A 144,179-nucleotide genomic window follows, 5' to 3' on the forward strand; every position below is an offset into this window, starting at 1 on the left:
CACTCCCCAAATGCAGTGTCTTGCCATTTGTCAGTAGTCTCTGGGTGAACGCAGTGGTTTGGGCCACACGAGGCTTCTTTCAGCCGGTCTTGGTTAGCCTGCATTTGCCCAGGCACTGCCATTCGGCTGCTGAGTCAGCCTTGGGGCATGGCGGGGAGGGGGGGGGGGCAGCTTCTCTAAGATGGGCTCAGCTACTGCAGCTTGATTCTGCTCCATGTGGAACCTCATCCTTCCGTGGTCTAGCCTGGGTGTGTGCACCTGGCAGCTGAGCAAGTTTCTGAGAGGTAGAACAGATGTGCACAGGCCACTTGTTGAGACCTAGGCTTGACACTGACATGGCGTCCCTTCCACTGCCTATTAGCCACAGTTTATTGGCCACAGCAAGTCCCTCTTGGTGAGAAGAGCTACAAAGTTACGTGGCAAAGGGTGAGGATACAGGAAGGGATAGAAAATTGTGTCCATTTGGGCAGCCTTTTGCAATGTGTAGGGAAGACAATCAGATCTTCATGACATCCTCAATTTTTTTTTAAAGATTTTATTTATCTATTTGACAGAGAGAGACACAGCGAGAGAGGGAACACAAGCAGAGGGAGTGGGAGAGTGAGAGAGAGAAGCAGGCTTCCCGCCGAGCAGGGAGCCCGATGTGGGGCTCGATCCCAGGACCCTGGGATCATGACCTGAGCCGAAGGCAGACGCTTAACAACTGAGCCACCCAGGCGCCCCGACATCCTCAATTTTTGACTAGCCCTTGGAGTAGACTTTTATTATCTCTTCCCTCTTCTTTGGGCAACCGTACCTCTCTTCATTTAAGGAAACGGTTTCTCTCTCGTGAAGTCACGTGGTTTGAATGGGCTGACCCTACCTCCCTGCCCGTGATTAGTCTGAAGGAGGACCTGACCCAAGAGGGCGGTGCATCCCGCGGCAGGGATGGGTCCCAAGTTACCAACACAAGATAACCATTGGGCACTCGATGAATATTTTCCAAGATTTTTTTTTTCTCACAGTTACTAGGAGAGGCCCTTTCCCTATCTGATGGAAAACATGAGCATTCATTATCCCAGCCTTGTGGAGAAGCTACAGTATAAAATGAAGTTGTCACAGAGTCACTGGACTGTCTCCCACCATTGTCTTTCTGCTCTTTGGCAACAGGAACCAAGAGGCTCACTTCGGCACAGGTGGTTCCAATTGTGTTTCTGTCGCTTGTAACCAGAGGAATCCTAATTGAAAGAGCCCCAAAACGGAAGACTTCCAACAGAAAAGGCCATGCTCGTACTTTCTGGGGGACTCACTAAACTAGTTTCATGAATCACTCTTCCTTTTTGCATACAGAGCAGGAGTTGCAAGTGCCATGCCTGGGGGGAACCACAGGTAAATGAAGATGACAAAGGTAAGTATCCCGTCCCACCCCCAGGAACTCTGAGCGCCAGTTGGTCCCACCCCTTGGCCCTCCAGGCCTTAACTATTGGCCATGAGGACCAGTCAGAGCTCCAAGCATGGGTCCTCTGGGATCCCAGATTCTCTTTGATTCTCTCTCATTTCTATCTTCCTGAAGATGGTAGTTCCTCGTTTAAGTTATTATGTCTGGACTCTGTCAACATCTACTTCCTGCTCATTTAGCTTTCCAATATTTACCGAGTTCTGTGTATTAAATTCCTTTGGTCTGAAATAATTAACATGGCTTCTGTTTTCTTGACTCAACCCTGACTGGTAACAGTCATTAGAACCAAAAGTTTACTTTGTCTGCTAGAATTTCTTTTTCTGAAATTATAATGTGAAAAATAATTTCTTCAAATGCCAAGATCCTTGCTGCAAGAAATAGTTACCAAACAGCCACAAAAAGCTCTCCTGTAAAACAGTTATGATTGTTCTGTTACTTAAATCAAAACCCTCATGATTCATAAAAAGACTAGACCTGGGGGTGCCTGGCTGGCTCAGTGGGTTAAGTGTCTGCCTTTGGCTCAGGTCATGATCTCAGGGTCCTGGGATTGAGCCCCTAGTCAGGCTCCCTGCTCAGGAGAGAGTCTGCTTCTCCCTCTCCCTCTACTGCTCCCCCTGCTTGTGTACTCACTCCTCTCTCTGTCAAAAAAATAATAAAAATCTTTAAAAATAAAAGACTAGACCTGAAGTATCTGTCATAAGTGGCATTTATATCCCTAAATCTCTCTTCACTCTTTTTGAATCTATTTCTAAACAGGCCAACCAAAGTCAACACTTAGGAACCCACATTCTAAGGAATGTTCTGACAATTATACCAGTGGTTTTGGGTCTGGATTTAAGATGACCTAGTAAGTATTTAAAATTTTTTTAAATATGTATTTAAAAATACTTAAATATTAAGTATTGAAGTATTTTAAATCAATTTGAAATGAATTATTTTTTATTTAAAATTTAATAAGTATTTATAAGCTAGCTCCATTTGTGGGAAGGATACAGTAATTACTCATACTAGAATAGGAGCCTTCATTTTAGGGCAAAATTCACCCGAGGAGATTGTGAGAAGTTTAGATATACAAACACGTGTTTCTAAAAAATGGAATTATGTTATTTTTCCCCCTAGAAACACCTACACCAAACTAATAATTATGTCTGTTTCTTGGGTATAGGAATTATTTTATTACTGTCTTCTCTTTTTATGATTGGTACATATTACTTTTCTTATAATGAAAAACATATTTTAAAGTTCCTCCAGGGCAAATTTAAAAGACTTGAATTTTAAACCTAGGATTTATATTCTATTTTTAAGGAAAAGGCCTAATGCATGCCTTTTCCGTAATTATCTACTGAGCACCTATGGGGTGCCGGCATCGTAGTAAGAGAACCCCAAAGTAAAATTCCTACCCCAAGGGAACTAAATCAACGAGGTTCATAGGTGTCTTTACAGTATACTAGTAACTAACACATGATGGACCCCTAATAAACGTTCGTTGAATGAATATGTGAATTTTCCATCAAAAGTATTTATTTATTCAAACTCTCATTTCACAGAGGATTAGCCTTGTTCTGTTCATTCATCATAAATGTATCATACTTTATCACTTCCAAGACACATATTGCTCACCTTTCAACAACTCTGCAATCAGAATGAGACTTCCTAGCAATGTGATTTTTAAAGTATTGTTTCATAGACAATTTGCAGCATTTTCTTTTATAGTGATAAATAAAGTAACACTATGTTTTACACTGATGACATCTTTGAATGAAATACAATATATATTATATTTTCTATATTTTAGAAAATACATATGAATATTTAGGCATGTTTCCACTAGGGTTCAATCAGAAAAAGTTTTCATGGAGCCACACCATTCAATGAACATTCGAGCCTCCAGTGATCATATGAAATCCACAACTACTAATGTATAAATGTCAAAAACAATAGCTGACAAGTAACTTTATAAAAACTTGCATATTTATGAGGGTTTATTTCTCAAATTTTCAAGATTACTATTGAATGTTAATCATGTATCTCCTATTTTGGACTTAATGCAAGCCATAAGTATACATAAAAATTATGGGCATATCTAATCATTTATGTACTTAAAGGATTTTTGTATTTTAGTGTTTGAATTTAACCAAGATTTCAAAGGTCTAAGAAATATGAAAATGACTAAACTATATAGGAACAACTGAGAAGTGATAAAATAAACACTAATAAAAACTTATAGGAGAGATGAAATTAACCAAAATCAAAATGAAATGTTATGACAAAGACAGGCAAAGAACACAAGAAGGAGGAGGGGGAGGGGGAGGAGGGGGAGAAGAAGGGGAGGACAAGGAAGAAGAAAAATTAATAATGAGAAAAAGAAAAAAATGTCACCAGGCTAAGAAAATGTGACTCATCAGCAAAGTATAACCTACACTAACTGCATATAAAGGCATCCCTCTGAGCGCTGCATACACGTTAAAGACATCAAATAAATACAGAAGTATATTTTATTAATAATTATTGACATCCATTAGTTCTGTGAATGTTATACCAGGTACATCAGGTTTAATCATAGAGTCCTTTTGTTATCTCTTAGCCTTTCTCTTTTCTTCCATATTTTCTCACACAGGTCTTAGCCAATGTGGAAGTTGGAAGAAGAGGACAGGAAGGAAAAAAGGAAAGCCATCCTTTCAATCAGAGGATGATCTTGTCCGTCCCTCACTCGCTCATCCTGTGATTGCCAAGCCTCCCAGATAACGGCACTGGAGGACTTTGAGAGCTGCAGTTACCTGCTCTTCCCTCCCCACACTTCCTTCTTTCCTGGGATCAGGAACATAGAGTCCGGAAGTACACGGGCCTTCCACTTTTCCATCTGGGCACACCCTCACCCCCTGCTTCTGACAATTCAAACCTCAGCACGCCTGCCCACTGATCATAATGCCCACCTCCAGCAAAGAGGGCAATATAGCCCCCTTTTCCATTGTATACTTTAGGAAAAATGGCTTTAAAACTTGACAATTTTTCATCACTATAAAATAAAAAAGGAAATTCACTTAAGGCTATAGCAAACACTGAACGTGGAAAGAAAACAAGAACTCTTAACTTTCACCATCAATGCTATATCAAGATCTAAAAGACAAGGAAGAGGCAATGAGTAAAAAAAGTACAGTGCATTTGTGGCTATAAGTTTACAAAAACATTGTCATCTATTTCTAATTGTACTATTATTATTCACCAGGATAATTTTCCCTTGACTTCCAGGCTCCGATTTTTTTTTTTTTTAAGTTTTCAAGTGTTACAATTTTATGGACTTTCCTGGCAGAGTGGAAAAGGCAAAATGAAAGTCAGATCAAATTCCTGTAGGTGAGATTAAGACTAAAATTTTTACAAAGGATAAAATTATCTTTAAGAGGACACTGACCGATTTTGTGATGATATGGATTGCTTTCTCATACAAAATATTTTCGAGAAAGCCTTCTGGAAATGCTTGTGACACAATGGATACAGAAAAGGATTGACAAAGGAATTGAGCCATTGAAGCCAAAACATGATTTCATACGCAACTATTTGAGGACGCTGGTCTAGTGGGTAAACTGAACGAATGATTGTGAACAGGGAATAGGGAGCCCAGCAAAAGGCAAAAACACCTAAGAGAATGGCCAGTGACTTGGCTAATTTCCTGGCTCTGAGCAGTTCAATATGTTCCCTTTGGTGAAAACATAGGGAATCAGAATGGGTGAGGGAAGCCATTTTGGAAGCAATTATACTGCCATTCATCTGGGCTCTTAAAGAGAACAAGAGACTGCTCTTTCTTTCATGTCTTTTCAAAGGAGTAGATGGTACTGTTTCCTTCAGTTCAGGAAGAGATGTTCTTGAAAACAGTCCACCCCTGAGTGAGGATCCACAGTTACTGGGAGACACAGGAGAAGGGAGTGTGGGCTGGCTTTGCCACCGGCTGAGATTGCCACGCTTCCACAGGCTCCAGTAAATGTACATGTTGAAATAGGCCACTGCGAAGACTGGGACCAGGAATTCAAAGAAAGACGAGATGGCGAGGACATACCATATGGTAAAGAATCCAGGTTCACAAGCCTTCTTCTCCTCCAAGACTCTCCAACTGGAATTCTTCCAAGACTCTGAAATTAGAATTATTGGCCCATGCACTAAGAAGGCCAGTACCCAGACAGCCACCATCTGAGCCACGATCTTCAAGATCCCGGTGTGTCGAGCTCTGTAAGATACCTAAAAGAGACCAAATAAATTATTTCAATATAACGAACATATGTCGGTTGCAGAAGGCATATCACAGGCCCTTGGGAGTTTCAGGGCTATGCAAGAGGTAGGGAAGCTGCCTGGCGCTGGGTCACATGATATGGGCCAGGACAGAGGGTTCAATTTCCGATGCAGACTTTCTCCATGACCTTCCAGACGGAATCTGTAATCCTCAAGGTTAAACCTCTGACATTCTAGAAAATGTTAAGATCAGTATCTAAAATAAGAACGCGATGTTTCCAACTCCGCAGACGCTAATCTGAATGGGAAAACAGCTGAAACGGGGTGCCCCTTTTCACAGTGTTTCACGATCTGCCAACTGGGTCATGATCGGCATTTTTCTTTGAATGAAATAGAGCGCTCAGTGTCAGAGTGCCTCACAATTGTAAGGGTATGTACTGTTTGATGGAACTTTGGCTTTGGGAATGTAGATATACATAGAGAGAGAGAGAGAAACGCATGTACTGAACTCCACTATCGAATGCGTTTCTCCCACGGTCAAACAAGTTTGAAAGCCACTGGCTTTCTTGATTCTAATATTCAGGAAGAATCTACTCTGTAGTTTATCCTGAGATTTCAAGGTGGCCTCAAAAAGAGAGAATTCTTGGGCACCTGGGTGGCTCAGATGGTTAAGCGTCTGCCTTCGGCTCAGGTCATGGTCCCAGGGTCCTGGGATCGAGTCCCGCATCGGGCTCCCTGCTCCTTGGGAGCCTGCTTCTCCCTCTGCCTCTCTCTCTCTGTCTCTCATGAATAAATAAATAAAATCTTTAAAAAAATATATAAATAAATAAAAAAAAGAGAGAGAATTCTTACATTGCTCCCAAGAAGATGACCCCCACCCCCCAAAAAAGTCTAAACCTGCTATAGAGAAATAGCATAATGTTCTTGAGCATTACCAAATCATTTCTTTCTATAAATATTTCCACTCAACAAAAATGGTGCCAACGCTGTCGTGGTCAGCCACTTTGAGAGACACAGCCATGGCAAGTACCACAGTCTTTTTTAAAGAGTAAAGAATGTTCTAGGTCTGCTTGGTCACGAAGCCTGGCTTCTATAAGGGAAAATGAGATTCTAGGAGTAAGGACTGCTCTCAGTTCTCAGGACCCATGATCTTCAATAGATCCTGAAATCTTTAAAAATATCATCTATAAGAAACCTAAAAGGTCACCCACCCTATATGAGGGATGAACACATGAACCAAGAATTTTTTTAAGGGGATCTGGAACAGACAAAGTCCCTAAGCTTCTTTTAGGTCAGTAAGGTTCCTTCCAGCTCATATGTTCCATATTTCTCTGATTTCCTCACTCAAGGAAAAGGAAATGATTTCCCCCATGAAACTGGAACGTGCCTCTCTTTCCACCATCTCTCATGTACTATTTTCTCTGTGAGTTTCTAAATCTTGTGCTACGGTGTTTTCTCATTTTTATTAAAAAGTACAACAATGTTCAGCCCTGTCATTCTTTGATGGATTGTGCAGGCTGGGAAGGGCTCACCGACTGGCTGGAGGTAAGAGGAAGAAGGCTTTAAAAAAAGTTATTTTTAAAAACGCAGGGAAGTGGGGGTTTTTTCCCCCAAATTACTGATATTTCTGAGGCTAAGCTAAAATGCATATGGTGCTGACCACAAGTTCCCATATACAATATGCTTTTTTGCCTTCTGCTTCTCATGCCGCTAATTAATACATCTTTTGCACTAAATCTAATGATTATGAAGATGGTAACAATACCCAGATGGTCATAAAACTGCATTTAGTTTTTTAATTGCTCTGTTCAGCCTTTGTAATGATGTGATGCAATATGCTGGAAAGTGATCTCTTTTCTATTATGCATAAGGTCAAATGAGATAATGGACATCCAAGGGAATTGAAAAGATGATGCCCATGTCTTCATCTTTGGGTAGCATTTTTGACAGATAGCTCAAGCATTGCTTGAATCCAGGCCCAAGCCAGCTGGAGTGGCCTTCCTGACATCAATCAATGGCCCAGTACTCCACCCATGACAGAATATGTTCGTTATTCAGAATATTGCTTCTTATCCTGTTTCCTTTCTGGCCCCAATAAAATATCCAAACACTCTGTCAATCGGGTTTCTTTTATAAGGCAGGGCAGCCCCCAGAACTTGCTGATGTTAATAATGAGATGGCATTGCAGAGCCATCCTAAGTGCCTGTTGCAGGTTGAATTGTGTCCTCCAAAGAGACAGGTTGAAGTCCTAAGTCCCAGTACCTGCGTACATGACCTCATTTGCAAGTAGGGTCTTTGCAGATATAATCAAGTTAAGATAAGGTCATATTCAATGAGCCCTAATCCAATATGACTGGTGTCCTTATAAGAAAGACACAAACACACAGGGAGAACACCCTGTGTCAATGGAAGCAGAGACTGTAGCGACACAAGCCAAGGACCGCCAAGGAATGCCAAGGATGGCTGATAATATTAGAAGCTAAGAGAAAGGCATGGAACAGGCAGCCCTAGAGCCCTCAGAGAGAGCATCGCCCTGCCTCTGCCTTGATTTGGGACTTCAGGTCTCCAAACATTAAATGTATTCCAGAGAATAAGTTTCTGTGGTCTTAAACCACCCAATGTGCAGTACTTAATTACAGCAGTCCTAGGAATCTAGCCACCCCCCAGCAACCATATTTCTCATGGTCTTGATTTTATTCTCAAGCTTCCTTCTTCATCTTCAGGTAAAAAAAAAAAAAAAAAAAAAAATACTCTTTCCACTTACTATCTTAATTCTGCATACATTTGAATTCCTACTCCTTCCAACTACCCTGTGCTACTTTCCCCCACCCCCTCTTGCTTCAGCCACACGGAAATCTGCCTCTCCAGAAAATGTGTCTGAGCACTGTAATCACACACTGCCGTCAGTATTGGGCCTTCCTTTTCCAAATTATTGTCAGATTTCCATTTCCCAGGCCCAGCCCATGACCCTGACTTATCATACTGTCTCTCCACGTTGAACTACAGCAAGAGCTCGGCTTCCCCACAACCACTTCCTACGAGCTTCAATGGTCTTTGAGGGCTTCCTGGCTCACACTGCTGCATTTGAACTCTTCGCCAACAAAGGCCCAAGAGCTGCCTGAGCGCCCCTTGCAAGCATCCATGCACTGGGGTGTGGAGCTCTTGTTACACACTTGACTCCGTGCTTACGTACTGAGGCTCTTGGATCCAGCCGACCCAGCCCTCACCAAATTTAGAGCCTGCGTGGCCAGGGGAATTCCTCAGGGCAAGACTAGGAAACGAACGCACTCATTTTCCCTCTGGACATCAGTCCTCATGTCTTTGTGACTTCTACACACTTTTCCTAACTGTACAAACTCTCTCTTACCTTTGCACACAACTGAGGTAGACCCAAGGGCTCGGACATCCAGCAAAGGGATGTCCTAGCGAACACTAACTAGGAACATCCAGTGAAGACTAAAAAGAAATGCTAACCCAGAAAAAAAAGGAAATGTTTCAGCACAAATGGGAAAGATTATGAATTAGAGCACTCTTTTTCGAACATTTTGATGAACTCAAACTAAGAAATACATTTTATGTCATCACTAAGTGCACAGACAGAAGTACTCATAAAATAATACTTATATTTATTATGTACCTGGTAGTCTGATATTTTATACTCTATTTTTATTCTGTTTTACTATGGTTTTTTCTGTATTTTTTCATTTTAAAAAAAAGGTGGTCACAACCCACTGAACTGACTTCATGACTCAATAATGGATCACAAGCTGCAATTTGAAAACCATGAGCTTATAGGCATCTGAATTGCTCATCCAAGCTGATCTGCACTCTCTCCATAGTTTGTCTAGTACCAACTGCACTGGACTCTGGTGCCAATGACGTACCCGAGGCCAAGTGTCTGGATGTCCCAACACATTCTTTCCCCCCTTCTTTCTGACAGTACGGCAGCTCAGCTAGAGACCACATTTCCCAGCTTTTGTTGCAGTGAGATGGGAGACCATGTGACTAAATGTCACCAGTAAAATGTGAGTGGAAATGATTGTATGATTCTGCACTACTTGGTTAAAAGAAAACCCCTTGCCCTGGACTTCTGCCCTTTACCCATCCTTTCTAGAACCTGGAGTGGCAACAACCTGGCCTTGACCATGCAGAGGAGAATAATGACCTAGAGCAGGGGTCAGCAAACTACTGTCCATGAAACAAATGTGGCCCACCACCTGTTTGGATAAATACATTTTTACTGGAACACAATGAATGAATCATTCCTTTTTTCTTTAACATATTATGTATGACTCTTTTTGTGTCATAATGGCAGATTTGAGCAGCTGCAACAGAGACCATAGATTCCTTTATAGAAAAAGTTTGCTGACCCCTGCCCTAGAAGGTGCAGAACCACCCTGTTAGCCTAGGTCCCTGGCTGAGTTCCTAGAGAAAAGGCTTTCCTGGAATGTTCTGTGAGAGGAAAATAAATTTCTATCTTACTTGAGCCTCATCTTTGTTCCTGCAGTTGATCCTTGCCTTCTGCAATATACCCTCCCAAGCCTTCTGCTCCAAGCTGCTCAGTCCTCCCAAGCCAAGCTGTCACTGGCCTCTCAACATCTCCAACACCACACCTAGTCCATGGTACTGAGCCCATCTGTTTCTGGATCTGTCTCCACATTAGCCTATTATGCTCCTCAAAAGTGGAGACTGATGTTTCATTTCTATATCCCAGCACTTAGCAAAATCCCTTGCACACAGTCGCATCCCCCAAAGATGTGGGCCCTGGGACTCAGGAGTGAAGGAGTTTTCCCATCTAGGTCTCGAAGACTGCAGATTACTGCCCCATACTGACACCTTCTGTCTTTACTTGTATCTGCCTGTTTTTCCCCTTGTTCTATTGCTGATAAATTTAGCTTGCTTAAGAACTGTCACTAACTTGTTGAAACCAAGATTCCAAATCTTGGGTTAATTCAGACTTTCTTGGCATGGATCCTACACTGGCACTGGGACTTGATCTCCCAGGCTGGTCCCACTGTCTAACCTATAGCTTCTCTGTATACTGTCTTTTCTCCTTTGGCCATTCAAAATTGATTTTCTCATGACATTCAAAAGTCTGGGCATCTTTCTACTTGCCCACCAGGTCCCACCTGAGGAAAATATTCAGGTCTTAGTTTGTGTAAGAATGGACTTGATAAGTCTACTGTGACTCACACGTATATCCAATCTACTGTGGACTCAGTATACCACTTTCGACAACTTGCCTTGGATTTTCTTGGACGGCCTTCCCACGCTAGTGGCACGTAGGGGAGTGAGTGACTTAGCCAAATCACACACAGAAATTGTTCACTAAGGGCCAATGAAAACATAGTGCCAAATAACAGAAGGATAATGAGGCTCCTCTAAGGTTTGCCAACTAAACAAAAAATTACACTTAAAAAAATTTCTGCTTGGGGATGCAAAATGTACAAGTATGTCATCTTCTAAAGAAGGTGAATGAATGTTTTGACTTACAGCATTCGAGACTGACTGGTATCGATCATAGCTGATGAGAACAATGTTATACACAGATGCTGTACACAAAAGATAGTCAACAATGAGCCAAAATGCACAGAGTCCATTTCCAAAGTCCCAATCAAACAGCAAGTGAGGGATGTACAAAGGGATGGAGACCATACCTGTATAAGGAAAAAATAAGGCAAAAAAAAAAAGCGCACATCAATGAATACAAAGAGACAGAGGCATACAACACAATGACATATCTGAATTGACCCAAAGTGGCTTGATTATAATTTAGAAATTCATTGTGTTTCATCGAAAAAACTCAGGACTGATTTCCTACACATTCTTTAAATACCATTTTTACAATGGCTGTCATACGTATCCTATGTTTCCTTATTACTTTCCAAATTAGGCTCAGGTCCTGACCCACATTTCGAAACATATACGGCACAAGTCATCTTTTTTTTTCTTTTTTTAATTTAAATTCTATTGGCCAACATATAATACATCATTAGTTTTTCATGCAATGTTCAATGATTCACTAGTTACGCATAACATCACATACCCTCCTTAATGCCCTTCACCCAATTACCCCATCCCCCCAACCACCTCCCTTCCCATTCCTCAGTTTGTTTCCCGGAGTCAAGGGTCTCTCTTCTTTTGTTCCCCTCTCTGATTTCTTCGCATTCAGTTTTCCCTCCCTTTCTCCATGACCCTTGGCGCTATTCCTTATATTCCACATATGAGTGAAACCATATAATTATCTTTCTCTGATTGAACAAGTCATCTTTATGTCCATAATCCAACCCAGACAGGATGGGCCAGCCTTCCCCCAAACACAACCCACAGTTTCACGTGTCCTTTGCCAACAACATTCTTTCTTCCTAGAATAGCCTCCTCTCTTCCACTGAGAAGTCTAATTACTTCCTTCTCGTTCTTCATTCAGTTCACAAAAAGGACTTCCTCTTTGTTATCTTTCTTGGAACTTCTTTGGCCGAAGTGACCCCTTCTCATTTGCACAGTGCTGGTACTTTGCTCTTCCCTTCCTCTCTCATGTATAAATACATTCTACTTTGCATCTCTGTCATCTTTTCACTTGTTTCTCCTGAGGGCTGAAACTGTATTGCAAGTTGATCTTTGTATTTTTCACAACATTGAGAGTTGACCAATGGCTCCCACATTTAACTGAAATAAATTAGTAACAGCTGATATGTGTTGTGCAGTTACCACATGCCAGACATTGGGCTATGTCTACTGCATATGTCACCTCATTTAATGTTCACAGAAACTGTCTGAGGTAGAAATCATACTGACTTAGCCGATAAAGAACCTATAGCTCAAAACGGAGGTGTAATCGCCCAGGGTTCACTCAGCTAGTAAGTGGAAGATTGGCTTTGAAACCAGGCAGTGTGATTTCAGGACTCCTGACTTAAACCACTACACTGCACTAACTAAACAAATGTGTAAGTGGTTCAGCTCTGCACAGAAATCGCTTAATTATGAAAAATGACTAAACTGAGCTCCCTTTCCTTTAGTTTTGTTCGAGTTTTTCATTGTATTGACATTTCAGACAGGTGACACTACTCACTGAATATATAACCTATTAAGAGGAAGCTCAGTGAGGGGGCGCCTGGGTGGCTCAGTCGTTAAGCGTCTGCCTTCAGCTCAGGTCATGATCCCAGGGTCCTGGGATCGAGCCCCGCATCGGGCTCCCTACTTGGTGGAGAGCCTGCTTCTCCCTCTCCCTCTGCTGCTCTCCCTGCTTGTGCTCTCTCACTCTCTCTGTCAAATAAATAAAATCTTAAAAAAAAAAAAAAAAAAGAGGAAGCTCAGTGAGAATCTTCATATTTTATCAGGCACTTGGCAAGACTTCCTATTTTCATGTGAAAATCAAGTTAGCCTATCATGAAGAACAATAGTAAAGGCAAAAGAAAGGAGAAGGAGGGGCGCCTGCGTGGCTCAGATGGTTAAGCGTCTGCCTTCGCTCAGGTCCTGATCCCAGGGTACTGGGATCGAGCCCCACATAGGGCTCCTGGCTCAGCAGGGAGCCTGCTTCTCCCTCTCTCTCTGCCTCTCCCCCGCTCATGCTCTCTCTCTCTGTATCTGTGTCTCAAATGAATAAATAAAATCTTAAAAAAAAAAAAAGAAAGAAAGAAAGGAGAAGGAAAGGGAAGGATGAAGGAAACCCTGCATTCTCCCAAAACCAGATGACATGAGGATATAACCAATGAGGTGCGGTTTCAGCACCAGTGAAAGGGAATGCAGACTCTGGTGTTCTGTACCTAAGTTCACATACAAAGATGAGAGACAAGGCATCATTGAGATAGAAGAGTTGTGTGGTCAGTTCTTATATGTAGTTCAAATTGCCTTCTTGTTTCATGCTTTGATTATATTTTTAATGATAACCAAGCTTCCTTATGGGGCCTTCCATCTCAAGGGGGGGGGGGTGCACATATGCACACGCATGTGTACACACGCCTGTGATATAAAATAGGTAAATAAATAAGATAAAGTATCTGAGATAAATCACCTGAGATAAGTCAAAGTATCTTCAAAACAGAGATATGTATCATATTTTGGCCCAGAGTTGGGGCTTCGGTCCAGTATTCCCAACATGAGTATTTTACACACATACACACACACACACACACACGCGCTGATTTTCTCCACAGAATGACAAAAGGCTCAACACCAGTAATCATTTGCATTACAGACACCAGTCTATTTAAACATTAAAGAGAGGGTATGAGTTCAGCAATCTTGTCCACACATTTTCTGAATTAGATGAAAGAGGAAGGGTGTGTCTGGGTGTGTTCAAAATTTTAGGAGCTGCTTGAGATAGCAGTTTAAAACAGGCTGTAGTCCTATTCTTTTGCCTTTTTTTTTTCCTTAAGATTTTATTTGTTTATCTGAGGGAGAGAGTGTGAGAGAGAGAGCACGAGACGGGGGGGGGGGGGGGGGGGGGGGGGAGGTCAGAGGGAGAAGCAGATGCCCCGCTGAGCAGGGAGCCCTATGCGGGCTCCAGGATCATGACCTGAGCGAAAGGCAGCAGTTTAAGGGCTTAACTGGCTGAATCACCCAGGCGCCCCCCATTCCTTTGGCTTTAATGAAACTCTGCTGTCACCTCATGTTCTACATGGTATTTTAGCACAAATGTCATGCTCAGATCCTCTGTCTTGTTGAGTGGTGGAGATGTTTGTGGCTTATTCCAAAGGAATTTCAAAAACTGAATCAGAAATATTTCTAGGATATACCCACTCTGAAGTGTTTCTATAACTTCCACTCTAGAATCATGCTTCTGGGTCAAACGGACTTGAGAAGTAAAACTAAGAGCTAGTTTCTTGAAAAGAGCAATAAGCCTTTGGCATGACAGATTAAGGAGGTTGGGGGTGGAGAGTAAGAGAAAACAAATTATATTAAGAGAAGGCAGTGAAGGGGCACCTGGGTGGCTCAGTCAGTTAAGCATCTGCCTTTGGCTCAGGTCATGATCCCAGGGTCCTGGGATCGAGTCCCACATCGGGCTCCCTGCTCCACGGGGAGCCTGTTTCTCCCTCTCCCTTTGCCTCTCCATGTGTTCTCTCTCGCTCTCTCTCACTATCTGTCTCTATCAAATAAATAAATAAATAAATAAATAAATAAAATCTTAAAAAAAATTTTTAAAAAGAGAGAAGGCAGTGAAGAAATAAAAACAAGGAGGTAAAGGAACGAGGGGAGGAGAGAAGAAAAAAGGATGAAAAGCCCTGTGAGAACCCAGGCCACTTGCTCACTCCAGCCTGCCCCACCCAACCTTTCCTGTCGCACCTCCTGCTACTCCCTCTGCCCCTCACTCCCTCTACCCCAGTTCCTCTAGTCTCAAATACACCACACTTGCACCCCTCAGATCCTTGCACTTTCCTTAGCAGGAAATGCCCTTCCCTCAGAGAGCTCCTCCTATTCACTCTGATGTGTCCTGACCAATGAGCCCTACCCCTGACATTTAAAGGGCAACCTCCATCTCCAGCACCCTTTCTCTCCCTCTTCCCTGCTGGTTTTCTCACTAGCAATGACCATAGTCTAAAATGCTATATAATTTTATTCATTTATTTATATTTATTATGTGTCTTCCCACCCCACCCTCCCCAGTAGAAATAAAAGCACCATGAGGCCTGGGAATTTTGTCCCTATTTTCATTGCTCTGTCCCCACCACCTCAAAGAGTGTCTGCTTCAAAATAAACCAGTATTGAATGAATGAATAGATGAGAATGGGAAAGCCCAGTTTGCTTGAAAATTACCACCAGTCTGGTATTGCCCTTTCTTTCCAAAGCCAGCTAAGAAGCTACATCTTCCATGAGAAAATGACAATCAAAAGTTGGGGAGGATGCTAAAAGCCCCAGTGAATTCTTTGGGCCAACAGGGGAATGTGCGGATAATGGTGAGTGCATAGAGGGTGTTATGGACTGAATGTTTGTGTCCCCCTGAAATTCATATGTTGAAGCCCTACCCCCCAGGGTGGCTGCACTTAGAGATAGGGCCTACAAGGACGTAAAGTTAAATGAGTCATAAGGATGGAACCCTAACCCAACAGGATTAGTGTCCTTATAAGAAGAAACACCGGCGAGCTTGCTTGCTCGCTCCCTCCATGCACACTCAGAGGAAAGGCCGCATGAGAACACGTGGAGAAGGCAGCCGCCTACAAATCAGGAAGAGAGTGCTCACCAGGAACCAAATCTGCTGGCACCTTGATCTGGGACTTCTCAGCCTGCAGAACCACGAGAAAGTCAATTGCCATTAAGTCACCCAGACTGGGGTATTTTCTTATGGCAGCCCAAGCTAACCAACGGGGAAAAGAAGAGTCCTGAACTGAGGCATGAGGGGACTAAAGATAAACTTTGCCCTCTTGAAAACATGGTTCAGACTCTGTCAGCCCCAACCACCTTTGTCCTTGCAGATCCTGCCTGGCCATCTGTCACATGGTCCGGTAGGCCAAAAATGCCCACACACGTGTAGATGTGAAGAAGGGACCCATAGACAAAACATTAGTCATGTGATACTAATTTTATAGATATCCATATATAGAGATAGTTGGGTTTTTTTTAATAGTATGCAGATGACTTTTTTTTTTTTTTTTGGAATAGTGTGCAGATGACATATATTTATATCACTGTAGCTGGTACTGGAATTTCTCCTCGATAAAACTTTGCTGTCCAACCCTACATTCAGCCTGGAATGTCACTCAGGTGCCACAAATTTAGATTTTCGATTAGAGGCCAGTTTTAAAACCTGTGAGAAGAGAGCGTTCAGCTAAAAGCCCCAATACCTAGTACATGTGATGCTCCAGGCCATTGCCACATGGTTCTGGAGCTCGAGGTCTCCTGAGCAAAACATGAAGAATGGCTGCCATACAATTACAGGAAAACTCTCATGAGTTCTGCCCTGGCCCAGAACCACTGTCACGAGCCTACAGGCTCAGAACCAAAAAGCCCACTTCTGAGCATGGCTAAGGAAAAAGGACAGCCTCAACACAAAACTCTAATCTTGTGACAGAAAGTTCTCAGAGACTGCCCTGATTCTGATAGCATTGTGGCAAATATTGTTAAGTAAGTACACCTCTGGATGACGCTGGCAGGGGGCAGGGGAAATGTGAAGGAGGAGACTGGCAGATTGAGAGAGATTCTGGCTTATGTTCGATTTCTCTCATCAGCAGCAAAGCCATTTTCTTTTTCCATCCGCCTGCTGGTGGCAGGGGACCCCCATCTACATCTGCAGGAACATTTCCCCGAGACACATCACATCTTTAAACTGTGGTGCCCAAGCACATGATCGTGGGGCCTGCCCTGGTGCTTGCATTAGGCCACATGAGGAACCACTCTGTTCTTATCTAGTACCATCTTTGTTCAAAAGCTTCAGGCCTCAGGCTCCCTCTGCTGGGTATAGTTGTATTCCAGCCCTCCCCACCAGCACTCCCTTTGAGTTAGTCAAAATACAGAATCGACTGTAAGTCCTAAGTATTATCTAAAAGTTGTACAGTTCTGTGAAGAAGGCAAAGAGGGTAAGTATATTTATAGCAGAATATTCTCTCTGTTCACACATGAATATAGTCATATAGTTTTACCTGTTTCTGTGATTATAGAGAATGATGTAGAAGGATCTACCTCAAGTTGTTAATGTGAGTTACCTGGAGTTACCAATTGTGCCATAGTTTTCTTGTCTCACTTAATCTTTATCTTATTAATCTTAATAAGAACCTAATCTTTATCTCATTTTTCTCTTTCTCCTGCCCAAACCACCCCCCTTGCAGCTCTGCCTCCCTCCCCAACTTCCTGTCCACTGTCCCCACAGTAGCTCAGAGCCTTAACATATGACTTGTGCCTAGACTGCTGCAGGAGTTTTTTTTTTAAGATTTTATTTATTCATTTGAGACACAGAGATACAGAGGGAGAGAGAGCATGAGCAGGGGGAGAGGCAGAGGGAGAGGGAGAAGCAGGCTCCCCGCTGAGCCAGGAGCCCTATGTGGGGCTCGATCCCAGGACCCTGGGATCATGGAAGGCAGACGCTTAACCATCTGAGCCACCCAGGCACCCCTGCAGGATTGTTTCTGAAGCCAAGCGGCTGCCTGCTCCAGCTTCTCTCACCTGCTACGTCCCCATTAATGCCTCTAAGGTAAAGGTTCGATCCATCGGATCTCTCACCTACTTTAAAAATCCAGATCTCCACATTGGCTGTTGAGTAACCTCCAATCCAGACACACTAGTATTCAAGGGCCTTCATTATATAGATTCTAACTACTCCAACTTTATCCCCTACTGATCCCATACAGCCAGCCAGGAGCTCACATTTAGGAAGATGTACACAATGATTTTCTACCAGCATGTCTTTGCTGATTCTTGGAATACTCCTCTCCATCTCCGCCTATGGAAATTCTACCCATCCTTTGAAGTTCATTTCAGATGCTGCTACCCATTAACCAAAGGTGCTCTCTCCTTCCTCTGAGTACCCATAGCACTTGGTATGTCTCTGTGGTTCTCACATCATACTCTATACTGTTAGAATCACTTGTGAGCTTCTCTTATTCACTCTTCTACATTGAAAGCTTACCAAAGAAAGAACCTAACTTAGTCTTCTATGTATCTCATTATCTAATCATACTTGAGTACTTAATAGTCCTTACCATGATAGGGGTAATCTACTATCATTTGTGACCTTGGTTTGAGTTGACACCTATCTGCAGAGAAATCAAAAGAGAAGAGGCCTAACATTTGTTGTTCCAGGCAATAAAATACGTATTTCACAAGTTTTGTTTCACCGTAAAATAAATGAAAGCATTTATGTAGCTGTAGACAATGACAAATTAAATTATACTAGAAGGTCCTATAAAGCAGTATCATCAACTGACATTTCTACACATACTTATAAACCTAAACATACAAGGAAAATAGCCTCAGAAACAAGTAACTCTTAGACTAAAGCAATTTCAGAACTATTCTGGACTTATTTTTATTCTACAAAAAGAAAATAAACTGTTGTCAAACAAAAATTCTCCTACAAGCCTGATTTACACATATAAACTCTTCCCCTAAAGTGCCATATAGCCTCCCCAGAACTTTAATTCTTAAAACTTTATGTTTTAGGGGCACCTGGGTGGCTCAGTTGGTTAAGCGACTGCCTTCGGCTCAGGTCATGATCCTGGAGTCCCGGGGATCGAGTCCCACATCGGGCTCCCTGCTCGGCAGGGGGTCTGCTTCTCCCTCTGACCCTCCCCCCTCTCATGTACTCCCTCTCTCTCAAATAAAAATAAATAAAATCTTTAAAAAAAAAAAAAAAAAACTTTGTTTTTAACATCCCCAATTCTATACAGTCCCTTGAAATAACAAAAGCTTATTTAAAAAAAAGAAAAAGAAAGCTAATTTTAAGGTCTTAGAAATAGATTATAATTGGAAAAGATGATCTGAAATAAAGATACGTAACTTACCAACAAAGAAGTCAGCAATGGCCAAGTTAAGGAAAAAGTAATTACTTCGATGTCTAAGCTTTTTGTCCACCACGAAAGCTAGAATGACCACAGCATTTCCCAGCATTATAGCAAAAGCTAGTAAGCCCATTAAAAACGCTAGAGTAATGCGAGGGCTTAGCGGCAAAGTGGGAGCCCTCGTGCTGTTGGTGGTCGACATCACGGCAACTGATGAAGACATTAACCCAGCGAGACAATTCTGACAAGTATGTTTTCCAGTCGGATACCTAATATATCTAGCCTCCTGCTCATGACAGTATTTTTCAAAATCTAATGCTGATTTCACCGTACTTCCTGATTCTTGATAAAGCAATCTTGTGATAACAGTTTCCCTTTAACTGACACTGAAAAAGTATTTTCCCAAAGCTCGTGAGATGTTCTGTTGTAAACATTTGAGTGTGATTTAACCATTCACCCTTAATAGAGCAAGCAATATTACATAATATATGTGAAATATAATTGATTCGGTGGAAAGGTGAGAAATTGGGCTCCCATGAGATTTATTTTTCTTTTTTTTTTTTTTAAGATTTTATTTATTTATTTGAGACAGAGAGAATGAGATACAGAGAGCATGAGAGGGAGGAGGGTCAGAAGGAGAAGCAGACTCCCCGCCGAGCAGGGAGCCCGATGCGGGACTCGATCCTGGGACTCCAGGATCATGACCTGAGCCGAAGGCAGTCGCTTAACCAACTGAGCCACCCAGGTGCCCAAGATTTATTTTTTCAGCTGTTAGAGATCTAGTTAAAGATTCCCTTCTGACCATGATGGAGTACCACAGGCTGCATTCACCACCCCATCTGACACAAACAAAAAACTGGACAGACTCGGGGTGCCTGGGTGGCTCAGATGGTTGGGCGTCTGCCTTCGGCTCAGGTCATGATCCCAGGGTCCTGGGATCGAGTCCTGCATTGGGCTCCCTGCTAGGCGGGGAGACTGCTTCCCCTCTGCCTCTGCCTCTCTCTCTCTCTCTCTGACTCTCATGAATAAATAAATAAAACATTAAAAAAAAAAACTGGACAGACTATTTGAAACAATGGTTTTCAAGGCACTGGACATCAGGCAGTGAAGGACAGTGATCCCTGAGTAAAGGGGAGAAAACGAGGTCAGCTCTGCAGTTGTCCCCGCTTACTGTCTTTTGTGAGTTTCCAGGGCACAGAGCAGAGAGTGGGCATCCGGGAGGAGCCCCAGCAGATTTCCTGCTGGGGAAGATGGGGAGATGAAGGCGATGGGGAGATGAAGCTGAGAGTTGGGAAGTACCAGGCAGGACTCTGCTGCAGAGCTGCCACATAATATATATATTTTAACTGTACAGAAGCCGAAGTCTTGCGTGTAAGATGGTGCTTGTGATTGTTTTAAAAATGTAGCTGATAAAAATAAAATACACATTACATAGAGAGATTTGACTTAAGGTTGATTTGATTATTTTTCATTCATGGCATGCAAATTAATGATAATGATCTTTTTTAAAACTCCAAATGATTGTCCCTATTTGTCACTCTCCTTAATCTTTATTCTTCTTTGCATTCACTCATTATCAATTCACTAACAAGAGGCATTAGGAATTTTTACATTCTTCCCAAAGTTACAAAGTCCCTTTCCAAACTAGCCAGTTTTTATGCTTAGTCAATTTTGAAGGCCTTTCTATTAAAAAAGCAAGGCAGCCCTGGTATAATGTAATTTCTTGATTCCAGGCTCTAAACTGGAGGCGCTAGAAAGCATTCAGTGTGAAAGGGGAGGGAAAGAAAGGCTGATAAATACATTGCTGACTGGGTCTGTAGTAGAAGATAAGGTACAAAAGTAAACAAGATGACTGTGAGCAAAGATTGTGAAGGGACACGGAGTGGGTTGGCCCAGAAGGTAAACAAGGATTTATTTTATGGACAGAGCATGGTGATCTGGACTATTTTTTGTGTGTGTAATTTCATGTGGGAAGAGCAAGCAATCCAACAGAATTGGAGGTCTTGCCTTGTGGTCTTAGGTTGTGGGGAATTGCCTTCACAGAAGGGAACTGCCAGGTGGGTAACATTTGGGAAAAAGAAGAATGACAAATCATGTTGGGCTACATTTCATTCTCTTACCTTGTGTGAACATAGAGTGGACTAAGTGTGTAGCTCAGAATTCCATTCTAGGTACTCTATTTGAATTTATTCAAATTTACTGGTGTCAAGTTGCTATAATTTATGTGGCAGGGCACTTCCTTTTCTATCACTCCTGATGTATGTCTAACTATTCTTTTTTAAGTATTTATGATTCTTTAAAAATTCAAGTTCTGTAAATAAACATAAATATAAAAAAATAAATCCTGGGGCACCTGGGGGCTCAGTCAGTTAAGTGACTGACGTGGTGTTGGCTCGGGTCGTGATCTTGGGGTCGTGAAATTGAGTCCCACATCAGGCTCCACGCTTAGCGCAGTCTGCTTAGGACTCTCTCTCCCTCTTGCTCTGCCCCTCCCCACTGCTCGCTCTCTCTAAAATAAATAAATAACTAAATCTTTAAAAGATAAATAAATAAATAAATCCTATCAACTGTCTATTATCAGTAATCTTCATAGGCGAGTTGACCATTCAGTAGAACCTATTCACAAAGACTGTTTGATAATCATGGACTTTAACATTCAAAGAATCATGATTAAGCCCTTTTAATCAAGATTGTTAAACATCTAGAGGCTTTTATATATCAATTAGCAGTTTGCTATTAAATAATGAATTTAAAGAACTTATTTTAGGGGCGCCTGGGTGGCTCAGTCGTTAAGCGTCTGCCTTCAGCTCGGGTCATGATCCCAGGGTCCTGGGATCGAGCCCCGCATCGGGCTCCCTGCTCCGCGGGAGGCCTGCTTCTCCCTCTCCCACTCCCCCTGCTTGTGTTCCCTCTCTCACTGTGTCTCTCTCTGTCAAATAAATAAAATAAAATCTTTAAAAAAAAAAATAAAGAAAGAACTTATTTTAGTGGACTGTGACCAGTGATCCAAGGCCTTTTGGCATTATTTAGATCCTTTAACTTAATCCATTAATTATGCTCATATAACTAAGAACAGAAATAAATATCACCCTGCCTCATCTAGTGACTGTGAAGACATGCACATATAAGGCAACTGAACGATGAATTACAGACTCATCTTGCTAATGTCAAGAGGCACACAGCAAGAGACAACTTTACCCAGCAGAACTCTGCATGCAGGTCCCCAACAGGTCCCCTCTCCTTTAACAAACAAGAGGCTAAAACCATCACCATGAAGAGGTTTTCTAGTAGTTTTAAATTTAGGGATGAAGAGGAAGTAGAAGGACCAGGCTCTTTTCTTTCTGAGGCTATTCTGCATTTTCAATTGGGTTGTTTGTTGTTGAGTTTTAAGACTTCTTTATGGGGGCGCCTGGGTGGCTCAGTCGTTAAGCGTTTGCCTTTGGCTCAGGTCATGATCCCAGGGTCCTGGGATCGAGCCCTGCATCTGGCTCCCTGCTCCGCGGGAAGCTTGCTTCTCCCTCTCCCACTCCCCCTGCTTGTGTTCCCTCTCTCACTGTGTCTCTCTCTGTCAAATAAATAAATAAAATCTTTAAAAAAAAAAAAGACTTCTTATGTATTCTAAATACTAGACCCTTATCGGATACAATTTGCAAACATTTACTCCCATTCTGTGTGTTGTTTTTACTTTCTTAATAACGTCCTTTGAAGCACAGAAGTTTTGTTTTGTTTTGTTTTGTTTTTTAAAGATTTTATTTATTTATTTGACAGAGAGAGAGACAGCGCAAGAGGGAACACAAGCAAGGGGAGTGTAAGAGGGAGAAGCAGGCTTCCCACGGAGCAGGGAGCCCGATGCGGGGCTCGATCCCAGGACCCTGGGATCATGACCTGAGCCGAAGGCAGACGCTTAACGACTGAGCCACCCAGGCGCCCCAAAGCATAGTTTTTAATTTTGATGAATTCCTATTTATTATTTTTAATTGCTCATCCCTTCGGTTTTACATCTAAGAAACCACTATCTAATCCAAGGTCATGAAGATTTACTAGTATGTTTTCTTCTATAAATTTTATAGTTTTGGCTCTTATATTTAGGTCTTTGACACATTTGAGCCAATTTTCATATATGGTGTGAGGTAAGGGTGCAACTTCATTGTTTTGCATGTGGATATCAAGTTGACACTATTTGTTGGAAAGGCTACTTTTTACCCATTGAATTGCCTTGGAATCCTTGTAGAAAATCAACTGACGGGGCGCCTGGGTGGCTCAGTCGTTAAGCGTCTGCCTTCGGCTCAGGTCATGATCCCAGGGTCCTGGGATCGAGCCCTGCATCGGCCTCCCTGCTCCGCGGGAAGCCTGCTTCTCCCTCTCCCATTCCCCCTGCTTGTGTTCCCTTTCTCACTGTGTCTCTTTCTCTGTCAAATAAAGAAATAAAATCTTAAAAAAAAAAAAAAAAAGAAAATCAACTGACCATAAATGTATGGGTTTATTTCTTGATTCTCAATTCTAGTTCATTGATCTTTATGTCTGTTCTTATGCAAGTACAATACTCTTATTTACCATTCAGTTTAACAATTTCTTTCTATCTTAAACATCAAATAAAGTATATATCAAGCTTGTGAAATAGAAATGTAAGGTTCAAGACATGAAATCATTTAAATTCAAGACATAAAATTATTAGGGAAGCCAATATTAAAAAGAAAACTCACCAGCCCTTAAGATCAATATTAAATCACATTTTAGCATTCAAACAATGTAGATTCATTTAAGCTCTTCTAAAAAATTTTTTAGCTTTTTTTTTTTATTCTTATGTTAATCCCCATACATTACATCATTAGTTTTAGATGAAGTGTTCCATGATTCATTGTTTGTGCATAACACCCAGTGCTCCATGCAGAATGTGCCCTCCTCAATACCCACCACCAGGCTAACCCATCCTCCCACCCCCCTCCCCTCTAGAACCCTCAGTTTGTTTTTCAGAGTCCATTGTCTCTCATGGTTCCTCTACCCCTCCGATTTCCCCTGCTTCATTCTTCCCCTCCCGCTACCTTCTTCTTCTTTTTTTTTCTTAACATATATTGCATTATTTGTTTCATCTTCTAAAAATTTTTTTAAAAAGCACAACAGCATAATTGGCAGATAGAGCTGAACAGCGTGATTTTTCAGTCTTAAGTACAGAATTTCGTTTAAAATCTGGTCATTATGATTATATGTAAACAAGCTAGGGAACATAAGCAAACATGGTCTTAGAACTTCTGATTCTACATGTAAGCAGCTTGGAATTCACTACTCCACCCTACTAAGTAAAAAGCTGACCAGACTGAAAAATCAACTCTTGGATGCATAAGAGAGGGAAGGACACAGGGCAAACTGCTGTCCTCAAGACTGGAAAGACAGACAAGCAAATACACAGAGTGATGAGTTATCACAGCAGGAAGTCTGAAAACAGAAAACACTAAGAAACTGGTGCCAGGGTAAGAAAACCTGAACTGTAATTGACGAATCGCTAGAGGACCAGTGCAGACAACTCAGAGTTTAAAATTCCATGGGGATCCAGTCATAGGGAGAGCCCCACAATACTGTGAGATTAATTTCCAAGAGCTTGACTAAGTTCCCAGGGTATTCATCAGAAAAATTCCCTCATACTTCCAGCAGGGGGAGGGAAAAAAGAACCATTTTGAAATATGCCAGAGCACTCTGTTCTGAACAAGGCCTGACCTCAAGGGAAACTAGTTAATCAGAGCCTAACCTGCTGGGGTTAGATCAGAGCCGAACAGATCTAGGGGAACAGAAACACCCAACTCCAGCCCACTCTGGCCATCCTGTCCCCCTAAGGGAAGAGAGTAAGAAATATTTGTGCAGTTCACAGTCCAGAGGCATGGGCTCACTAAAAGACCAGACATAATCATAGGACTATAGAATGCTTCGCCTCTCCTGACACCTTATTACCACACCACTAAAGGCCTATTTACAGCAGTTCTTTTTACCCAGTACATCATATCTGGCTATAAAAAAAAAAAAAAAATTACAAGGCATACCAAAAGGCAAAAAATCATCTGAAGAGTTGGGGCAAGCATCAAAACCAAACATGGCAGGGATGACGGAATTATCAGACAGGGAATTTAAAACAACTATAATGAATATGCTAAGGGTTCTAATGGGTAACATAAGCAGCATCCAAGAATGGAGGAGCAAACACTAACTTGAAAAGATATATGTACCTCTCTGTTCATTGCAGTATTATTTACAATAGCCAAGATATGGAAACAACCTAGGTGTCCACTGATGGATGAATGAAAAGGAAAATGTAGTGTATATACATACATAAAATGGAATATCATTCAGCCATAAAAAGAATGAAATCTTATTTGCAAACGACATATCAGATAAAGGGCTAGTATCCAAAATCTATAAAGAACTTATCAAACTCAACACCCAAAGAACAAAGAATCCAATCAAGAAGTGGGCAGAAGACATGAACAGACATTTCTGCAAAGAAGACATCCAAATGGCCAACAGACACATGAAAAAGTGCTCAACATCACTTGGCATCAGAGAAATACAAATCAAAATCTCAATGAGATACCACCTCACACCAATCAGAATGGCTAAAATTAACAAGTCAGGAAATGACAGATGTTGGTGGGGATGCGGAGAAAGGGGAACCCTCCTACACTGTTGGTGGGAATGCAAGTTGGGCAGCCACTCTGGAAAACAGTATGGCAGTTCCTCAGAAAAGTTGAAAATAAAGCTACCCTACGACCTAGCAATTGCACTACTGGGTATTTACCCCAAAGATACAAATGTAGTGATCCGAAGGGGCACGTGCAGCCCAATGTTTATAGCAGCAATGTCCACAATAGCCAAACTATGGAAAGAGCCTAGATGTCCATCAACAGATGAATGGATAAAGAAGATGTGGTGTATATATACAATGGAATATTATGCAGCCATCAAAAAAATGAAATCTTGCCATTTGCAACAAAGTGGATGGAACTAGAGGGTATTATGCTAAGCAAAATAAGTCAGTCAGAGAAAGACAAATATCATATGATCTCATTGATATGAGGAATTTGAGAAATAAGACAGAGGATCACAGGGGAAGGGAGGGAAAAGTGAAATAAGAAGAAACCAGCAAGGGAGACAAACCATAAGAGACTCCTAATCTCAGGAAACAAACTGAGGGTTGCTGGAGTGGAGGGGGGTGAGAGGGATGGGGTGGCTGGGTGATGGACATTGGAGAGGGTAGGTACTATGGTGAGCACTGTGATTTGTGTAAGACTGATGAATCACAGACCTGTGCCCCTGAAACAAACAATACATTATATGTTTATTAAAAAAATAAAACAAACAAAAAAGAATGAAATCTTGCCATTTGTGATACCATGGATGGACCTCGAGGGCATTATGTTAAGTGAAATAAATAAGACATAGAAAGCCAAATACTATATGATCTCACATGTATGTGGAATCTAAAAATTAAAACAACAACAACAACAACCAAGCTCATAGATACAGAGAACAGATAGGTGCCTGCCAGAGGTAGTGAGTGGGAGGGAGTATAGCCAAAATGGGTAAAAGGGGTCAAAAGTTACAATCTTCCAGTTATGTAAGTCATGGGGATGTAATCTACAGCATGATGACTATAGTTAATAATATTCGAAAGTTGCTAAAAGAGTAAATCTTAAAAGTTATCATCACAAGGAAAAAAAAGTTATGTAACTATTTATGGTAACTAGACTTACTGTGGTGACAATTTTGCAATATATACAAATCTCAAAACATTATGTTGTACATCTGAAACTAACAATGTTATATGTCAGTTATACCTCAGTTTTTTGAAAGAGAAAGAAAAGCACAAATGGGCAATATAAGCAGAGAGGTAGAAATCCTAAGAAAGAACCAAAAATAAATGCTAGAGATAAAAAACACTGTAACAAAAATGAAGAATGCCTTTGCTGGGCTTATTAGTAAATATGGACATGGCTGAAAGAAAGACTCTCTGAGCTCAAGTACGTGTATATAGAATCCTGGAAAGCCAAAAAGCAAAAAGAACAAAGACTGAAAGAAAGAAAAGAATATCCAAGGACTGAGGGACGACTGCAAATGGTGTAACATATGTATTATTAGAATACCAGAAGGTGAAGAAAGAGAGAAAGGAACAGAAGAAAAATTTGAAACATCAATAACTGAGAATTTCCCCAAATGTCAGACACCAAACCATAGATCCAGGAAACATAGAGAACACTAAGCTGGATAAACACTCAAAAAACTACGCCTAGGCATATTATTTCAAACTTACAGAAAATGAAAGATAAAGTCCTGATACAATTTCAGAGGAAAAAAACACCTTACCCATAAAAGAACAAAGACAAGAATTACATCCAACTTCTCAGAAACTATGCCAGGAAGATGAAAGTACAGTGAAATACTGAAAGGGTTGAGAGAAAAATCCACCAACCCAGAATCCAGAACCCTGCAAAATTATCCTTCAAAAGTGAGGGAGAAATAGATTTTTTCAGAAAAACAAAAATTGAGGGAACTTTTGGCGGTAGACCTGCCTTGCAAGAAATGTTAAAAGCTTTTTAGAGAGAAAGAAAATACTATTGGTCGGAAACGTGGATCTACATAAGCTAAGGAAGAGCACTGAAGAAAGAATAAGTGAAGGTAAATACTTCTATTTTTCTAATTCTTAATTGATCTCCCAGATAACAGTTTGTTTAAAATAATAATACCAGTAATATATTTGGTTATGTATGCTTATGTAGATATCACAAAAATGCTTACATGTAAATGAAATGAATGACAGCAATGACACAAGGGACAGAAGGGAGGAATTAGGATTTTTTTTGTTATTATAGCATATCCATGCTACCTATGGCGCATGAAATAGTACAGTGTTATTTGAAAGTGGACTTGGATTAGCTGTAAATGTATATTGTAAACACAGTTTTATGACTTCACTCAGTAGTTTCAACAATGAGTCATAGATTCCATCATCAGTAGGTAGGTGCCATACAATCGTATTAGCAAAGCCAAATTTAGTTTTTCCACTCCCTTATAATAAAAGCCAAAAGGAAATTCAAATTATTAAAAATCAAAGCAAACAAAACCCAAGCTTTCTCCAGTTATTTTTTCATCCTAATTAGAATATGTAACTAATTTGCCAACTAACAAGCCAAATGAAACAAAATTAATTAAAGTTAAAAATAACTTTTAAAAACTGGCATATGCCAATGATGTTCTGTGATATTCCAGTTTTGGAAACCATGGCACACATTTGTCATCCCTGTGTTGAGGGATGGCACACAAGTGTATCACAGGCAATGCACAAAAGCCTAGAAAAAGGAGTCCTGAAGAAACCCCCAGAAAATAAACAAAGAAATTTTAACGGGTATATTTATGAGAGTATCAGAATACGCATCTGTGCCAGTGGCTCATCCTGTTACCCAATCCATCACCAGATTCTAAATTTGCTTCCTAAATGTCTTTCAAATTCATTTACAGAGCTTCATCTCCATTGCCATTATCCTAATCCAAACTACCACTAATTCTTTATTACTGCAACAGCTTCTTAAGTGCTTCTCATTATCCGCTCTTGTTCATTTTCAATCCATTTTCTGCCAAGCAGCTAGAGTTCTTTTCCTAAAAGACAAATCTGATTGTGTCACTCTTCTGCTTAAAATGCTTTCGTTGTTTCACATTGCTCTTCTTAAGATCTCATCCGGGTCTACAAGATCCTACCTGACTGACTCATTGCCTACTTCTGCTTCATTTCACAAGATTCTCTCTCTAGCCCTCTGGTACTCCGGCTCCAAGCAAAAGTTCTCAATAGATTTATAAAATAATGAACTATAAGTGGTAGGTCCTCCCACCAATGCAATTCCCCTAAGTCATTTATTTCAGTTGGGGATTTTTTTTCTCACACTGATCAGACCCATCCAATGCCTTTGGACAACTTCCATCAGCTACTCCCTCTGGAGCTTTCTTCCTGCCTGCCACATCACCTCATGACAGTTAAAACAAAGCCAAGGCTACCCTACACCATATAGGGTCTTATTACTTTTTTTAATTGTAGCAAAGACGCATAACTTAAGATTTACTAATCAAACCATTTTTAAATGTGCCATTCAGTAGTGTTAAGTTGTTATACAACCAATCTCCAGAACTCTTCATCTTGGCAAAACTGAGACTCTACACCCATTACCAACAATTTCCCATTTTCCAGTTTTCCCTTCTTCTCAGCCCCTGGCAACCCACCATTTTACTTTCTGTCTCTATGAATTCAAGGACCCTAAGTACCGCATATAAGAAGAATCATACAGGTGCACCTGAGTGGCTCAGTCGGTTAAGCGGCTGCCTTCAGCTCAGGTCATGATCCCAGGGTCCTGGGATTGAGCCCCGCATTGGGCTCCCTGCTCGGTGGAGAGTCTGCTTCTCCCTCTCCCTCTGCCTGCCACTCTGCCTACTTGTGCTCTCTCTCTATCTCTGTTAAATAAATAAACAAAATCTTTAAAAAAAAAAAAAAAGAAGAATCATACAGTATTTGTCCTTTTGTGACTGGCTTATTTCACTTAGCATAATATCCTCAAAGTTGATCCATTTTGTAGCAAGTGTCAGAATTGCCTTCCTTTCTAAGGATAAATAATATCTCATTGAATGTATATAACACATTTTGGGTATCTATTTAACTGTTGATGGACGCTTGGGTTGCTTTTACCTTTTGGCTTTCATGAATAATGCTGCTATGAATATAGATGTGCAAATATCTCTTCAAGACCCTGCTCTCAGTTCTTGGGGTATATACCCAGAACGGGAATTGCTGTATCATATGGTAATTCTATGTTTAATTTTTTGAGGAATCGCCATACTGTTTTCCCTAGTGGCTGTATCATTTTATATTCCTACCAGCAGTGCACAAGGGCTCCAATATCTCCACACTCTTGCCAACACTTATTATTTGGGGTTTTTTTCATAGTAGCCATCTTAATGGGTATGATGTGATTTCTCATTATGGTTTTGATTTGCATTTCCCTAAAGATTAATGATGTTGGACATCTGTTCATGTGCCATTTGTATATAGTCTATGAATAAATACCTATTCAAGTACTTTGCCCAATTTTAAATTGGGGGTTTTTTGGTTGTTGAATTTTAGGAGTTCTCTATATTCTGGGTATTAACTCCTTTACCAGGTACATGATTTGCAATATTTTCTCCCGTTCCATGGGTTGCCTTGTCACTCTGTCAATTGTGTCCTTTGATGCAAGGTTTTTTATTTTGAAGAAGTCCGATTTGTCTAGTTTTGCTTTCCTTGCCTGTGCTTTTGGTGTCAGATCCAATGATTCTTACTAGTTTTTAAGCATTGTTATTACTAGAATCAGACATAGATAAAAACAAAAAATGAAAAAGAGTCAGCTTAAAAGAAGAAAAAGTTTCCCCAAAGAGTCAACATTGATGCCTACTTCATCTATACTGCCTTGGTTTTCTAAATGTTTTTTAAACCTATAGGCATTTTTCTTCTATATATTCTACAGTCTTACCTTGACAAATTGTTCAATCCTGCCTACATCCCTTTTATGACAATACTTCTTTCCATTTTAAATCTAAACTACCCCTTTGCTTCAGGCTGTGCTGCTGTGCGTGCTTGACTCCATAGTGGGGTTTCTTGTTGAAAAGAGAAAAATGCTTTTGAGACTTCTGATCCACACCCTTCTACACTTCCCACTCGCTGAGAACCACAGCTGTACCCAAGCCAACATTCTTCCTTCCTGTATTCCGCTGCTGGTTTCCTGACTCACTCTCCTGTCTTGGCTCCAAAGAGCATCTCCACTTTGACTTGAGATCAGCCCATAATGTTTAATTGCTCACTTTCTTTTCTTTTTTTTTCCCCCCAAGGAAGTTTCTTTGGGTTCTTTTCTCAGGAAATCCAATTCCTCTGATGTCTGGCTTCCCTTTTGTCCAACCTAATGCATCTGGGCCAGCCAAAACAAAATCATCACATCCAGGCTGGCAGCATTCAGCAGGCAGATACCTAAAGTGCATCATGTACATGAGTAAGATGGAAGAGCAACAGCAATGAAGGGTTCCAGGCATCTAAGGGGCAATAAAATGGCTTCCCAATTAGGAAACCATGTTAGATGCAAATGGCACCATTGTCTACCCAATTGCCAGCCCAGTGCTTGAATGCCAATCTTAACTCCTCTCTTTGCCTCAACCTTCACTTCCAATCACCAAGTTCTCTCAGTTTTGCCTCCTAAATATATCTTACATCCATCCACTTCCATCTTTCCCCACCATCAACAGCTCCATTCAGGTCACCATCATCTCTCAGTTGGCTTTTCTTTTGACACCCTTTTGCATTATAGGGGAGAAAAAAATTACTTTTCCTTATACCCTCTGAGTTCTTGGCAAAGACTCCCTGTAATAAAAAACAGATTTAACAAAAGAAAAAAAGCAGAAGTTTATTAATGTGTATGCCTCATGTATACGTGGGAGATACCCAGGAAAAATAAGTAAAACTCCTGAGATTGTCCAAGCCACTACCTTAAATAGCATTTCCCGCTGAAGACAGTAAGTGTTGTGGGAGAGGAGGTAATTTACAGGAAGACAGAGGAGGAAATGAGGAAATGATTGGTAAGCAAAGCCTGCCCTACTTTGCAGGTAAGACTCTCAGGTGAAAAAGTTGTTATCTGGTAATCACTCTCTTCCTGGTACCGGACCCCTTTCCAATGTAAATTTCCCTTATAAATGTAGATTTCCATTACAAAAAGGTAACTTTTACTCAGTTATCAGATCTTCTGCTGTGTGGAAGAGGCAGATTTCGGGGTGGCATATTCAGCACCAATATCATTGATTTCAGACCAATCTGATTTTGCTTCTTTAAGAAACATGCTGACCTTCATCTATTTAGCTCCCGCTATGTGGGAAACTTTAGACTAGTAACATTTCACCCATGATCTCATTTCATTCAACCCTCCAAAAGCCCTGTGAGGAAGGATTATTAGCCTCATTTTACAGATGAAAAAAATAAGGCTCAAAGAAGTTAAGTAACTTGTCCAAAATGGCTTCCTTGTCCAAAGCATGGAACCAAAATTTAAATCCAACTCTGATTTGCAAATCTAATTCTCCTTAATTACACATAGTTGTGATTTATCTCTTGCCTGTCAAATGACAATAACACAATTTGGTAAAGAGTTTCACGTCCTTTATTCAAGGGAAAACAACCCACAGGTTAGGGGACTACCGTGCCTCACAAGCAGCAGAGCATTCTTTCGGAGGGATTTTGGGCAAGAGTGAGTTTTATAGAGCATTAGGAGAGGTGAGCAGAAACAGGGCATGGTTGGCTAGGGAGTCAGAGATTCCTTAAAAGGCTAGCAGGTCCTACTTTAGGGTAGGGTAAGCTAGCTAAAGCTGAGTTGGTTTGTGATTGATACAGGTTGGGTTTACTTGAGATGCAATTCCCGTAAGTGTAGGCTGACCTATGTTTCGATTTATGAAACGGGTCATGCTACTAGGGCAGCCTGCATTTTTTGTGTCCTGATATATGAAGTAACTTTATCGTTCCCCTAAGCAGTATATGTAACTCAAAACCAGGGCTAATGGAAAAACAAAAAGCAAATCAAAACAAAAAAACTCTTCCCTAGGTTCAGAAACCAAAATCTATCTGTAAGCATTATAATTTTTGACTTGCCTTTCTCTTTCTACCTGGTCTACACCGGGGGGTCGGCAAATGACGGCTCACGGACCATAGTTCAGCACCTGAACTAAGAATGGTTTTTACATGCTGTGATATTGTGATTTATAATTAGAAATATATAGTTGGTCTTTTGTCTTTGGTTCTTGAAACAGCTCGAGCCAAAAAGGCGTTAAGTGTCTTGTTATTCATAACAAGCCCCTTGCAACCACACCTGAGTTTAAGCAATGATGTGACTTTTGGTAAGTCCCAGGGGCGGGGGCGGGGCGTGCTGGTTTCCAGGGAAACCAAATGTGTGATTAAAAGGGTGTAATTTTTAGTTCCACCCCTGACCTCTGAGGAGAGGGGAGGGGCTGGCTGGAGGTTGAATCAATTGCCAGGGGCTAATGGTTTAATCAAGCCTATGAAATGAAGCCTCCATAAAAGTCCAAAAAGACAGCTCAGAGAGCTTACAGGTTGGTGAACATGGACAAACAAGGAGGGCGGAATGCTCCATAGAGAGCCCTTTCCGACTGGCTTTGCCCTATGCATCTCTTCCATCAGGCTGTTTCTGAGTTATATCTTTTTTCAGTAAACCCATAATCAAGTAAGTAGAATGCCTTCCTGAGTTCTGTGAGCCACTCTAGCAAATTAATCCAACCAGAAGAGGGGATCTTGGCAATCTCCGAGTTAGACCAGGTGGGCTAGAAGCACAGGAGACAACCTGGACTTGGCATATGAAGTTGGGCCTCTTCTGAGGACTGAGCCCTTAACCTGCAGGCTCTGATGCGATTTCTAGGTAGACAGTGTTAGACCTGAATTGAATTGTGGGACACCAACCTGGTGTTGCTGGGTTACCTGATGTGTGGAAAACCTATACATCCAGTGTCAGAAGTGAAGTATTCTACAAATAGTTTTTGTTTTGTTTTGTTTTTTTAAAGATTTATTTATTTATTTATTTATTTGAGACTGAGAGAATGAGAGAGAGAGCACATGAGAGGGGGGAGGGTCAGAGGCAGAAGCAGGCCCCCCGCTGAGCAGGGAGCCCGATGCGGGACTCGATCCGGGGACTCCAGGATCATGACCTGAGCCGAAGGCAGTCGCTTAACCAACTGAGCCACCCAGGCGCCCCCTACAAATAGTTTTTGAGAGGAGACACAGGAAGAGTGTTTTCCTTTATACATGTTTACACGTTGAAAAAAAATCAAGAGCAAAATATTTCATGACACATGAATATTATATGAAACTCTATTTCAATATCCACAGTTTTACTGGAACATAGCCATGCCATTATTAGTGTGCGTATTGTCTCTACTTACACACTAGGGCGAAACGGGAGTAGGTGTACGGATGAGGCTCATAAAGCCCAATATATATAGTATTTGGCTATTCACTGAAAAAGTTTGTCGGCCTTGGTCTGTACTCCTTGGCTAGATTGAGCAATTCTCTATTGCATCTCCCTAACTCAGCAGTCTTTCTGTATCATCCCATGGCTTGATTAGCTCTTTATGAACTTTTCAAAACTGAATGCAGAGAAATTACATAACTTGCTCAAACTTGCAAGGCTAGCCAAAAGCAGACATGGGATTCAAACCTGACAGGCTCCAGAGAGCCATCTCAAAGCCGCTATACTCCACTGCCTCCCTAAGGGAATGTCAGAACGTCATAACCTCCGTGTCAACTTAAAATTCTAGGTACTGTTAAAATCCTCAGCAATAGCCTACCTTACGTAAGAGGACAGTTCTCCCCTAAAAAGTGAGGGAAAGAGAATACTTATCTAATGGCTTTATTAGATGCTTATCACATACTAAGCATGGTGGAAGGCATCTCATTTAATCTCCGTACTATCCCAGACAGGGAGGAATCCTAATCCACCCTTTTACAAATTAGGAAACTAAGAGCAAAAAAGGATTACGTTTCCTGATAAATTCACAGAGAATATACCAGTGGGGCAGTGATGGAGTATTGAAATTTACAGACTAGGTGCTCAGATATGCAAAATTGTAAACTTATTTCTCTGTATCTGAACCAAGTTGATAACAAGCCCCAATATTTCCATTCCTGGAAGGGGGGAAATGTGTCATTATAAGATTACTCCGTCACCTCAGGTATAAAATGTAGTAACCAAAGGTGTTCAATTTCATTAGTCATCAGAGGAATGCAAATTAAGACCACAAAGGGAAACCATTACCACACAGCATAACTAGATTGAAAGTCAGGTAATACCAAATGTTGATATGCAGCAACTGGAAGTTTGTTCACTATGGGTAGGAGTGTAAATTGGTTTAACTGCTCGGGAAAGTGTTTGTGAGTATGAGTAGTGTGTGCTGGAGCTCACCAAGAAGTGACTGTTGGGTTTTCAGGAAGTTTGCCAGCTGGTAGATTTCACACTGGTAGCTTGGAACTGGGCAGAGCGGGAGTATTTACACCACAGGAACTGGCACGCATTATTAACGAACAACCACTCCAGAGTCAGTTGTTAAAAACTCACCAGCACACCTTGGGGCAGAGTACTCTAAAGCTTCACATATACATATCCTAACTCGGCAAAGCCATTTCTAGGGATGCATGCTTTAGAAATGTGTACGTACGGGGGCGCCTGGGTGGCTCAGTTGGTTAAGCGACTGCCTTCGGCTCAGGTCATGATCCTGGAGTCCCGGGATCGAGTCCCGCATCGGGCTCCCTGCTGTCAGCAGGGAGTCTGTTTCTCCCTCTGACCCTCCCCCCTCATGCTCTATCTCATTCTCTCTCTCAAATAAATAAATAAAATCTTTAAAAAAAAAAAAAAAGAAAAAGAAATGTGTACGTATGTGGACTAAAAACCATATACAAGAAAATTTTAACAGCACTGATTATAACAGCCTCAGACTGGAGACCCAAATATCCATAAATAGAATTGATAAATTGCCATGTTCATTTAGTGGAATATTATGCAGTGGGAAGAATAAAAGCACTGCTACATACAGCAATCCAGATGAATCTCCCAAAATGTTGGAACAAAAGGAGTCCAAGCAAGGACTGTGTGATTCCACTTGTGTGAGAGTCAAAACAGACCCAATTAATCTCTGGTGTCAGAAGTCAGGGAGGTGGTTACGTGGCAAAGGGGGAGAGCAGCTGATGTAGGATAAGACACAAGGGGAGTCTGTGGTGCTGGTACTGTCCTTTCTTCCAACTGAAGTGCTGGTTATATAATTTTATTTTGTGAAAATTCATCAATAAGAAGTTCAATTTAAAAAATTAATCACTTCCATAATCAGATATCCATATGCAAAAAAATGAACTGCAAATTAAAACTTATATAAAAATTAACTAAAAATGGATAATAGATCTAAATGAAAAAAAAAAAAAACTAAAACTTTAAAAAGGAGAAAATCTTTATGACCTGGGGGTAGGCAAAGTCTTTAGACATAACACCAAAAACATAACAACAACAAAAAAAGGTGAATTATATCTCTTCAAAATTAAACACTTTTACTCTGTGAAAAACACTGTCAAGAAAATGAAAAGACAAAAGAAAAGGGGGAGAGAGAGAGAATGAAGAGACAAGCAACAAAATGGGAGATTATTTGCAAATCACATACCCGATAAAGAACTTGCAGGCAGAATATATTTCTTGGTTTTGATAAACATACTATAGTTATGTTAGATGTTACTAGCAGGGAAAGCAGAGTAATTTTACAACTTCTAGTGAAATCTATAATTATTTCAAAACAAAAAAAAAGATACTGGTAGTTTTATTTGCCAGAATCCCTATTTTCCATATCTCCCTTATCCTAAGTATCTTCTAACACAATGCTAATGGAGGGATAACGTTTTTTGGAGAGCAATTTGGCCAAACCAATCAAGCTATTAGAATGTGTAAATGGTTTGATCAGGAAATTTCATTTCTAGGGATTTTTCCTAAGAAAATCATCAGAGATAAATACCAAAAAATCTGCACACAATGATTTAGTTTTTATAGTTATTTAAGTGAAAATTTTGAAAAAACTTAAAAATTGGAAACATGTGGGGACTAGTTAGTATATCATGATATACCCAGAAGATAGAATACAGTGTAGCCATAAGAAATTAAGCCATAGAAGAATATTTATTGACATGGGAAAATGTTAACAATATACTTCTATATGAAATATGCAGAATACAAAACAGTATATACAGTTTAATACCATTTTATGGAAAGAAAAATAGCCATATATACAAAATCATGCATAGGAAAAAAATAGAAGGATGTACATAGCAAATGTTAATAATGGTTATCTCTAGATAGTAGACTTAGAAGTGATTATACAATTTTCCCAGTAAATTTCACCTGCCCTCCAAACAGTATCTGCTTCATGCTAGTCTTTCTCGGGTGTGATTAGCTTGATATAATTCTTTTCAAATAGACTCTGTTTCATGATACATACCTCCAAATCATACTGCTTTTCCCATTTAAAAAGTAGATGCTACTTGCTCTTACATACTGGCATATGGAGAATATTTTTAACTAATACAATATACTATAAAATATGCCACAGCATAGATCTGGCTATAGAAAATTATTGTTTGGAGAATCTGAAAATCCTCTAATAGAGAGAAATTTTAAATAGAGAAAAAGATGCTATCATTAGTTGGGGGTCCATAATGGTTGAGTATAAATAACTCAGATTCCAGAACTGGAGACTTTGGGATCTCTCCCTACTAGCTAACTGCCTTTGGGCAAAGGAGATTAGGTTTTTTAGACAGGAAAATGTGGCTAATAATTTTGTAGAAGGAAGGAAAAATAAGATTTTTTTAAATAAGGGAAAATGAGATCATAGATATAAAGGTCTTCCATATAAAGACCTAAGTAACTGTGAAATGAAACAGCAAGAAAGAAATTCAAATTTGGTGTTATAGAAAAACTAAGTCAATTTTTCTGCAGCACCAAATTCTTCCTGTTTTATATCTTCTTTCACAGGTTAGACATGCCAAAATTGTGAAATTACTTTAATGTTAATTAATGGTCTTCAACTTCTTTACTTAACAGTTAATAACAAAGGACATAACTTTTCATGGAATCTGAGGTAAGTGTTCTAAATATATTTAGGACATCCTCTGATTACTCCTGATCACTGGCAACATTAGACATATTTACAACAAATATGACTTGGATTTTATTTCTCAGAATCCATCCTAGTGTAAAGCCATTTACTAGATTTTTATTAAAAATACCAAATAAGGATGCTGGGTCTTTTAAAGGCAAGACATCAAGGGAACAGAAAAAGAATATCTGTCTGAGTCCACTCTTCCGTGATGCTCTCCACGATGCAAGCACCATTCCAAGTTGCCTCCGAACTTCTACTCCCTCCCCGTGGGAGAGAATCTCGGACAAATCTGCAGTCAATTAATAACTTTCAATAACTGTTTGCAATCATATCTAAAGGGGAACAGCTAATAACTTACTGTTATATCTCAAAGATAAAATGTATTGTCTCGATGCCTAGAGGCAAAGGGCATAACTTACAGATGAAAGAAGGAACATAAAACACTGATGTAAAGGAAGATCTGGTAAGATGGAAAAAAAAAAGAGGGATTTTCTGTTTTTCCAATCAAAACGTTTGTTCCTTTACTCCGTAAAGTCACAGAGTTGAGAAAGATGGCTGGAATGCAGATGAAATCGTGTATCACACTTACATAACCACCTGATGACGTGCTCCGGCCCCACACCAGTGTGGCTGTCCCACCCCTGTTCCCTTCTATAAATGCCCCATTAACTGCAGCAGAGCTTCTAGTGTCGTCCTAATTCCTTAATGAAGATCACGAGAAAGGTACCTCCAGGATGTTAAAAAAAAAAAACCAAAAACAGAATTATTACACTAACACATTTCAGGGGTGGGAGAAGACTACTGACACTCCATATCTACCGCTTTACATTACAAGAATTAAACAAAAAAAGTAGAGGCTAGAAAATCACATTTTGAAATTTCACAATCACCAATTTGCAACAAAAACCGAAGCATAACACTTATGCTAACAAATATGGCAGATGAATTATCACTTCAGCATGTAAATGCAGATGGATACTCCTGGATTTTTGCTTAATCATTACTCAATGATGAACCCTATAAAATGAAAGGTGACTTACTGTGAATCAAAATCACAAGAAGAAACTCTCCAAGATCAATTTGCAGTGAGCTCCAATTCTAATAAGCCATAAAGAGCAGTAAAAGGCAATATTCATTTAACGTAATGAAAATCCTGATGACAAGATATCAGGTATTTATACTCCTCTCGAGACATTTCTTCCCCACCTAACAAAGGCACTTGACATGTACTGAAATGGACAGTTAATTCAGGCACTGCCCTGGGCAACTGTTACCTTCCTCAAATTAGATGAAGTGGCAATTAAGTTCAAATTAAATCTTCTGAATCAGCCTGAAATACACATGAATGTATCACAACTTCTCTATTTTTGGCAGATGATATAACCAAAGAAGAAAAGGTAACGCTGGTGTCCACAATGGGTTGGCTGACTTGAGCAGTCCAGGATCCTCTCTGCACAATATTCCCTGATGACTGTGGAATTTGTGAACAATGATAGGCAAATTAACCTGTCGTATAATTTTAGGTATTAATGTTCACTCCTCTTCTTGTCTTTTCTTACTTTTTTGTTCTTTCCCAAAGCCTTAGATGATTCCTCCTAAAAAAGACATAAATCAATGTAGTATCTCCCCATTTATATGAAGATACTGGCTTAGGAAACTTTAGTCTAATCATATGGAATATGTATAATACTTCCATATGTATCATCTTCCTGTTTCATAGAGAACTTTTACTTATAGTCTATTTTAATATTTCTAAAATAATCAAGGATAGTCAAGGAAAACACTTACTTAACAGATTTACATTTGAATAATTTGGATATCATTTAATCTATTGTTCACTTTCCAAAGGAAGGCAGCAAACTTTAAATAAAGTAAATATGCTTATAAAATATGAAACAAAAAAATTTTTTTTAAGTATAAAGGCAGGCATCCCAGTGCATGCCAGGGGAGAGGGAAGGTGCTCTGACACTAACAGAGAATGTTAGAATTTTATACACGTTTAAAGAACATCTAGTTCACTGTAGCATGAACTACACAACCTCTCCCAGCCTCAATTTTAGGAAGTGAAAATTAATTGGTCTTTAAGCGTTTTATAAAACTCTGTATGAATCTATGAAATTAAGGTTCAAAGAGATGAAGTGATCTGCCCAAGGTCACACAACTAACTGGCCAGTCACACTGTTCTGAATAGAACCTAAGTCTACATTTCCTAGTCCAAAGGTATTTCTAATGCGCCACAAACATTCTTTTTTTTTTTTTTGAAGATTTTATTCATTTATTAGAGAGAGAGAGAGAGAGCATGTGCGTGGGAGAGAGGGGCAGAGGGAGAGGGCGAAGCAGGCTCCCTGCTCAGCAGGGAGCCCGACCTGGGGCTCGATCCCAGGACCCCAGGATCATGACCTGAGCTGAAGGCAGATGCTTAACCAACTGAGACACCCAGGTGCCCCTCAAACATTTTGATTCATTCTTAATTTTTTGTCTTTTTTTTTTTTTTTATAGGCAGTGGTGAGAAACTCTCTATATAATCTCAATAACCACTCACCGGTGAATTTGTGTAGTTCCTCTCCACTAGTATGTTTCTGGCACAGTTGTTGATATGTTTAAAACGATCTGGTCCTAGTAGGATTCCTCCATACCAGCGTGATACTACCACCATGACATTTCTCACATTCAAAATCTGTTATTTTCAGAAGCATAATTAGATACACACGTAGACATGTACAAATTCAAGTTTTAAAAGAGAATGAAATAACCCGTATACAAAATTGCACATAACATTTCCCCGTGACTTTAATGGCAGAACCACGAGTGAGCAGAGTGAGATTCCTAACATTCAGGTGATAGAATGTTAGAATGAGAAGGGAATTTACAAATCAAACTGCTCTACAGTGTCCTCAAATACGAAATTTTGGGGCAACCGCATAGAGTTAAAGGGAGATCATGCAGGTAGCGTTCTAGTTCTTCATGAATTCAACCAGAATAGCTCAGTTTAAGCAGCCTTTTGCCCCTAAGCCAAACAACAACCAAAACCTGCTTCTGAACAAACCACTGGAAAGAACTGGGGCTGCATGAGTAATTGCTGGTGCCTACCAGCAAGGTCTTCCTCAGTTTGACATCTGTCAAATGCTGCTCCTAACATGAAGCCCACCAGTCTACAGGCCTGACCACACACAGAGCTCCTTCCTATCAAGGGAATGGCCTGTTTATTTTTTTTTTTAATATTTTATTTATTTATTAGAGAGAGAGAGCACAAGTAGGCAGAGCGGCAGGCAGAGGGAGAGGGAGAAGCAGGCTCCCCACTTAGCAGAGAGCCCGATGCGGGGCTGGATCCCAGGACCCTGGGATCATAACCTGAGCCAAGGGCAGACACTTAACGACTGAGCCACCCAGGTCCCCCGAATGGCCTGTTTAGAAAACAAACCTCCACATAGAGTAATAGAAAAAACTACAACAACTACCTTAGGAAAAAAAACAAGCCATTTTTAAAAATAATGGACAGTGACCACCATACAGATTAAGAAAATCCAGCAGCATGAAAAAGAAAGGACAAGATAAACAAACTAAAATGGACCAGGAAAAATTTAAGGGAGAGAATATCTTAAAAAAAAAAAAGAAGAAAGAAAGAAAGAAACTCTAATTAGCATACTCAGAGAAATTTTAGAAGCTACTGCATCCATAAAGTCAAAACGGTATACTATAAAAAAGGAAAAATAGAGACGAACTCTTTTTTTTTTTTTTTTTAACATATTTAAGTAATCTCTACACCCAATGTGGGGCTCGAACCCATGACCCTGGGTTAAGAGTTGCATGCCTTTCTGACTGAGCCAGGCATGTGCCCCAGGAAAAAAGAATTCTTAAAACTTAAATACATGAGGGGCGCCTGGGTGGCTCAGTTGGTTAGGCGACTGCCTTCAGCTCAGGTCATGATCCTGGAGTCCCTGGATCGAGTCCCGCATCGGGCTCCCTGCTCGGCAGGGAGTCTGCTTCTCCCTCTGACCCTCCCCCCTCTCATGTGCTCTCTCTCTCTCTCTCTCATTCTCTCTTTCAAATAAATAAATGTAAAAATCTTAAAAAAAAAAAAAAAACTTAAATACATGATTGTTAAACATTTTTAAAAATTCAATGGAAATCTTGGAAGACAAGCAAGAAAATGTCTTAAAAGGTGATGAGATGGACAACTTAAAAAAAAAGCAATATTCTGGGTCTATCCGGATGGTCCAATAGCACCCAACTAACAGGAATTGCACAGAGACAGAACAGAGGAAACAGAGGGAGAACACTGTCGAAAAACAAAAAGGAGATACTCTTCCAGAGCTGAAGGTAATCTACTGTCTATGACTGACAGGGCTTCAAAGCCCAGCACTTGTTATTAACCCTGTGCTTTCTGCCCATATCAAGTGGTTACAAGTTTCTCTCGATCAGTGTTTAAAAATTAACCCAAATACATTTCACGTTACACAGCCTAACGGATGTACTTATTCCTAAATGGAGCTCTGTTTCCACTGAAAAGTTTTAGGGCTCAGAGCAGAGGACCAACAGGGTTTAACTTACACTTACCTCCATGAGATGGAGCAGGCGTCCACCAGCTGCTGTCTCCCCATCGTCTTCACAGTCCTGTAAGAAGGTCTGTTTATCCTCACAATATATTCTAGAAAGACACAGAACACGGTTACACTTTGAAACCCCAAAATACTGCACGAAGAGTTACACCTTCATACTTGTTGCAGTCAATTTACTTCCAAAATCAGCATATTTGTCCAAAAAAAAATTCTTCTTGAACTATACATTAGGCATATTTTCATTGATGATTCATTATCCAGTATGTTTCATTGTTTGTATTTGGGAAAGCTAGGCATCAAGGATGCCTCCTTTAAATCAGAAATGCTATGATTATGGGAAGGTGAGTTTACACATCTGACACTTCATTTAACCTTGAAGCTATAAGGTTACAGAGAGCAGTCACTGAAAAACATATATTGAGAATTTATTGTAGAGAAGCATTATACATAGTAGCACCATGAAATGATATACAAGAAATAAGTGGTTTACTCCTGTCTTTAAAGAGCCTTAGAGCTAGTGAGACAAAAAGTATATAAAAAAGATGGAGGTGATAAAATCAACATAAATGAACATTTTATACTTTCCTCACATCTTACTCTAGCCATTGAGCATTTCTCTATCCTCCGCATTCTAAGAATTATTAAGATTTATTTTCTCTGTAACTTTTCCCCTAGTTGGTTATCAGTATTAGAGATAAATCATGGTATTTACCTATTTAAATTATCTAGAAAGTTTGCATTTGGATTAATAACGTAGGGCTACACTGTAGCAGAATAAGCATGGCAAGTAAGTGTGAAATATAAAAAGCAATCAGTGCCAGTTAAAGTATGCTGTCTAGTGGATTTCTTAGGCCCCTACAGATGACACCATCTAGGACAAGGCAAATGCACCAAAGATATCTTTCCAGCTGGGGCTATAAAAAGCCAGGTACTACCATATCTATATGCCTAGGTCAATTATAACAAACATATTCATATATCTATTATATATTCATATTTAGCATAGCAATCATATTCATTCATTCACTCGTTCATCCTTCAATCCATCTTTCCATTCATTCACTCAATAAATATTTACGGCCCACCTACAATGACCAGGCTCTGTTATTATTTAGAGTTGATCTCGTTCCAAGAAAACATAGTACTACTAGACAACATTTTATATGGCAAATTTAAGGCAAAAAGGAGTCAGCAGTTGGTTTATATTAGGACTGTAATTATAATCTAACACTGTAATTTTATGGAACCAATGAAGGAAATTTGAGTTATAAATCAATACTATTAGGTTTTTAAAAAATGAAATCCCACGGACATTTTCACTTTTTCCTCACATGTCAGGAAGATAATGATGCAGTATCCCACAGGTGTGTGTGCCAGTGGTCTGAAGAGTGCCCCTTAACTCCAAAGCAGGAACACAGCCCCAGAACCAGGAAGTCACCTTAAAAGGATCCTAAGCATTCAAAATACACAACATAAAGTCCTTGTACCAAATAAAGGTCCTTCATTTTATTTCCATTGGGGTCCTTCAAGCCGCCACTTTGTGCCTGTCTACTCTTGGGTGACACACAATTCTGACAAGCTAGCTCTTTCATTCCCAGCTGTCAGTTATAAAGGAGTGAGGTAAATGGGCTGCTACATGTAGTCATGCTGAAATTTGTGAGAAGTGATGGCTCATCACCTATTAATATGCAAAACTGTAAAAATACTCACTGGAACTTAAAAACCCCATAATGTGGGGCCTGAAATAGAATATCCGGTATATTATCTAACTTTTTGGTAATTTAAGATCAACATTATGGCCAGCGATTGTTGAAGGTGCAGCCACATAGTCATGCAGGCATAAAATAGAGATAAATGAAATTAGTTTATTATCAAACTCAGGTCTACCCCTTAACAACCATGTGATCTTGAAAAAGTTAAGCTTTTTACAGGGGCAGAACTGCTGAAATAATCAGAATTAACTTTCATAATGCATTTGGCACAGAGAAGGCACTCAATAAACACATGGCATGAACGAACGGCTATTAATACTCTCACAGCACATTCTAATCATGGAGAGCAAGCACACTCTAATCCCTCATTTTTATATTAATGACCCTAACCCATAAAGAAAACATCAAAATTCTGTCCAGCAGTACTCCAGTAAGTAGGGAATTATATAACAAATAGTCTTTTGTAAGTTTTGGCACTTAAAGTAATATGACTTAGTAATATTAAAAACTCACCTATCCAAAGTGATGGATTTTTTTGTTGTTGTTTCCTGAGTTTCAGATAGCCTAGATTTTACCAATATTCTCAATCACATTTTAAATTTGCACTAAATCTCTATGTTTATATTCTGATTCATTTCAGTTCTGAACTCTGTTCTTTTAAGTCTGTACTAATTTGCATATTTAGAAATATGCCCTTCCTCTCTTTACTAACACATCAGCAAAGATTTGTATAAAACCTTAGTATTCAAAACTAAAAGGCATATAGTGAAAAGAAGCACGCTTAATTTACTGCTAATGGGAGTATAAATTGGTTTAAAAGAAAAACTCTGGAAAAAATTTGGCAGTATGTATCAAGAGTTTCAAAAACGTTCATACTTTTTCATAATTCTACTTCTAGGAATCTATTCTTTCTTCTTTTTAAATTATACACCCATTTCATTTCAAAAAAGAATCTGAAGTAACCAGAACCTATCCTGAGTAAATAATCTAAAATGAATAAAAAAGGTGTTCACAGGACTATTTTCTACAATAGTGAAAAACATGAAAAACTGAACAAAAAAGTAAATGGTTAAGTAAATAATGGTATAGAGCCTCAAAGAAATATTACACAGCCATTACAATAATGTTTATAAAGCAATTATAACAACATGGAAAAATGGTTTTGTTAAGAAAGAAATAGGATAATAGGGTAATGCACTGAAAAAATAAACACTGCATAGAAGAGAGAAAGAAAATGTACAGATATATTATCAAAATATATCAAATTATTATCAGTTACATTTAATGGCAGAAAATGGCTGATTTCCCCTCCAAATTCTTTTTTTTCTTTTCTGCAGCTTCCAAATATTCTATATATGACCATTTGGTTTATAGAGGAAAAAAACCCCACATAATAGTTGTTATTTTTAAAAACCATGCATCAGTTTCCCCCATTTTTTACAAATGGAACATTCCTAAAAGTGTGATGATCACTCACCGGTATGCATAGATGTTGTGGGTGGCACTAGCTATTTTCTTATTCTCATACAATTTGGCAAGAACCATTTTCACCTTAAAAACAGCAGTAATATAAAATAAACTAATGTATACTTTTTGTTTTATAAATAAATGCTAGAAAAATATCTTAAAGCATATTGATATAAATACTGTTGTACTGAAATAGTGACTTAAAGAACCCACTACACTCTGAAACAGCCATTTCCAAAGTTTTCTCATTTTAGAGGCAAAAACTGGTACTCTTAATTGGTATGAAAATTACAGACCTGGTATTTTTTTTTTTTCTTCAAAGGCACAGGCAAGGCTTTATTGGAGCTGATGGAGAAAGGTCAGGCTGGCCTCCAGACCTGGTATTTTTGAGCACCAAATATCAAATATTTGAGCACTAAACATGTCGTAGGGACTTACATATGAAAATTTTTTCCCCATCTACAAAATTTTAAATGTAAATATGACCTTTTTTTAAAATGAGCTCTGAAAATTTACCAGGTTTAATGTATCCAATGTGACAGATACAAAATGGCATGTTCCAAATGTAAGACTGAAACTCTCTCTGGGAGTCATATAAGGTTTATAGAGGCGGTAACATGAGCCAGGTCCTGAAAGATGAGCGGCAATCTCTTTTGCATCAAAAGGGAAGAAAGGGGTGGGGCAGGAAGAAGCTATTCCATTCAGAGGAAACTATGTGCGCAAATCTATCAGAATTAGCAAATAAAACATAAAGGATGCTCAGTTAGATTGGAATTTCAGATAAACCACAAATAATTTTATTAGTAGTATGTCCCATACAATGTTTATCTGAAATTCCAATTTAACTAGGTATCCTGTATTTTATCTGGTAACCCAACCAGGGACATAAAAGAGAAAGGTTCTGGAAGTGACCAATAGTTTTATGTAGAAACTATTTAGAGTATGAATGAGAAGACAAAAGACATGATAAAGCTAGGGTCCTATCACAAAGGGCCTTGTATAATGAGTTCAGGTTTTTCCTTGTAGACAATGGAAATAAGCAAAGACTGGGGGTTGGGGATAGGGACACATGGCCAGACCTTTCAGAAAGGTAACGGGCAAAGAATACAGAAGAAATTCTGGAGGTAGGGAAGATGGAGCTGCAGCCACAGATATCAATTTGAATCAGAAACTGTGCAGTCTGGTGTTTATCATTTTTTAATCTTTCAGGTTCTCAGATTCCTGATCAATAAAGCAGACAATGACCTCTAAGATTTTATTTTAGCTCTCACAAATTATGATCCTCTAAGTCTAAGTGACTATAATCAGAAAAAGAAAGAGGATCCAGGATGAACAGATTCAGAACAGAATGTCTAATGAGGACCCTGGCAACAAGATTATGGGCAACAGCCCAGGACAAAATAGAGTTGCTGAGAGAAAGAGCCAGAAGCCTGCACCAAAAGCAGTTATCTTGACCACAAGTCAACGCAGAGAAGAATTTCCTCTTCCAGAGACCAGAAGAGAGTAAAAGGGCAGCCTGGTACCAAGAACTGTATCCCTGTAGGTCGGGGCTTAGAAGAGCTTAGAGAGGAGGAGCTGCAGAGACCAAAGGGAAGAAACTAATGATTAAAACCTATGCTAAATTAATGACACTTTTGTTGTTGTTTAACTTTATAGGTTGTTACAGTTTGTGACTGAAAAGTCTCCCATTGGGTGGGAGCCAGGTCACCTAAGTTCAGGAGGCAGAAAGGAAAAGGAATTCAGGTCAAGAAGACTCTGATCAGCCAGTCTGTCCACTGTCCCCTTCCCTGGGCATCAATGGAACCCACTCGGTTTTACAGAACTCCCACGCAACAGGACAAATAATTCTTTTTAACAAGCTATTAAGCATCGTAATTTTCCACCCAATGGGTTTTTCTTGTTTGAAAATCCATTACAGGATTAAGCCCTCCCTAGAATTTAGATATTATTTTGAAAGTGGTAAAACATATAGAAAAAACACAAATCTCCCATGATTCACAGTAATTTGGGGGTAGGAAATGAGCAAAATATTTTTGTATTACATGAGAATTAAACACAATAGCAAAAATAAGGATATTATTGCAAAACCATTTACCTGAATTACTTGGGTAAAACAATATCAAAGTGAGCTGGACATAGTAACTTTACCTGTTTGGGACAAACTACTGGAGCCAAGTGCGCCTGAAAAGTACTTCTTCGGTCTGTAATAGGAATGCCATGATCAATCGGAGGTAATTCTTCTATTTCTATAAATTTAAAGAATTATATTACTTTTATCTTTAAAATTCCTACATCCAAACACTGAAAAATTGACAATGGTGTTGGCAGAGGGTGGGGAAAGGAGCTGGGAAAGAGATATAAATTATATGGCAAATCAACCCCAATAGCCATTAATAGTTGTCTATTATAAATTATAATTTTAAGCAAAAAGTTTCCAAAGAGATTGTAAATAAGATTAGACTAACCTGACTTAGAAACGATTTTCACCTGCCAAGGTCACCCCGTGGTAGGTTAGGACTGAAATCCTGGGCTGTTACAGTAGTATAAATTGTACAATAATTAAGTTTTAGGAGTATAAAAGGTCCTGAGACCAAAAAGACTGTCAGCTGCTAATATAGCACAATTTGTTTATCCATTCTGTTAATGGACTTCTGGGTTGGGAAACCTAGGACTTTATTTTGTATAGCTGTAATGTAACCTCTTCTACTAATAAAACTGTTCCTACTTCATAGGATTGAATATATCAAGGATACACTAAATTGGTATTCTAAGGAGTATCATGATTTCAAGTTATTCTGCTTCTTAAACAAGTTTAAGAACCACTAATTTACCAACCATTCTGGCTGCTACATCTGTCTCATTTAGGATCTAAAGTCATTCAGGAAAAAGAACTGAAATTGTTTCCTATTTCTTTTTTTTTTTTTTTTTTAAAGATTTATTTATTTATTTGACAGAGAGAGAGACAGCGAGAGCAGGAACACAAGCAGGGGGAGTGGGAGAGGGAGAAGCAGGCTTCCCGCGGAGCAGGGAGCCCGATGCGGGGCTCGATCCCAGGACCCTGGGATCATGACCTGAGCCGAAGGCAGATGCTTAACAACTGAGCCACCCAGGCGCCCCATGTTTCCTATTTCTATTCACTGATCTGTTTAATCTTACCAAGTCAGCTTGCCTTACAATTAATGAACTACTTCAACCAGTACTTGTAAAAGTATTTCTTGACAGCTTTAAACAACTTGTCCAAACTCACTGCACTGGTTTGTGGCAGGACTAGGACAAGAAACCAGGTTTATGCAGGATTTTGCCTTTCTTCTGAGAGTGTCTTCTTCTTGAAATGAACTGTGACCACTGTACTAGGGCGGTACTGAGGTCAACAGGAACCAGATACTATTTATTGTGACTATGATTTTCACTCTTATTCTTTTAATAGTGGATCCTGTTTCCCAAAAGAAATCTTATGACAAATCCACAAATATATACATGAATAAAATGTGAGACTAAAGTAGGAGTCATAGTCCTGGGTCTTCTCTCCCACTCTTTCTCTTCCTATGTATCCCCTTGCTAGTCCTGAAATATCATGCAAAAACTTTAAAACTTCATAGTATTGTTTAAAAGCTCCTGTGTAGGGGCGCCTGGGTGGCTCAGCTGGTTAAGCGCCTGCCTTCGACTGAGGTGGTCATCGCAGGGTTTTAGGATGGAGTGAGCCCCGCATTGGGCTCCCTGTTCCTCTGCTCCCTGTCCCTCTGCTTAGCGGAGAGTCTGCTTCTCCTTCTGCCCTGCCCCCTGCTTGTGCTCTCTTTCTCACAAATAAATAAATAAAAACTTTTTTAAAAATTTAAAAATTAATTAATTAATTAAAATCTACTGTATAATGCATAGGAAACTTTTTTGTAAAAGACTTGAGAAAACTGATGCTATTATTCAAAATTTTAAGATACTAAAGTGGAAGATACTTTCTGATCACAACATAGAGCTGATTTATCACATCAATCTATTCATAAGCTGAATACGACTAGATTATGGAACAAATTTGCTTAAGCAAAAACTAAAATTTTAAAGGCATTTTACTGGCTTTAATTCAGTGGTTGCACTTTCAATTATTATATTTATATTTGTGAGCACAGACTAAAATTTAACTCTGCAACATCAGGAGACAGCTGAGGATTTCAAAATAGAAATAATAAAAACAGGATGTGAATTGAAAACATTAACACAGCTTTTCTTAGTTTCAGTTTCTCCCATCATTAATTCAAAACTCTAGAAAGTCACACACACACAAAAAAAGGGCGAGGGAGGAAGAAATTTCCTTTTTCCTCACCATTCTGACAGACCCAGCAGACACCAAAATGGCCAACAGGCGGGAAAAATACAACTCAATTCTCTGCAAATTAATAACTATTTCTTAACATGTGAGAGTTTACTACATTTCTATACCATTTCAAAAAACAATACATAATACTGCTATCCCACTCTCCTCAAAAGAAACTAGTTAGTAACATTATACCTGTTCGATTTTCACTGATATCAAAATCCAATGCTTTAGCAGGAGTTTCTGGTTGACATGCTAAAATGAGATCATCTTCACATTCTACATCTTCCTCTTCAGTTTTCTTCTTTACATCGGGGCCTATGTGGATATGAGATATTATCAGTGAACTCTAAGAGTAAGGAATTCTACCTAAAAACTTCTTGGTCTTGATCTCTAAATACCATTCTTCAATAGAAGGAACCAGGACTTTTATGAGAAGTAGCTGATTCCAAGGTTGGAGCAAGGAAAAGAAAAGATGAGCCTGGAACATCTTATGATTCCAGGGAGTAAAGAAATGCTCAAAAAATAAATAAATAAATAAAGAGTGGTAAGCTTATAAAAAGAATACAGGTGTTTACCTGAAGGAGATCCTAAAGGTGAAACCTAGAATAATTTGAGCAACAAAATAATGGTAGTATGGAATTTTAACCCATAGAATAAAATAATACATGTGTTCATACTGATTTAAATAAATAATCAAAAAAATAGACAGAGAAAAGACATCTCTTCCTCACAACATAATTCTAATTCAGTGAAGAAGGAAAGAAGAAAATATCAATCATCATTAGGCAAACACCACAGTAATAAATATTGTTGACAAGACACACTAAGGGATACTAAAATTAGTAGTATTTAGTAGTGTGTGAAAGTTTAAGGAGGAATAGGATATTAGCATAGCCTCAAAATATCTCCCTCAAGGTCCTTATCAACTACAAAAGGAAAAATAGTAACTGTGATGGTTAATTTTATATGTCAACTTGGCTAGGCCACAGTATCAGTATTTATTTGGTCAAACACTATTCTAGATGTTTCTGTAAAGGAATTTCTTGGATGGAATTCACATTTAAATCTATTAACTTTGAGTAAAGCAGACTGCCCTCCACAATGTGAGAGAGCCTCATCCAGTTAAGGTCTTAATAGAAACATGACTAACCTCCCCAGAGAAAGAGGGAATTCTGCCAGCAGACAGCCAGCCTTCAGACTTGAGCTGCAACATCAGTGCTTCCCTGGGTCTCCAGCCTGCCAAACTATCTTGAAGATTTTGGACTTTCCAGCCTCCACAATCTCACGAGCCAATTCCTTAAAGTAAATTGATCTCTCTTTCCTTCTCTTCCTAACCTCTCCCCCCCTCCTCTTGCATCCCTCCCTCCCTATCTTTATAAATACACACACACGCCCCCTATAGGTTCTCTGGAGAGTCCTTATTAATACCTTAACTTTACACTGGAGACATCTGGCAGATACCACCTTAACCAAAGAATCAAGGTAAACATCACCAATAATAAAGCATATTGATACCACGAGTTCTTTGATATATGCACTATGAAGAACACAATATCATTTTTGTGGTATTCTCGCCAAAATGCCCAATCTTGCTCCAGTTGTGAGAAAACAATGGACAGACCCAAATTGAGGGACATTCTACAAAATAATCAGTATTCTTCAAAAGAGTCAGGTCATAAGAAGTCATAAAAGTCAAGGAAAGACTTTAAAACTATTTATAGACTAGAAGAGACTAAGGAGAAATAACAGCTAAATGCAATGTAGAATCCTGGACAGCATCCTATAACAGCAGAAGGGACATTAGTGGAAAAATCAGTGAAATTCAAATAAGCTCTTTAGTTTCCTTAATATTATACCAATATTAGTTTTCTATTCTGAGAAATTATATTGTGGTTATGTAAGATGTTACTAAGGGAAGCAGAGTGGGCGCCTGGGTGGCTCAGTTGGTTAAGCGACTGCCTTCGGCTCAGGTCATGATCCTGGAGTCCCGGGATCGAGTCCCGCATCGGGCTCCCTGCTCGGCAGGGAGTCTGCTTCTCCCTCTGGCCCTCCCCCCTCTCATGTGCTCTCTCTCATTCTCCTGTCTCAAATAAAAAAAAAAAAATCTTTAAAAAAAAAAAAAGGGAAGCAGAGTGAGGGATATAAAAGAGTCCTCTGTACTATTTTTGCAACTTTTCTTTAAGTCTAAAATTAGTTAAGAATTTTTAAAAATTGTAAATAGTTGTATTTAATCACTTTAAAATTTAGTATTTCTATAGTAGAAAAAAGATACAAAATAATAAATTTGTACTGAAGATTAACAGTAAAATCAAAATAAATTACGTGTCAAGTGGGTGCCCTGGAATGGAAAATTCTCATGAGATATCTTGATCACTAGCTTGCAGCCTTATTAGTTCTTCAGAACTACAAATCCTTCCATTTTAGTATGAAGTCTACAAAAACAATTTTGATAAGAAAAATTCCAAACAAAATTTCTAAGAAGTATAATTACAAGTTATACAACAAAAATCAATAATTCTAAAATTTGGAGAGTGGCTAAACTATATTGTGGATATAGATGAAAAAGGGAAAAATGTCATTTTTAATATCTATAATTTTTAAAATTTCCTGAGAGTTGAGTGATCCCAAGCTTTTTGGAGTCCTAAATTTTTACTGCTATACATTCCATTTTTGCAATTATCCTATACTCTAGAATGGTAGATTGGCAAAAATCAATTCTGTTTTGAGACTATTTTTCCTATCAGTGCCCTGAAATGCTACAAAATCAGAACATGAATCATGAAAGTTAAGGAAACTACTTCAAAAAAGATTGTCACATGGACAGAACATCTTCTTACCATTTATCTCTTAGATGTTAATGGAAGCAGTAAAAAATCTGCTTCTACAGAAAAGTTAAATGCTCTGAAAAAGTATATACTACTATCAACTTTAAATGTATACTGATTTTACTAAGGGAGTCCTAAATAATTGGTTTGTTTTTAAAAAATCTCTTTCTCAGATTGAAAACAATTCTATCAGTGGTAACAATGAAATAGTAGAAATTTCCACATTGTCATACAATGATTCAATGAAAGAATAATATGGGCAAAATATGGTTTTCAAATGTCTTGAAATTAGATAGTAGTAATGGGTGTACAACTTTGAAATATACTAAAAACCAATGAATTATACATTTTTAAAGGATGAATAATTATGGCATATGAATTATATCTCAATTTAAAAATAAATTTTCAAAGTAAATTTTTATATCCTAAATATCAGTTCAGTGTATTTTCCAAAGGTCTTTTTCTATAGACACTTCACTCATTTGAAGCTAATGTCTAATTGATGTACTCCAATAATTCATGAAGAATGTTACACGGATCATATTACCTTAATAGCCAAAGAAAGCAGAAATTTTAGACCCAAATTCTTTTTTTTTTTTTTTTTTTTTTAAAGATTTTATTTATTTATTTGTGAGAGAGAATGAGAGACAGAGAGCATGAGAGGGAGGAGGGTCAGAGGGAGAAGCAGACTCCCCGCCGAGCAGGGACCCCGATGCGGGACTCGATCCCGGGACTCCAGGATCATGACCTGAGCCGAAGGCAGTCGCTTAACCGACTGAGCCACCCAGGCGCCCCGACCCAAATTCTTTAACTATAAAATCTACTTCTGTAAGGATATAATATGAAACCAAAGAGCCTAAAACCATATAGAAAGAAATAACCGTAATTACATGAGTAAATGAACTTTCCAGAGAAACTTGTATTTTATCACATATAAACCATAAAACAATACATTTTCATTAAAAATTTCATTTAGAATATCTACATGGAAATTTAATTACTATTAAGCTAAAAGAGCATTAATAATATTTTTCAATCCTACCTGGTTCCGTCATCTGAGATTTTTGTATTAGGACATCTCTTATTTTTTCCACCCACAGGTAAAGAATGCTTTCACCAATATTCTGTCTAAACAAAATTCAGGGGAAAAATTCGTTATTTAAAAAAAATTCCTTCTCAAATTCAAGAAAATACAGACATATTTACAATCAAAGAAATTACATGCAATTTAGCCATGCCTCTTAAAAAAGAATTTTGGGTGCCTGGGTGGCTCAGTTGGTTAAGCGACTGCCTTCGGCTCAGGTCATGATTCTGGAGTCCCAGGATCGAGTCCCGCATCGGGCTCCCTGCTCAGCGGGGAGTCTGCTTCTCCCTCTGACTCTACCCCTTCTTGTGTGCTCTCTCTCTCTCTCTCTCTCAAATAAATAAAAATCTTAAAAAAATAATAATAATAAATAAATAAATAAAAAGAATTTATAAAAACAGATTTGTAGGGTATTTAATATAGATCGTTCATATCAACAGCATTAAAAGTTAACATTGCTTACTTAAAATAAGCTGGAGAGTTGCAACCAAAGAAGGGCAAGAAAATTTCTGAACTTGAATTGGATGAAGTAGATAGATGTAAATGTGATTTAGCTTCTGTCAGCAGATATAGTTGCAATATTGATGTCACTGCTTGCTTTTTTAAACTTTTAAAACAATTTCAAACCACTTATCTGGCACATTTATCATTTGGTATAATTATTTCCGCAAAAAAAGAATGCAAAGCATTGGAGGAACTGCCTCAGAGAACAAATTTAGAAGACTTAAAAGACAATTAACAATATTATATTCACATTGTTTTTGACAAAATATTGTTGCCCAAATTGATTCATTTTGGTTCCAAATGTCTATCTCAGATAAATTAAATCCATCTCAGAGGGTCAGTGAGAAAAAGAACATGTCCCGGCTCACGTCCATAGGATTATGTTAAATGATGACAACAGTAATCAAGGCCCCAGGTGTCTACTCTTTAAGGAATGACACTAATTTTAGGTAAGTTTCCATTATGTGTGTTTAAACAACCACCACACTACTTCATAACAACACCTTACCTTCTTCCTCTGAAAGTTCCCCCTGAAACCACTCCCTCTCTTCATCATGCTACTCATCGGTACCCACCAAAGGAAACTTTCAAAACAAGCATACAGAAGAAAAAAATATTGTTCTCAAGTAATTCTGTACCCTCATATCCTCCTCATCTCACCCATAACTCCTTAGTGCTAAACAATCCCCCATGTGCTCTGGTAACCTAAGATTCTTAGAGAGAGGAAAAGTCAACTGGAAAGGTCTTAAAAATCTGAAAATGTCAGTTGAATTTCTTTTAAACAATTCCCACTTCTATCCTCTCTTCTCAATGAAAGATGTAGAGGTACAGACAGAGAAAAGTAAAATGTATTGAGTACATACAAAGCACAAAGTTCACTATACTGTCAACACATTTTATGCTCATGATTATCTAATGAAGCAGGCATTATTTCCCCATTGTACAAATGAGAAAACAGACCTAGAGAGATCAATTAACTTATCTAAGACAATCTTAGAAGCAGTTAGGAAGCCCAGAGCCAGATGTGAATGCGGACTTACTCCAAAGCTTAGCTTGCCCGCTGCATTTTACTCTCCTATCCAGCAGCTGTGACCGTCAGCAAGCAAGCCACTTGAACTCTGAGTCTGTTTCCTCATCTATAAAATAGAGACTTAGAGCATCTCATGTTACTTTACAGAGGCAGTTTCTCTTCAAGGAAATCTCAATTCACTCAACAGAATTTCAAGGGCCTCATCTCCACACCAGCCCTGCGGGTATGGTAGTCAGAGAAAACGAGGTCCCTGGTCTCAGTGTTCGTGATCGTTACCCTTACAAATTTATGTTTTTGTATGTAATTCTCTCCATTTCCTAATCTCATTCTATTGAATTCTGCCCACACCATCACCAAAAATAGTAATACTAGTATATAGTGTTTATCTCGTGTGGATACCTACTATACAGAAGACAAGGAGAAAACACTTTGTTATCTCGCTTAATCCTCATGCCACCCTTTGAGGCAGGAAAATCATCCCTCTGAATATACATTCCAATTCAGATTTATTGTTGGAGAGGTTGTGAAAACACCTTGGAAGAATTTTCACAATAAGTAACTTTTCCAAATAATAAAGAAGAAATTAAACCTTAACTCCCAAACCTCCTCTCCCCTGGCCCATGGCTTCCTGCAGAAGAATGTACAATAGCACTTCTCCCCAACATCAGTTACTGAATGCTTCCTTCTTCCCTAGCATTTAACAAGATTTACTGAAATCCAGTGGAAGGAAGTTGCTGTGGGTGTGAAAGGTTTCCTGAGGAAAATGAAAATGACTCTTTCCCTTGGAATCCCAAATTCTATCACTAATGGTGGGGTTTTTTGTTTTGTTTGTTGTTGTTATTGCTGTATTTGTGTTTTCTCTTTGTTCTGAGATTTTTAACTATCCATGAGGATTTGATTTTCAAACTTTTGCCATCGCTGTAATGAAATCTTTCACAAAATCAGAAACACACTAAAACAGACAAAAGCTGAGAGTCCTCCTTCCTGTGCCTATCTGCCTCACACCCCACCCCCACCTGGTCCTGGAGGAAGTCTGCTGAATCCTAAGGACTCTGGCACAAAATTTAAAAACCACTCATTATAGAGGGAGATGCTAAGCTTTTATTTATGAAATTATATTATGGTAAAGTAGCTAAATAGAAAATGTCTGGAACAAAATTTGTATCAAATTGAATGAAAGACCACCTTGAATTAAAAACTGATTTTCATAGAGATATTTTGTGAGTAACTATACTTAAATGGCTATTAGCCAATCCAGAATGATCAAAACAAAGTCAAGTTACTTGTGGCTCTACCTTTACTTGTGGCTCTTACTTTTGTATCTTAATTTTCTAATATCTATACTTGTTGATTTAAGGATAAAGCTACTCACTAAAATACACTACTAAGTTGTGTGACCTTAGACAAATCATTCAATCTGTCTGAGTTCTCATCATCTCATTTTCAAAATGACAAAATTGGATGAGATGATTCTTTTAATAACAACAAAAATAGGAGTTGCTATTACATGGTACTAATGTACATTACACAGATTATGTCATTTAATCCTCACAACAATATTTTTTTTTTTTTAAGATTTTATTTATTTATTTGAGAGAGAGAGAATGAGAGACAGAGAGCATGAGAGGGAGGAAGGCCAGAGGGAGAAGCAGACTCCCCGCTGAGCAGGGAGCCCGATGCGGGACTCGATCCCGGGACTCCAGGATCATGACCTGAGCCGAAGGCAGTCGCTTAACCAACTGAGCCACCCAGGCGCCCCACAACAATATTATTTTATCATCCTTATTTTACAGATGAAAAAAACAGATTTAAAGAGGTCACATTACTTCAAAAACTGATTCTAGAAGCCTGACCAAGACAGCCTTAACCTCATCTTGGCTAACTTCAGAATGGCAGAACTTCCTGACTCTAGGCCCTGATTTCCCCTTTCTTAGTGCATTTTCTTTAGAAAACTTGTCGTCATAAATTCTTTTCTTGCTCCTTAGGAATATATGGACATCTTTTTAGAAGACTCTTGTCAGTTTTACAACCTAGGAGTGTCTTTCTCAAGGACCTGGGAACCATCCTTTTGAATCGAGGAAGACGGCATCCTTTCTCCCAGTCTCTGTGGGATTGGAGGAGCCTAACTTCTGACGAGCAACAATTAGCAAACACAGATGGCCTAATCACAGAGGAACACATTTGCAAACTCAAGAAATAACTTACTGTGCTTACACAGTTCATTGATTAACCTTTCCTCAACATCCTCATCCTAGCCCTTACAAATTCTTCTGTTGATGGGAATGCAAACTGGTGCAGCCACTGTGCAAAACAGTATGGAGGTTCCTCAAAAAATTAAAAATAGAACTACCCTACAATCCAGGAATCGCACTACTGGGTATTCACCCAAAGAATATGAGAACACTAATTGGAAAGGATATATGCACCCTATGTTTACTGCAGCATCATTTACAATAGCCAAACTATGGAAACAACAGATGTGTCCATCAATAGATGAATGGATAAAGAAAATGTGGTTTACATATAAAATGGAATATTACTTAGCCATAAAACAAAAAATGAAATCTTGCTGTTTGCAACAACATGGATGGATCTAGGTAGTATAATGTTAAGCAAAAGAAGCCAGTTAGAGAAAGACAAATACCATATGATTTCATTCATACGTGGAATTTAAGAAACAAAATAAATGAACAAGGGGAAAAAAGGGGAAATCAAAGTCTCTGAACTATAAAGAACAGATGGTTACTAGAGGGGAGATGGGTGGAGGGATGGGTGAAACAGGTGAAGGGGATTAAGAGTACGCGTATCTTGATGAACACTGAGTAATATACGGAACTGTTCAGGGCACCTGGGTGGCTCAGTTGGTTAAGCGACTGCCTTCGGCTCGGGTCATGATCCTGGGGTCCCGGGATCGAGTCCCGTATCGGGCTCCCTGCTCAGCAGGGGGTCTGCTTCTCCCTCTGCCCTCTTCCCTCTCATGCTCTCTGTCTCTCATTCTCTCTCTCTCAAATAAATAAATAAAATCTTTAAAAAACAAAAAATATACGGAACCGTTCAATCACTATATTGTATACCTGAAACTAATATAACATTGTATGTTAACTACACTGGAATTAAAATTTAAAACTTTCTCCTGGCAAGGGAAACAAAAGCAAAAATAAACTCCTGGGGCTAACATCAAAATAAAAAGCTTCTGCACAGCGGAAGAAATAGTCAACAAAACTAAAAGGCAACCTATGAAATGGGAGAAAATATTTGCAAATAACATATCTGATAAAGGGTTAGTATCCAAAATATATTAAGAACTTATAAAACTCAACACCCCAAAAATAAATAATCTAATTTAAAAATGGGAAAAGACATGAACAGACATTTCTCCAAAGAAGACATCCAAATGGCCAACAGACACATGAAAAGATGTTCAACATCACTCAGTATCAGGAAAATGCAAATCAAAACTACAATGAGATTATTGCCTCACAAGTCAAAATGGCTAAAATCAACAATATAAGAAACAAGTGTTGGTGAGGATGTGGAGAAAAAGGGACCCTCCCGCGCTGTTGGTGGGAATGCAAACTGGTGCAGCCACTCTGGCAAACAGTACGGAGGTTCCTCAAAAATTTAACAGAATTACCCTATGATCCAGTAATCACACTACTGGGTATTTACCAAAAAAATACAAAAACACTAATTCAGAGGGATACCTGCACCCCTATGTTTATAGCAGCGTTATTTACAATAGCCGAATTATGGAAACAGCCCAACTGTCCATTGATAGATGAATGGATAAAGAAAACGTAACAGATAGAGTGAGCGAGCGAGAGATGCAGGTATTCCCCCACTTACCAAAAGTTTGCGTTATGCCATTGCACTTTTCCAAAAGACCTACATTGGTAGCTGTTTTCACTAACCAAAAGAAACCTGAAGAGGATTTTCACTTTTACGAGAACAGCCATTACTATACCAAAAGTAGGTCTTCCATAAAAGTGAAGAGGTGTAACTTGAACATTCAGAAAGTGAGGGATACTCTTTCCCTTATGCCATTTTGGCAATTGAAAGGGTTCATGGGAACGCTCCACTTTTAGATAGTGGGGAAAATCTATACTACAAAAAAAAAAAAAAAAAAGTTAATCCATTTCCTTTTCTCTTAAACAACAGCAATTACTATGATGCTCTAGGTATTTTAAAATCTGTCATTTACTTTTTGCTTTATTAACATAGTTATTTTCATATATTCAAAATATCCATACAAAATATATCACTAAAAATAAGGTATGGTAAGCCAATTAATCTACATCTAATCAATGACCAAATCCTAGCTTATATTCTTCAGTATTTCTTTACTGACCATTTTTCTCCATCCGCCTTCTTGTTGCCTTCATAAAAAGGCCTCCACCATCTCCCTCCTGAGTTAATGACTCACTCTCTTCCTGTGGTGGCCCTTCCCTCAAAACCCCTCACAGCCCATCTCTCACATTGCTGTACAAATCTAATTACATCACTCCCCTGTGTAAAATGCCTAGAGCCTACAAGATAATGCCCAAACTTCTTTCCCAACTTGCAGGTTCTTTCTTCTTATCCCTACCTAATTTATATAGCTGGCATCTTAAACTATTTGCTAAACTCTAAAGAAGCCAGGTTGCTTCACACCCACATTACTTTGCCTATGCCATTCATTCTACCAGAAAACCTCTCCCCATTTGATTACCTGGCAAACACCATGCTCAAAGGTCTCCTTCACAGTGGAACCCTCCTTTCCAACCTCATCCATGCCCAGAGATAGTTTGTTGCTAAGTTTTATTTAGATCACATGTGTGCAAATAATGCCATTGGTAAATCTAAAAAATGCTACTACAGCACTTGGTTCAAACCTCTCAATAATTATGTCATTGTATTGTATGGGTACACATTTATCTTTATTTTTAAATTTCAAACTCCTAACAGAGTGTCAGCATATAAGAGATACTCAGTAAATGCTTACTGGAAAAACCGTTAGTTTTCTGACTTCTTCCTTTCCTACCTAAGAGGAAACAAACCATAGTTCATCTGCTTGTCTAGGCAAAAATAAAATTTTGCATACAAAATGATGCTAATATGAAAATCTCGACAGTGTTACAGTATTTAGAATATAATGAGACTATAAACGTTAAGAACTATATTCATACATTTACCTCGTTTCATTTTCAAAGACCAATAATATTTTTCAATTTGCTGCCCCCTGCTGGAATTATGGAAAAATTATTAAAGGCTGTCACAGGGCGCCTGGATGGCTCAGTTGGTTAAGCCACTGCCTTCGGCTCAGGTCATGATCCTGGAGTCCCGGGATCGAGTCCCGCATCGGGCTCCCTGCTCGGCGGGGAGCCTGCTTCTCCCTCTGACCCTCCCCCCTCGCATGTGCTTTCTCTCTCTCATTCTCTCTCTCTCAAATAAATAAATAAAATCTTAAAAAAAAAAAAAAAAGGCTGTCACAAAAACTTTTAAAAAGTGTTTAGGGCGCCTGGGTAGCTCTGTTGGTTAAGTGTCTGCCTTCGGCTCAGGTCAAGATCTCAGGGTCCTGGAATCAAGTCCTGCATCAGACTCCCTGTAAATAAAATCTTTAAAAATAAATAAATAAATAAAAATGTAAAAAAATAAAGAGCGTTTATTTTTATTTAGATCACATGTGTGCAAATAATGCCATTGGATAGGGGTTATTCAAGAACTTTCAGTAAGCAAGACAGTATAAATCATATTCTTCTGTTGAATAAACTGTCATTTCTGACCTTTCGTAATTCTCAAATAGCTCAACTGAACTAGTTAGGGAAAACAGTAAGTTGGTTGTGTACTATGGGACGGTATCTTGGTAAAAGGGGGGCTTTTTGGATTAAAAAAAAAGGCAGATGGGAAACCATTTCTAAATACATAACGTTGTGCATAGGTAGAAGAAAAATCTAACTGACAAATATGATTAACATGATAGAACCCAAATAAGGAAAGATTTTCAAGAAAGAGGAACTTCAACACCAGCAAAAGTTCTCTGGAACGTCAAGTAAGATAAGAACTAAAAAATGACCATAAGAGGGGTGCCTGGGTGGCTCAGTTGTTAAGTGTCTGCCTTCGGCTCAGGTCATGATCCCAGGGTCCTGGGATCAAGCCCCACATCAGGCTCCCTGCTCAGTGGGAAGCCTGCTTCTCCCTCTCCCACTCCCCCCTGCTTGTGTTCCTATCTCTCTCTGTCAAATAAAAATTAAAAAAAAAAAAAAAAACTTAAAAAAAAAATGACCACAAGATGTATAATTACAACATCATTGGTGAACAAAGTTGCAGTATATTTATCCTACTCTATTTAAGGAGGGAGATAAATTGGTAAATAAGCATAAATAAAGGATTAAAGAAAGAAGTTTGTTGGGGGCATAAAAGTTGGAGTGGCCACTAAAGTTAGAGAAAGTTATCAGAAAACATTTAACTGAGGAAATAAATAATACTTATATGTGCAGGAATCTCTAAATGGGGTCATCCTTTATTGATAGGTCTAGTTCTTGGTTACCTTCAGAGTCAAGTGTAAAACTGGAGACTCAAGGAAGACCACAATTCCTCTAGGAGGGAAGAAACAGAAATCAATTCCATAAAGACTTATCATATTTTAATTAAATATTTTGGGAGGAAAAGAAACCTGGCTGAGATCCCAGGGATACAAAGGGGGTCCTCTCACTGTAACAAATGGGGTGGCCACTTAGAACACATAAGACAATCTTTACCAGTTCCTGGATTACAGTAAAACTGATATTCCAGAACATTATTTTACTAGATTAATATATCTCACAATACCTCTGAAACAAATAATACATTATATGTTAAAAAAAAAAAAAGAAGAAGAAGAAGACAGCAGGAAGGGAAGACGGAAGGGGGGAAAATCAGAGGGGGAGACGAACCATGAGAAACCATGGACTCTGAGAAACAAACTGAGGGTTCTAGAGGGGAGGGGGTTAGGGGGATGGGTTAGCCTGGTGATGGGTATTAAAGAGGGCATGTACTGCATGGAGCACTGGGTGTTATATGCAAACAATGCATCATGGAACACTACATCCAAAACTAATGATGTAATATATGGTGATTAACATAATAAAACATAATAAAAAAAAGAAAAAAAATATCTCACAATAATTAATTCAAATCACAGTCATCTCCTCTTGACTACTGCATTAGCCTCCTAACCAACACCCCACACGTCTATTTTTGCTCCCTTCCAATCAGTTCTCCACACAGAAACAGAATGGTGTTTTTAAATGAGAATTTTATCACGGCGTCATGCCACTTAGAAGCCTCTGCTTTCCGCAGGTCTTAGAACAAAGACAACAATCCTTAACATGGCCTACAAGACTGCGCATGACCGCCCCTGCTCATCTCACCAGGTCATTTTCCCACCATGCTCCCTTCTCTCCTCTCCTCTTCCCACTTCATACCAACAGTCTTTGTGTCTTGAAATGAGCCAAGCTCCTTGACATAGAGCCTTTGCACATGGTGTGCCTTTCACCAGAGTTATCTTCACCTTACTAACCCAGCTCTAAAGTCAAACAAGCCATCCCTGACTTCCTAGACTAGATCAGGTCTTGTTTCAAACTCAGTTAGGACTGTATATTAATATCTTTCTTTTACAAAGCTAATCAGAGCTGCAGTTTTATATTCATTTTATGATGTTATGAGTAATCTCTCTCCCACCAATAAGTTCAAAATGCCACAAAAGAGGGACCATTTCTGTTTTTGCTAACTATGTGTACCCAGGACCTAGTACAGTGCCTGCCATGTAGTATTTGTTGATTGAATGAAAGAGTGAAAAATACAGTGTATCAACAGACTCTCATTCTTATGACCTAATACAAGATTCTGCTACAACCAGTCTCATTCAACACAGCCTGTGAAAATACCAAAACATGAGCAGTATCTCTGAGTTTACTTTCACAATCTGGTGTTTTTATAGCTATTAGTTCTGAATTATTACTGTATTTTTGTATCTAAGTAGAAGTCATATCAAATGTCTACATAAAATTGTATTATATAAGCAAACTTTCAAGGACTCTTCAAATGCATCCTTTTTGTTAATGGAAATGCAGTTTAACAAAAAGTTTAGAAAAGGCCTTAACATATTACAGTTCCAACAAAAGCCCACAATAAAATCACGAATAGAATTTTTTTTAATCACCTGTTACTTACATATATATTTCCTCAAGGCTATTTGATAAATCTGCACGTTCTTGCCCTTTAAGCCAAGGAGCACTAAGATTAAATAAAACACAATGAAGAAGACTATTCAAGGATTGTGTTGTATCTCAAACAGAAATTACTGATTAAATTATAAATTATTTAACTTTTAAAAATTATCTATTTTCATTAAAATAGATAATTATTAGCTATATTGTACAAAAATCTATACAGCTCCAAAATGCTTTCATTGGCATTAACTCATTTTGTCCTTCTAGGAAACACGATAAAGACAACCCCAATATTATTCAAATAAAATATGGTTTTAAAAAACAGAGGTGAGTTCATTGGATATCATAAAGCTGTACAGGTTTACATAAGTGGCAGAACAAGTTCCAGAATCCAAATTTCCAGATTCACAATATTTGCTACACTGTCAGGAGTTTCCAATTTTTTTCTAAATAGTGTCTCAAGGGGCACCTGGGTGGATCGGTTAAGCGTCTGCCTTCAGCTTAGGTCATGATCCCAGGGTCATGTCCTGCACTGGGCTCCTTGCTCAGCGGGGAGTCTGCTTCTCCCTCTGCTTGCTGCTCCCCCTGCTTATGCTTTCTCACTCTCTCTCATTCTGACAAATAACTAATTTAAAAATCTTAAAAAAAAATAGTGTCTCAAAAACAACTTTAACAAATACAGTGGTTGCCACATGACTGTAAAAATATATATTAACTTTTCCTGAAAAGGGAATTTATGTTTACAAGCATTCTAAAATTATATTTATCATTTCCAATAAATAAAAATTAAAAATTACAGAACCATTATTAATAGCAAATTTTATTGCTGTTTTAAAACACAAGAAATTATCCCACTGGTAGGTAAAGATTTCAATAATTGAGATTTAATGGAATTCTGTTCACACAAGTTTATACATCTTAATAGGCCAAGTGGGCAAAGCTGATCAAAGATTACTTGCAATCAACAGGTTATGACTCATTAAGATTAAGCTTGGGCTGCTAAGAAGCTGGTTCTTCCACAAGGGGCAGGGAGAAGCACCAAGGGTAATTTCCGGAAGGCAAGCAGTCTTAGGCAGAGGCATGTCCAGGAACTGTGGCTAGGTCAGCAGACCAGGTTAGGAGAAACTCTAGATTACCAGGTTGTCTAAAGATTTCTCTCCCTATCTCTAAAGACAATCAATAGGGATTTTATACCTGTGAACCCTGTGATTCTCTCTTATCTTAACCCTGTGACATTAAGTACATATGCAATGTGTTTTTATATAATTTAATTTTTTATTTAAATGCTCTATACCAAGTCCAGAAGGTGTTCTAAATTTCTATATATATTTTGATAAGAAAGGTATTTTATATAAACACAATATACAGGATAGAAAAATAATCTTTAAAAAGTACAATCTTTTTATAAAAATATAAATGTAGCTTACTTCAGTTGATAAATAGGTGGAGCTGTTCCTGGGTATTCATTTGGTAGCATCACCTGTAAAGCAGTTTAAAAACAAATCTGTTTATACTTCATCATGGCTCAAAAATAACAATATTTATAAAGCTAGTCACTGGACGAATTTCTTACTTCTGAAACTAAAAAACAAAACCACTGTTCTGTTCAATCTCAGGAGAGAATGCCCTCCTCATATTTATACCTACACATTAAATATGTTGTTAATGATGCTAATTTTTTAAGAAAGAGCACATTATTTGCAGAGAAAGCATACAAGCAATGAAAGTTAGGAAATAAGGGTGGGGAGGAGAAAGATGAAAGGAAAAGAAAATGGAAATCGGGGCATTATTCCCTAACCCCAAATGAATAGAGTGGCATTAGAGCATTTTCTGAAGAAATACTCCCCCAAATCCTATTAAATACTGTTAAACACATTAAATACATACACATTTGTTCTCAAATCAGTATTATTATAAAAACAAACACTGGCAGAAACTTTTATGTTGAAAGTACATGCAGTCATCAAAGAATAAATATTAATACAGAAAGCCACACTTATCTTGTCACTTACTTAACCACAACTGATTCTATTAATAAAGAAATAAGCACCTACGTTATGAAGCTTTTAAATTACTAACCTATTTCTCCTTTTTTTTTTTTTAAGATTTTATTTATTTATTTGAGAGAGAGAGAATGAGAGACTGAGAGCACAAGAGGGCAGAGGGAGCAGCAGACCCCCTGCTGAGCAGGGAGCCCGATGTGGGACTCCATCCCGGGACTCCAGGATCATAACCCGAGCCGAAGGCAGTCGCCCAACCAACTGAGCCACCCAGGCGCCCCCTATTTCTCCTCTTAAATGTTAGCCATCTTTCCAGGTTTAGACCCTCTCCTATTAAATGGACAGGACAATGAGAGGAAGCGAAGCTCAAGCCTGTCACTGTACATTACAAATAATTAAAATAACTGGGATAGGAAAGATTGAGACTATCAACTGAAGCACGTCTTGGGAGTGATCAGAGATTTAATTACCCATATGTTTAGACAATCAACCATTAACAAAAGCCAACAACAAAAAAAGACAATTCAGAAATCACACAATAGTCATTAGAGGAATACAGTATTAGCCAATCATATAGAGTCCATGTTGTAACTGGAAAATGGCTATAGAGAAGGGGGAAAAAATACCTGCAAGCAAAGTGTCCACTTGGGGTCATCTATATCGTCGCTAATTCTAATACAAAATATTTTGGCACAGTCATCAATGACACACCATTCTTCGCCATAGATAGCTGCCATTGCTTCAATTTCCTCATTCTGAAAGTTGATGGGAGGACAAGTCAATGAAGGTACACGCCCTAAAAGCCTGAGTTTTCTTTCCTCCTTTATAAAGTATTTGCATTTAACATCACTAGCCTGGATGAAGGATCCCTGAAAGAACACTGCCAAACGGTCTTAACAGCCGGTCACCGTGTTCCACTCTATGGGTGGTTTACAGATACTACAGTAACGACTTACCAGCCTTGCTATTCCATCACTGTGCTTTTGGCCGCCACTGAGCCAAATATATATGCACTCCCGTACCCTAGAGCAAGACTTACAAGTGTAAAGATAAACACACATTCTCTGCTTCACCTTTTCTAGCAGGTACTCCTCACTCCCACTCCCCAGTAGCGTTGCTGCATACTAGCCCTATATTCCCACTCAGTATCTCCTTCAGTTTTTTTGTTTTGTTTTGTTTTGGACTAGGGCACAGGGCGGGGTGGTTGTTTTGCTGTTTTTTTGGTCATCAAACCCTAAAAACATTTCAGAAATCATTCTTTTGGTTTGGGGTTAAAAAAGGAAAATAATAGTATCTAAAAGTGAAAATGGGAAGCAAAGTATGCAACTTTGTATCATCTCATTTTGTCCTCACAACCCAGCAGGAAAAGCTTTAAGAGCACCCATGTGAGCCACGCACGGGGGGAAAGCTCAGTATCAAAAGGAGTTTAGGGGGCCCTCAAGGAATTCCAGGATCTGTGTTATCATTGCCCATTTTGCAAAGGCAGAAGAAACCGGGAATAAGTAGCTTGTCCTAGGTGACCCGGCGGCGACAGGGCAGAAAGCTGAACCCGGATTTGTCTCCGGCCCGGGGCTGCTCAGTCGCGTGCTGATGGTTGACAATGACACCGTCCGAGGCAGGCCGAGCCTGCCGAAGCCTCGGGAGAGGCCGGTCGGAGGGCGATCGGCGAACAAGGGCAGATAGAATGGAACACGGTGCAGCGAACGGAGCACCCGGCGGCCCAAACGGTGCCGGCGGGAACGGGGGCGGCCCCGGGCAGAGGGCCCCTCAGCGAAGGAGGCCCGGGGCGGCGAGGCGACGCCGAGCCCAGCCTGGAGGTCAGCGCCCCGCCGGGCCCTCACCTGCCTCTGGTCGCTCCCTGCGTCCCCCTCAGCCATGTGGCCCCGGGAGCGGCCAAGCGGCTGCCGCCAGCCCAGGTCCGGAGCGTGGGGGCGGGGCACTGCGGCGGCGAGCGGAGGCCGGGCTGCGGCGCGGTGCGACCCGGAACCGCAACCCGGGCCGCGCCGCGCCACCGCATCTGCTTCCGGGTTGCGGGCCAGGTGATGAGAGGGGCTCTAGGCACCCGGGGCTCCTCGCCCTGGTCTCGAGCCGGCGCTCTCTCCGCCCCTTGGCGGCGCACGGGGAAGCAGTCCCGCGAGAGAGGCGGCAGGAGGCCTTCTGGGCTGCGTGTCCTGGGAACTCCGGGGCTGGGGGTTTCAGCTTGCCCACTGCGGCCGCGGTACCCCCGGAGCCCTCGGGAGACGGGTTGGGGGAGTCGGGTTTACCGCCACGTCCCAGGGAGGAGCTCGACCGCAGTCCACAGCCCAGACTCGTCTTTGCATTTCAAGGCAGGGATTTTTTTGTTTTTTGGGTTTTTAAAAACGTGTTTTAAGGGATTTTGTCAAATCTGGGCAAGAATGGGTTTGATTTACCAAAACCAAGAGAGCAGAAGGCATTTTGAAAGCGTGCGGGAAAACTTACCCACTCACTGTTGTATTGCGATAGCTTTTGGGGTTTTGGAGGGGGGGGCGTTTTGTTTTTGTTTTTGTTTTCTTTTAGCGTTCTTGGACATTTTGCCTGAAAGCAACTTTAGGTTATTGTTTCATTATCCAGAAAATTCGAATCAGTTCGCGACAGTTATTCTTCACTCGACCCCCTAACACATACATTCCAGTACACTGGTTGTGAATTATATGGATGCCTTAATCAAGTCACTTAATCTCCTCGTGCCTCACTTTCTTCACACACACAAACAGAAACTGAAAATATTACCTCTTTCCTCTCTTTTGTCTTCCTTAACCATGGTCATATTTTAATTCCCCTATAAAACTTATAGTGCACGTGAGGGTTGTTTTTTTTTTACGATTTTATTTATTTGACAAAGAGAGACACAGTGAGAGAGGGAACACAAGCAGGGAGAGTGGGAGAGGGAGAAGCAAGCTTCCGGCTGAGCGGAGAGCCCAATGCCAGGCTCCCAGGATCCTGGGATCATGACCTGAGCTGAAGGCAGGCGCTTAACCAACTGAACCACCCAGGCACCCCAAGGGTGCACTGTTTAAATACCTGTAAAGAATTCTGCCCAAATTACTTTGAGGGGATCTTAGTAAGCCTTGCAGATTTATTAATTCAACAGACATGTATTAGGTTTTGTGCTAAGCTTTCAAGATGCACTGTCAGACATCATGCATTGCCTAGAAGGAGCTAAGATGTGGAGCAACAAAAGTAAATCAAGATTATAATGAACTAGAATTGTGTCCTGTTGTGTTAGCACAAAGAAAGGCTGTCCATCCAAATTTTACTGGGCATCTTGTTCCAGAAAATGCTTGAACTGAGTTATAAAAGAACAGGTACATGTTAGTTAATTGAAGAAGGGGAGAGTGGTTGTTCCAGATGGTGAGAAAAATATTGGCAGAAAAATTGTGGCCCATTTAAGGAAGTCCATGCAGTTCATTGTCTCTGACATCATAGCGGTTAACCTCCTCTAGTCACATAGCTTGCATAACACCTTTCTGATTGTCTCCATAAATCTGCACATGGGCATCATTTTGGTTCCAAAAGAGGGCATGGAGAGCTTTAGCCCTCTGTGATGTTAATCACATTTCCTCCAATTATTTGGTTTGGACAGTGTATTTTTCTTCATCTTGAGCTAAAACAGTTTCAAACCCCTCCTTCCAACCAAGTTGGGCCCCAAAGTCCGTGATGCAGCCAGTCAATCATGGTATTTCTCTACTAGGTGAGGAATTTGCCTGGAAGTGCGGAGGGGTTTGGCCACCATGCATTTCCAGGTTGCCCGAAACAGCAGTTAGCATCCTAATGCTACCTAGGTGTCCATCTATTGTTAAACAGCTTTCTTCCTTTGCTCTGAACTCTTCCTTTATTGACATCTTCATATTTCTTACAGTTTCTATTGCATAAAATAGTGGTTTTTACAGTTTTAAAAAAAAAGCCATAGAATCCTTTCTCCAATGAAAGCTTATGTAAAACAAGTTAGGTTGTTGTGGCTGAAATAGTGGTGATGAGCCTGAAGTCCCAATTACCCAGCAACCCTCCTTCCCTCCCAGTGGCCCCTCAAAGACTTTAAGCCCAAATTTGAAAACTATAAAAATATAACCGAAAACAATGCACAGCACAACTTAACCTTCTAAACAAAGCACACTATATCCAGTTTATTATACATAGTACCTCTTTTCTCACCAAATACCACAGAAACCCAGTTTATTTACCTTTTACAGATTACACCCATGATTTTCTACAACAGTTGGCCCTTGAACAACACGGGTTTGAACTACAGGGGTCCACTTACTGGCTTTTTTTGATACAGTACAGTAATGCAAATGTTTTTTTCTCATGATTTTCTTAATATTTTCTCTATCTAGGGGCGCCTGGATGGCTCAGTTGGTTAAGCGACTGCCTTCGGCTCAGGTCATGATCCTGGAGTCCCTGGATCGAGTCCCGCATCGGGCTCCCTGTTCGGCGGGGAGTCTGCTTCTCCCTCTGACCCTCCCCTTTCTCATGCTCTCTCTCTATCTCATTCTCTCTCTCAAATAAATAAAATCTTTAAAAAAAATTTTTTTTTCTCTATCTTTATTGTAAGGATATGATATATAATGCATATACAAAATATATATTAATAGACTGTTTATGTTTAGAGTAGGGCTTCCAGTCAACAGTAGGCTATTAGTAGTTAAGTTTTGGGGGAGTCAAGTCAAAAGTTAAACCTAGATTTTCGACTGTGCAGGGGCTCAGGGTCCCTAACCCCCATATTCAAGGGTCAACTATAATTCCTATTTCTTCTTAGCTAGAGCCTTTAATTTTTCTTTTGAGCTCAGATTCTGATCAGAAATGATTCTTTCTGCCAGAAGAAATAGTCAAAACCCTCTCTATCTCTCTGAATGTTTAAGCATGTGTCCAATACAGAGAACCCCAAACTTAGATATGCAAAGAGCACTTTGGAAGAGAAGAAAAGAATTACTGAAGTAAGAAGTGTAGCAGACAACCTACATTTTGTACAACACATTGGAAAAAAGCAAAACTTTATAGACAGTTGAGTTGAAAAGATTTTACTTCATATGAACTTTGAGCAGTTGCCTAAGCAGAGGCTGAGAATTGTCTGCAAACAGTAACACAGACTTGGATACAAGAGCAGTCTCTAAGCCAGATTCTTCTTATTTCCACATCAATTTACCCAGATTGTTGGTTACTGGGTGTCTCCCTCCAACTCAGTATGTTCAAAACAACTCAGTATCTTTCTCCCTAAACGTCTTCCCCCTCCTATCTTCCCCAGTTCAGGAATTGGCAACCCCTGTACCCCCTGCATCAGTAATTGCCCCAGCATAAGATCTGGGAGACATGCTCTCTTCCCTCTCTTTCACTTCCTTCACACCCAAACAGCAAATTCTGATGATCCTGATTCCTATATCCCTTAATATTCTATATCCCTCCTTCCTTGTCTTTCTGATTCCATCTGGACCCTCTTTAAGTTATCCTCCTCACGTCTGCCAGAGTACTCATTCACAGTGTTAGAGTCTGATCATATCTTTTTCTTCCTCAAAATTCTTCACTTGCTCCCCAAAGCTTTCATGATAATGCTTCAGCACCTTAACACGTAAGGTATGTTCCTGGTGACCTCCCTGTATTCCACTTTTCCACTGAGACCAAGATAATTTAAGTTTTCTTTGATGAAAGAATTCCATGGCTTAAAAACAAAAAGTGTGAGAACTGCTATTTTACACAATAAGCACAGGGTATAGAATTAAGATATAGAAAGAGTTCAGTGAGTAAAATGAAGGAAGAGAACAGATGTGTTTAGCAATAGGTGGACAGGTACATGGTATTAGGGTGAAAACTGCAGGAGGCTTCAGGTGACCTAAAGGAGATGCATGTGACCAGATCCCACAGGACTCTCATAGAAGAGATGGGGTGACTGGCTGCACCAGAGCTTCTATGTAGGATGGACTTTAAAGTGCAATAAGATTGGTAGGAGAAATTTGCTTGAAATTTTTTGCTTAAGATTAAGAAACATAAACTGAATCACATAACTGGAGGGGAGAAGAGATGTTAGTGAGGTCACAAAGGGTCAAAGCCCTCCCTTGGTACCAAAAATGAATGCATATAGATATAGAGGTGATAATAGATATGACCCTTAGCAGGTTTTGCAAGCAGGGTGACAAAATGAGATGGACAGCTGTGATACTAGAGGCAAGAAAAATGAGTTATGTAAGTGGGGGGGGGGACCCTAACCTGGAAGTGTATACATCTGACTACAACAGAGAGGGCTGCCACATTGGGTGAGGAATTAAGCCTGTGAAGGGTTCTCCATAAACATACTTAGATGGTTTGTATAGGGCTCTTCCAAACATTCTCTAGGACCTTGCTACTCAAAGTGAGGTCTGTTACCAACAGCATCATATTTTCTGAGAACTTGTTAGAAGTACAGAAACCTAGGTCCCACCAGACCTACTGAATCTGCATTTTAGTAAGATGCCTGGGTGATTTGTATGTACATTACATTTTGAGAATCTCGTGTGACAACCATGAGAAAGTGCCTCTTAGATCTTGGAGAGCAGAGAGAGTAACTGACTGAAGGTCCCAGCTACTGTGCTCTGACATCCATTACTCCATTGGCACTGAGGCTTTGCTTCCCATGGGCTGCTTTTAGCAAAGCGCAAGGCAGAGTCACTCAAACCGGCCCATTCTTAGGAGACGAGAGTCCTCTGATGGGGAACTTGGGCTCCAGGCTTCCCCACCCCCCACGCCTTGCTGAACTTTCCATAGAATTATTGCCACACGACTTTCCTCTGTCCTCCCTTCCATTTCCCCATTCACTTAGGGTCAGATTTGTATCAGTTTAATGGCTCTCGGAGCCTCTTCAGGCTCCCTATTTTCTCTCACAGGTATTTCTCCCAATAAATTTCCTGCACATTCCACCTCATTTTGGGGTCTGCCTCACCGGGACCCAGACCAGCACAAGGTGCTTTAGGATACACTGTAACACAGATGAATTCTGCCCATGTAGTATTGACCTATAGTAATATCTGTTTCTGAAAATTTTTTCTTAGGAAAATATGTCCTTAAAATATTTAAGAAACAAAACACAAACTGCCTTGGCACACTATTAATAATGAATCTCTCCCTTATTCTCTGTGCTTATCTTATGCTCCCAGGAATTGAAAGCCAGTGTGGCAGACTACAGGCCAATAAATGCTGAGTTTATAGGTTCTCTGTTTGCCATTTATTTGTGTTCTGCCAACAGTTTGACCAAATATGGCCAAGAAAAACGATAAAAGTACAAAGGAAGATTAACATGCTGGATATTAAAATGTAAGTGTCACAGAGAAGTTTTGTCAAAGAAATAATCAAGGAAGCAGAGTCAAGATTAGCGAGCAATTGGGGAAGGGAGGAAATCCTTGAATATTATAATGTCACCATAAGTAACACTGCAGCCTGACAAGATTAGCTGGCAATGGTGCAAACAGTCACCAGGAAATAGTGGTGCCAGGCATTTCTTGACTTCAGGATATTTGAAGGGAATGCAAGGGTGATGTGTAATGTGCAATGCTGGAGTTCATCCAGCATTCAGCTTTTCACAAAGAATTTGACTAAGGAATCCCTCCTTACTTCTCCCTCCCAACTCCCTAAAATGTTGGAGCAGTAGCATTACTACACCACTCTTTGATGAGCACTACCCCCATTTAGCATATTACATCTCATGTCCTCCTGGTGAGAGCAGTTCAAAGTCACCATTATACCTACTTCTGTTCCAGTATTACGAAGGACCTCGGTTCCCACTTGCCAAAAATATTAACTCTGACTTTTTGAGTATTTTCTTTTCAAGAAGACTCTTTTTTTTTTTTAAGATGTTATTTTATTTATTTGACAGAGAGAGAGAGAGACAGCTAGAGAGGGAACACAAGCAGGGGGAGTGGGAGAGGGAGAAGCAGGCTCCCCGCTGAGCAGGGAGCCCGATGCAGGGCTCAGTCCCAGGACCCCGGGATCATGACCTGAGCCGAAGGCAAACGCTTAACGACTGAGCCACCCAGGCGCCCCTGCAATGTAAACTCTTTATATTTCTGCTAGGATCATATATTGTATTTATTAAACATATTTCATTGATTCAAAAGAATTATCAAATATATAAAAGGTATAAAATAGTCATGTTACAATGAACTCATGTAGTCACACCTATTCTAAGAACAGTAATTTTTTTTTTTTTAAAGATTTTATTTATTTGACAGAGAGAGATACAGCGAGAGAGGGAACACAAGCAGGGGGAGTGGGAGAGGGAGAAGCAGGCTCCTGGGCGAGCAGAGAGCCCGATGCGGGGCTCAATCCCAGGACCCTGGGATCATGACCTGAGCTGAAGGCACACGCTTAACGACTGAGCCACCCAGGCGCCCCAAGAAGACTCTTCTTAATGAATATATTTCTAGGGGGCATGGCTACCAGTTCTATTGTTAATTGCTTGTTAAAACCTTAGGAAGGATTGGGGCGCCTGGGTGGCTCAGATTTAAAAAAAAAAAAAACCTTAGGAAGGATTGTGTTATAACCCACAGAGCACAGGGTTCCAGGTGGGAACAGGAGTAAGCCCAGGGTGAAGACTTCCTCAGCATTGTGCATGCTGACGCTGACTTGGCGCACGCTGTCTCCACGTTCTACTTCCTTACCTCTGCACATGACACCTCAGATTTCTTTTCCTCTAAAAGCTTTTCTTGATTTGAAGTAGAAAATGAGAATAGGATTAGCTCACCCATCCCAAAATCAGCGTTCAAAGGAGATGATGTACTTGAAAATTAAAAATGTTTAAAAATGCAAGTTATCTGTTTTTTTCCTGTGTTGGGAATATTATTCCCCCAATCTTCAAATGACTATCTATCCCCTTACCTTTTGGTTCTCGGTACAACGACATCACTTCATCAAAAACTTTCCTGACCATCCTAACTGAAGAATTGTTCCCTCTCCCTCTTGTTGATGCCCATTAATCAAAGACCACCAGGAACACACTGTAATCCAACAAAGTTGGGCTTTTAGATGCTCCTGCCAGCAAGCAAATGGGAGATTGCACATCGTGACAAAACATGGGACATTCTCAGTAAGAAAGTCCATAATGGGACTCTAAGGGCTTGGGCTTGCATTCAAGGAAGTGGGATTTACTCTGATTGGGAGCTGTTAGGAAATGGGAGTCATTCTGTGATCAGGTATCTTAATGAATTTTATCTTGGAGGCAGGAGGAGCAGAGTGGGGCTGAAGTTGCTGCACTCACTCGTGGTAGCTGGGAGAGGGGCCGTTTGATCATGTTAGTGTTTTGCCCGGTGTACTTGGTTTTGTCTATGCTTAGACATGATTATAGAGTAGTGTTGTTGTTGTCTCATCACAAGGACAGAGTGAGCTAGCCTTATGTTAATGTGCCATGAAATTGTTACATTCCATGGGGGAACACCACCATCTAGCTCTGAGTGCCAGACCAGCTCCCAGCAAACAGGTGAGCTTTTTCTTTCCCACTTTATCCCATTATCTTGTGTAATTTTCTTCACCGTATGAATCAGTACCCAACAATCATAGAACTTAACATATTTTTATTGTGTGTGTGACCTATCTTTATATATGTATGTACGTATATAAGCTCTGCGAGGGCATGGCATCATCTTCTCATTCATCACGTGTCTCCAACGTCAAAAGCAGCCCCCAGCCAGCATACGGTATATACTCAGTAAATATTAGTCAAATAGATGCATAAATTAGGTGCTTGGGGAAAAGGCTCATACGGAGGTGGGGAGAGCAGTTCACAAAGGGAGGTGAGGCAGTGCATATGCCCAATGCCTCAGCCATGTCAAGTCACCTCTGTGGGTGCCAGCTCACCCCCCACTAGGATGCCTGACCTGGGAGGCTGGGAAACTACTCATTCCAGAATGAATGCCCTTTTGAATTCTAACTAAAGAATCCCGTGAGATTGTAAAACGGTCAAATCTGATTCTATCTGTCCAGGTAGGTATAAAAGATATTCTAGTCCTTGCCAGTTTGGATTGTTATTACCTTCAGGAAATGGAACTTAAAAAAAACAAGGTCTTTCAATCACCTTCATGCAGGGGCCATCATCAAGTATCTTCCCAGAACTTTTGTTTTAATGTCCAGGCCCAAGCTTCCTATACATATGAAAAGAATGTCGATGAATATAGGCCTTTTAGGCTCATTAAAATACCATAGTAGATTTGGAAATCACTCTGAAACTTTCAAAGAAAGCATTCCAGGTAAATATGTGCTCTACTGCAGTTAAAGACTTAAAGACTATTAGTGACCATTTTAAAACAGTAGTTTAAAAAATATTCATTGAATCATTTTCCCAAAGGTAGCCAAAATTTGTATCTAGGAGACAATAATGATGATTTATGTTTATATTGACTATTTGCATATTTTACTACCACTGTTTGCTTGTTTGTTTTTAATGCCTTCTGATACTTTTTCTTACAGAGCTACTGAAAACTTGCTAGTTTGGTTGAATTCAATAAATATTAAATGCTTATTTTGTGCTGTATACAAAGCATTATGCGATACATTTCCAAGAAGGCTAAGAAAGAATAAAGGAAATTATATAATGCGCCTTTTCCACCTATGTGTGGCACACTGGATTATCCTAATAATTTGTGCTGAAGAAGTTCAAAATTATTAGCATTAGTCAGGCCATGTTTAGCATATCTTGTGAAGCTGATATATACTTAAGCTGCAATAGGTGCACTTTTTTCATGTACTTTGGAAGGACTCCAGAGCCAGCATGCTTAGGTACAAATACTGACTTTGCCAGTGACTTAGCTGTGTGACTTAACTGCTCTTTGCCTCAGTTTTCTTTCTTTCTTTTTTTTTTTTATAGATTTTATTTATTTATTTGACAGAGAGAGACACAGCAAGAGAGGGAACACAAGCAGGGGGAGGGGGAGAGGGAGAAGCAGGCCTCCCGCTGAGCAGGGAGCCCGATGCGGGGCTCGATCCCAGGACCCTGAGATCATGACCTGAGCCGAAGGCAGACGCTTAATGACTGAGCCATCCAGGCGCCCCTGCCTCAGTTTTCTTGTCCGTAAATGGGGATGATGATGATTGTATCTATTTCATAGGAGTATTATGAAAATTAAATGATCTAATCTATGTAAAGAGCTTAGGATATTGCCTGGCATATAGTAAACATTCAAAAATATTATTTGTATTATAGGTTATGTTATAATATGTTGCTATCATATCTTATTATATTCTTTTTTTTTTTTAAGATTTTATTTATTTATTTGACAGAGAGAGAATGAGAGAGAGAGCACATGAGAGGGGAGAGGGTCAGAGGGAGAAGCAGACTCCCTGCCGAGCAGGGAGCCCTATGCGGGACTCGATCCAGGGACTCCAGGATCATGACCTGAGCCGAAGGCAGTCACTTAACCAACTGAGCCACCCAGGTGCCCTCATATCTTATTATATTCTTATCATAGAGTTTAAAGAGCTGTATAATTAATAAACATTTATAGTAAACATCTCTGCAATGTTCCATACAGAGAACAGTATGAAGTTTCATTCTCCACTGTAGTCAGTATTTTTTGCTGCTTGCTGTGTGGAAGGTTCATTATGGTTCCTGGAGATATGAGTATTAGTAAGACTCAGTTCTTGCCATTGAGACACTCCCAACTCAAAACTCAACAAAACTCTGCTGTGTGTTTGGAGCAAAACTCTCAACCTCTTACGTACTTTTTCTAAATGTATATGGGAAACCAGTTTTTCCTCTCTCCCATCTCCTGCGACCTACATTGGTTGTCTAAAGTGATTCTTATCACCACTGTGTAGCTCCATTGATGTGATCTTTGTACAATGCCAAGCAAATTTCTCTGTTAACTACTCATTTATATACCCATTCCCTCTCTCCTTCCCACCCCTGCCATCCTCCCAGCACACAGAGCAGAGTGGAGGAGGGCAGAGAATGGACTGAGAGGGCAGATGGACAGCCCAGAACTGCAGTCAATCTGGGGTTTGGAGCCAAGGAGAGAACATAAGCAGGTGGGTAGAGTGGTACAAACCACTCCCAGTCCCATCCGTAAAATCTCCAGTACCCTCTGTCTTTTGCTACAGTGACTCTGGCGTCCATGTATGGACAGTGGTGGTGTTCACAATGGAAGCAACGTGGGTCTCTGAATGACAGTTCAGAGCAGAACTCCATCCTGACCACACTGCACTGAGGCTTCAGTATTGTTTGTTTTAGATGCCAGATGGTGGTAGGGGGCTGAGGGGAATGAAGCACACTGGTGACTCCCTAATGTGCCTCCCCTCAGGTTTCTTCTCTCAGGTGAGCTTCTGAGCACTTCCTCTTTCTGTAAGTATCTGTAAGACATTTATTTATATTATTTATAACTTGTATAAGTGAATACTTTAGATGTCATCTTAAACTCAAAATTTCACAGCCAAATTCAAAACCTTCCCCAAACTATCTTGTTTTCATATATACAGTAGTCCCCATTATCCGCGCTTTCACTTTCCACTGATTCATTTATCCGCGGTCATCTGCAGTGCAGAAGCAGATGATCCTCCTGACAGATCCTCAGGTCAGTACTTCAATAGCTTAATGCTAGGTCACAGGGCCTACATCAGTCACCTCATTTCACCTCATCCCGTAGGCATTTTGTCATGTTACATCATCACAAAAAGAAGGGTAAGTACAATGCAGTAATATATTTTGAGAGAGAGAGGCCACATGCACATAACTTTTATTACAGTATATTATAATTATTCTATCTTATTATTAGTTATTGTCATTCATCTCTTTGTGTGCCGAGTTTATAAATTAAACTTTTTTTTAAGATTTTATTTATTCATTTGAGACACAGAAATATATATAGAGAGAGAGAGCATGAGCAGTGGGAGAAGCAGAGGGAGAAGGAGAAGCAGACTCCCCGCCGAGCCAGCAGCCTGATGTGGGGCTCGATCCCAGGACCCTGGGATCATGACCTGAGCTGAAGGCAGACACTTAACCATCTGAGCCACCCAGGCACCCCTAAATTAAACTTTTTTTTTTTAAGATTTTATTTATTTATTTGACAGAGAGAGAGAGACAACAAGAGAGGGAACACAAGCAGTGGGAGTGGGGCAGGCTTCCCACCACAGGGAGCCCGATGCGGGGTGCTCGATGCGGGGCACTCGATCCCAGGACACTGGGATCACAAGCCGAGCCCAAGGCAGAGGCTTAACGACTGAGCCACCCAGGTGCCCCTATAAATTAAACTTTATCATGGATATGCACATATAGGAAAAAACATAGTATAGATAGGGTTGGGTGCTTTCTGTAGTTTCAGGCATCCACTGGGGGTCTTGGAATGGATCCCCTACAGATAAGGGGCGACGACTGCACCCTGCCCTTCCACGTTATTTATTCACTGAGTTGGTCATTTCAGAATATTTGGTGAGTCTGGATCTATGCCATAATCTGGGCTATATAAAGATGGAATAATAAATAAGACATGGTTTCTGATTTCAAGAAGCCCATAGTCTGATGAGGTAAACGTGTAAACAAGTAAATGAAAATGTGTTCTGTGCCATGACGTAGTCAGTTGCTTCCTCTCCTTCACCTCACAGTAAAGGAGTCAAACACGTTAAGTCCTTCCTCGGTCATATCCACTTTCTTAGAGGGTTATATTTGAATGATCACCACAAGGCAGTCTCCTTGCTGCCTCCATCCTTTCTTTCCTCACTCAAGTCCTGTTTCCACCTTTCCACATTCTAGATCTGCTGTTATTCCTTAAATGCTACTTTGTTCAGGAATATTTTAAAGTTTTATCTTTTCCTACTGAATCAAGTCTCAGTTCTTCAGCTTGGCTTTTAGAGACCGTCAGATCAGTTCCCCTCATGCAGTTTATATCGCTCTACCCACCTGTGTTTTTTCTTTCCTGGGCTCCAAATCCCAGACTGATTGCTCTGGACTGTCCATTCATGTGCTCAATCCCTTCTGCACCCTTCTCTGCTTGGCCTAAGGTGCTGCAGGGGTGTGCATTGTAACTGCCAAGCCCTGCCTGTTGTGACGCCCCTTCCCTCCTACCCCCACTGCTCACCTTAGTTCAGTCCCTCTCATCTCACCCCAGACTACTTCTCAGCATGTCTTCCTGACTCCAGATGCTTCCTCCACCCGACAGAACGCTGCCCTGACAGCATCACTTGGATCGTGTCGGCCCTCTGTTCCAAAGCCTTCCCATTTTCTGCACTGCCTATCTCAGTAAGGATGCATCTGTATGCCAACTGCCTGTGCCAGACACGTGCTGTCTGCACTCTTCCTTGTCCCTCCCCTGTCCCATGCAGTCAGTCCCCCTGCTCTTCCTGTTCTGTCCCCTAAATCTCCCCTCAATCAGTTCACTGCTTCTTTTCTCCATCCTCGAAGTTCTTCCCAAAGTTCAGGCCACTATGATCCCTTGACTGGACCACAGCAACAGCCTCCTAGCTGGTATTCTTGCCTCAACCATCACTCTCTTGTAATTAACCCTTTCTCCACCTCGTCACCAGACTTCTCTCTTTCTGCGATAGACATCTAATATTGAGACTCTCCTTTTAGGTTTTAACTCCATGTTTGGTTTTCTTTTTCAAGATTTTATTTATTTTTGACAGACAGGGAGAGAGCACAAGCAGGGGAAGCAGCAGGCAGAGGGAGAGAGAGAAGCAGCCTTCCTCTGAGCAGGGAGCCTGACGCGGGGCTCCATCCCAGTACCCTGGGATCATGACCTGAGCTGAAGGCAGACGCTTAACCGTCTGAACCACCCAGGCACCCCTTAACTCCATGGTTTTGAGGATGAATCTCAAATTCCATGACACCACATAAAGGACCTTCAGGATGTGGCTTCCATTTATCTCTCCTGACTCTCTCCAGCTGCATGGTCAGCACCTTAGACGTAGCCTCACTGAACCACTTTCACTTCCCACAGCGAGGCACGGGATTGCTTACCTGCAGGCCTGTCACGTGTTACTCCCTCCACTTGGAATGCTCTTTCCGCCCCTCCCCCCTCCTACCACACAGTGTTTTGGACTTTGCTTTCCTGATGGCAGTGACTATGCTTTTCTTGATCCTTGCATTGCCAACAGCTAGTCCCGTGCCTGGCATGTGATGGGCTCTCTATTCAGAGAAGTTACATAAATCGTTCATGGTCAGACACCTGGTTAAGTGGCAGAGGGCCAGGATTCAATCCAGTGTTCTGATCCTAAATTTTGTGTATATTCCATGTCATTATACTGCCTCCCACCTTGGATAAAACATCTTAGACATACTTTCAAGTCCAGTTCATTCATTGATTCAACAAATACTTATTAATTTCCTAATATGTGCTATCCACTGTGTCAGATAAAGGGAATAAATTGGTAAACAAGGCATTCCCTGCCTTCAGCATACTTCTAGTCTGATGAAAGACATAGATAAATAAAGAGGCCTTAGTAGCATAGTGTGATAAATGTTGTCAGGGGTGTAAGTTCACAGTAAGTGAGAAAGCCTATAGGAGGGGCACATAACCAGTCCCAGGGAGTCCAGAAAGGCCATTAGAGAGAAGTGATTTCTAGGCTCAGGCTGCATGAAGAATAAGCCTCAGCAGGATGAGGTAGCTGGGAAAGAGAGTTCAAAGCACACACACACACACACACACACACAAAAATGGGCAAAAGTCTGAAAGTGTCAGAGACTGTGTCAATACAGGGAACTGAAAGTTGTTCATAATTGTTGAAGTGCAAAATACCACGGTGATAATGAGACATGAATCAGGACATTGCAGGGCTTTATGATGCTAAGGAGTTCGGACTACACCCCAAAGCCATTAAAAGGCAGAGTGGAATTTCCAAGTAAAATAATTATTTGATCAGATTTAAAATTTGGGAATATCCTTTGACTACAAAGTATATAGATTAGGGTTGGGTGTGGTGGGGTAGGGGAAAAGTTAGGAAGGGGAGAATGGAGGGAGAGAGACAAAAGTGTGTGCCAACTGAGAAAGAATGAATATAAGGGGGGGAGCAGGCTTTAGGGTGGGAGATGGGGAAGGAGAAATTGCCCTTTTAGTTGCACTGAGTTTGATGAGTTGGTGTGTGAGTCAGAAGCTCAGGAGTGATGTTGGGACACCAGTTACAGGTTTGAGCATGAGCATACAGAAGGTTAGTAAGCCATGGGAACACAGGATCTCACCCAAGAGGGGTCTGAGGAGAGGGAGAGTTAGGGCAGGACTTGCAACCTTTAAGGGAAAGGCCAAGGATAAGGAGCTCAGGGAAACTAAGAGATGAGATATTCTCAGGAGGAGGGAAAGGGTCACTGGTGTCAAATGCTGCCAAAGATTGAATAAAGTTAGGAGTAGTAAGGGTCCATTGGATTTTGCAGTCAGGAGGCCTTTGGTGTCCTCAGTGGGGGCCTGTTCAGTGGAGTAGCAGGAACAGAAGCTGGGGTGCAGAGAGTAGAGAGTGAGAGGAAATGGAGAGCATCAGTATACACCACTCTGTCAAGGAGTTTAATTTTAATTTTTTTTAAGATTTTATTTAGTTATTTATTTGAGAGAGAGAGCGAGAAACAGCATGAGAGGGGATAGGGTCAGAGGGAGAAGCAGGCTCCCCGCTGAGCCGAGAGCCCGATGCGGGACTCGATCCCGGGACTCCAGGATCATGACCTGAGCCGAAGGCAGTCGCTCAACCAACTGAGCCACCCAGGCACCCAAGGAGTTTAATTTTAACTGTGAAGGAGGAAAGAAAGAAACGGGGTACTACTCTCTGGCAGGTAGGTTTGCAAAAGATGGCACAGGCTAGAGAAGCCCCGTGCAGCAGGTGCACTGTGAGAGCACGTGAAGGTCCAGGAGAAAGGGAATGGACAGAATGAGGTGCTGAGGAGGGGAGGAGGGGCCATGAACACGGGTTCAGGCTCTGGCCTTAGACATGTTAGCAGAAAAGGAAACGTAAGAAAGGGGGTGGGTGCAGGTAAGCTTGTTGCCTCGGTGGTAAAAGTCTAGGGGGTTCTCATCCAGTGACTTTGGTCTCCTCGGTAGCATAGGAGAGTTGAGTTGAGAGTTCAGGGGCGCGGGTGGGGTCAGGGATGTGAGGAAGGGCAGGACACAAAGCTCAGCCCTGGCCCTTTTTATTCTCGCTCCCTAGGCCTTCTCCTGCAAACTCCCTGGCTTCAAGTGGTATCTTTAGCCCAAGCCTCACCTCCGAGCTTTCAGCCATCCACCTGTCTCCCATACTTGAGCATCTCCAAGGCTCCTTCCCCGCCCTGTCCCTCCAGCTTCAGCTCAGAGCTGCCAGTGGACGACAGGAGACTGTTAGGCAGAGCCGAGAAGTTCGTGCGTGTTTAGCCTCACCCACCTGCAGCATGGCCTCCCACATGCAAGGCCCTACCTAGCTTGTATGCTGCTCCCCAGTTTTGCTCAGACTATCTCATCTGCTTAACAGGCCTTTTCCCAACCCGTTTCCACAGGTTCAAATCCTAGCCACCATAATGACTTAACTTCAAAAGCCATCTCTTTGGGGAAAAAAAAAAAAAATCCATCCCTTTGTAAAGCATTCCCTGATAGCCCTGGCAGGAAAACAAAACTTTCCTCCTCCTATTCCTCCTTTACCTAAACTTTTCTTACTATTCTTATTCTCCGTCTCGTGGTATACCTGCTGATTTACAAATCTTGGAGTGTCTTATCTGCATGACTTGGTTGGTAAGTTCTTAACGGCAAGGTTGTTGTCGGAGGCATCTTTTCTTTCTCAGCCTAGAGCATGTATTTACTCGCAAAATCATGTCATTTACTAAGTTAACGTGTTATTTACTGACTAATGAATGAATGAGTTAATCCACAATGAATGACACATTCTCTGCTCTGGCAAGTCTTTACGTGTCATTATCCCAGTCTTCTTTCCCCTGGTAATCCCATGCCATGTCATGGATATTTGTGGGTGATTCATAAGTCCGCTTTTAGCCCTAAGCTCTTGTCCAAGAGAAGCTCCTGAATTTTCCGTTTCTTGCTGCATCTTTCAAATCTACTATGCAGAATGTGCTCATTTCCCACTTCCTGGTATTTCCTATCTAAAGCTGAGGCTGAGTGTCAAAGCCACCACTTCCAAATGTCTTCTCTATTCTAGTCCTCACTGATCTACTCTTCCCAGTCCTCGGGGGTGTTACTGTGGCTTGTCTTTTTTGTTAGTTTTCATTGTATACTTTGCCTCCGAAATTAGATTGTAAACTTCAGGAGGCCAAGAATTTGTATATAAATGTATCACATTTTTGCTGTACTCCTTCACCCCCGCCCCCTTCTGCAATCTCTTTTCTCTCCAATTCTCTATTAGTTGAGAAAACACTAGATACCACCAGAGGTCAGTAGAGAGCAGAGAGAATAAGGATGGGAGGAAAAAAGGCCACATAATAGGACTTAACTAAGATTTCTCTACTCTCTTTAGCTTCATAGAAGCAGGTGTGACTTGCTTCATTCTAGGCACTAGATTTTGAAAGAGAAAAGTACAAACTGTGTTTCACAATGCCATGACCAGTTGGAACATGAGGATAGGCTGGAGCATCTGGGAATGTAAGCGTGGAAAAGAAAATCAAAGCAGTTCATGCTAGTTGTCTTTAAATTTCTAGAAAAATGGCCTGTGAAAGGGTAATTAAACCTAATAGGTGTGAGCAGTGTGGAGGCAGCATTTGCCTCAAGAAGCACTTCTAACAGTAAGCATGTTGGGAGTGGTGGGGGGAAGTGGTTTGAGCTTTATAGGGGTGGAAAACTTTTCCCTTGTAGGTTCTTTGGCTGGTCTAATGATTAAATTGACACAAAACAGATTAATAGGAGAGAAACAAATTTTGTACGTACCGGAGTCCCATAAAAACACGAAACTCCCCTGCGGTCAGGGAATGGAGGCTTATATGCCATCCTGAGCTAAGGAGAAGGGGAAAGAGGCCTGGGGCTTCAAAGGGGAGGAAGACAATCAGAAGATGAGAAGAGCAAATGTTTGCCATGCCACGCTATGCGGATAAGTCTTTTCTGATATAAAGTTATCTGTTAGTACTAGCTCTCTTCCTCGTACAGGCCCCTGATCTAAATTCTTTTAGGCAGTTAAGGGGGAAGTAAAAATCTCTTCCTGAATCTGCTGGAGCCCGATTGTCTTCAGCTTGAAAATATCCACATGCCAAAGTGGCACATCCTGGGTAGTGTATTCTGCGCCCCCTCAAGCTGCTCTGTAAGGCAGTGATCTGCCTGTCTAGGAATCTTCCTTCTTTGAGTATGAAGAAGAATGAGAAGAGTTTACGGTAGTGGAGAGAATCCAATACTGTACATCTGTAGTGTATTTTAACGTTCATAAAAAGCTACCCCACATGCCATGTTATTTGAGCCCCATAAGTCTTTAAACCTTTTAGAAGAATGGCCTGTGAAAAGGGAATTAAACCAATTGGCTTTATCTTGAGGACCCACGGGTGAGAGCTGGGTGGAGACAGCATTTGCCTCAGGCGAAGAGACTTCTAACAATAGCAATCCTGGTAGTGGGAGGCTGACCATTGAGCTGCCCTGGGAAACTGATCTGCGGCTTTAGGAATTTCCCAGCCTCAGGCTGGGGAAATACCTCTTCGGAATGTGGTTGCAGGCGAAGTGGCTTTGGGTTTGAGGTTGGACCAGATGATTCTGATGGCTCTTCCAAATCTAAGATCCAGAAGTCTGTCGTTTGATTGATACTTCCAATTCAGGCCCAAAGACCAGTCCATCAAATCCCTGTGCTGAGATTTTGTGACTTTAGTAAATGAACCAATATTTCATACTATGGTAACTCATCGAGAGTAGGGCCTTTGACCTGGCTGTTATCAGGTGTTGAAAGGTGACTTAGAACAGATAGGGGAGGTTAGTGAGACTCTGGAAAAGAGGTGGATTTTAGAAGGCTCAGGAGGGCAGGGAGCGGTAGAGACCCTAAAGGAAGACGTAGCTATTGAAAAGAAAGGCGGTATTGACAGGGTTGTTTGTTAGAGATTAAGAACAGGAGAGAAGAATGCAGGGAAGGGGGTAGTGGTGACATATTAGGCTCTTTCTGGGCTCAAGGAATAGAGTGATGCTTAGGTTTCATCAGGTAAAGAGAAGGATTTGTTGCAACAATATAGAGAGGTAAAAACAGAAACATCTGTGCTGCTCTGAAAGCTTGATGAAGATACGAAGGCAGCCACCACTTAGTCCCCTCTCAGCAGGGAGCCTCACCCTTGGCTCCCTACTCCAGAGTTCCCACACTCTGGGGTCTCTCCGCTTTTGCTTCTACTCGTGATCATCTTTTTTTCTACTCTCCTTCGTGCCATCCCATGGTTTCTGTTCTCTGCCTCACTCACCTCTATGCCTTTTTGCATCTACCCTCCCTAAAGACTGTACTTTGTAGACTTCATGGTCAGATAGACCCAGAGAGAATCTAGATGGTTTAATGCTACTCAGTAGAGAGCTTTTCTGTTGGGCAGAGAGTATCTACCAGATCTGTGGCAAGCCTGCTAGAAAGGGACCATTCAGGGAGGCCCTGACCCTCTGCCTTCTGCCGAGCCAAGAATAGCAGGTTGCATAAGGAGGTTCTCAAAACAGGGCTATGGGTGGGGCAGACTCTCCAAGACTTTTAAGAAGGGGTAGTGTAATTGTCAGGCAGCCTGGATGGAAAAGCAGGGTGTATTTCATGATGAATGGAGCTAAGAGCTAAAGGTGGAGCTGGAAATATTGCCCAAGGAGCCTTATGGGAAAAGCTATGAAAGAGAAGGGCTTGATTGAAAAACAAAAAAAAGGCTGTAATGGGCATTTCTGTGTTGGTGGCTGCCCATCAACCATTGCCTCTTCTGGTTATAACACTGCACCACGACTCTGTGTGTGTGTGTGCATGTGCATGTGTGTGTGTGTAGGTGGGGAGTTACTTCTCCTATGGAAGGTAATCTTGTGGGATTGTCAGCCAAAGTTAGTCTCTCCCTCTCTTAATTTTGCCTTTTCTGAAGATAGGTAGTATAGGAAAACAAAAATAATCAGAACTTATTCCTTGGAAAAGCTATAGACTAGCTTCTCCTGCTCTAATCCCTGGAAATGCCCTAGTCCTAGTCCTCGCCAGGCCAGAGTTTTTGGTCTTTCATTGATACTGCAATCAATTCCCTATTTGCTTCAGTTAGCCAAGTCAGTGCTTATTGCTTGCAACCAGGAAACTATAGGTATAGGAGACCTTTCTGAGCTTTTTGTGTGGGGACCCAGCAAAATCAGTCATTGGTAGAAGTTCAGTTGCTTAAGAGGGACAGGCACAGAATTAAGTCTAGCTAAAAATAATTTAATATCTGAAAATAAGCCAGCTCATTTATTTTAGCTATTAAATAAACTGGGTGTAATGGCACAGATGACAAAAAAATTTTTAGACAGCTTTTAAGAGAGAAAAACCTCCAATGACCTCATAGCATTTATGGCCTGGAGTAATAACTACAAAGTACTTAATAGGTAGGTATAGGAGTTGTACGGGATGGTTAATTTCCCCCAGCTCAACAATTTATGTGGATTTGCCTGATGACATCTGACCTACTTTTCAGCATTCCAGGCAGTAATTACCCAAAGCCCTCCCCAAAGTCTCAGTCCATAAAATCCTCCTTTTAATAAGATTTAACAAGGCTTTAGTGTGCTCCTACAGCACTTCAAAGTCACACTGGTACCAGGGGAGTGTTTGTAAAACATACAAGGCACAAAGTGCATTCTAGCGTGTTTCAGGCTTAAGACAAAACTGCAGAGACACAAACATCAGGTACTGTAATTTGGAGGGAATCATTGGGATGTGGAGAGGAGAACAGTGGCAGAAAGATGTGGGCTCCTAAGTTTACTGAATCAAGCAAACAAAAGAATAGTAGGTGGATCTAGTCTGCACCAGGCAATGGGCAATTCTGAAGCGCATCACAGTCTGAAGAACTGATTAATTTTTCTTTTTTTAAAATTAATTTATTTATTTGAGAGAGCGAGAATGAGAGAGTACATGAGAGGGGGGAGGGTCAGAGGGAGAAGCAGGCTCCCCGCTGAGCAGGGAGCCCAATACAGGACTCGATCCCCGGACTCCAGGATCATGACCTGAGCCGAAGGCAGTTGCCCAACGAACTGAGCCACCCAGGCGCCCCTGATTAAATTTTCAATTGGGTCAGGCAGGCATGGGAATGGCAGAGCCAAGGCTCAGTTACTCCCAAAGCCCCTCTCCATACATCTAGAGCTTCCATTTCTATTCCTGTTTACGTGCATTGTAGATAAGGATGACATAGTTACTGTAACATGCTCCATCTGCAAAATTATTTTTAAAATTTTTTATTGTTATGTTAATCACTATACATTACATCATTAGTTTTTGATGTAGTGTTCCATGATTCATTGTTTGTGCATAACACCCAGTACTCCATGCAGAACGAGCCCTCTTTAATACCCATCACCAGGCTAACCCATCCTCCCACCCCCCACCCCTCTAGAACCTTCAGTTTGTTTTTCAGAGTCCATCGTTTCTCATGGTTTGTCTCCCCCTCTGATTTCCCCCCCTTCATTCTTCCCCTCCTGCTATCTTCTTCTTCTTTTTTTTTTAACATATATTGTATTACTTGTTTCAGAGGTACAGATCTGTGATTCAAGTCTTGCACAATTCACAGCACTCACCATAGCACATATTCCATCTGCAAAATTAAAATACCTACCTTCTCATAAGCTCAGAAAAGAGTTTGGAGAAAATATTTATTGTTTCCAGAGGTTCTATGTCTGCCAAATGTTTCTCAAAAGAGAGTTGACGTGATTGGGGGAAATATAGTAATTTCTTTCTCGTTCTAGAACCAATATGGTAACTGCTAGCCACATTTGACTATTAAAATCAATTAAAATTAAGCACAATGACCAGCCGGCCTATAATAGGTTCTCAATACCTGTTTCCAAAATCGAATTGAGAGAAAAACTATAGTTCCTTAGAAATGATACCTATTGGGGCGCCTGGGTGGCTCAGTTGGTTAAGCGACTGCCTTCGGCTCAGGTCATGATCCTGGAGTCCCTGGATCGAGTCCCGCATTGGGCTCCCTGCTCAGCAGAGAGCCTGCTTCTCCCTCTGACCCTCCCCCCTCTCATGTGCTCTCTCTCTCTCATTCTCTCTGTCTCAAATAAATAAATAAAATCTTTAAAAAAGAAAAAGAAATGATACCTATTTGTTTTTCATTACAAAAAAATTCATTAAATACACTGGAAAATACAAAAAAAGTCCGAAAGTTTTTCATATGCTAATTTCGTCTTTAGTTATGCATAAATTTTTTAAAGTTGCAATTATACTAGAGTTTGAAACTTCATGTTGTACACTGTGTAATTATGTCCTCTGGCTAGACCTGTTGTGCATTGAGTCTGAAGAGGTAGGCTCTTTATGAAAGAATATTTGATGGGGGGAGGAGGTGAAGGAAATTTGTAAATCTTCTTCTCTTTAAGCATTCTTCACTGGTACCTATCTTATAACAGTTAAAACTGAATGGCATTTGAAGACCATCCTTTGACACGTGAAAAGAAGAAGGGGTGTAGCTAATTTACACTGCCAATTAAGTCCCCACGGGTAAAGTCGCAAACAAAGCAGAAAAGAAAAAAATCTAGGCAGCTGGGTGATGTATTTAATAAACTGCCAGAGCATTAACTCGAAGCACTGGCTTCGGCCTGGGGGGGCTTCCTCTCCCCGCCACCGCTCCTAAGTGTCAGGTCCACTTCTTCCGAGTCTGGGTGGGGTGGAAGGAGCACCGTGTTTTGGCACTCCTGCCTGCGGTTGGCAAAATCTGAACTGGCGTCCGTGGTCCAGGCGGGACGGGAGCCTGTGGGGGCGGGGCGTGCCGGGCGGGGGCGGAAGCGGGGCCCCGGGGCGCCAAGCACGCGCCGGGAGGCCCGCGCGCCGGTCACGTGCCGCGCGGGCCCGGCACAAATAATCCGAGCGCGCGCGCGCGCGCCCCGGCGCGCGGCGCGGAGGGGCGGCGCCATCTCGCGGACCGGCGCTACCTCGCGGAGCCGTGCCTGGCCGCCTCGCGGTCCGCCCCGTTCCCGGGACCCCGGAGACCGTCCTTCCGCAGGACCACAAGTCTCCGGCTGTGTCAGCCGGAGTCGGTGCCAGCCGTTTCATCGTCGTGGCCCCCCACCCCGGGAGCTCTGGGAGCCCGGGTGACCGCGTAGGTCAGTTTCCGTGGCCGGTTCCTGTGTGAGCGGGTTCCCCCCCTGCCTGGTGCTCCGGGAAGATCTGTCCGCCCCTGGTGGGGGATGCGCGGGCCTCTCCCGCGCGTCGCCGAGGCCGGTCAGAGTCGTGGCGTGGCGATGCTGGGCTCCCAGCCCGAGTTCGGTTTCTCCGCGGCCGCTGGCTCTCCAGCGCTGCAGCGAAGTTAGTTGTTAAAAAGTAGCAAGATGTTGGCGTTCGTTGCACTTTCACTCCGGGTGCTACGACTTCGTGCTGGTGCCACATGCATTCTTTACCAAGTCATCAGCTGCGTGCTTTCCCGGGACTTGGATTTGTGCATCGTAACTTTTAGTTTCCTACTACCGTGAGGAGACGATTCTCACTAGAAATCACGAGCTGCCCATGTGACCATCTCAGAGTGTGCCTCGTGGTTAATTCGACAAGCATGGAAGACTATCAAAGGGATTCAGAAACAGAATGAAAGATTGCCGCTGCACAATAGAAACAATGATTCATTTACCCCGTGGCCCTATTGATTGGCAGGAGGCGCTGAAAGGGTCTTTCTGATTTAGTTAATCCTAGTTTTTAATTGTCAAAGTCGTTGCTTTATGCAGACTAGGTTGTGAAGTTGAACGGTTGGCGTTGTGATATTAAGTTGACGTAAACAAGGCTGCTCCAATGTAGCAAATTCAGCTAGTAGGCTCTTGTGGATTTGATAACATAATTAGCTTTAACATCAGTGGTGTGTTTTCCCTGAAAGCTTCAGCCTTAGCATTGTAGTTGATGCATTCTGGATAGAGTTCGGAATATCCGCACCTCTTTGCTAAGCATTTGGAAGATAATTTTGTTGACTTTGAGGGCTAGATGTTCGCGTACTAATCCTGAGAACAACGAATTTTACGCAGCCAGTATTGTAGGTATAATTTCTGAATTCCCCAGTTGAAACTTTAAAGATCTCTGCGTCAATTACCAAATGGTTTACAAAATCCACCCTCTTCTCATCCGCTAGTTCTACAGGTGGGGGGGGGGGGGGAGAAAGTTGTCAGTAACAGTTTTAAAATTTATCGCCTTTTTGTTTTCTCCCTGGCAGCATTGAACATTTGATATTCAAAACAGGAGTTAACTGCCGCCAAGTTGAGTAGATTTATCTGGAGCAGTTGTTTTAACTCTGTGTAGGCTTTTGCCAAGGTCTGTTTATCAGATGACACTTGCCAAACATCTCAGCAGAATCTTGTCAGCAGAAATTTGTGGTGGGTGGCTAATCCTTGTCTCTAGAGGCCCTTCAGTCTTGGAGGTATTATTTAAGCAGGACTTAAACCTGTAAATCAGAGCAGCTAGAAGTTGTTTCTAAAAAGCATCACTCCCCCCCACGCTTCCCTTAGGACAGAGGGAAGTACTTGTTTTGAATCAACAAGTAGGTAAGGGAATACAGCCAGGTTTGTGTTTTTGTTTTGTTTTTTTAGGATAACATGGCGCAGTGCCTGTTAAATTTTTCTGTTCGTGGTTTTATTTTACAGGTACATCTGTATATTTAATCTTTTCAAGTTGGAACTTTAGCCCTTTCTTACCTCTTCACATTAAAAGCTGAGCTTTTGTACTTTGTGTATTCACTGAGAAAAGTAGTAGAAAGTAGCAATCAGCTTAATGAATATTATGTGAAGGAGAGAATGAGCTAGCAGGTGCACATGAGAAATTTGAAGTGGTTGGAAACCCTGTCAGTTCTTTCAAGCCAAGTCTGGTGGTAATCAGAACTTTTTGAATGACTAGTAAATTCTTTACAGTTCCTAGAAAGAGGGCAGGTGTGAGCCATGTAAGCACCCAATTTTACCAATCTTGCCAGAATTCATTAATGAAGTGTTAGACACCATCAGGTACTTTGTACAATTTAAATTGATGATTATGATGTCATATAAGTATCTTACAGGATACTCTTGATCCCTAGAAATGTTGGATTTTCCCTCACTTATCTGACTTAAGCCACTATAAGGTAGGCAAGTATAAGAAATAGTTCTAAAGCTTTTTCACTTAAGTATAGTTGACATACAGTGTTGTTAGTTTCAGGTGTACATCCTGGTTATTGCACATTCTGTACATTAAGCTATGCTTACCATGATAAATGTAGTTACCGTCTGTCACTATATATAATTTTTAACACTTTCAGTAAGAGGAAGTACCAGGTCACTCACTTTCAGTTCTTGTATTAGGCAGCAAATAGGAAATATCTGTGTAGTGAAAACAGTCTTTAACTGTCCATTTTCCTATCCTGTGATAGTGGAAAGTAACCACATGTTTTTACTTTGTTAAAGCTTTTCTTTAAAGAGACACTTCTGACGATATGGTAGATAACCGGTCAGTATTATTATGTATACCTAATTTGATTAAGTTTGGAAGATAATTTTCAAATGTGAAATCAAAATGGAAAACATTTAAATACCTTTTATCTAAAATTTAAGGAATTTTATCATTAAAAGGTAACAAACTCCGTGTTAGAGTATTTTTACTATTTAGAACTGGATTTATCAAATACGTGGACTTTTCTGCCCTTGGCTTCTACAGATCCAAACTGCTTGAAACAGTAGTTAATAATTTTCAGAATCTGTCAAGTTCAAATCCAAATCAGGGTTGCATCTAAGAGTTCTTGGTTATTGCAGCACCTAAAATGTATAGCAACCTAAGATTAATTTAAACAATTTCATGAAGCAGGGCCAACAAGCTTAGATAATTTTCACAGATTTCGATTAACACTTTAAACCAAATAAAGGTAAAATAAATACACAGCAAGTAGGATTATTCTTTTTTTATGTTTGTAGGGCATCCAGGTTCGTGTGAGTACGTGACAAATATGGGGAAGAGAAAATAGTGTAAATATGTCAAATATAAAGTAAATAATTTGGAATAAACATTTTTACATTGACTTCAGTGGTTTACAAAGTGTAGTGTGACATTACAATTTTAGCTACTTCTCTATCATTTCTCCTCCAAAGGAAGCAATGCTATCAGGGCACAAAGGCTTATTGGAAGGAAGTTGTAAAGTTTCACTGAATTAATAATTGACTTTTTAAAAAAGATTTTATTTATTTATTTGAAAGAGCACACAAGCAGGGGGAGCAGCAGGCAGAGGGAGAAGCAGGCTCCCCACTGAGCAGGGAGCCCTGATGTGGGACTCGATCTCAGGACCCTGGGATTATAACCTGAGCCGAAGGCAGACGCTTAACGACTGAGCCACCCAGGCGCCCACAAATTTATATGTGTACATATGTACATACATACAGGTGTATCATCACATTAGAGAACTCACTGATTATTTGCTAGGAGTTAGTAAGATTAAGGGCAAAATTTATTTTCTTGCTATTGCCATGTTTTTACATAGTAACTTCAATTTTTAATATTTTCCTCACTTTAAGAGAATGTGGTAATGGGGGGAAAAACTCACATCATTGAGCGCTAGCTACTCTGCAATGCAGTGCTAACTAAGTGCACTACAGTTGTTTATGTTAGATTTAGTTTGTAAAATATGTTCATAAATTTAATTTTTCTCACTATTCAAATTCCTAGTATGCATTGTGTTTCAAATATTATTGTAATAATACCAAGCATAAAAGCGGTATATCTGAGAATTTTTAAAATCACAACATGTAGTCATGGTAAATTTTGAATAATTAGGTTCCCTTTGACTTTGATAGTACAAAAGCTATTTGACAATTGTAAGCCATAATTCAGAGCTCCCTGACTTTTTTTGTTGTAAAGTACACATGATATAATTTTTTTTTTTTTTTTACCATTTTTAAGTATGCTATTCAGTGGCATTAAGTACATTCACATTGTTGTGCAAGCATTACCACTATCCATCTCTAGAACTATTTCATCATCCCAAACAGGAACTCCCCACTCCCTCCTCCAGCTCCTAGTAACCAATATCCTATTTTCTATGGATTTGTCTACTCTAGGTACCTCCTATAAATGGAATCATATAGTATTTGCCCTTTTGTGTCTGACTGATTTCACTTAGCATATGTTCAAGGTTTGTAGATGTTGTAGTGTGTCAGAATTTTCAACGCTGACTAATAATCCATTGTATGTATATACCACACTTTTTTCCTATTCACCTGTCACTGGACACTTAGATTGCTTCCACCTCTTGGCTACTGTGAAGAATGCTGCTGTGAACGTGGGTGAGCAATTATCTGTTCAAGTCCCTGCTCTAATTCTTTTGGGTATATTGTGGGTCATATTTTAATTCTGTGTTTAAGTTTTGAGAAACTGCTATACCTTCCTGATGTTTTAGGATGCCCAGTGAAATGGTGTTCTATGTATGACTGAATAAAGTTAGCCTGATATCTTTGAATCTTAACTTTTTAAATACTGTTAAGAACTCAAAGGACAAATTGTTTAGTATTTTGAGTTTATGGTACTCAGGTGAATTAACTGTTGAACTTTATTCTTTGATTTCTTTAGGAATTTTCTACTTTGATTCTGTAGAAATTAAACCTGAACAGTAAAGGAAAATAGCAATTCAGCTTACAATAGACCTCCAGCCAAATTTAGCATGTCACGATTGTCCTTTAGGCTACAAGTTTTAGGGTCTTTGCCAAAATGTCAAGAGTTGTGAGGACTACGGAATTTATCCACTGTATTGAATGGGCATTTAGTGGCATGGATGGACTGACTTATCAAGTATGGCGATCAGTTTAATTAGGTAATTTACAGTGTTTATAAAACAAAATATAAATTTCCTTTCTACAAAATAATTTAGAAGCCTAGCTTCCTCAGGAAGGATGGGAAATAGGCAAAATAGTCTGGAGTCTCCCAGTTTTTGAAGCTCAAAATATTTTTTGTCTAGTTATTTCCTTGAAAACATTCTCTTGGTCATTAAAAATCTCCATGTATTTTAAAGAGAGAGCTTGGAATTGCATGAATGTGAAAAGAGCAGTTGAAAATATCCACAAAATAATGGTGAAAAATACTTGTTGATAGGCTATGGCTCAGATCCATTCTGATCAGCTGCATTAACGAATTGCCTTTTTCTTTTTCTTAAACATCAGAGACAAAGCCCCTTTCTGAAATAAGCTCATGATTCCAAAGAATGTTTTTTTAAAAATCTGTTCAACCTGTGAATTTGGATTCTTTTATTTGGCTTTTTTCCCTAAAGTTAACTATTAATCCTAGAAATTAGTTGATTTATAAATTAGAGATGTATCAAATAGTAATGCTTAGTAATTCTAGAGAGTGTATATATATATATATTTTTTTTTTTTTTTTCTTTTTTGGTGTGATTTTAATTTCCTGTGACATATAAGAAAGAAAAAAACTTTGGGCGCCTGGATGGTTCAGTTGGTTAAGTCTCAGACTCTTGGTTTACTCAGTTTTTAAATTACAGGCATTTTTGGAATTGTGCAATTTGACTGTTAGAATAAAATGTATTCTTACTGTTTTCTGATCTTAACACTTATAAAATGATTTGTTCAGGGGAGTAAGTTTTAAATGTATATGTGATTTTTTAAACTTGTTTCTACGGGGAGATAGAAAGTGTCAGGTCCCCCCCCCACCCCCATGCCCCACCCCTCCTTTCTAAGGTAATAGAAGTTTATAAAAGAAATGTAGGGGAAATGTATTAGGAATTTATCTTCAAGGATATTACTTGAGTCCTAAGTTTTACAGTCAGCAAACTTGTGGAATTGGCTAGGCCTGCGGATAAACTAATTAGTTTTGATGGATGTGGGGTTAAAATTGCTTTGAAAGTGACAGCTTGTCCAAGTTGCCGTAAGAATGTTTTTGAATCAAACAGGCACCTCCATTAAAACCCATGGGAGTTAGGCAGAGAACCGCAAGAGATTTCCTTTTTCTTTTTCTCCTGTTTTGGTGAAATTTAACTGGCTTTGTTCCCCTCTTAATTTAAAAATAAAACAATCTGTATTTTATTTACCTCTTACACTCCCACCCCTCCCCCCCCATTCCTGTCTTTTAGTAAGAGTTCTCTCCAACCCTGTAAAGATACCTAAGACTGTTTCTCTTCTGAGGAAATTGGTAGCCATCGGACGGAAGTTCTTCCTGGGCTACCTAGCCTCCCCCACCAGCCCCTTAAGCACCATCTGCCCTGCCTGTGGCCTCTGTGCCATGTTGCTTTCTCTTGGGCTTTTTATCCACCTACTTTAGGCCCCTCTAGGAGCTTATCAATCCCACATCCCTTCTTTTTCTTTATGTCCAGCTTTTCCTGTTTCTGGCTCTTTCCCCGCGGCCTGTAAACAGGCCCAGGTATCTAATATCCTAAAACTGGAGCTACCACTAGCTCTTCAGAATGAAGTTACTTTAAAGGAGTCTGGTGCCGTCTCTCCTTAATATCCCTCATTCATTCCTCAATGTACCCTCCTCCGTTTTTTTTGTTGTTGTTGTTAAGATTTTATTTATTTGCGAGAGAGAGAATGAGAGACAGCATGAGAGGGAGGAGGGTCAGAGGGAGAAGCAGACTCCCTGCTGAGCAGGGAGCCGGATGCGGGACACCATCCCGGGATTCCAGGATCATGACCTGAGCCGAAGGCAGTCGCTTAACCAACTGAGCCACCCAGGCGCCCCCCCCCGCCCCCGCTCCGTTTTTGCCTCTATCATTTGCACTGCAAGTATTCTTGAGTTCATCAGTGACCTCTGATTGGCCAAACCAGCCAGTGTTTTCAGACATTGGCCTGGTGCTTCCTTTAACATTTCACACCCATCTTCTGACCCCTTTGAAACTCTGTCCTCTCTTGGTTTCAGTGCTATCACCCTCTTCTGTCCCCTTCTCCAACCTTAGTCCTTCTCTGCTAGATCATAATCACTGGCCTCCTTCCCTTAAATGTTGTTTTTCTCCCTGTGAGCGATCGTATTTACTCCTCTGACTTTAATGACCACAGATACGCTGATGCCTGACTCCCACCATGTGAATTCTAGCCAAGAACTGTGTGCTTCTGCTCAAGCTGCTGCCTGGACCTCTTCCTGTTTCCCAGAGGAGTTTCAAACTCCTCACTCCTGACACAGAATCACAGCTTCACCCAGGACCATTCCTTTCCTGACATTTGTCCGTGTTAGCAACTTTCTTCACCCTGCTGGTCTTGGTGAGCTTTCATTCTTCAAGTTCCAGGTTAAAAGTCACTTTCTCTGTGATTCCTTCTATAACTGATGCACACGAAGAGCTGATCATGCCCTTTGTCCTATACAGTCACTGCCCCTTGCACACCTTACTATTCTTGGCACGTTCGCCCTGTTTCTGAAGGGCAGACATTGTGTGGTCATCCTTGTGCCTCCAGTTCCTGTAGCAGCCCGTCTTTGGTAGGCATTAACAACTGCTGTGCTTAATATGGTATTACAATGGACTGTTTAAGTGGGTAAGATTTATTTTTATTTTTATCATTTTATTTTTTTTTCATCGTAAGTGCACTCTTTAATCCCCATCCCCTGTTTCCCCCATCCCCTCATCCTCTCCCCTCTGGTAACCATCAGGTTGTTCTCTTATCGTTATTACTATTAGACTCTTTCTTGGTTTTCTCTCTCATTTTTCCCTCTTTGCTGGTTTTATTTCTTAAATTCCAAATATGAGTGAGAGCATATGGTATTTGTTTTTCTCTGACCTATTTTGCCTAGCATTATACTCTCTAGCTCCATCCATGTCCTTGCAAATGGCAAGATTTCATTCTTTTTCACAGCTGAATAATATTTGTGTGTATGTGTGTACATCTTCATCAGTGGACACTTGGACTGCTTCTGTAGTTTGGCTTTTGTAAATAATGCTGCAATAAACATAGGGATGCATATATCCCTTTGAATCAGTCTTTTTGAATTTTGGGTCTAAGTACCCAGCAGTGTGATTCCTGGATTGTAGGGTAGTTCTGTTTTTAATTTTTTGAGGAATCTCCATACTATCCTCCAAATGCACCAGTTTGCATTCCCACCACAGGGCACGAGGGCTCCTTTTTCTCCACATCCTCACCAACACTTCTTTCTTGTTTTGTTGATTTTAGCCATCCTGACAGGTGTGAGGTGATACCTCATTGTGGTTTTGATTTGTATTTCCCTGAGAATGAGTGATATTGAGCATGTTTTCATGTGTCTGTTGGCCATCTGGATGTCTTCTTTGGAAAAATGTCTGTTCATGTCTTCTGCCCATTTTTAATTGATTATTTTTTGTTGTTGAGTTGTAGAAGTTCTTCATATATATATGAAGTTTATTATTTTTTTTTAATCGCTACATCCATTGTGGGGCTTGAACTCACGACCCTGAGATCAAACGTTGCACACTCCTCCAACCGAGCCAGCTATCCACCTCTAAGTTATGTATTTTGAATACTAACCTTTTATCAGGTATGTCACTTTGCAAATACCTTCTTCCATTCAGTAGGCTGTCTTTCAGTTTTGCTGATTGTTTCCTTCACTGTGTGGAAGCTTTTTATTTTGATATTGTCCCACCAGTGTATTTTTGCTTTTGTTTCTCTTGCCTCAGGAGATCTATCTAGAAAAATGTTGCTATGGCCAATGTCAGAGAAATTACTGCCTGTACTGTCTTCTAGGATTGTATGGATTCACGCCTCACATTTAGTCTTTAATCCATTTTGGGTTTATTTTTTTGTGTGGCATAAGACAGTGGTCCAGTTTCATTCTTTTGCCTGTGGCTGTCCCATTTTCCCAACACCATTTGTTGAAGAGACTGTCTTTTTCCCATTGCATATTCTTGCCTCCTTTGTCAAAGATTAATTGACCACATAATTGTGGGTTTATTTCTGGGCTCTGTCTTGTGTTCAGTTGATCTATGTATCTTTTTTTGTGCCAGTACCACAGTGTTTTGATTATTACAGCTTTGTAGTGTATGTTAAAATCTGGGGTTGTGAGATCTCCAGTTTTGTTCCTTTTCAAGATTGCTTTGGCTACTTGAGGTCCTTTGTGGTTCCCTACAAATTAGGATTGTTCTAGTTCTGTGAAAAATGCTGTTTGTGTTTTGATAGGGATTTCATTAAATGTGTAGATTGCTTTGGGTAGTATGGACATTTTAATAATATTTGCTGTCGTCCATGAGCATGGAATATCTTTCCATTTGTTTTTGTCATCTTCAATTTCTTTTATCAGTGTTTTATAGCTTTAAGAGTACAGGTCTTTGATCTTCTTGGTTAAGTTCTTTCATAGGTATTTTATTATTTTTGTTGAAATTGTAAATGGGATTGTTTTCTTAATTTCACTTTCTGCTACTTTGTTACTAGTTTATAGAAATGCAGTGAATTCCTATGATTTTCTATCCTGTGACTACTGAATTCATTTATTAGTTCTGATAGTTTTTTGGTGGAGTCTTCAGGATTTTCCAGATACAGTATCACATCATCTGCAAATAGTGGAAGTTTTACTATTTCCTTACCAATTTGGATGCCTTTCATTTCTTGTCTCATTGCTGTAGCTAGGACTTCTAGTACTATGTTGAATAAAAGTGGTAAATTTGATATCCTTGTCTTGTTCCTGATACTAGGAGAAAAGCTCTCAGTTTTTCATCATTGAGTATGATGTTAGCTGTAGGTTTTTTATATATGGCCTTTATTATGCTGAGGTGTGTTCCCTTTAAACCTACTTTGCTGAGGATTTTTATGAAGAACGGATGCTGTACTTTGTTAAATGCTTTTTCTGCATATAGTTAAAGGATAAAAACCATATGATCATTTCTCTTTTGATGTATCACTTTGATTGATTTGTGCATATTGAGCCACCTTTGCATCCCAGGCATAAATCCCACTGGATCATGGTGTATGATTTTTTTAAATGTATTGTTGGATTTGGTTTGCTAATGTCTGAGGATTTTTGCATCTGTGTTCATCGGAGATATTGGCCTATAGTTCTTTTTTTTGTAGTGTCTTTATCTGGTTTTGGTATCAGGGTAATGCTGGCCTCATGGAATGAATATGGAAGCTTTCCTTACTCTTATTTTTTGGAATAGTGTGAGAAGAATAGGCATTATTATTCCTTGAAATGTTTGGTAGAGTTCTTCTGTGAAACCATCTGGTCCTGGACTTTTGTTTTTTGGGGAGTTTTTTGGTTGCTGATTCAATTTCATTGCTGATAATCTGTTCAGATTTTCTAGTTCTTCTTGATTCAGTTTTGGGAGGTTATGTTTCTAGGAATTGATCCATTTCTTCTGTCCAATGTGTTGGCACTAATTTTTCATAATATTCTCTTATAGTCTTTATTTCTGTAGTGTCGATTACTTCTCTTTCACTTCTGATTTTATAGGAGTTCTCTCTCTCCCTCTCTGAGTTTGAGTAAAGGTTTATCAATTTGTTGATCTTTAAAAAAAAAAAAAACAAAACAACTAGCTCCTTGTTTCATTGACGTTTTGCTATCATTTTTAATATTCAAATATCTTTTTCTGCAGTTTTGTATTTTCATACAGTATCTTGGTTTTGTTTCAGAATATAATTTCACTCTCTAAAGATTAGGTTTTATTTAACTTTTTCTCTGAAATTTTTTTTCAAGTTGCTTTTTTTTTTGCCTCTTTGGTTCTAGACTCTTTCATGTTTTAGAGGTTTTCTTCAGATGTCTTGTCACCTTTAGCTATTGGCTTTTAATAGGAACTAGAAAGTGATTGGAAATTGAGAAAGTAGGGGAACCTTGTTGACTGCCAACTCTACTGTAAGATTCATCTGGCTTAGCCATTTGTTGGGAGCTGCTAGTGTTGTCTTGGAACATGTTATCTTTTAGAAACTGTAACCAGCTCAGTCTTCTCCTGGCTGTCAGCGTTAGGAATGCTGATTAGGGAAGAGGGCGGGGGTCATGGTGTTCACTGAGCATAGGCTGCTACTTTTTGAAACGATCCTTCAACTGTCTTCCATCCTCCAGTCTGTAGAATATTTCTTTTAGCTTTCCTAGAGAATTTATTTAACCAGTCCCCTATTGATGGATATGGACTTAATACCCTTTTAACTATTGTAAATAATGCTGTCCTTATGAACATGCTTATAAAATAATCTTATGTAAGTATTTTTATAAGATAGATTCCTAGAAGTAGAGTTTCCCTGGGAAAGTAAATGGTATATGTGTATTTTTATTTTTTAAATTGTAAAATATGCATAAGATAATGTTTACCATCTTAGAAATGTTTATGTACACTTCAGTAGTATTAAATATATTAATAATATGTCCTACCATTACCACCATCCAGCTTTAAACTTTAAAACTTTTCTTATAAAACTGAAATTCTATACCCAATAAATAGTTCCCCATTCTCCTCTCTCCCAGGTCCCTGACAACCACCATTCCACTTTCTCTGATTTTGACTACAGTGCTCTAAGTACCTCATAGAAGTGGAATCATACAGTATTTGTCTTTCTGTGACTGGCTTATTTCACTTAGCATAATGTCCTCATAGTTAATCCATGTCTTAGCATATTGCAGAAATTTCTTCCTTTTTAAACATTGAAAAATATTCTGTTGTATGTATATACCATATTTTGCTTAACCATTCATCTGCCAGTGGACACTTATGTTGCTTTCATGTTTTAGCTATTGTGAATAATGCAGCCATGAACATAGGTGTACAAATACCTCTTCGAGACCTCACTTTCAGTTCTTTTGGGTATATATCCAGAAGTGAAATTGCTGGATCATAGGGTAATTCTATTTTTAATTTTTTGAGAAATCACTAATTTGTTTTACACAGCGACAGTACCATTTTACATTCCTACCAACAGTGCACAGGATTCTAATTTTTTCACATCTTTGACAATACTTGCTTTCTGCTTTCTTTTCATAGTAGCCTTATTAATGGGTATGAGGTGATATCTCATTGTAGTTTTAATTTGCATTTTCCTAATCAGTGATGTGGACTGTCTTTTTGTGTCTTTATTGGTCATTTGCATATTTTCTTTTTTTAAAAGATTTTATTTATTAGAGAGAGGCAGACTCCCTGCTGAGCGGGGAGCCTGATCATGACCTGAGCTGAAGGCAGATGCTTAACCTGCTGAACCATCCAGGTGCCTCGGCCATTTGCATATTTTCTTTGGAGAAATATCTGTTCAAGTACTTTGTGTTTTTGTTTTGTTTTTAATTGGGATTTGCTTTTAAAAGATTTTATTTATTTGAGAGAGAGAGAGCAAGAGCAAGCAAGCACAAATAGGGGGAGGGGCAGAGGTAGAAGCAGATGCCCCGCTGAGCAGGGAGCCCAGCGTGGGGCTCCATCCCAGGACCCTGGGATCATGACCTGAGCCAAAGGCAATCGCTTAACTGACTGAGCCACCCAGGTGCCCCTTGAATTGGGTTTTGAGTTCTAGAAGTTCTCTGTATATTTCGGATACTAATCCCTTATCACATACATGATTTGCAAATATTTTCTCTCATTTTGTGACTTGTCTTTTTATTCTGATAGTGTCTTTTTGATGCACAGAATTTTAAAATTTTCATGGTGTCCACTTTGTCTATTTTTTTGGTTACCCATGTCCTTGTATCCAAGAAATCATTGCCAAAACCAGTATCATGAAGCTTTTGCCCTATGTTTTCTTCTGAATTTTAAGTCTTATATTTAGATCTTTGATCCAGTTTGAGTTAGTTTTTGAATACAATGTTAGGTAGAGGTTCAACTTTATTCTTTTCCATGTGGATTTTCAGTTTCCCCATCATTTGTTGATGACTGTCCTTTCCTCATTGAATTGTCTTGGCAGTCTTATAAAAATTCATTTGACCGTATACACAAGGATTTATTTCTGGCTTCCCTGTTCTATTCCATTATTTTATATGTTTGTCTTTATGCCAGTACCACAGTGTTTAATTACAGTAGCTTTGTAATAAGTTTGAAATCAGGAAGTATGAGTCCTCCAGCATTCTCCTTTTTCAAGATTGTTTTGGCTATTTAGAGTTCCTTGAAATTTCATTAAGTTTTAGGATGGGTTCTTTTGTTTCTACAAAAAACATTATTGGGATTTTGATAGGCATTGAATGAATGTCTAGATTTTTTTTGCATAGGATTGACATTTTAATGTTGAGTTTTCCAATCCGTGAATGGGATGTGTTTCCATTTATTTGTCTTTCATCTCTCTCAATATTTTGTAGTTTTTATTGTATAAGTATTTCATCTTTTTGGTTAATTCTTAACTGTTTTATTCTTTTTTGATTGTATTGTAAATTGAATTATTTTTGTAATTTCCTTTTCAGATGACTTATTACTAGTGTAAAGAAATGCAGCTGATTTTTATGTTGCTCTTGTATCCTAACACTTTCCTAAATTTGTTATTTCTAAGAGCTTTTTTTGTTGACACTTAATGGTTTTCTGTAAATGTCCTCAGCAAACACATAATTTTACTACTTTCCCAATTTGGTTGCTTTTTATTTATTGTCTAAATTATCTGCTAGAATGCCCAATATTATGTTGACTAAAACTGGTGAAAGTGGGCATGCTTTCCTTGTTCCTAATCTTAGAGGAAAAGCTTTCCATCTTTCACTGTTGAGTATGATGTTTGCTGTGGGTTTTTCACATACGGCTTTTATTACGTTAAAATAGTTTCCTTTTATTTCTAATTCTGAGGTTTTTTTTAAATCATGAAAGATGTTGAATTTTGTTAAATGTGCTATCTGCATCAGTTGAGAGGATTATGTGTTTTTTATTAATGCAGTGAATCACATTGATCAATTTTCATATGTTGAACTATCCTTGCTTTTCAGGAATAAATCCCACTGGGTCATGGTGTATATTCCTTTTAATACACTGCTGAATTCAGTTCGCTAGTATTTCATTGAGAATTTTTCCATCAGTGTTCATAAGGGTTATCAGTCTGTGGTTTTCTTGTAGTGTCTGTCTTTGGTATTAGTATAATGGTGGCCTCATGAATGAGTTACAAAGTATTTTTTCCTCTTTCACTTTTTAGAAAAATTTGAGAAGGATTAGTATCATTCTCCAGTGAAGCAGTCAAGTTCAGGAAGATTTTCTTTGGGAGATTTCTGTTACTCATTTGTTTTTTGTTTTTTTTTTTTTTTTAAGATTTTGAGAGCAAGAGTGTGAGTGAGAGAGCACAAGCAGGGAGAGTGGCAGAGGGAGAGGGAGAAGCAGGCCTCCCCGCTGAGCAGGGAACCCAATGCGGGGCTCGATCCCAGGACCCTGAGATCATGACCTGAGCCTAAGGCTGATGTTTAACCCACTGAGCCACCCAGGCACCCCTCGATCTCTTTACGAGTTATGTACCTATTCACATTTTCCATTTCTTCATGACTTAGTCTTGGTAGGTTTTGTGTTCCTAGGAATATGTCCATTTCATCTAGGTTATCTAGGTTATCTGATTTGTTGGTGCATAATTGTTCACCGTATCTTATAATGCTTTTTATTTTTGTAGGGTTGATTCTTTTTTTCCTTAGTCCAGCTAAACGTTTGTCAATTTTGTTGATCATTTTGAAGAGCCAACTTTTGGTTTCATTGAATTTTTTTGTTTTTCTAGTCTCTATTTTGTTGCTCTCTGCTCTAATCTTTATTATTATAGCTTTGGGTTTAGTTTTTTTTCTTTCTAGTTTCTTTTTTTTTTTTTTTTTTAAAGATTTTATTTATTTCTTTGAGAGAGAGAGAATGAGAGACAGAGAGCACGAGAGGGAGGAGGGTCAGAGGGAGAAGCAGACTCCCCGCCGAGCAGGGAGCCCGATGCGGGACTCGATCCCCGGACTCCAGGATCATGACCTGAGCCGAAGGCAGTCGCCCAACCAACTGAGCCACCCAGGCGCCCCTCTTTCTAGTTTCTTAATATGCAAAGTTAGGTGGTGGTTTCCTTCTGTCTGGTGTGGGCCTATCTATTATTGTGAGTGGGGTATTGATGTTTCCGACTATTATTATAAAAATGTTTCTTCTGTTTTTGTTATATTTTGATCTGTCATTGGGTGTTTGTAATTACTTTCTTCTTGCTGTATTAAACCTTCTATTAATATATAATGTCTTTCTTTGTCCCTTGTAACCTTCTTTGGTTTTGAGTTTATTGTGTCTGACGTTAGTATAGTCACTTCTGTTTTGATTACTGTTTGCAAGGAATATCTTTTTCTATCCTTTAACATTCAATCTACTTCTGTCTTTGAATCTAAAGTGCATCTCCTGTAGACAGCATATAGTTGGATAATGTGTTTTTATCCATTCTGCCAATCTGTCTTTTGAGTGGAGAGTTTAATCCATTTACATTTAAAATACTGATAAGGAGGGACTTCTGTCATTTTGCTATTTTCTATATGCCTTATAGCTTTTTTTGCCCCTCCTTTATTGCATTATTGTCATCTTCTGTGTTTAGCTGACTTTTTTTGTACTGAAATATTTACATTATTTCCTTTTTTGTGTATTCTTTACCTATTTGAGGGGGAGTTACCCTGGTGATTACATTTAACATCCTGAAGTTATAGCACTAATTTGAATTTATATTACCTTAACTTAACACACACAAAAACCTTGCTGCTTTATGCTCTGTTCCCACCCTTTTTGGTTACTGATGTCACAAAATTACGTCTTTATACACTGTACACCCAAAACATAAACTAATAATTCTTTTAAATGCGTTAGTTTCTTAAATTACATAGAAAACAAGATTTGGAGTTAGAATAATATAAAAAATTATAATAAGTTATAAAAAGTTGTAATAATAGGGGCGCCTGGGTGGCTCAGTCGTTAAGCGTCTGCCTTCGGCTCAGGTCGTGATCCCAGGGTCCTGGGATCGAGCCCCGCATCGGGCTCCCTGCTCTTCGGGAAGCCTGCTTCTCCCTCTCCCACTCCCCCTGCTTGTGTTCCCTCTCTCGCTATGTCTCTCTCTGTAAAATAAATAAATAAAATCTTTAAAAAAAAAAAAAAGTAATAATACTTTTAAACCATATTTTTTTCTTTAAAGGTATTACTCAAATCATGTAGAAAACAAAGTACAGCTTTAAACCTTTATTATAATAACACTAGCTGTAATTGCACATGCATTTACCTTTATCAAGTTATTTCTCTATATAGCCTTGAGTTACTGTCTAGTGTGACTTTATCTTACCTTGCAGGACTCTCTTGAGCATTTCTTAAAAGGCAGGTCTAGTGGTAATGAACTCTCTCAGCTTTTGTTTTCTGGGAATGTCTTAATTTCTCTCTCACTTTTGAAAGGCAGTTTTGCCAGATACATAATTCTTGCTGAAAATTTTCTTTTTGCACTTTAAATATATTTGCCCACTGCTGTCTGTCCTCCAAAGTTTCTGACGAGAAATCTGATAATCTTACCCTGGATCCGATGACTCAGCTTCTCTCTTGCTTCTCTCAAGATTCTCTTTTGAAAATTAGATTATGTAGTGTGTCTCTCGGAGTTCCCCTTACTTGGAGTTCATTGACCTTCTCAGATGTTTATATTCATGTCTTTTATCAAATTGAGGACATATTCAGCTATTCTCCAAATACTTTACCCCTTGTTCTACCTCTTCTAGGACTTCCATGATGCATGTTGATGTGCGTTTTGGTGTCCTACTGTGGTCCCTTAAGCTCTGTTCGGATTTTGGTCTCTTTCTGTTCCTCAGACTGAGTAATTTCCATTGTCCTATCTATCAAGTTCACTGAATCTTCTGCTTGTTCAAATCTGCCTTTGAATCCCTCAAGTGAATTTTTTATTTGTTACTGTCCTTTTCAGCTCAAGAATTTGTTTACTTTTAGGTTTTCTATTTTTTCATATTTTTATCTTGTTTATACATTTTCTTGACTTCATCTTTCTTTAGATCTTCGAATGTCTTTTTGATATCTTTGTCTAGTATATTTGCCATCAGATCTTTTTTTTTTTTTAATATTTTATTTATTTATTTCAGAGAAAGAATGGGAGAGAGAGCACGAGAGCGGGGAGGGTCAGAGAGAGAAGCAGACTCTCTGCTGAGCTGGGAGCCTGATGCAGGACTCGATCCTGGGACTCCAGGATCATGACCTGAGCCGAAGGCAGTTGCCTAACCAACTGAGCCACCCAGGCGCCCACTTGCCATCAGATCTTCTTCAGAGACAGTTTCCATTGATTTGTTTTTCCCTTTGAATGGGCCCTACTTTCTTGTTTCTTTGTATGCCTTGTAACTTTTTTCATTGTTGAAAACTGAACATTTGAATTTAATAATGTAGTAACTCAAGATAGCAAATTCTCCTCCTTCCCCAGGGTTTTCTAATTTGTTGTGTTTTTGGATTGTTGTGGGCTGTCTCTGTGCTAAGGGTTAGCCTGAGCTGTAAACTTAAGGTCTTCTCAGGTCTTTGCTGAGCCTTTTGGTGGTCATGAGCAGTTATGTTCTAATTTTCTCCATATATGCAGTTGTTTTTGAATGTCCTAGTCAATATTTTTTTAAAGATTTTATTTATTGAGAAAAAGTGCACATGAGAAGGGGGGAGGGGCAGGGGGAGAGGGAGAAGCAGATTCCCCGCTGAAGCAGGGAGCCTGAAGTGGGGCTTGATCCCAGGACCCTGGGATCATGACCTGAGCAGAAGGCAGATGCTCAACTGACTGAGCCACCCAGGCGCCCCTGAATGTCCTAGTTCGTAGTGTCTGGCTTTTAAAAGGGAAGGAACAGAAAAATGAAGGGGGAAAACAAAAAAGAGTGCTGGCCCTTTAAATCCCCTGGAAGTTCCACCCACTGGAGGGGCTCCCAGCAAGCAGTGAGAGATGCTGCATCAGCAGTAGCTACTTGCCTCTTTGTCTGCATCTCTGTGATCAGAAGCAGCAATGATCAGAGCCCAGCTCTCCAATGTTTGGTGTATAGGGGTCTTTTTGCTCACCATGGCTCCTGCAACCTGCTCCAGGAACACATGTACTATGGGAGATGGGTAGCTGCTGCCTTGCTAAGGGCTGAAAATGACATGAATTAACCAGTTTACCTTCCAAGCTTTCCCTGGTGGTTGAAAGCCCTTCAGTAGATTCTACGGTTCCAAAATAGTTGCATTGGGCAGATTCTGCCAGTGCAATTATTGTCTAGGTGGGGAAACAGATTCCTGGTGTTTCAAACTCTGCCATCTTAGCAGAATCCTCCACAGGTGTATGTGTATTTTGAAATTTACTTGATATTGATAAATTAGGACCCACCCCCAACATATGAAAGATTGTATGCATTTGTATTAACACTTTACTGGAGTGCACATTTTCTGTCCGAGACAGCATTGGGCATGTTTAATCTTTTTTTTTTAATTAAGGTATTGTTGACTTGCAATGTTACGTTAGTTTCAGGTGTATAATCTTTTATTTTTGCTAATCTTGTAGGCAAAAAAATTGATTTATTTGTATTTTTTAGTAAGAAATCTATATTCTGTGAATTGCTGTTCATAACATTTTGACAAATGCTTTAAATTTGGTTGTAGTCCTCTATATTTGGTTTGAGGCTTGGTAAAATATGAGAGAGAAAACAAAGGAATGGTAAGTATGGTCACTCCTGGATTTTTATAATTGAGTTTTTTCTATTCAGAATATTTTGCACAGGTTTTGAATGTTAATTTATACTTCAGCCTTAGGATGTTTTTATAGTAATGACCATATTTTAATTTTATGCCTAGTTATTGTTGTAATAACTATTTGCAAATATTGTGGGTCTATAAAAGCATTTTGTCATACAATGTTACAGCAGCTCATGAGGTTATTTGGAGTTGAGGAAACTGAGAATTTGAGAGATTAAGAAACTTGACTGAATGTCTAGTGAATTTTTTTAATAATAAAAAAAGCAAAGGAGTCTTAGTAAAGTTCTGGTCCTGCAACTGATTCATTTAGTCAGTTCTTGTGTCTATCTTATTAGCTGCAAAATGAAGATAAATAATAATAGATAAATAATATTTAGATAATAGAATAATTTATAATAATAGAACAGATAAATATTATTTTTAAATCTAGAAATGAACACTGAAGCAGAGCAGCAGCTTCTCCATCATGCCAGAAATGGCAACGTTGAAGAAGTTAGACAGTTATTAGAAACCATGGAAAGAAATGAAGTAATTGCTGACATTAATTGCAAAGGTAAGCTTTGGGTGGGCTTTTTAGCTTTTCTCTTGTGAGTATGTATGACTCATTTATTTAGCACTAATCTTTTTGGTCTTGCTAGAAATAAATTCCCATCTCTTATTCTAGAAAGAACCTTCATAACAGTGGGTAAAAGGTCTCTTGTAGTCTTCCCTAAGTCAGAGAAATTGAGATCTAGTCTTAAGGTTTAGGGTCCATGACAGTTTTATCAGTTACAAGATGCATGCTGTGATAGGGTATTGTAGTTAAAGCAGCAGGTTTGAGTGTTTACTATATGCCCAGAGTCCTGTGAAGTACCTTGCAGGTGGTGTTAGGTAGGATCCCTGCCCCCACTGAGACTAGTGTAGTAGATTTACAGATCAGACTAGTCTGTACTACACAGTATGTACCAGAATATGGAACCTCAGGGTGTCATGAGATCCCATTGGAGAGGTATGAAACTGGAACTAGAAGGATTAGCTTCTTAGAGGAAATGATTCTAAGGTAATCTATGAAGAGTATGTAGGACTAACCAGGTGAAAAGGGAAAAAATGTTCAAGGGAGAAGGTAGAGCATGTGCTAAGGTCCTGAGGCGAGAGGCAGCCTAGGTGGCAAGGGCCTACAGGCAGGAGGGGGGTGGGGGATAAAGTTGGATAGGTAAGCAGCAGCCAAATCCTAATGCATCTTGTGTAGCAAGGTTGTAAATATTGCACTCAGGTGTGCAGAGAAATAGAATTTATTTTCCAAAATGACTGATATTTCAACAAGCACCTTCTCATTCTTTTTTTTTTTTTTTTTTTAAGATTTTATTTATTTATTTGAGAGAGAGCACATGAGAGGGGGGAGGGTCAGAGGGAGAAGCAGACTCCCTGCCGAGCAGGGAGCCCGATGCGGGACTCGATCCAGGGACTCCAGGATCATGACCTGAGCCGAAGGCAGTCGCTTAACCAACTGAGCCACCCAGGCGCCCGCACCTTCTCATTCTTGAAGTATGGAAAACTTAATGTTAGTCTTTGGATACCTCAAGCTCAATTGCTTTTTGATAAATGGTCTTCCAGAGCCTCTCAACTCTTCTTGCCCCATCTCCCCTAAGGTGGCTTTTAAATGTAAGGGTGAGCCTTGTTTATGTGTGTCTATAGCCTTTGGTTCCTCTGTGGCCCTTTTCTTTCTAGTGCTCCTTAAGCTTTTATAGCTGAACCTGGGGCAAAGTCAAACTCGTGTCTCTGTCATACAAATGGTGGTCCTTGGCTGTCACTTTGTGGCTGCCCTGCAGGTGGTTGCTGGGGGATCTTTTCCTGTCATCCCAGATGCCACTTGCCTGTTCGTGGTGTTCCCTCAATTTATCTCGCTCTCTGGGCTCATGAACAGGAGGGCTATGTCTCTGCCTTTGTGTCTTTCTCCCAGTCCTCTGTCCCAGATGCATATTTTATTCTGCTATGTCACATTCTTCTCCTGTCCTAGGGCCACAAACCTTATGGCTTCACCCACAGTGGAGAAGGATTGCAGCAGGGAGGAAACTATGATCTGAGTTTTTGAGAAAATGAGTTGGTTTTTGGTACGCTAAAGGAATTCTAAAAATCCTTCTGGTGCTTTGACAAAGACCATTTCTTTTTTTTTTTTTAAGATTTTATTTGTTTATTTGACAGAGAATGAGAGAGCACATGAGAGGGGGGAGGGTCAGAGGGAGAAGCAGACTCCCCGCCGAGCAGGGAGCCCGATGCGGGACTTGATCCAGGGACTCCAGGATCATGACCTGAGCCGAAGGCTGTCGCTTAACCAACTGAGCCACCCAGGCGCCCCGACAAAGACCATTTCTTAATCTTTATCTGGGGATGCTATTTTGAAAGCTAAAAACATTCCTGGCATTTGAAAATCCTAATAACCCTGTATTATCTACCTTTCCCACCCTCACCTATGGCTGTTTCAGGTGAATCTGTGGAAAGTTGTCTACTTGGAATGTAAAACTATGAAACAGATGTGAATGCTTTTTCAGAATTTCATTGTTATACCTGTCAGTCAGCCTCTGTCTTAAGGGCAGTTTAAAGGATATATGTAGAGGAATGGCACACCAGGTGAAGTGAATAGGGAGAGGTGGGATGGGGTAGTGAGTAGTGTTTCCCCATGGGGATCACCTGTGCTAGGCATTTCTAGGATTTCTTTTCTATCTGATTTGTTTTTCCAAACCCTGAGAAATTGAAAAAAATGGTGAAGTGTACTATAATTCTTCAAGAATTAAAGCTTAACAATCAACATAGAGATGTTATTGGTTGGAAGGAATTACTGATGTCAAGTTGAAAGAGAAGGAAGCACTGACCTGCAGTTGAAGGTTAAGGCCAGTATTTCTAGGATAAGGGTACAAAATTTTTTGTATATCCATGGTAAGTAGTAAAGAGTATAAAAAATGAAGTATTTTAATGTAGGATTTTGGAAATTCTGATTTTTTGGTCCAGAATCTTACCTGGAAACACTAGATGTGAGGAGACCAGTTCAGACGCTGTTACAGTAACTTAGAGGAAATAACAACAAGTAGGTATAATTAACATTTAGGAGGTAGAATCAATAGGACTAACTGAATGTGGGGGGTGAAAAAGAAAAGGGGCAAGGGTGTTACTTTTTCTGACTTGAGAAACAAGGTGAATAAGGGCAATTCATTGTAAAAACAAATGTGGGGAAGAAGAGGTAGTTTTAGTGAGTGTGTACAGTTGACCCTTGAACAACACAGAGTGAAGGGGCACCAACCCCCTCGGCACAGTAAAAAGTCCACATTGAACTTTGACTCTCCAAAAACTTGACTGCTAATAGCCTACTGTTGACCAGAAGCCTTACTGATAAGTCAATTAACATATATGTATTATGTACCGTATTCTTATAATAAAGCAAGCTAGAGAAAAGAAAATGTTAAAATCACAAGGAAAATACATTTAAAGTGTTTATCGACTAAAATCTGTATGTGAGTGGACCCATGCTGTTCAAAACCCATGCTGTGGGCACCTGGGTGGCTCAGTCGTTAAGCGTCTGCCTTCGGCTCAGGTCATGATCCCAGGGTCCTGGGATTGAGCCCCGCATCGGGCTCCCTGCCCGGCAGGAAGCCTGTTTCTCCCTCTCCCACTCCCCTTGCTTGTGTTCCTGCTCTCGCTATCTCTGTCTCTTTCAACTAAATAAATAAAATCTTTAAAACAAAACGAAACCCATGTTCAGGGGTCAACAGTGTACATATAAAATGACAGGTGAGCTCAGCTTTGCACTTTTTGAGCACAAGGTATTTTGTATCCTCCAAATGGAGGTGTCTAGTAAAGAGTTTGAAAGGGGAATATGGATTTTGAAGTCAGTAGTACATTAACAGTGAAAGCAGTGGAAAAGGGTCAGGAGATACCATTATTGGAGATACCAGTAATGAAGGACTCATCGGACAGCAGAACTTGCAAAGGATCCTGAGAGAAGTGCCAAAGCAGGGAAACAGGGAGAGAAACACTGTAGGGTGCAGGGCTGTGGCAGCCTGGAAGGCATGTGGGCCATGCTGTCCAGTGCTGTCCAGTGACATAGTGCTGTGGCAGCTGAAAAGTGCCCCTGGTATTTGGTGACAGCATTTGTGGATTAAAACTTGAGGACCATTTGAATGACATGGTGGGAGATGAACCTGGCCTGCCATGGCGGGTGGGGCACTGACGGGAATGAAGGGGGTGGAAAGAGTAAGTGCGGACAGAGCGGGAGGGGCGAGTGAGGAGGACAGTAGCTGGTAGGGAGAATGGGATCAGAGAGGGCTTTTGTTCCTCTTGCTTGTAAGATGGAAGAGACTGAGTGTTTACTTCCTCCTTACTCATAAGTGAAGAGGGGGAGGTGGATGATAAAGGAGAAGAGTGCCTGAGAAGCAGAAAGGGATGGAATCCAGGATACAGGAACTGGATTAATCTTAAACATCAGAAGGGAAGGATGGAAGAATGCCTGTAGATAGTGGTGTGGTGGTAGATTTGGCTCCAGGAAGCCCCAGGAATTCCATGAAAGCCTTTCTTCTCATTGTGAAGCTGAGAGACTGAGGCCCTTTGTTTGGGTAAGAGGCTTGAGGAGAACAGGGGTGACTGGAAGTGCATGTTGTGGAATGTAGGAGAGACACCTGAAGAGTATAAGAAGGATTGCCAATCTTGTCTAGAGCCTAGCTGAAGTAGGAGATGCTGAGTTTAAAGTGCCATGAGTCCACAGGGTTCTGTTATTTTTCTTCTACCACTGTTCAGCGAACCTGGGTATAGTTACAGAAAAATCAAGCTAGTGTACTTATCAGGCTTTGGGGTTTTTGTAGGCTACTACAACAGGATTATGGAGGGGACAGGCAAAGAAGTTGAAGTGAGGGGTCAAAATGATGGATTTACTGAAGAAAGTAAAGATGGAGGTGTTTACATACATGAGAAGTGGTTAAGGAATGAAGGGCTGATTTAATTGAACAAGTCTGGAGTATACCTGTGTGAACAGGCTAGAAAGTGGGGAGTTTGTGAGGTCAGAGATGATGATGACATCCAGGCTGTGGCCCTAGGGCTGGGCATGTAACATCAAGCAGAGGCAAAGTTTTCGGGAAATGAGGGAAGCTGAGAAACCAAGAGATCAGGATACCAAATAAGTAGTAGACACCCCTAGGACAGTGGCACGGTTTGCATGGGGAGAAAGACTGTCCCCCGGAGGTACTTGGTGAGGGGTGAGCTGGTGGGAGGTTGGTAGATGGCAGCAGACAAGGTGTTTGAGGTTTAATGGCAGAAGTCTCAAGAGGGGTTGTAATGTGAGTGGAGTCCTTGACTAGAGACAGCATTGGGTTTTGATGGGGAAGTTCGCATGGCTTCTGTTGTGTGAGGTCCAGTGGGTGTGGGAATTATCTGGGGAGGCTCCACCTGGGGGTTAGAGGAGGGTCCTTGTCATCAGGAAGAGCTAGGTTTCAGTTAAGGACAGAAGGTAAAAGAAACATTCCATGAAAAAAAGACTGCCTCTAGAATTTATTCACTCTGGAATTACAGGTTCTAGAGGGCATACATTTTAGAGGAAACAGTTGTGGGTGTTTGGGTAAGTGGCAAACAATCACAGGACACTGTTAGTGGCAGCGGTCCCTCAGGGAGCTGTCAGAGGCTTGTTCTGGGTGCACTGAGGCTGGTGCCTGGGGTTTCTGTTGGCTCAAAATCTGAAATCCAGGAAATGAGGGCAGCCATTAAACCTCTAGCTACTCCTGAGGAGTGCCCCCTGGGTGGCAGCATGCTCCTGGGCTTTGGTAGACCCTCCAGGGTGCTGAGCTTTGGAATTTGATAGGCTGCATGCTCTTAAGCCTGATTTGGAATTTTGATAACCTTTTGGAGCTATCTCCGCTCTAAGCTATAGTGCCCTATGTTTTTTTTTTTCTTCTGAATTGAATTGTATAGTTATGTTTTTGTTGCACTCAATTATTCTATACCTCTCCTCAGCAAGGATCCGACATTTTGTTGCTCTTAACTTTGGTTCTTGTTATCTTGTTAAGAGTAGCTGGACTCTACCACTCTGGTAACCAATATCCTCATTACTTGAGATTTTATCTGGAGTCAGGACTCCATTTGCTGTCACTGTTTGCAGAGCTAACAGCTTTCCAAATGGTGCAGAAAAGATTCTTCATCCATTCCCTCTTTCCATCCACCGTCCTAACATGGCGCAGAGGTGCTTTTCATGAAATACTGTGCTGAGAGAACCAGATCTTTGCTAGATGATTGTGAGATGGTTAGAGACTCAGAACCGTGGAGCCAACTAGAGATCATCTACTTTGAATGTAACTCCCATGACGCCTCCCACCACCCTTTTAAAAATGAGGACATGGAGTTAGGAAGGTGGCATCAGAATCTGGGTCTTGTGGGTTCTAATCCATTATACTTGTTACACTTCTTACTGTGTCCTGTCTCTTGCCTCTCATTCATCAGCAGTGCAATGTGAAGGGGAGATTGGCCAGTGTATGGGAGTACCATGGTAAAGAGAAATTTTATTATAAAATTATCTAAATAACAAAAATGCTTTATATTTTTCCATTTTTAGGAAGAAGTAAGTCTAATTTAGGCTGGACACCTCTTCATCTGGCATGCTATTTTGGACATAGACATGTGGTTCAGGATCTGTTAAAGGTATATTTATAGCTTTACTTTTTAAATGAATAAAATAAATATTGCTGTTATGGAAATTGTGAAAGTCTTAGAAAAGCCGACTAACCATAATGGCTTATTTAACATTAACACACTTAATTGTTCTTTGCTAAGTACATGAATTAGGTTAGCCTGGTGATTAATTAAAATTCTATTTTTTTTAGTCATTTGATTTTTCTGACTTTTTAAAATTGCAAAAGTGAATGTATGAATTAATGTGAAGATACTAGTTTTTAATATAACAGTTAAAAAAATAACCAAAGTACATCCTAAGTAATTCAGAAATGATGCCAGAATCTCTTAATGAGCACCATATGATTTAAGATCTCACATTTTTCAATTCTCTGATAATTTTTCACATTGGTATTTCTGAAATTATGTTTTGTGTCTTAAAATTGGGTGGTATGTTTAAATATTGGGATCTTTTTCTTCACTGAAAACTTACTAGATTGGTGGAGAAAATTTGGTGTTTCATTCAGACAGTTCTTTTTTCAATATGGGGGTTTCTAAAGTAGAGTGAAGGTCTGTACATTTTTTTAAGGAAAATAGCTTTTTACTCTTCTACCTATCAGACTTTTACCTTTCAGGAAGCTTTACTGTTTACTATGAAATGAATTGAATTTTAGTAGTGACAACCAATGAATATTAACATTATTTTAGTTTTGAAATATTTAATGTATTTTTGGGGTGCCTGACTGGTTCATTTGGTAGAGCATGCAACTCTTGATCTCAGGGTTCTAAGTTTGAGCCCCACGTTGGGTGTCGAGATTACTTAAAAATAAATTCTTTAAAAAATATTTAATATCTTTTTAAGGAATTCTTTTCATCTTTGTGTATTTCTTGACATGTGGAAGATATCTAAAGTTTTCATGTTTGTCAGGCTGGTGCAGAAGTGAATGTATTGAATGACATGGGAGACACACCGCTTCATCGAGCTGCCTTTACAGGACGAAAGGTGAAAACATTCCATGTTCAGTGTTTGCAAGTGAAATCTTTGGAAGAGTAGTCACATGTTTTTTAGGACCCTTATGAATAGCAATTGGGCAAAGCCACAAGAAGTACATAAACCAGCGCTTTGGGTCAAAAGGCCACAGGCTCTTAGAACCAACAATGGGGTCAGATTCTTCCACTCTGGCATCCTGATAGGAGCTCCTTCAGTCCCTGCTTCTGTCCTCTAGGGATGGGGAACTCCTGATTGTTCCTTTTTTTTTTTTAATAAATTTTTTTTTTTTTAAGATTTTATTTATTTGCGAGAGAGAGAATGAGAGACCGAGAGCATGAGAGGGAGGCAGGTTAGAGGGAGAAGCAGACTCCCTCCTGAGCAGGGAGCCCGATGTGGGACTTGATCCCGGGACTCCAGGATCATGACCTGAGCTGAAGGCAGTCGCTTAACCAACTGAGCCACCCAGGCGCCCCTGATTGTTCCTTTTTAAAAAAACCATTTCATTGAGGTAGAATTTTATGTTGCATAAAACTCACCTACAGTAAGCACACATTTCAGTGATTCTTGGTACATTTACACAGTTGCACAGCCCTCACAATCCAGTTTTAGAACATTTCCATCAGCTCAGAAAGCTTCCTCATGCCTGTTTGTGTTCATTCCTGCTGCTCTCCCATGCCTCAGGCTACCACTGAGTGGCTTTCTATCTCTAGGATGTTTGTCTTTTCTAGATATTTCTTATAAATGAAATCACACAAACTTTTGTGTCTGGCTTCTTTAATTTAGCATGATATTGTTGAAGTTTATCCTTGCCATAGCATCCATGTATCGGTAATTTCTTCCTTTTTATGGCTGAATAACATTCCATTTTATGGCTATACCACATTTTATAATCTCTTCACTGTTTTACCAGAAGGACTCTTTTCCTATTGCATTGTCTTGGCACTCTTGTTGAAATGAATTGACCATAAATTTCTAGACTTTCTGTTGTCCTTTGACCTATATCTTTTGTTACATCAGTACTATACTGCTTTTATTACAGTAGCTTTATAATTAAGTTTTGATATTGGGTCGTCTGAGTTTTCCAACTGTGATTTTTTTTTTTTTTTTAAAGATTATTTATTCATTTATTTGACAGAGAGAGACACAGCAAGAGAGGGAACACAAGCAGGGGGAGTGGGAGAGGGAGAAGCAGGCTTCCCGAAGAGCAGGGAGCCCGATGCGGGGCTCGATCCCAGGATCCTGGGATCATGACCTGAGCTGAAGGCAGATGCTTAACAACTGAGCCACCCAGGCGCCCCTCCAACTGTGATGTAAATGATCTTGGCTATTTTCAGTCAAAAGTTTGTATTTCCAGGGGCACCTGGGTGGCTCAGTCGGTTAAGTGTCTGACTCTTGGTTTTTGGCTCAGGTTGTGATCTCAGGGCCATGAGATCCAGCCCGGCATTGGGCTCTGCACTCAGTGTGGAGTCTGTTTGAGAGTCTCTCTGCGCAAACCCCTCCAAATAAATAAATAAATGTTTAAAAAAAGTTTGTATTTCCATATAAATTTTAGGATCATGTTAATTTCTACAGAAGCACCTATTGGCATTTTGATTGAGGTTGTGTTGTCTAGAATCTATAGATCCATTTGGGAAGAATGGCCACTTTAACAATATTGAGTCTTCCAATCCATGAATGTGAAATACCTGTCCCTTTATTTAGATCTTTAATTTCTCCTGGCAATGTTTTGAAGTTTTCAACATACAGACTTATACTCTTGTTAAATTTATTTCCAGGCATTGAATTCTTTTTGGTATTTTGAATGGAGTTTTTCTTTTAATTTCCTCTTCTGATTTCTTGTTGCAACTATATAGAAAGACAAGTTGATTTTTTGTTATTGATCTGTATCTTGTGTTCTTGTTGTTGATCTGTATCCTGTGTCCTTGCTGAACTTATTAGGTTTTTGTAAATTCCATAGGATTTCCTGTACACTGGGTCATAACATCTGAAATAAAGACAAATGTACTTCTTCCTTTCCAGTCTGGATGCTTTTTCCCTGCTCTTTATTTTATTAGATCCTAGTATACTGTTAAATAAATATGATGAGAGCAGAAATCCTTGTTTTTTGATCCTAGGGGAATAGTATCTAGTCTTTTTTTTTTTTTTTAAAGATTTTTAAAAATTTATTTATTTGACAGAAACATCGTGAAAGAGGGAACACAAGCAGGAGGGGGAGGGAGAGGGAGAAGCAGGCTTCCTGCAGAGCAGGGAGCCCGATGCGGGGCTCCATCTCAGGATCCTGGGATCATGACCTGAGCCGAAGGCAGATGCTTAACGACTGAGCCACCCAGGCGTCCCTAAAGCTAGAAATTTTCATTTTAGCTGTATACACAATACATTTTGACATGTTCTGTGTTTGTTTTCATTTATTTTAAGATACTTTCTGACATTTTTGTGATTTCTTCTTTAACCCACAGTGAAGTCAGGGTTATTTAGAAGTATGCCACATATTTGGCAACAATTTTAAGAAATTTTTCCAAATTTCTTTCCATTGTCGATTTCTTATTTCTCTTATGACCAGGTAACATACTTTTATTTATTGAAGAATATGAAATTCTTTTAAAATTAGGCAGGTGCATGGGTAGTTCAGTTGGTTAAGTGTCTGACTCATGATTTCAGCTCAGGTCTCGATCTCAGGGTTGTGAGTTCAAGCCTCTTGTTGGGCTCCATGCTGGGCATGGAGCCTACTTAAAAAAAAAAAAAATTTCTTAGGAATTAACTTGTGATATAGCATTTGCTATATCTGGGAGAATGTTCTTTGAGTGCTTGAAAAGAATGTATATTCTGTTTTGGGGGTGGAGCATTCTATAAATGTCCATTGGGTGAGTTGAAAGGGTTGACCAAATCATATATACTTAACTGACTTTGTTTTAGCAAATATTGAGAGAGTGGTATTGAAATCTAGCTATAATTCTGGAATTGTGTAGTTTCAATTTTGTCAGTTTTTGCTTTATGAATCTTGGGACCCTGTCAGGCCCATATCCATTTGTAATGGGGTTATATGGAATATATTACATAGCATATATCTTCCTCATGCATTGACCTTTTTATTATTACAAAATGTTTTTGCCTTCAATAATATTTCTTGTCATAAAGTTTATTTTGTTTTATGATAATATAGCTAGTCTAGCTGTCTTATGGTTACTGGTTGCATTATATATCTTTTCTACTTTTATTTTCAACATCTAGCTTTGAATATAAAGTATCTCTTATGGACAGTATATAATTCAATTGTGTGAGGGTTTTTTTTAGTGCAGTTGATACAATGTTACATGAGTTTCAGGTGTACAACTCAGTGATTTGACAAGTTTATACCTTAGGCTATGTTCACAGCAAGTATAGCTACCATCTGTCCTATTACATCCCTATTAGAATATCATGGACTGTATTCCTTATGTTCTTTATATTTCAGTGACTTACTCATTCCATAACTGGAGGCATGTATCTTCCTTTCCCCTTCACCCATTTTACCCACCTCCCAGCTCCCTTCCCCTCTGGTAACCATTAGTTCTCTGTATTTATAGTTCTGATTCTGCTTTTTGTTTGTTCATTTTTTATAGACTCCATTTATGAGTGGAGTCATAGCATATTTGTCTTTCTCAGTCTGACTTATTTCACTTAGCATAATACTCTCTAGGTCCATGTTGTCTTAAATGGCGCGATTGCATCCTTTTTTATTTTTTATTTACTTATTTTTATTTTTTATTTTTTAAAGATTTTATTTATTTGACAGAGAGAGACACAGCGAGAGAGGGAACACAAGCAGGAGGGAGTAGGAGAGGGAGAAGCAGGCTCCCCGATAAGCAGGGAGCCCGATGCGGGGCTTGATCCCAGGACCCTGGGATCATGACCTGAGCCGAAGGCAGACGCTTAACCGACTGAGCCACGCAGGCGCCCCGATTGCATCCTTTTGTAATGCTTTGTAATATTCCTGTGTGTGTGTGTGTGTGTGTGTGTAACACATCTTCCTTATCCATTCGTCTACCGATGGACCGCTTAGGTTGCTTCCATGTCTTGACTATTGTAAAGAATGCTGCAGTAAACGTAAGGGTACATCTTTTCGAGTTAGTGTTTTCATTTTCCCTGGGTAAATGCCCAATAGTGGAATTATTGGATCATCTGGTATTCCTATTTTTAATTTTTTTGAGCAACCTCCATAGTGTTTTCCAGTGACTGTACCAATTTGCATTACTACCAACAGTGAGTGCATGGGGGTTCCTTTTTCTCAACATCCTCGCCAACACTTTGTTCTTGTCTTTTTGATTTTAGCCATTCTGATGGGTGTGAGGTGATACCTCACTGTAGTTTTGATTTGCATTTTCCTGATGATGATTGATGTTGAGCATCTTTTCCTGTGTCTGTTGGCCACCTGTTCAGTTGTGTGTTTTTATCTAGTCTCACTTTGATTTAGTGTTTTTTAGTCTATTCACATTTAGTTAATAATTTTTGGTTTATATCCTTGATTTTTTTTTTTTTTTTTTTTAAGATTTTATTTATTTGAGAGAGAGAGAATGAGAGACAGAGAGCATGAGAGGGAGGAGGGTCAGAGGGAGAAGCAGACTCCCTGCCGAGCAGGGAGCCCGATGCGGGACTCGATCCTGGGACTCCAGGATCATGACCGGAGCCGAAGGCAGTCGCTTAACCAACTGAGCCACCCAGGCGCCCCGATTTTGTTTTATATATGTCTCAGATTTTTTGTTTTGTTCCTCCTCTACTGCCGCCTTTTGTGTTACACAAATATTCTGTAGTGTAAAATCTTAATTCCTCTGGATATTAAACTTTTTAAGCATACTTGTAATAGCAGTTTTGCACTCTTTATCTGCTACAGGTACAGGACCACTGTCCGTTTCTGTTATCTGCAGTTTTCTCATTATGGGTGTCTTGTTTCTTTGCATGTCTGACAAGTTTTTATTTAAAACTGGACATTTTTTATAATGCATTTAGCAACTCAATTCTGATTTGTCCACTTTAGTTTTTTTCTTTTTTTATTAATTTGTCTGGTCTTCATCTGTGAAATCTGGAATATGCCAGGCCTGCTGGTAGCTCTCCTCTTTTTCTAAAAATTGTTTTAATGTTTTAGCATGGTTTCTGTTACAGACTGAATGTGCCCCCCTAATATTCATATTTTGGCATCCTATCCCCCCATGTGATGGTATTAGGAACTGGGGGTGGGTGAGGGGTGGGAATAGCCTGCTGCTTCAAGGCTAAAGATGCCTGATGAGCTCGCCTGATATTCTAGTTCCACTGAATATGCCTCTCAACTTGTTGTTTGTCTTTACTGAACATCCAGCACCATGAAAGGATTAGTTTTGGTCAGTTTTACACTCCTTTTTCAGGATGGCAGTTCTCTATCTCTTCACACCACCCTAGACAAAAATTGCTTTAACCCCTTTTCCTGATTTTTTCCCAATGATTTGATCTGGAAATGAACTATGTATGATAGAGGGTTTATTTGATTACTGACCATAGTTTAATATCCCTAAAGATTATTTAAAAATCCTATACTAAGATTTATGTGCATTTATCTCAAGTCAATAAATTTATTATATTGTTTCACACTTTTTATTCTGAGATTTAACTAATTGTGTAAATTACCATGAATGAACCTTGTAAGTATGTGCTTAATAAGCATGTTTGATTTAGTGCATTTTACACCATTACAGCCTATCTGCTCATATGCTGATACTTGTGAACCAGATATAGAATTTTGCTAAAGTTGAGAAACATGTACCTTTTACAGTAAAGAATAAAGGTAGTGGGTAAATTGCTATACTTTATGGGATTTCAGAAATGAGCTGCAGATAGTTTAATTTGCCTGATCCGCACATGAACTACTTGCTCTTTACCTTCATAGCCCTGCACTACTCGTTTTTCTTCTGTGTAAGCAAGTTCTCTGGGTAGACCTGGACCATGGGGATGAGATGGCATTCTTGAGAGTGCAGCTCACATGCTGTCTCCATAAATTCTTTCCTGACTTGCTGCAGCTGGAAGAAAGCTATGCTTTTCCAGATTTCCTAGGCATATTACATCACTTTCTTTCATCTTCTACTTGGTAGTTTTGTTGTGCATGTCTTACTGCTAGATTGCATTAATCTTGCTTTCAAGGAATTAACACATTTCAGTTTTTGTATTTTTGACAAGCACAGCACACATCTTTCTGCCCATATCTAAATACCTACATCAGATCAGCTCAGTTTTCTGTACTTGGTTCTTCCTATATTTGTCCATTTCTGCTGGATTCTTGAACTTTAAACATGAGACTATGCTAAATTGGACCTTAGTTTGATTCGAGCATTAGCATATATATCATATTATCTCTTGCATTAGAAAATTTAGCTGGAGCTAAATGGGTGCCTCACACAGTAAACTTTAAAAATTTATGTGCTTAATATTTAAGCATGATTGAATTTTGCAGAAAGTTTAATTTTCTAATTGTGCTTATGAAAGGAATCCAATTATCTTGTTCTGATGTGATCCTTTACCATGAAAATAATTTAAAATGTGGTAGTGAGAGTCTGTGATTTAATAACTAGAATGAGTTGAAAAGGGATTTGGTTTGTTACTAAAGCACTTTACGTTCTTGTCCTTTGGAATATATAAAATCCTCCCCAAATTTTGTGAAGGACATTTGGGCTATTCTTGGTAATTAGTGACCCCTAGTGTTAGTTAATAAAAATTAACATACCAGAGTTTTTAGATGTGCTTAGCATTTGTTCTTCTAAGTTTTTACATCTTTTATGATCATTATAGAATAAGGATACAATCGATACAGTAAATAATTGGATTGTGGTACTGACCTTTGTGTTGACTTACTATTTTCTAGCAGAACTGAGAATATACTTAAAATGAATGCTTCCTATGTTGTGTGCCTCAGAAATTGTGTATTTGTCACCTGGCATATAGAAGTTGCATATAATCCCGAGGTTTATATAAGCTTATCTATCTTGTTCCCTAAGTTACCATCTCATGCTTATGTATTAAATGCCTACTCTGTATCAGGCACTGCACAAATGACCTGATATGTATTGTTTCATTTAATAGAGAATGACAACCCTGAAATATAGGCATAAACATTGCCATTTCTCACAGTTTGAGCTTCCCAGGAAGCCAGCTGAGCTGGAGGTGAGTGTGCAACAGATTAATTGGAGTGCTTTAGGATCACACTTGTGGGAGGGTGGGAGGCTAGCAGGAGTGGGCAGAGGCTGAAGTTGAGCTGTGATGCACTCTCAAGGGGGTACCTCAGCCAACTGCGGGGGAGCTCTGCAGGAGAGGTGACCCTTCAGAGCTGTCCCAGTTTGAGGTGAGAGATCTCAACCCTGATAATGGTCAGCCAGTGGGTACAGGCTGCCCTGGGAAGGAACGTGAACTTGTGTGAAGCAGCCCTTTTCAGCTGAGGTGATCCCTGGAGTGACTAAAGGCAGTGGCTGCCTCCTGGGCACTCCCAGCATCTAGGGTACTAAGTCCTTTATTCCTCGGGGCGGGGCTGGACTGTGCAGCACAGCTTCGACTACAGCCCACCCTTTATTCTGCTCACATTCGCTTCTTTATAGGCTTCTGGGCGCAGCCCCTTCTGGGTTTCAGTGGGCCTCTGCCCCTAGGAGAAACTTACAGGAGGAAGGATAGTGGGGCAGACTCTAGCCCCTGCTGCTGTAATTGACCTTTGGGCCACCACTGAATCCTCTTCTCCCTTCTCTGCTGTCCATTCTAGATACACCCTCCCCTTGGCTAGCACATCTCATCTTCATGGCTTACCCAGTGCTGTGACTCAGGCCCTCATTACTGGAGATCTGAGAAGGCCCTGCCCTTCCTAAGCTTGGGGTTTCCACACTTGTTCATTTATTGTCAAAACTGGATCAGGGAATACTGAGAGACACCTAAGTGTATCATTTGCATGCCAGATATACTCCATTTCCCCATTGTGTATAGTCCTTCTGATGTTCAAGTTCAGTTACTTCTGCTAAAATGGTGACTCTTCTTGCCTCTCCTTTGATACAGGAGCTGAGTGTTCAGGCACCCTTTCTCCTCTCCTGGTATATGGATCAGAGCATTACCCTTAGTTGTGGATTCTGCTGCCCCAGAACCTGAAGAAGCCAGTCAGGCATTGTGCTTCCTTCTCTGGTTTGGGAAGTGCAAGATGGAATAATTTGTTCTTTACTTTGGAGACAATGTCCTGGCATTACCCAGACCACTGAACCTTTAAAAAGTTACTAACATGGCATAGTCCCTGAATTCATCCTAAGATTTATTTTCTACTTCCTGGAGCATTATGTCTTACCAAGGCTTTCAACATTCTAGTCTCTTCTTACTCATCTGGTTCTATTAACATGATGTCATTGGTAAAGTAGACCAGTGTGATGGTCTGCAGGATGGCCAAATGGCTCTGAGGCAGAACTGTAAATGTATACTTTGTCTATGAGATTCAAAACCGGTTTTGATCTTTTTTCCTAATCGGGAAAGACAAGAATACATATATCAGATTAGTTGCTGTGTCCCGTGTCCTTAGGTAGTATTAACTTGCTCTGGCAAAGAAAGCATGTTTTGCAGAGTGGCTATCATTGGGGCTATTTGAATTTATGAAAGTCCACTGTCATCCTCTACATTCTATCTGGTTTTTGTAATGTTAGACTGGTGAATTAAATGGAAATATGATAGGGACCATCAGCTCTACATTCTGAGGTTTTCTGTTTGTTTTTAAAGTAGGCTCCATGCCCATTGAGGAGCCCAGTGTGGGGCTTGAACTCACGACCCTGAGATTAAGGCCTGAGCTGAGATCAAGAGTCAGATATTTTACCCGACTGAGCCACCCAGGTGCCCCTGCATTCTGAGGTTTTTAAAGATGGCACTGATTTCTGCCATTCCAACCCATATGGAATATTAGTTTTGATTTATCTTGGCCATGGGGTGGGGGAGGGCAATTTTAGCCCTTTCATTTGGCCCTTACCCTATAGACCAAGGAAGCCATATGAAACTTTGCTAACAACTAAGTGTGTCTCTTCCAATTATGTATTCATGGACTGGGGCGGGGCTGACTACTGGATGTGATTATGGACCCAGTGCATGCACTGTGAGCCAGACCTGGGCCAAGGTTTCATTTATTATCTCACCCTCCTGTATGTCCCCTTTCTAAGTGAGGAGCCAGGTGACACTTTGGGTCTCTTGGCATCAGTGTCAACTTGAACCTTATACCTAACAATTCCTGAAATGTTCGGATATTCCCCTTTCCCCAGTGTAGTTACTTGAGTAAATTGTCATTAGTACCTTTGGGAATAGTCTAGGAAATTCATTGCTGTGTACATTTGGTTTGGTGTTGCAAAATCTCCTTCCAGAATCTGGTCTCTCCTTTAATAGTTTTCAGTCCAAAATTGACTCAGTTCCAGAAACTGGACCAGGTGTCATGACTTCTTCAGCGACTGTCTTCAGCTTCTGACCATTCATCTGACTTTTTTGATGGTATGAATTGTTTTTACTTGGATAGTTCCTAGCAGCATAGACAAAGCAGTGGCCCACTATAGATGTCAAAAAGCCAGAAATGCCACTGCAGAGAGTAGAAGGTTTTAAATAAGCAGCTTGCTAGATTGGACATAGTACATAAGATCATACTGGATGATTTTGTGCCTAGAAGGCCTTAGAGGATACGTCATTTACCAAAGCGGGAAGAAATGCCTGGTAGAAAAGGCACCCACGATCATCGAGAACCTTATTGAAGATTATCCTCTGAAGTCTAGGGCTGCCATTAGGAAATGACATTGGGTTCACCGATGGCAGTAGGATATGCAGTGTGTCATAGGACCTTGAAACATTAGAGGCCTGGAGGTGGCACCTAAACAGAAGCCAGGTGGATGCAATTATAGTACTGAGCAGTGAGTTCAGATGGGCAAGGTCAGGAGGACTGGCCTGCAGAGTTATGCAAATGGGTAACAACATGGCATTCTTGAGGGCAAATTACATGGGTGTATGGTAGCAGATACTACTTTTGTCTTTTTTTTTTTTTTTTTTTTTGCTTTTTTACTTGTTTTTGCTGTATTGAGAAGCTACCACATCATACAAATTCTTCTGTAGCTTAATACACATTTGTTAGGCTGACATCATCCCACAGCCACTGGGTGCTTAGTTCTGTTTCTTCTTTTTTCTGTCCCATTCCTCTCCCTCTCTCCACTTTTTCCTCTTGGGTCAATAGAGATTAGCCAAATGCTGTCTTCAGGTTTACTGATCTTTCCTAACCAGTGTCCTGATGTCTACTGATACCATCAAAGGCATTCCTTATTTCTGTTACTGTGACTTTTATTTCTAGCATTTTCCTTTATGTATGTAGTCCACCTTTTCCACTAGACCTTTTAATGTAATAATCATAGTTATTTTAAGTTCTCTATCTGATCATTGCAACATCTTGGTCATTTCTGTGTCATTCTGTTGATCACTTTGTCTCTCTTGACAGTGTCTCTTGACACTTTTCTGTTTTTTTGTGTGGTAACTTTTTATGGAATGTTAAACTGTGTGTAAGCTAGTAGAGACAGAGGTAAATAGTGCTGGGCCTAGAAATGGGCATACCTCTTAATGTGGGAGGTTGAATCAGTCTAGTCTAGGGTAGATCTGAGCTTGGGTTTTGTTGTTGCCATGGTTACCTTCAATTCACCACTGGCTTCAAATTTCTGTTTCCAAATTCAGTAATGCCTCTACATAAGTTGCAGGCTGATTTTTCTGGAGGGGTTTTTTTTTTTTTTTTTTTTTTTTGATGTTCCTGCTTCACCCTAAGCTTTTGGTCTTCCTAGTGTGCCTTAGCGTTTCTCTCCATGCTGTTGCTTCTCCCCTATTAATGGACTACTCTTGCTTGTTCTCAGTACTTGCTAGTCTTGGAGTGAGAGGAGGAGACAGAGTGAGTTGCATTGTCCTGGTCCAGCCTTCATCTTAGGCCTTGTGTCCTTGCTTAAAGGACAGGGGCTTCTTAGATGGTTCTTCATCAGTGATCCTGCTCCTCCAGTTAACAGTAGACCTTTCATGGCATGGATCCTTGATTGCTTCCTGTCCCTCTCCTTGGTTGAAAGGATTTTCACTGTGCTTTGAGGATAAAAGATTTGCTGCCTTCTCACAGCAGTGTTATTCTTTAAGGAATAACATAAGGCAGAAAGTCTTGCTTGGGGTTTTATGCCTTTTCTGCAGCAGCAGCAGCTCCCTCCTTTGGGCCTGCACCACTGAGGGTAAGGCTTTCTCTGGTCACCTGCCTGAACCTCAATCTGCCCCCCCCCCTTTTTTTTAAAGCACCAGGAGGAGTCTGCAGGTGGGTATGAACCTTATACCTGTGGTTCACAGAGGTTCTGTGTTCTCATGCTAGTGTTTCATCCTGTAGCACTTCATTAAAAATCTCAGCTGAATTTATCTGCGTGTTTGGCAATCCCTGTCTTACTGCCATACCTACCATGGGTGAGCCAGTTCTTATTCTGGGGCAGTTTCCTTAGATTTTACTGTAGGCATGTCTCAAAGATACTGGGGGTTTGTTTCCAGGCAACTTCAGTAAAGCAAATATAACAAGTAAGTCACATGAACTTTTTGGTATCCTAATGCTTATAAAATTTACATTTACACTGTAGTCCATTAAGTGTGCAATAGCATTATGTCTAACAAAACAATCTTTATACTTAAAAATACCATATTGCTGAAAAATGCTAACCATCATCTGAGCTTTTAGTGAGTCATAATCTTTTTGTTGGTGGGGTTCTGACCTCCATGTTGATGGTGATTGCTGAAGGTTGGGATGGCTGTGGCATTTTCTTAAAATAGAACAAAATGAATTTTCCCACATGGATGAACTCTTCCTTTCATGAACCATTTCTCTGTAGCATGTGATGCTGTTTGGTAACATTTTACCCACAGTAGAATTTCTTTCAAAATTAGAGTCAATCCTCTCAAACCCTGCCCTCATTAACTAAGTTTAATATTCTAGACCTTTTGTTATTTCAACAATCTTTACAGCATCTTCCCCAGGAGTAGATTCCATCTCAAGAAACCACTCTCTTTGCTCATCGAAGAAACTCTTCACCTGTGAAAATTCTGTCACGAGCTTGAAGCAATTCAGTCACATCTTCAGACTCCACTTCTAATGCTGGTTCTCTTGCTGTTTCCACCACATCTGCAGGGACTTCCTCCACTGAAGTCTGGAACCCCTCAAAGTCAGCCATGAAGGCTGGAATCACCTTCTTCCAAACTCATATTACTGTTGCTAGTATTTTGGCTTCTTCTTTTGAATCGTAAATGTTCTTAATGGCATCTAGAATGGTGAGCCCTTTTCAGAACGTTTTCAGTTTACTCTGCTCAGATCAATGAAAGGAATCACTGTGGCAGCTATGGCCTTATGAAATGTATTTTTTAAGTCTTAAGACCTGAAAGTTGAAATTACTCCTTGATCCATGGACTGAATAGGTGTTGTGTTATCAGGCATGAAAACAACCTCAATTTCATTGTACATTCTCCTCAAAGCTCTTGGGTAACCAGGTGCATTGTCAATGAGCAATAATATTTTGAAAGGAATCTTTTTTTCTGAGCAGTGGGTCTCAAATACTTAAGCTCAGTGGGCTTAAAATATTTAGTCAACCATTTGTAAACAGACATAGTGTCATCTAGGCTTTGTTGTTCTATTTCTAGAGCACAGGCAGAGCAGATTTAGCATAATTCTTAAGGGCCCTAGGATTTTCAGAATGGTAAATGAACATTGGCTTCACTTAAAGTCACCAGCTGCAGTAGCCCCTAACAAGAGAGGCAGCCTGTCCTTTGAAGCTTTGAAGCCAGGCATTGACTTCTTTCTAGCTGTGAAAGTCTAGATGGCATCTTCTTCCAAAATAAGGCTATTTCATCTAGATTAGAAATCAGTTGTTTAGTGCAACCACCCTCATTAATGATCTTAGAGCTTCTGGATCACTGGCTGCAGCTTTTCCATCAGCACTTGCTGCTTCATCTTGCACTTTGATGTCATGGAGGCGGCTTCTTTCCTTAAACCATCCTCTGCTAGCATCAGAATTTTCTCCTGCAGCTTCCTCACCTCTCTCAACCTTCACAGAATTGGAGAGAGTCTGGATTAGGCTTTGGCTTAAGGGAATTAAGGCTTTGGTTTGGTCTTCTATCCAAACCACTCAAACTTTCTCCATCTCAGCAATAAGGCTGTTTCACTTTCTTATCACTCTGTATTCATTGGAGTAACGATTTCCTTCAAGAACTTTTCTTTGTTCTCACAACTTGGCTGTTTGGCCCGAGAGCCTGGCTTTCAGCCTGCCTCAGCTATGGACATGCCTTCCTCACTAAATTTAATCATTTCTGACTTTGGATTTAAAGCGAGAGATGTGTGACTCTTTCTTTCACTTGAATGAACATTTAGAGGTCATCGTAGAGTTACTAATTGGCCTAAATTCAATATTGTGTCTCAGGAACTAGGGAGGCCCCAGGAGACAAAGATGGGGAACGGCTGGTCACTGGAGCAGTCAGAACACACCCAACATTTATTGATAAGTTTGCTTTCTTCTGTGGGCATGGTTCATGGTGCCCCAAACCTGATCAAATATAATAATAATGAAAAGGTTTGAAATAAAGCGAGAATTAGCAAAATATAATACAGAAACAAAGTAAGCTAGTGCTGTTGGAAAAATGGTTCTGATGGACTTGTTGGATGCAGGATTGCCATGAACCTTCAATTTGTGTTAAACAAAAAAACAAAAACAAAAAAAAAGATCCGCGAAGTCCAATAAAACATGATATGCCTGTGGTTGGTTGCTATGCCATCTCAGTTCTCTGGGTTCAGACAAAGTAATCGTTTTGTAGGTTATCTGTTTTTTCCTCTTTTTTTAAATTTAGAAGGGGATATGATGCATTTTCTAGCTTTCTAAATCCCACGTGGAATTTGCAAGTCCCAGTTAATTTATGAAACAGGCTTTTCTTGTGGCAATTTCAGAGACTGTGTGATACCTAAGTGTTCAGTTACGTTGATCATGTGTCCGTGCCTTACATGTAGCGGTTAATGTTTAGCACATCTTAGCAATCTTTAAGGGGCAACTGGGTGGCTCAGTTGGTTGAGCATCCGACTCTTGGTTTTGGCTCAGGTCATGATCTCATGGGTGGTGGGATTGAACCCCACTCAGCGTGGCTCAGCATGGAGTCTGCTTGAAATTCTGTATCCCTCTATCCTCCCACTTGTGCTCACGTGCTCTTGCTCTCTCAAATCTTTTTTAAAGGAAAAAAAAAAATCTTTAAGACTTTGTGAATTGCTTCTTTAAAAAAAAATCTGCACATGGCTGTGCATGTGCATTTCTATTCAGTTTTATCTTTTTGGAATTCCAGGTGACCAGTTAAAAGACCTTCATGACTGATTCTCTAATTCTTTTATCTTTTTTTCACCTATATTCCCTCTTAGGTATCTCAACCTGACCCCCCATTCTTTGAAAGATATCTTCAAATCCATCTTCCAATCTTTCTATTGAATATTTAATTTGCTGTTAATTTTTAAGGTCCTTTATTTTTCTGAATGTCCCTTTTTGAAGCCTTCATTTCTCATTTACAAGGAAATATCTCCTTTTTCTGAGGATATTATAGTTCTTTTTAAGGTTTCTTCGTTTTTGTCTCAAGTTTTTTTTTCCTTCTGTCTTGATCTTTGTCCTTTGTGCTGATCAGATCTCAAATCTCCAGTTTTAATTGGCTATCAATTCATGTTTAAGAGTGACATTTCTCAAAACTTGTAGAGGTTCAGTAAGCATGAATAGGACTTGCTGAATTGTAGGCTTCATTGTACAGTGAACTTTGTTGAATTTGTAGTGTGTTTTTGTACCTTTTTAGTGATGTTTTCATATAAGTGTATATAGCACATATTGACCTCTGTACCTCAGATTTCCCATCTTTAAAAAGAGGTGTTATAATAGTACCTAGGATTTTTGTGAAAATTTAAATGAGTTAATAAAGTAAAACTTTTAGAACAGTGGTACATAGTAAATGTTAATTATCTGGTATTATTATGTCTTTCATTTGTTTAGAAATAATTGTTTTTTAAAACATAAATCTAGCCTTATATTTGCTCTAAGTTTATTATGATGTTAGGAAATCATCATTTTTCAGAGGAACTTCTGTTGATATTTTTCAGTAAAAATTTGGATTTTGGGGGCACCTGGGTGGTTCATTCGGGTAAGGTGTCTGCCTTCGGCTCAGGTCATGATCCCAGGGCCTTTGGATCGAGCCGCGCGTTGGGTTCCCTGCTCAGCAGGGACATAAACGAAAAGATGTGTACTTTAGATGGGCAAATTGTATAGCATATGAAATCTCAAAGTTGCTTAAAAAATGATTAGGGTTGGGGCGCCTGGGCGGCTCAGTCATCATTAAGCGTCTGCCTTCGGCTCAGGTCATGATTCCAGAGTCCTGGGATCAAGCCCCATATCGGGCTCCCTGCTCAGCAGGAAGCCTGCTTCTCCCTCTCCCCCTGCTTGTGTTCCCTCTCTCACTGTGTCTCTCTCTGTCAAATAAATACAATCTTTAAAAAGATTAGGGTTATTCAAGTCTGGTACCACATAGCACATTTAAGTTAAGGAATGTTATTTCTCAACCTATTTAATACCTCATCTAACAGATGAAACACTTGGAAAATGTCCATATCCAGATTATGTCTTTAGGCCCTCACCACAGTTTTGATTACTGTAGCTTTGAGGTAAGTTTTGAAATCAGGCTGTGTGAGATCTCCAACTTATTTTTTTTCCTCCTAATACTGTTTGGCTCTTCAGGGTCCCTTGAGATGGTGAGAGTCCATATGAATTATAGGATGGGATTTCTATTTCTGGAAAAAATATCATGGGGATTTAATAGGTACTGCAGTAAATCTATAGACTGTTTTGGGTGGTGTTCACATCTTAATATTCAGTCTTAAGTCTTACTGTCTGTGAGCACTAGATGTTTTCCCACTTCTACCATTTTTAATTTCCTTCAGCCGTGTTTTATAGTTTTAGTGTACAAGTCTTTTGCCTCCATAGTTGAGTTTACTGCTAAGCATTTTATTTCTTTTGATGCCATTGTAAATGGAATTGTTTTTCTTAGTTTTTTCTGATTGTTCATTTTATCTTTGCCTAATTTTAAATTGGGCTGTCTCTTTGAGTTATAAAAGTTCTTTTTCTGGATGCAGGTCCCTTATCTGATACATGATTTGTAAATATTTTCTATCATTCTCTGTGTTGTTTTACTTTACTAGTATGAAAACATTTCTCCCAAAAGTGCTACCCTCAAGATGATAGCAAATGCTAAGGTTTTATTAGAATTCTAAGAATTTATTAGAATTTATTAAAATATTAACCATTTTTCTATTCTTAAATGTGGTAATATATTTTATAGAATAACATTCAGCTGTGAAAAGTATATAGACTATTACATAGATACTATATAATACGGTGGAAAATACATGATATATTAGGTAAAAGGTATAACAAAAGCAACTGTCATATGAATAAAATTATGTTTAAAGAAAGCCTCAGGGGTGCCTGGATGGTTCATTCTTAGTTAAGTGTCCAACTCTTGGTTTAGGCTTGTGGTAATCTCATGGGTTGTGAGATTGAGCCCTGCGACGGGCTCCACACTGAGCAGAGTGTCTGCTTGAAGATTCTCTCCCTCTGCCCCTCCCCCCATTTGTGCTTTCTCTCTAAAATGAATACATATTAAAAAGTCTCAAACTTAGGGCGTCTGGGTGGCTCAGATGGTTAAGCGTCTGCCTTCGGCTCAGGTCATGATCCCAGAGTCCTGGGATCGAGTCTCCCACATCGGGCTCCCGGCTCAGCAGGGAGCCTGCTTCTCCCTCTGACCCTCTCCCCTCTCATGCTGTTTCTCTCTCACTCCCTCTCTAAAAAATAAATAAATAAAATCTTAAAAAAAAAAAAAAAGCCTCAAACTTATGCATAGGAAAGTAATTAGAAAGAAATACACCAAAATGTTTATAGTGGTCATATAATGACTAGGACACTGAGTATTTTGTTTTCTACTTTATGTATTTTTTAGATTGTATTTAGGCATTTCTTAGTACAAAAAAAATTTTTGGAAAGAACATAGGAAATTTTTTGACCCAAAGGAAATAATGTAACTCATGGGAAAACGTAACATGTAATGACACAGGATATCACTTCCTATGTATCTGTGCACAATCAACATGACAGAATAGCACTATGTTTCATTCATCTTGCCCTCGTGTAGAACGAAAGCAGACGTGTTACCACCGTCCCGTCCCTGAGTGCTATACATTCCAGTAAACTTAAACATCAAATCTCTAATAATCTCCTGCAAATCTGCATTCTTCTGCATTTCTCCTGCCCTGTTAAGTTGTATAAATGAACTGCATGCCAGTGATACTGGACTTACATACATTACCAATTAGCTTGAAATTTATAAAAGCATTTAACTGCTTAGAGTAAATATGAATGATACAGTTTCTTTGTTGAATATTTACTTGAAATTGTTTGCTTCATTATAAACCATTCTTTTGGTGGTATATCCTATCAGTCTATATCACATCAGAAGATGTTCTATATCTTAAATCAGATTTTGAAAAAAAAAAATTTCCCCAACAGACCTATATTTTTTTAAACAGGCATTGTAGGAATAACATTAAATGTATTATCAGCTGTAATTTTAATAATGGCTTTATTAACTTATACATTTAGTTTAACTACATGAACCAATTTGGTAAAACAGATGATTTACTTAAAAAATCAATTATAGAAGTTGTTTCTATTAACTGTGGATTGGCAGTTGTTTAGGCAATCATCAGTTATTACAGTTAGTTGAATTGTAGTACAGTCGACCCTTGAACGACACGGGTGAGGGGCGCTGAGCCCCACACAGTTGAAAATTTACATGTAACTTTGGCTCCCCCAAAACTTAACTACTAATAGCCTACTGTTGACTGGAAGCCTTACCAATAACATAAACAGTTAATCAACACGTATTTTGTATGTTACATGTATTATATACTTTATCCTTACAATAAAGGAAGCTAGAGAAAAGACCGTGTTACTAAGAAAATCATAAGAGAAAATACACTTATAGTACTGTGTTGTATTTATTTAGAAAATCTGCGTATAAGTGGACCTACAGTGTTCAAACCTGTGTTGTACAAGTGTGGGCTGTATTGAGTTTACTGTAGTTCCTTACTATATTCACCTACTGTACACATAACTGATGTGCTTAAATCACAGATTCCTATGGTACTTGTTTCTGTTATAGAAGCTTGATAGTAATTAGTAATTTGGAAAAGGGCTATAATACAATAAAGTCTTAGTTTAATAGCTAAAAACAGTTTCTCTGCTTTTTTAGGAGTTGGTAATGCTTCTTTTAGAATATAATGCAGATGCTACTGTTGTTAATGGGAGTGGACAGACAGCAAAAGAAGTCACTTATGACAAAGAAATCAGAAACATGCTTGAAGGTAAATATGGATCTTAACATAAATATCATTTACTTTAATGATAGGCAAGGTCCAGAATATAAATAGAAATAGCTTCTGGGATGCCAAAATAGACTACATTGAACTTATACTCTAAAGATAATATGATCTTGGAGTCCTTGATTACACACAAAATTATTTTGAATTTCCTCACAGCTTTAAAACTTAAACAGATTTTTAAAACTTGTCATAATGTTGTATGATCAAATCTTCAACAAAATTAGAAGTAAAAAAATGAGAGACATGAGAAGAAATATGGCTAGTGGGCTGCAGAAGCATCATGATGAAGTGCAGGACAGAGAAGCCGTGAGAGGTACAGCTATTTGGAGCTATTTGATGTTGGGGAAGACCGTTCCGGCCAGTTCCATTATCCTGATGACTGCATTGAAGTACAGTGGCCCACAGTAATTTCTTGATGGATCAGCATCATTGCTAGGAACTTCAGATATTAAATTGTGTTAAATAAGATATGAATCTGCAGTAACTCAGAGCAGTTTCTCTAAGATAGAATAAAACATATTTTGATGCTTACATTGGGAAACTCTCATATGTTAGGCTATCCTCTGAATGGCCATGGCTTTGCTGTAATTAATTTTGGTAGTATTTTTATGCTAGAGAAGATTTCTTACTTTCTACTTTATAATAAAAAGCACGTTATCTTGTGTTTCTTTACTTTGCAATTCAGAGAAAGGCAAGATAATTTTGTATCTAAAGGGTATTTATTTCTTAATTATTATTTTTTTTTGATGTAGTGTTCCGTGATTCATTGTTTATGTATAACACCCAGAGCTCCATTCAGTACGTGCCCTCTTTAATACCCCTCAATTTAATTATTATTTTTAACTATGTAAAAACCAGTATCTTTTTACAACTTTCCAGTTGTCCTTGAAAACTAAAATATTCTCTTTTCCCATTAAAATGATGTTTGCTTGTTAGACAGCCTTAAGTTACTGTCTTAACTCACTTTTGGCTTTAAAATAAAACCCTTTCATTTAAAATGAATAAGCATATCAACATAAAACATCTTCTGTAAGGCTCTATATTATGTGATGTTTTTGGGAGATTGCACATATTAGATGTGATCCTGCCCTTTAATATATTGTGATCTAAGTGGGAGGATGAGGTCCTGTTCTTGACCATGTCCTGTCATTTTATTTTATTATTTTAAGTAATCTCTGTGCTCAACATGGGGCTCAAACTCATGACCCTGAGAAGAATTGTATGCTCTGCTGACTGAGCCAGTGGGGTGCCCTTGTCCTGTTGTTTTAATTGTAACAAGATGAGAACCTGAAACTGAGGTTTTCCGGACAGAATGGAATGTTAGTTTAGCCTGACAAGTTGATATTTAGTGGGGGCTGATCATAAAGACATGTTCTACTGACTCCCCAAAACCAAATCCACTAAGGACAAGGGTTTAGTTGACTTACAGACATTATGATTTGTCAGCTAATAAGGTGCTAGCCTGGGAAATGGAAGTAGAAACTTAATTGATTCTGCTCTGATGAGATCACCTTGGCCAGATATAATTTGTGCATATCACCTTAAATGGGTCAGACTTCGGGGAATGCATCTAACAGCCCTCCAAGACTATAGGTAGAACAGAAACAACATGGTAGGGTAATGCACTAGAGACAGGAACTTTCACAACAAAATCACACTCAAGTATCTAAAGAACTGTTACATTGTAATCTTATCTATGGCAGACCAGACCTAGGTTGACCCCAGATGACGGAGTGCTTAGGAGTTAATTTTTGGGTCCTGTGTATTGTAGTAATGTCTTGGGTTGCATTTCAAGGAGCAGTGAGTTCATGTGATTGGAGTTACTTGGACAGGGGTAGATGACTACTTGTCACGCACTAGAGAGGAATACCTTCTTCTACATACCATTTGTCTTTGAATTTATTTTGAGAAATTTCTAACCTACAGGAGAGTTTCAAGAATAGTACAACAAGCACTTATAAATCCTTTGCTTAGGACTCACCAATCATTAAAATTTCGCCCTATCTGGCTTATCCTTTTATATATTATTTAATGTTGTTTATTTACTTTTAATTTTTTGCAGAACTATTTGGGAGTAATTTATAGACAGTAATACCTTAACTCTAAGTATTTCAGTATGTATCCTTTAAGAACAAGGATATCTTCTTACATAATCATAGTGATCAATTTCAGAAAATTTAACGTTATTATAATAGAGTTTATATTCAGATTTTTGTCAATTGCCCAAATAATGTCCTTTGTAGAAATTTTCCCCCAATCCAGAATCTCTCATTGTGTTGTCACATTACTTTAGTCTCCTTTATCTGGAATAATTCCTTAGCCTTTGCCCTTATGATCTTGACCTTTCTGAAGAGGAAGGCAATTGTAGAATTATTTATAGAATGTCTGGGTTTTTTTTTTTTTTTTCTTTTCATATAATGAGATTCAGGATATGCATTTTTGCCAGGAATGGTGAGGTGGTATCCTTTACCAGTGCATCACATTAGGATACATGATGTCATTTTGTTCTATTACTGGTAATGTTATCTCTCATAACTCAGATTGAAACTAATATAACAGTGTATGTCAACTATACTTCAAAAAAAAATTTGGAAAAAATATATTAATTCATTAAATCCTCATAACTATGCTATGAAGTAGGTGTTACTATTATCCTGATCGTACAGATGAAGAAACTGAGGCACTAAGCAGTTAAGGGATTAAACCAAGGTCACACAGCTGGAAATAGAGGAGCTGGGATTTCAACTTGTGCAGGCTGGTTCCAGAGACCAGGCTCTTATTACTACTCTAACCTACTTCTTAAACCACACTTGGCAGGGAAAGAGAACAACAGGCAATCTGATTTCAGAGACTGGAATATGAAATAAGGTCTCTTTTTGCTAGATTTTAATTCTGTTCTGGCTTATAAAAAAGAAGCAATTTCATAGAAAGGCTCAGTAATCTCACTTCAAACATGTGCACAAAATCCTGGTGCCAAGGCTGCACTAACATTGTCCACGGTAAAGGTACTTCCTCCCTTTGTAAGTAATAATCTGTGGTAAAAAAAATGTAAATTTCCAGTTTACCAATAATCTTTTATTTTTATTTTTTTAACCAAATCTCTTAATCATTGATTTTTAACCTTAATAATTCTTGCCTTGAACCATTTATTACTATGGAGATTGCAAAATGGTGATTTTCTTTTGTCAATGAAGTACATTTGCCAGGTTCTTGCCTGCATTTCAAATATATTACTATTTCACTTACCCTCTGCATGTATATAAGTGTGTTGTTAGGATGGAGTTAGACTTCATGATCTCTGCATCCTTATTAACTCTGGATACAGATTCAAAAGAAAAATAGTTTATTGTCATATGAAAATTTATAGGACAAATAATTTTTTGAATGGAATATTTCCTTTAAAAACACTTATTGAGGTGTAAAATAGATGTATAAAAGTATACATCATTAATGTACAGCTCACTGTTTTCACAAACAGAACACATCAATGTAAACATGAAGGAACAGAATGTTACCCGCACTCTAGAAGCCTCACTTCCCCAACTGGAATTTTTCCTTTTCATTGGCTGGATCAATAATCTTTCAGTGTCCTTAATGAGCACAGGACAAGAACATATGCACGGTTTTCAACTCCAAATCCCCATTTTCCTTCAGTTGTGCACCCAGGCAATGTAGAAAGAAACACTAGGGTACCCTTCACCTCCTTTCCCTAAAGTCTAGAACCAACATGATTAAGCATTTATTTGATTATTCACCAAATATTTATTGGCCAAATATGCATTGAGCCAGACACGGTCATAAATGCCTAGGATACACAGAAGGGTAAGAACAGTATCTGACTGCAAGAATGACTGAGGGGATAAATGACAGCTCTGAGTAGTACATGTAATAGTAGAGGCATGTACAACAGGGATCAGGATGTGACTGTTCTCCGAGCTCACAGTCCAGTAGCCAGAGGACCAGTAAGAGGAAACATTGAAGAGCGTGAATCCCAGCAAAAGCTGGAGCCATTGAGAGCCTATGCAGAGGCTTGGGTGCCTTCCTCTGAGATGGGGAGGGAGTCTGGGTGTGGAAATAAAAACGTGAGAATAGAAGATAATGGTACCTTAGGAATGTTAGTCATTTCTTTAAACTAGTTCCAGCTATTGCCATATTCAAGATAGTGTTTCCCCAGTCCCTTGGCTCCCCAACCTTTTTTGTTCATGACTTGACTTCAGCCAGGAAAACCTGAGAAACCTTTTGTAGTTACTCCCTTGCAGCCTTGGCACCAGGATTTTGTGCACATGTTTGAAGTGAGATTACTGAGCCTTTCTATGAAATTGCTTCTTTTTTATAAGCCAGAACAGAATTAAAATCTAGCAAAAGAGACCTTAGTACATATTCCAGTCTTTGAAATCAGATTGCCTGTTGTTCTCTTTCCCTGCCAAGTGTGGTTTAAGAAGTAGGTTAGAGTAGTAATAAGAGCCTGGTCTCTGGAACCAGCCTGCACAAGTTGAAATCCCAGCTCCTCTATTTCCAGCTGTGTGACCTTGGTTTAATTCCTTAACTGCTTAGTGCCTCAGTTTCTTCATCTGTACGATCAGGATAATAGTAACACCTACTTCATAGCATAGTTATGAGGATTTAATGAATTAATATATTTTTTCCAATTTTTTTTTTGAAGTATAGTTGACATACATTGTTATATTAGTTTCAGGTGTACAACATAGTGATTTGACAATTTTATATGTTACACATTGCTCACCATGATAAGTATAGTAATCTGTCACCATATAAGGTTATTACAATAATGACTCTATATGCTATATTTTTCATCTCTGTGACTTATAACTGGAAGCTATTTTTAAAGTGCTTTGAATAGCACTTGGCGTATAGTAAGTGCTATAAAATATGTTAAAATAAATCTTACGTGAAAGTATATAAGTATATATAAATCTACTTATTTATATGGTTTGTACATCTTCCTACCAGTGCTATTTCTTATTGTTACTTTTCACAGATTCTAAGGTTCTGGAAGGTATGAATGCTACTCCCCAATATATCTACCTTTCCAAGGCAGATATGTAATAGTATTTCAGCATGCAAAAGTAAGTCCTAATTATTTGTGATGGGTATTGTAGTAAGATACTTAAAGACCTCTGAATTGAAAACATAAATTCATTTGAACCTGAAAGAAGTTTGAACTCTGTTATCTGAAATGTAAGGCAATGAGAATAACAATAAAGTCTTTAACTGCATTTGAATTATAATACAAAACATTGTGACTTTTTTACCCCAGATCGCTTTATTCATACATCTTTGTAATGATTTTGCTATAGGAATCTAACTAGAAGTAGAGTAACATGTACTTTCCTTTCACAGCTGTAGAAAGGACTCAACAAAGAAAGCTTGAAGAAGAACTCTTGGCAGCAGCGAGAGAAGGCAGAACAGCAGAACTCATAGCTCTGGTAAAACAGCAACAACAACGTGTGTTCTTTACCTTTCAGGAAAATTTTAACTTAATGTTAACTTCATAATTTAGTCAAATTGTGGGACCAAAATACTGGAGAGTATAATAATAGTACAAGCATTCTTAAGTATCTAAAAACACTTGGCATAATTACAGTTTAGGCAGGATACATTGTAATGATTATATTTTTCTCTGAATTTATTTACATCCCCACCCCCTACTGAAAACCTGATGGATTAAGAAACTGAGTTTTCAAGGCAAATACTTAATGTAAGGATAATTTTTTCCAGAGTAAGCCAATTTAAAATTGAAACAATATATAGGATCCAATAAAGGAACAAGTTTCTCTAATTTTGATAAGCAATTTCTGAAAGGTGTGCTACACTTTTAGAAAGTAACATATAAAGAAGGGACAATACTTGGGAATATTTATATCATGTTAGAACAGACTGAAAACTTTACCCATTTTTTTTTTCCTTTTGGAGACCTACTTTCTAGTTTCCATATCCCGCATAGTCTCATTAAACATGAAACCAAATTTGTTCTAAATTCAAGACTGAAGCATTGCCATTTGCTTTAAAGTTATTTCAGCTCATTTGAAAAGGCCTCTTTGGTTTCCAAGTAAAGTGCCTCAAACATTTTTTAAGCTTTGTGAAATGGAGACTATGTAAAGAAGTTTTTAAAGCAGTCATTTGGGAACAACAAATTCCGTAGAACTTTAACATTTATACATTTAACATTTATGAGTTTAACTCTTCTGAATGATTGCCTATGGGAGACTGGTTTGTATTTTTGCTGTCCCAAGTATGAATCACAAGACTGGTAGAAGGGAGCAAATCTTAGTGAAATCTTAATGTCCGGGGTGGGTGGGGTGACATTGGTGTAGTGTGTGGTGTCTCTGGTCATGGGAATGTGGGGCCTGAGCTTTCCTGGCACCTCGAGGACAAACATGGGGAGTGACCTGGATTTGCTGGTTTAGTGAGCAAGAAGTTCCTGACCATCTAGCTTCCTAGAGCTCTGGTGTTCATCAGCTTCTATAGTTTGAGGGCACCCCTGAACATGCAGTTATACCTTAATGTGTTTTATGGGAGGAAGTCTATCTTTCATGTGTAATTCTGCATTGCATTTTTTCATTCGTTAGCTCAACAGGCCCAATCCTCCTGATGTTAATTGTTCGGATCAGTTAGGAAATACACCCTTGCATTGTGCAGCTTACCGGGCTCATAAGCAGTGTGCCTTAAAGCTTCTGAAAAGTGGAGCAGACCCAAATCTGAAGAACAAAAATGGTAAGCATGTTGGTAAAAGCCATTGTTGGTCATTTGGAAGCTATAAAAATAAGTCAGTGCCATATAAAATTGCTTTGTTTTAATATCCACCCTTTGTTAAACTATATGGCTCCTACTTAATTTTGAAGTCAAGGCATTCACACAAAAGAAAAAAACTTACTAATTTGCTTCCTAGTTTAAGAGTTAACTGTTGAATAATACTTATTCCATAGGGGGCTGTAATGATTAAAATAGGTCTCCCCCCTCTCGAGGGAAAGAGAATATAGTTGATTCTCATTATTTAAGATACTTACGTTCTGCCAAGTTGTTGTGAACAGAGAATTAATGAATACTGAGCCATTGGTCCTAGGGGGAATATGGAGTTACAGTCTTTTTTTTTTTTTTAAGATTTTATTTATTTATTTGACAGAGACACAGTGAGAGCAGGATCACAAGCAGGGGGAGAGGGAGAGGGAGAAACAGACTTCCCGCTGAGCAGGGAACCTGATGTGGGGCTCGATCCCAGGACCCTGGGATCATGACCTGAGCCGAAGGCAGACGCTTAACTACTGAGCCACCCAGGTGCCCCTGGAGTTACATTCTTGAAAGCCTCTGGTCACAACATTTTTATACTGATTAATATATAACTTTATTTTGTGTGTATTTCTGCTTTAAAACACTTTAATATATATTGTTAATTCATGAACATAGAGCTTATGCCAACAGCACTAACACTCATGCCTGAGCAGAGTTTGTCTAATATATTCTCCATAAAGCACATCATAGCTCTCTTGCTCTTAGGAACATTAGATAACAATTCAGTGCCATGTTTGGTGGCCAGTTTCAACAGTGAAACCACCAACAAAAAGCAAAAATACTGAAAACGTGGCAGTACTAGGTAGACTGTGATAGGGACATTTGTTTTCTGTGTGAGAGCTGAAACAAGAAGGCAGAGCGCCACCTTGTTCTACCTCAGCTGGAAACATGAGAAGACTCAAATTTTTCACCACTTGGGATTTGCCTGTGAATGACCAAGAAATTGCTGTAAGTATTGATTTTGGGGTTACAAATTTTAGCAATAGGCACAAATGCAAGTATGGAATATACAGGTAATGAGTTTCAACTCTACATGCATGACAGTATCAGAGATGGGATCATATAACCACAAGGGAAGCTACAAAAGGTGTCCTGGGTATTCAAAGGGGGAACATTGCTAATGCCTAATGGGCCATTCACTTTTAAGGATGCTTCCCTCCCCTCTGCCTACCACCAAACCTGGATTAGGACTTGACTTGGCAGTGGTCCACCAGGACCCTCTTTTCACCTCCATCTTTGCCAAAATCCTACTCCATGATAATTGCTGACTTATGTAGTTGCATCCCATGAGACTGAATTCCTAAAGGCAGAGCTAATACCTTACTGTCTGGTTTACCTGGGATCTATAGTAATGTATAGCACATGACACCTTCTACATGTTGCATGTTTGTTGAAGGCTTAAGTAATTAGAAATGGCTTCATGAAGGAATAGATATTTAGTATAGACTGAAGTCCTAGTAGGAATTTTTTTTTTAATCCTCTCTAAATACCTGTATCTCTAACAAAAGGCCCCACTCATATTTTTTTCTTTTTAAACATAAACAGAATCTCATTAAATTTTGGAAAGGGTATTCTAAGCAGAGAGAAGATTATGACAAAGGCATCAAGGTAAAAAAATTCAAGTCAAGTTTAGGTGACATCCTCATTTTGGTATATCCACACATGTAAAGGGGAGCAGTACTAGGTAATCCTATAAATGCAGATTAGGCTTACATAGTGGAAAGCCTTAAGATGCCAGATCATTTTACCCCTTAATTTGGAAGTTCAGGGGACCATGATAAAGAAATAGGTGAGCAGTGGAGAGATGAAGTACTTTAAAAAGATTAATGGTTACAGTATCTGGGATGGGTTGTGACAGAACCAGGACTATAGGGAGGGGTCAGTAGGACCATTGGAGTGGTCTTAGGTGAGAGGTAATTAGGGCCTGAACTTTTATTGACCTCGATAGGAGTAGAAAGGAAAAAGAAAATTAATGATAGAATTTTCTGCTCTCCTCCCTTCCTTTGTCCTTTATGCTATAGACTGGCATTAACCAATAGATACATAATGAGAGCCACATATGTAATTTTAAGTTTTCTAGTAGGCACATTTAAAAAGTAAAAAGAAACCAATGAAATTAATTTTAATAATCTATTTTATTTAAAACAGTATATCCAAAAACCATGTCAACATGTAATCAGTGAAAAATAGTGAGATTTTACATCTCCTTTTTGATATTAAGTCTTTGAAATCTGGTGTGTATTTTGCACTTAACAGCACATCTCAGTTTGAATTAGCCACATTTCAAGTACTGCATAGCTACATGTGATTAGTGTCCACTATATTGGACATAAACTGCTCTAGACATACCAAACTGTTTGAGTCTCTGGTTAACCATGCTGTCCCTACCCTGCCTGTGCTCTTCTCCCTGACAGAAATGCCCTTTTCATGCTTGTCTGTGTGGTAAACCCTAGTCTCATTTTAAAAGTTAGCTCAAATTGTCTTCTCCAGACAGGCTTTCCCTGTATCTCTAGGATAGATATAGGTTCTTCCTGGAATCAAAGAAGAGAAACCAGGGGATAGAAAAGGGGAAACACTCAGGAGATGGGAGGGAAATATCAGTTCCATGGAAGCCAAAGAGCTAAAATGTGGAATAAAGGGGTAGGGTGTATTTGTTGTCATGTGCAACTTACACTAAAGAAGATAGATATTTAAACACTGTGGAATTCAGTGACTCAGTGCCCAGAGTTCCTTTCTGAAAGAGTAGTGTCCACTGGGTAGTTGAGCAACAGCAAGGTGTTAGGGGTTAAGGAATGAGTAGGCAATGAGGAAGCAGAGGTAGCACTACTCATCTGCTTCTTTGCAATATTTGAGAACAGAAGGAATGGTTTCATGGCCAAGAAGAAAATTTTTTAGGCAGAGAGGTTTAAGCATGTTTTTAAAGTTAAGGAGGATTAACGCAATAGAAAAGGAGCTTGATGATTTAATTGTGGCAGTTAGAAAATGTAACTTTAAAAAAATGCAATGCTTTGGTAATGGCAAAAAAACAAAAACATCATGTTCCAATTGAAGGATATAAAAGACCTAAAAATGGAGAAACCTATGATGTTTTTGGGGAAAAAACTAAAAATCAAAAAGCTAACTGTTCTCTCCAAATTACTTCAAAGCAATCCCAGCCAGAATCCTCAAAGGGTTTTCATAGGACTTGATTACCTGACTCTCATTTCTATAGAAAAGTCCAGGGCAGTGAATTTTAAAATGGAAGAGAAGCAGGGGGGTTGTCCTGCTGGATAAAAAGACTAAT

At 39.7% G+C, this 144,179-nt stretch overlaps 3 protein-coding genes across 9 annotated transcripts in view; 1 reads left to right on the plus strand and 2 right to left on the minus strand.

Moving 5' to 3' along the window:
* Positions 1-2,937: 2,937 nt before the first annotated feature.
* Positions 2,938-23,316, minus strand: HRH4 (histamine receptor H4). 2 transcript variants are annotated; one of them, XM_034996313.1, is made up of 3 exons: positions 23,290-23,316; positions 11,153-11,316; positions 2,938-5,668 (listed from the first exon to the last, which is right to left on the minus strand). In XM_034996313.1, the coding sequence occupies exons 1-3, from the start codon at positions 23,291-23,293 to the stop codon at positions 4,832-4,834; spliced, it is 1,005 nt and encodes a 334-aa protein (XP_034852204.1). In that variant the 5' UTR covers positions 23,294-23,316; the 3' UTR covers positions 2,938-4,831. The 2 variants fall into 2 exon arrangements, with proteins under 2 accessions (XP_034852204.1, XP_034852203.1); XM_034996312.1 differs by lacking the exon at positions 23,290-23,316 and adding an exon at positions 19,090-19,630.
* A 13,504-nt stretch (positions 23,317-36,820) lies between these two features.
* Positions 36,821-67,461, minus strand: IMPACT (impact RWD domain protein). 3 transcript variants are annotated; one of them, XM_034996315.1, is made up of 11 exons: positions 67,339-67,459; positions 66,124-66,252; positions 64,925-64,977; positions 63,499-63,561; positions 53,733-53,818; positions 50,058-50,180; positions 47,705-47,757; positions 45,567-45,640; positions 42,376-42,466; positions 40,361-40,495; positions 36,821-39,413 (listed from the first exon to the last, which is right to left on the minus strand). In XM_034996315.1, the coding sequence occupies exons 1-11, from the start codon at positions 67,372-67,374 to the stop codon at positions 39,345-39,347; spliced, it is 912 nt and encodes a 303-aa protein (XP_034852206.1). In that variant the 5' UTR covers positions 67,375-67,459; the 3' UTR covers positions 36,821-39,344. The 3 variants fall into 3 exon arrangements, with proteins under 3 accessions (XP_034852206.1, XP_034852205.1, XP_034852208.1); XM_034996314.1 differs by having other exon boundaries at positions 47,705-47,802; positions 67,339-67,458; XM_034996317.1 differs by lacking the exon at positions 63,499-63,561 and having other exon boundaries at positions 47,705-47,802; positions 67,339-67,461.
* Positions 67,462-89,442: 21,981 nt separating this feature from the next.
* The window catches only part of OSBPL1A (oxysterol binding protein like 1A), a 224,526-nt gene continuing 169,789 nt past the window's right edge, over positions 89,443-144,179 (plus strand). Inside the window, exons 1-8 of one of the 4 annotated variants that reach the window (XM_034995759.1) lie at positions 89,443-89,610; positions 108,424-108,546; positions 114,559-114,644; positions 115,543-115,617; positions 122,686-122,766; positions 133,957-134,068; positions 139,448-139,533; positions 140,677-140,821. In XM_034995759.1, the coding sequence (XP_034851650.1) occupies positions 108,426-108,546; positions 114,559-114,644; positions 115,543-115,617; positions 122,686-122,766; positions 133,957-134,068; positions 139,448-139,533; positions 140,677-140,821 (706 nt within the window). In that variant the 5' untranslated portion in view covers positions 89,443-89,610; positions 108,424-108,425. Of the gene's footprint in view, positions 89,611-108,423; positions 108,547-114,558; positions 114,645-115,542; positions 115,618-122,685; positions 122,767-133,956; positions 134,069-139,085; positions 139,174-139,447; positions 139,534-140,676; positions 140,822-144,179 lie in introns of those variants that run through there. The other 3 variants (XM_034995760.1, XM_034995761.1, XM_034995762.1) reach the window with 3 other exon arrangements.

Source organism: Mirounga leonina, unplaced genomic scaffold (genome assembly GCF_011800145.1).
Source record: "Mirounga leonina isolate KUSES-001 unplaced genomic scaffold, KU_Mleo_1.0 Mir_93, whole genome shotgun sequence".
Classification (NCBI taxonomy): Eukaryota; Metazoa; Chordata; class Mammalia; order Carnivora; family Phocidae; genus Mirounga; species Mirounga leonina.

Bases quoted from the DNA above. Each gene is read 5' to 3' on its own strand.
- IMPACT (XM_034996314.1), bottom strand. From the start codon at position 67,374: ATGGCTGAGGGGGACGCAGGGAGCGACCAGAGGCAG. The intron at 47,803-50,057 runs GTATAATGTTAC...TTAAATTTATAG, and splicing joins TATCAGTGAAAATCGAACAG to AAATAGAAGAATTACCTCCG. The intron at 40,496-42,375 runs GTAAGTGTAAGT...TGAAAATAACAG, and splicing joins GCCTGCTCCATCTCATGGAG to ATTTTGAATGTGAGAAATGT.
- HRH4 (XM_034996312.1), bottom strand. From the start codon at position 19,309: ATGTCTTCATCAGTTGCCGTGATGTCGACCACCAACAGCACGAGGGCT. The intron at 11,317-19,089 runs GTAAGTTACGTA...TTCCTTATACAG, and splicing joins CATTGCTGACTTCTTTGTTG to GTATGGTCTCCATCCCTTTG. The intron at 5,669-11,152 runs GTAAGTCAAAAC...GGTCTCTTTTAG, and splicing joins ACCAGTCAGTCTCGAATGCT to GTATCTTACAGAGCTCGACA.